The following is a 144,179-nucleotide window of genomic DNA, read 5'->3' as shown; positions in this document are numbered from 1 at the left end:
TTTTTCAGACAGAAGTTTATTGGACTTCATATAAATTTTTATGTCCGGAAAACTAACAATTTACTAAAGTTTTATTTGAGAGTAATAAAGGAAGTTTTTTCTTAGTAAGAATTATATGTATATAAATAATAATAGAAAATGAGTAAACTTTACATTTTTATAGATTATTTAGTTATAATATACAAGTAAACACATTGGAAGTGCTATTTAAGTTAAGGCAGAGGTTCACATTGTAAAAGAAATAAATTCCCAATCAATATTTGAAATTGATATCTGGTTAAGTATCATCTCTTGATTTATAGTGATTTGTAAATGAAATATGACATATATTTTTCTCAAACTGCAATTATTTCAGGCTTCAATAAATTGCAGCACTATAGAACTTCATAAATTTTCTTATTCATAATGTTTCTTACCTAAAATAGAAATGCTTAGTTTGCACCTGTTTCTAGGATTTTTTTCATTGCCACTATGTATCATTGCCTTTTTATTTAAAAGTTAGCTGTTAGCAATTAAAATTAAACATTTTGAAATTAAATAGTCCTATTTTACAAAGGTATTTATACTTGATTTTAGGGCATACAGTATTGCAACACTGATCCTACTTCAAGTGTCAATTCCCACCCCCAGTGTTCCAGGGCTACCTCCCATATTTTACGTGCTCCAGCCTGCATTCTTGACAGGCACCTTTATAAGTTCTGTTTTTAAAGTTTGGGTCCCTTGATTTCAGTGTTGCTGACTCTTTGGTGTGGATATTCGGCACTATAATTCATTTTTAAAAATTTTTTAAATTTTATTGAATAACCGTGAGATAGTTACAAGCTTTTATGTTTGGGTTACAATCTCACAATGATCAACACCCAATCTCCACCAGTGCACATTCCCCGCTAACAATATCCCGGGTATACACCCCACATTTCCCACCCTCCCCTGCCTCCATAGCAGACAATATTCCCCATACTCTCTCTCTACTTTTGGGTATTATTGCTTGCAACACGGACACTGAGAGGTCATCATGTTTGGTCCATTATCTACTTTCGGCATGCATCTCCTATCCCAACTGGTTCCTCCAGCCATAATTTTCTTAGTGATCCCTTCTCTATTACATTTGCCTTCTCCCCTCTGCTCATGAAGCAGTCTTCCAGCTATGGGGCAATCCCCCTGGCCCTCATATCTATCATCCTTGGGTGTCAGCCTCAGTTGATGCTACCCTACACTCCACAAATGAGTGCAGTCCCTCTATGTCTGGCCCTCTCTTTCTGACTCATTTCACTTAGCATGATACTCTCCATGTTTATCCATTTATAAGCAAATTTCATGGCTTCATCTCTCTTAAAACCTCATAGTATTCCATTGTATAGATGTACTAAAGTTTCTTTAACCAATCCTCTGTTTTAGGGCACTCGGGTTGTTTCCAGATTTTGGCTATTGTGAACAGTGCTGCAATGAATATATAGGTACAGATGTCATTTCTACTGTGCTCTTTTGCATCCTAGGGATATATTCCCAGAAGTGGTATTGCAGGGTCATATGGAAACTCAATTTCTAGTTTTTGAAGGACTGTCCATATTGTTTTCCAGAAAGGCTAGACCAGTTGGCATTCCCACCAACAGTGAAGGAGCATCCCTTTTTCCCCACATCCATGCCAGCACTGACTGCTTTTATTCTTTTGAATGTGTGCCAGTCTCTGTGGTGTGAGATGATATCTCATAGTTGTTTTGATTTGCATCTCCCTGATGACTAGGGATGTGGAGCATTTTTTCATGTGCCTTTGGGCCATTGTATTTCTTTTTTGAGGAAACTTCTGTTCATTTCTTCTCCCCATTTTTGATGGGTTTGGAGGTTTTTTTCTTTTAAAATTCTACAAGTATCTTGTATATCCTGGATTTTAATCCCTTATCAGATGGGTATTGGGTAAAGATTCTTTCCCATTCTGTGGGCTCTTTCTGTATTTTGGTCACTGTTTCTTTTGAAGTGCAGAAGTTTCTTAGTTTGATGTAGTCCCATTTGTTTATGTTTGCTTCCACTTGCATGGTCAGTGCTGTTTCGTACTTAAAGATGCTTTTAGCTTCAATGTCATGGAGAGTTCTGCCTACATTATGGCCACTTAATCTTTGACAAAGGAGCAAGAAATGCAAAGTGGAACAAGAAAAGCCTCTTCAACAAGCGGTGCTGGGAAAACTGGATAGCTACCTGCCAAAAAATGAACTCTGACCTCTGCCTAATGCCAGGCACAAAAGTCAGATCAAAGTGGATTAAAGACCTCAATATCAGACATGAATCTTTAAGGTTCATGGAAGAAAATGTCGGCTCTATAATTCTTTAACACCACTTTTGTACCTTAATCCCCTGATCTGGGCCCCATTTCTTCTCATCTGTGTCTTCTCACACTGCCCTCCACTTTTTCTTCTCCCTATACTCTGGGGTCAAGGTTTATCTGGATATTGACCCTATACTTAAAAAAAAACTATAATTAAAATAAATACTAATTCATTATATGTAATTAAATTGTCAAATAATTCCATACCCTGTTCAATTTTTCATTTGATGTCTAGTGTATTTTTTTTAATTGAATCACCGTTAGATATACAGTTACAAAGTTGTTGTTATTATTGGGTTCCAGCTATATGATGTTTCTGCACCAGTTCCTTCACCAATGTACATTTTCTACAAAAATATTCCATTTCCCTCCTTACACCACTCACCTGGCCTGCCTCTAAGGCACAGACTTTTCTTCTTTCTCTCTCTCTCCTTCTCTTTCTGTCTCTGTCTCTGCCTGCATCTCTGTCTCTGTCTCTTTCTTGTTCCCTTTTAGGCACAATGCTTTGCAATACACGCACTAAAAAGTTATCATATATATATATGTGTGTGTGTGTATACATACATATATATGGGCTCAATTTTTTTCTATTGATGAAAAATATATTATTGGAATTTTGAAAAGGATTGCATTGATCAATAGATCACTTTTATTTGTTTTATATATATATATGATAGGAAGAATATATTGGAGTATTGAGGGGAGGAAGAATTCAGGAGGGACAGTGCCTTCACTCTGAGGAGTGTTGAGATACCCATCATTTGTCCAGCATCCCAGAGTTGGGGATGTATTTAACCCCACAGCTATCTCAGATGAGCCTCTTTTCAGCCACCATGTTATCCACATTTGACTCAATAAAGCTCTTTTTCCTGGTGATAATGGATAACTGTTTTCCAGGGACTTAAACTGGGACCATTGTAGAGCCTCAACCACATGTTACCCACTGTGTTTGAAGCCTTAATATGGGCACAGTAAGAGGACAAATCCACCACCACACAGAACTGTCACCAGATCCCTTAGGGTAATTCTACCAGTTGCCAATTCTACCAGTTGGCAGTTCTCCCAGGCTGCAAACACGACTAGGAGGTAGCTGTTGGCAGACATTGTACACTGAACCACTATTAACATTTTATCTGTCTATTTATTTGGTTATGGAAGAGCCTGGCAAGCTCCCCGTGGCGTATTCGATATGCCAAGTACAGTAACAATAACAGGTCTCACTCCCTTGACCCCAAAAGAGACTCCAATTATTGGGAAAAACGAGTAAGGAGAGGCTGCTAAAATCTCAGGGCTGGGATAAATGGAGACGTTACTGGCACCCACTCTAGTAAATCGATGAACAATGGGATGACAGTAACAGTGACAGTGATATATATGGACTGGAGCAATAGCACAACGGGTAGGGCTTTTGCCTTGAACATGGCCGACCTGGGTTTGATTCCTCCACCCCTCTCGGAGAGCCTGGCAAGCTACCGAGAGTATCTCACCTGCACGGCAGAGCCTGGCAAGCTATCCTTGGCATATTTGATATGCCAAAAACAGTAACAATAACAAGTATCACAATGGATACGTTACTGGTGTCCGCTTGAACAAATCAATGAGCAACGGGATGACAATGACACACACACATACATACAAATATATATATATATATATATATATATATATATATATATTACTTTACCTGCTTTCATCATTCAGTTTTTGTTCAGAGTGATTATTTCCAACTATCATTGTCATAAAGATCACTTATCTGTCCTAACTTCCTTAACCTTCCTCCACTTGTGACAAGCTTCCATCCATGGATCCATGCTCCTGGCCCTCATTTTGAGTATTAACCACTTACTGTCACTGTCACTGTCATTGTCATCCCGTTGCTCATCGATTTGTTTGAGCAGGCACCAGTAACGTCTCTCATTGTGAGACTTGTTGTTACTGTTTTTGGCATATCGAATACACCATGGGTAATTTGCTAGGCTCTGCCATGCGGACAGAATACTCTTGGTAGCTTGCCGGGCTCTCCGAGAGGGGCGGAGGAATCACACATGGGTCGGTGGCGTGAAAGACGAACCCTCTACCACTGTGCTATTGCTCCAGCCCAGTCTCTTACTAAGTTTTTTAAATCCCAAATGAGTGCAGTCATTCTGTCTGTTCATCTCCCTCTGAATGATTTCACTCAGCATGATATTCTCCATGTTCATTCATGTATAAGCAAATTTCATGCCTTCATTTTTCCTGGCAGCTGCATAGTATTCCTTTGTGTAGAGGTTTCATTGCATTTACTAAACCTATTATTATAAATACCATTTTTAAGGTATGTCACCCTGTTTCTTCTTCTTCTCTATTACTTCATTTAATATGATATCTTCCAGTGGAAATAAAAGTTTCAAAAATATAAAATTTAAAATCATTTAGCTAGGCTAATATAAGAAAAGAGGAAAGTTTAAAACAGTTGTAACAGGAATACAGATATCAAAATATTAAATCCAGTTAAGGTTATAACAAAGAAAGGAAAATTCAGGCAAATTTCTCTAATGAATACAGATGGAAATATTCTCAACAAGCTACAAGATCTAATGTAGTGATATCTTAAAAGATATTATCTGTTGTGGCAATGAAGGATACAAAGATGGCTTAAAGCATGCAATCAATTAATGTGATATACCACATCAAAAAGGAATAATAAAAATAGCCTTAATAAGCACAATAGATGCAGAGAAAGCATTTATCATTGTTCTCTACCCACTTATGGTAGAGTCAAGAAAATAAGCATTGAAAGAATATGTCTCTACTTAATAAAACCACCATTTTCAGTTGATAATATTATAATCAAGTGGGAAAATGATTTTTCCTTTAAAATCAATAGTGAGACAAGGATTTCTACATTCATCACTCTTATTTAACTTATAGAGGAAATCTTATGACAATTATAGAACAAAAATTTGTTTCTTTGTACTCCGTATGTGAATCTGGTCCTTCTCTATTAGCACAAACTTTTTGTGAGGTTTGTGAGGTTTGTGCTTCTGTATTAGCACAAACCTCACTTCGCATGAACCCTTCAAGTTACACCTGAGTTGAATAGAAATTCAAGATAAAAATATTGTGAAGTATTTCATTGTGTATATATAACACAATTTCTTAATCTCATTTATGTTGGGCACTTGATAGAGCTTCTATGAATATTAGTGTGAAAGTATTCTTTCTTTTTTTAAAGTTTTTATTTTATTGAATCACCGTGGAAAAAAAATACAAAGCTTTCAGGTTTAAGTCTCAGTCATATAATGATTGAACCCGCAAAATACCTCCCTCCCCCCCAGCCCCCATCTAAGTAGCTGATGATCTTCACTTTATTCTCTCTATACTTTGAATACATTCAATATTTTAATAAAGAACGCACTATTATTGTTTGGAATTTCCCCCAACAATCAGGCCTGCTGAAAAGGCATCATTTAATAATTTCTTTTCATTGCTGAGAATGAAGACTATAAACTTTTGGATTTCTGATATTTTAGCTCAGTTCACAGTCCCAATGCATTGCTATAAGAAGCCGCTCTGGGTGCCAAAATGGGTTAGAAGACCTCTGGAATCAAAGTCTTTAGGAGCAGAGGGTCCGTTTTGCGCTCAGCAGCTCCGGATCTTATCTGGGCCAAGGGCGGAAAGTATTCTTTCTAATTAATGTTTTTGTGTTCTTAATAGAGCAAAAAATGGAATTATGGCGTCCTGTCAAAATTGTCATTAATTTTTGAGAAGTTTTCATAGTTTCTTAAGAGGTTGAAACAAATTTAAAAAAAGACCCATCAAAAGTTTAGCAGGATTCCTTTTATACTACTTTCCTGCCAGAACTGATTGCTTACAAGTTTTTTGAAATACACCATTCTCACTGGTATGAGGTGATAATTCATTTTTACTTTGATTTTTATTTCCCTAAAGATCAGTCATGATGATTGCTTTAATATGCTTTTGACTATCTTCAAGTCTTCTACGGAAAAGTGTATGTCCAATTCCTTGCCCTAATTTTCTGTGGAAATTTTCAGGTCTGTGATTTCATAATAGATAATTGATATCAAACATTTCTCGGATATATAGTTCATGAGTATTGTATTTAATTTAGTATGGTGTCATAATATGAGTCATCATTAATTTTGCAGTGCAAAAACTATTGTGTTTGATGCAGCCCCATTTATTTTGTTTGGCCTTTGTTTCCCTCTATTTTAATCATCATGAGACACACAGTTGCAATTATATTCATGATTGAGTTTCAGTCACACAATGTACCAACAGGCATCCTTTTACCAATGTACATTTCCTACCACCAATATCCCCAGGTTCCATCCTAACCAAATCCCACTTCAGCCTGCCTCTAAAACAGATACATTTCTTCTCTCTGTCATTCTCTCTTGCTCTTTCTCTTACTCCTTCACTCTCTTTTCCTTTTTTTCTTTTAGGTACTGTTATTTGCAACACTGTTACTGAAAGGGTATCACGTATATCACTTTACCTCCTTTTAGCACTCAGTTTTTGTGCAGAGTGCTCATTTACAACTATCATTGTCATAGTGGCCCCTTCTATGCCCTGACTCCATCCCCCACCTTGTGGCAAGTTTCCTACAATGGATCTCTAATCCTAAACCGTCTTCAGTTTATTCTCATACTACGTTTTCTTTTTAATATCCTGCAAATGAGTGTGATCAGTCTATGTGTGACTCTATCTCTAACACAATTCAATCAGCATGAAACTTTATGTGTCCATTCATGTATGAGCAAATTTCATGACTTCATTGTTACTAATTGCTGAATAGTATTCCATTGTGTAGATGAACCATAATTTTATTATCCAACCATTTGTTCTCAGAAACTTGGGAGTTTCCAGATGCTGGCTCTTGTGAAAAGTGGTACAATTAATGTAGTCCTACAGATCACTTTTCTGCATTGTGGTTTTGTGTCCATAGGGTATAATCCCAGAAGTGATATTGCTGGGTCATATGCAAATGCAATTTCTAGTGTTTTTTAGAATGTCCACATTGTTTTACAGAACAGCTGAAAAAGTTGGCATTCTCACCTGCAATGAATGAGAGTTCGTTTTTCCTGGCATTCTTGCCAGTACTGGTTATTCTTTTTTTTTTATGTGTACTAGAGTTTGTGGTATTAGATGATGTCTTTCTGGTGCTTTGATCTAAATTTCTCTGACTACTAGTGATGTAGATCATTTTTCATGTGCCTTTTAGCTATTTGTATTTCATTTTTGAAATACTTTGAAGAGTTTCTATTTATCTTTTTTTTTTTTGGTTTTTGGGTCACACCCGGCGATGCACAGGAGTTACTCCTGGCTCTTCACTCAGGAATTACCCCTGGTGGTGCTCAGGGGACCATATGGGATGCTGGGATTAGAACCCGGGTCTGCCGCATGCAAGGCAAACGCCCTACCCGCTGTGCTATTGCTCCAGCCCCCTCACTTTACATTTCTTAATGGGGTGAGATGTTTTCCTCCTGTGAAGTTCTACCAGTGTGTCTTAGATATTGACTCCTGGTAAGTGTGGGGTACATAATTTCCTCACATTCTGTAGGCTGTCTTTGTATCCTGGTCATCGTTTCCTTTGATTTGCTAAAGCTTCTTCATTTAATTTATTCCCATTTGTTTACCTTTGCTTCAAATTGAAGGTAATGGTGATTTACCTTTTAAGATGTCTTTAGTTTCAAAGTTAACAATTCTACGTAAGTTTTCCGTAGACGTAACTTAGAGATTTAGATATGTTTATCAGGTCTTTAACCCATTTTGATTAGACTTTTGTTCATGGTGTGAGAAAGAGGTCTGAGTTAATTTTTTGTATGTAGATGACCAGCTCTCCCAGCACCACTTTTTGAAGAGAATTTCATTGCTACACTTCATGTTTTGATCCTTTATTGATGATTAACTGATGATATGCCTGAGGGTCTATTTCAGATTATTCAATTATATTCCATTGATCTGAAGGTCTGTCTTTATTACAATAACATGCTATTTTAATTACTACTGCTTTGTAGTACAGTATGAAGTTGGGGGAAATGATACCTCCAATCTTCTTTTTCTTGCAGGGATTCTTTTAACTATTGAAAGAGGGGATATTTTTTTTTTCATGCACATATATAACATATATATTTATATAGGTATATATCCTGAAAACATATGAAACACATATTTATCAAACACATATTTATTAAACATTTTCATATATTTATTAAACATATATGTTTTATATATATTAAGGATACGTACCAACATAAATATCATAAAGTATGTAAGTGCCATACAAGAGAGCTTTACAAGTAGAAACCTAAGTTTTCATTAGATTCTTTTATTTATTCATTAGCCTGATATTGCCATACATGTTTTTTTTTTAATTTTATTTATTTTTAATTAGAGAATCACCGTGAGGGTACAGTTACAGATTTATACACTTTTGTGCTTATACTTCCCTCATACAAAGTTCGGGAACCCATCCCTTCACCAGTGCCCATTCTCCACCACCCGTAAACCCAGCATCCCTCCCACCCTCCCCACTCCCATCTCCCCCCCACCCCACCCTGCCACTGTGGCAAGGCATTCCCTTCTGTTCTCTCTCTCTAATTAGCTGTTGTGGTTTGCAATAAAGGTGTTGAGTGGCCGCTGTGCTCAGTCTCTAGCCCTCATTCAGCCCGCAACTCCCTTCCCCCACATGGCCTTCGACTACAATGTAGTTGGTGATCGCTTCTCTGAGTTGACCTTTCCCCGGAACGTGAGGCCAGCCTCGAAGCCATGGAGTCAACCTCCTGGTACTTATTTCTACAGTTCTTGGGTGATAGTCTCCCACTCTGTTATTCTATATACCATAGATGAGTGCAATCTTTCTATGTCTGTCTCTCTCTTTCTGACTCATTTCACTCAGCATGAAACTTTTCATGCCCATCCACTTAACTACAAAATTCTTGACCTCTTTTTTTCTAACAGCTGCATAGTATTCCATTGTATAGATGTACCAAAGTTTCCTCAACCAGTCATCCGTTCTGGGGCATTCGGGTTTTTTCCAGATTCTGGCTATTGTAAACAGTGCTGCGATGAACATACATGTGCAGATGTTGTTTCGATTATACTTTTTTGCCTCTCTGCGATATATTCCCAGCAGTGGTATTGCTGGGTCAAATGGGAATTCAATATCTAATTTTTTGAGAATCGTCCAAATTGTTTTCCAGAAGGGCTGAACCAGTCGGCATTCCCACCAGCAGTGAAGAAGGGTCCCTTTCTCCCCACATCCTCTCCAACAGCGGTTGCTTTTGTTCTTTTGGATGTGTGCTAGTCTCTGTGGTGTGAGGTGGTATCTCATGGTTGTTTTGATCTGCATCTCTCTGATGATTAGTGATGCAGAGCACTTTTTCATGTGCCTTTTGGCCATTCGTATTTCTTCCTTGGTAAAGTTTCTGTTCATTTCTTCGCCCCATTTTTTGATGGGGTTGGATGTTTTCTTCTTGGAGAGTTCAACCAGTGCTTTATATACCATTGATATCAACCCCTTATCTGATGGGTATTGTGTAAATATCCTTTCCCATTCTGTGGATAGTCTTTGGATTCTGGTCAATGTATCTCTTGCGGTGCAGAAGCTTTTTAATTTAATGTAGTCCCATTTGTTGATCTCTGTTTTTACTAGATTGCTTAGTTCCGTGCCACCTTTGAAGATACCTTTATCTTCAATATCGTGGAGGGTTTCGCCGACATTGTCTTCAATGTACCTTATGGTTTGTGGTCTAATGTTGAGGTCTTTAATCCATTTTGATCTGACTTTTGTGCATGGTGTCAGGTCAAGGTCTAAACCCATTTTTTTGCATGTGGTTGTCCAGTTGTGCCAGCACCATTTGTTAAAGAGGCTTTCCTTGCTCCACTTCACATCTCTTGCTCCCTTATCAAAGATTAGATGGTCATACATTTGGGGTTGTGTGTAGGGATATTCCACCCTGTTCCATTGGTCTACGGCTCTGCCTTTGTTCCAGTACCATGCTGTTTTAATTGTTACTGCTTTGTAGTAAAGTTTGAGGTTGGGGATGGTGATGCCTCCCATCATCTTTTTCCCAAGAATTGTTTTAGCTATCCTTGGACGTTTGTTATTCCATATGAATTTTAGGATTGCTTGATCCATTTCTTTGAAGAGTGTCATGGGTATATTTATAGGGATCGCATTGAATCTGTATAATGCTTTAGGGAGTATTGCCATTTTGACAACATTGATTCTCCCTATCCACGAGCAGGGTATATGTTTCCATTTCCTCATGTCCTCTTTGATTTCATGGAGTAGCGTTATGTAGTTTTCTTTGTAGAGGTCTTTTACTTCCTTGGTTAAGCTGATTCCGAGGTACTTGATTTTCTGGGGCACGATTGTGAATGGGATTGCTTTTTTCATGTCCCTTTCCTCTGCCTCATTGTTTGCATATATGAAGGCCATGGATTTTTGGGTATTGATTTTGTAGCCTGCAACTTTACTGTATAAGTCTATTGTTTCTAAGAGTTTCTTAGTAGAGGTTTTAGGCTTCTCTAGATATAGTATCATGTCGTCTGCAAATAGTGAGAGTTTGATTTCTTCCCTTCCTATCTGGATGCCCTTAATCTCTTTTTCTTGTCTAATAGCTATCGCAAGTACTTCCAGTACTATATTGAAGAGGAGTGGTGAGAGTGGGCATCCTTGTCTTGTGCCCGATCTCAGAGGAAAGGCCCTTAGTTTTTCCCCGTTGAGGATAATGCTTGCCGTAGGCTTGTGATAGATGGCTTCGACTATCTTGAGGAAAGTTCCTCCAAACCCCATTTTGGCGAGGGTTTTCATCATGAAAGGATGTTGGATCTTGTCAAATGCTTTCTCTGCATCTATTGATATGATCATATGGTTTTTATCTTTACTTTTGTTGATATGCTGGATTATGTTGATTGATTTCCGAATGTTAAACCATCCTTGCATCCCTGGGATGAATCCCACTTGGTCGTGATGTATGATCTTATTGATGAGTTGTTGGATCCTATTTGCCAGTATTTTGTTGAGGATCTTCGCATCGGTGTTCATCAGGGATATTGGTCTGTAATTTTCTTTCTTAGTGATGTCTTTGTTTGCTTTTGGTATTAGGGAGATGTGTGCTTCATAGAAACTCTTTGGGAGATTTCCTGTTTTTTCAATTTCCTGGAAAAGTTTGAGGAAAACAGGCAGCAGGTCTTCTTTAAATGTTTGGAAGAATTCGCCAGTGAAGCCATCTGGGCCTGGGCTTTTGTTTTTGGGGAGGTTTTTGATCACAGCTTCAATTTCCTTAACATTGATGGGTCTATTCAGGTATTCCAAGTCTTCTTTGTTCAGTCTTGGGAGATTGTAAGAATCGAGGAATCCATCCATTTCTTTTAGGTTCTCCTGTTTTGTGGCATATAGACTTTCGAAGTAGTCTCTAATGATCTTTTGAATCTCACTGGTTTCTGTTATGATGTCCCCCTTTTCATTTCTGATTCGATTTATTAGGGTTCTTTCTCTTTCTTTCTTTGTGAGTCTTGCTAGCGGTTTATCAATCTTGTTTATTTTCTCGAAGAACCAGCTCTTTGTTTCATTGATCTTTCGGATTGTCTTTTTGGTTTCCATGTCATTAATTTCTGCTCTAATTTTTATTATTTCTTTCCTTCGATCTGGTTTGGGTTCCCTTTTCTGGTCCTTTTCTAAGGTCTTGAGTCGTGAAGTCAAGCTGTCTATGTGGGCCCTTTCTTCCTTCCTGAGGAATGCTTGGAGAGCTATAAATTTTCCCCTTAACACGGCTTTAGCTGCGTCCCATAGGTTTTGGCAGCTCGTGTCTTCATTCTCATTTGTTTCTAAGTATTTTTTGATTTCTTCCTTGATTTCCTTCCTGACCCACTCGTTGTTCAACATTGAATTGTTTAATTTCCAAGTGTTTGACTTGATTCTCCGTGTCAGTGAGTGGTTAGCTTCTATCTTCAGCGCATCGTGGTCTGAAAAGATGGTTGATACAATTTCTATTTTTCCGATTCTATTGAGGTATGTTCTGGGGCCCAGTACATGGTCTGTTTTAGAAAATGTTCCGTGTGCACTGGAAAAGAATGTGTATTCTTTCTTTTGGGGGTGTAAGGCCCTGTATAGGTCTATTAGGCCTCTCTCTTTAATTTCTTCTTTCAGAGTCAGTGTTTCCTTGTTGAGTTTTGTTCTTGTCGATCTATCTAGAGGCGATAAGGCCATATTGAAGTCTCCGACTACTATTGTGCTGTTAGTGATGTCCTCTTTGAAGTCTGCTAGGAGTTGTTTTAAATATTTAGCTGGTCGCTCATTAGGTGCATATATGTTTAAGAGTGTGATTTCTTCCTGTTGAACATATCCCTTGATAAACAGAAAATGACCTTCGCTGTCCCTTTTAATCTTTTTCAACCTGAAATCTATGTTGTCGGATATTAGGATGGCCACTCCAGCTTTTTTACGGGGGTTGTTTGCTTGCAGGATTGTTTTCCATCCTTTGACTTTGAGTCTATGTTTACTCTGTTTGTTCAGGTGTGTTTCTTGCAGGCAGCAGAATGATGGGTTTAATTTCTGGATCCATTTTGCCACTCTGTGTCTCTTGATGGGTGCATTTAGGCCGTTGACGTTGAGAGAGATTATTGTGATAGGATTTTGTGTCATATTTCTGTGGTATTTGTTGTTTTTATGTGGCTCCACCTTGTCTTACAGTAGCCCCTTGAGACCTTCTTTCAAGTTTGGTTTTGAGTCTATGAAGGACCTGAGCTGTTGTTTATCCGAGAAGTAGTGTATGGTTCCTTCGAGTTTGAGTGAGAGTTTAGCTGGATAAAGTATTCTTGGTGAGGCATTCATTTCGTTGAGTCTTTTCACTATGTCCCACCATTGTCTTCGGGCTCGGAGGGTTTCCTCTGACAGGTCTGCTGTAAATCTGAGGGGTGCTCCTTTGTATGTAATTTCCTTCTTTGACCTTGCTGCTTGCAGAATTGTGTCTCTATCCATAGCATCCGTCATTCTGACTATGATATGCCTTGGAGTCTTTTTATTCGGGTCTCTTTTTGCTGGTACTCTTCGGACTCCTTGTATCTGGATGCCTGCCTTCTCCAGCTCTGGGAATTTCTTAGCAATGATGTCTTTGACTGTGTTTTTTTCATTGGGGTTACTTCCCTGTGGTTCTGGTACTCCAATCATTCTTATGTTGTTTCTCTTGAAGTCATCCAAGAGAGGGGATATTTTTCCATATGATTTTCAGGAGTGTTGGATCTATTTCTTTGAAAAGATAATGTAAGTATCCTTAAAGGACTGCATTGAATCTGTACAAAGCTTTGGGGCCTGCTGCCATTTTAATTATATTAGTTCCCCAGTCCATGAGAAGAGGATGTATTGCCATTTACTTGTGTACACTTTTATTTCTTGAAGTAGTGTTTTGTAATTTTATTTGTATAATCAATCTTTCACCTTTTTAGTTAAAGCTGATTCCAGAAGTAATTGATTTTTGAGGCACAATTGTGAATAAAATTATTTTTCAAATTTATATTTCCTCTCTTTCCTGATTTGTACATAGGAAAGATGTGGATGTTTACATATTAATTTTGTAGATTACCACTTTGATATACAAATCTATTGTTTGTGGGAGCATTTTTGCATAGCCTTATTATTGCTAGGCTACCAATATGAAGAGAGACTAAAATGACTGTACTTTCAATGCACATACACTGGCATCAGAAGCATCTATTGAGGACCTGATTGTGCAAGCGCAGAAGATCAAGTATAACATCATTGGTCTGACCAAAATGAGATGGTATGGATACACTATGCCATTTTTGAGAGTGGAGAAGAACTGTTCCTTGGAACATGCAACAACAGAGGTGTTGGAGGCGACGGTGTGCTTGTCAACACGAACTTGGCCATAAGCATTGATTCATTCAAATGTGTAACAACACGAATTGTACGATTACACTTGAATAGATGTGGTTCACATCTATCTTCTATCGTTTCTATCGTCATCCTCTATGCACCAACATCTAACTACGATGAAGAAGAAATTGAGAAGTTATACATGGAGCTGGAGAAGTTCTATAAAGAAGACCACACCTTCTACAAGATCATTGTTGGTGATTTTATTGCCAAGAAAGGACCAAGAAGGTCACGTGAAAAACTCCACATTGGGACCCATGGCCTAGAATGGAAAAAATAGGGTGAGAGACTGAGTTCATCAGGTCAACCAAGACCATCCATGGTAACTCGCAGTTCCAGAAGGCTGAATCTAAACGTTAGACATGGAAGTCTCCCGGTCAACAGTTTCACAACAAAATTAACCATATCAAATTCAATTAAATGTTTTGCCTGACCAATGTCACTATTGCCCCAAAATTCCAAACAGGATCGGACCACCATCTCCTTCATGCAAAATTCTGCTTCACAGAGTGGGGAGAAAGGACTGCAAAGTACTGCAAAGTATAAGTTTAAGAAGAAAACTCCCAGAATGACCACCAACTTTGGCAATATTACTGCAACGTGGAAAGATACTATCATTGACAAGATCGACGAGGAATAGGATTGACTGGTTCAACACCTCCATGACTGTGTGAAGATTGCCAAGAGTGGGAAAGCCACAAACAGATGCTTGTCTTAGGAAAATCTCAAGCTCATTCACCAATGTGGTTTGACACAAGCCTCAGGCAACCACAAGCTAATGTTCAAGCCCGCAAAGCTGTGCAGAGAAGTGATAAAGGAATATCTCAAAGAGAGAAGAGCAACAGTGTTGACTGATGTGGCAGAAGCTGGGAAAAGTATTCACAATTCTCGCCTGTCCTTTGCCAAGTACAAGACAAAAATGATTGCCCTCCAACGTCCTGATGGATCTATCACATCTTCCAGAAGGGCAATGGAGAGGATGATTCACGACTTCTACTCAGATCTCTTCAACAGCCATATTCACCTGCCCACATATCAAATTCTGTAGGATGGATATGTCGTTGCCAACGTCCTCCCTTCCAAAATACAACATGCCATTTCATCAGTAAAGACGCTTATAGAACCCGATCCAGACAAGATCAGACCCGAACACCTGAAGAATCTGCTGCCAGTACTCATCAATACACTGGCTCGGCTCTTCACATGCTACCGTCCAAATGCAAGATTCTGTCCCAATGGAAAACCAGCTGGACTGTTCTGTTGTACAAGGAAACATCCACGACATCAGCAACTATTGCCCAATCTGTCAGTTGTCTGTCGTCTACAAGTTGTTCACTTGAGTCATCCTGAATAGAATAGGCAGAACACTAGACGAAGGAATACTATGCGAGCAAACCAGGTTCCAAAAAGGATTCAGCACAATTGACCATATCCACACGGTGACCAAGTTCATTGAAGTTTCACGAGAGTTTAAGATGCTCCTCTGTCTAACGTTCATAGATTTAAAGAAGGCCTTTGGTTCTGTTGAGACTGAAGTAGTCATTGAAACCTTAGCCAAACAGGGCGTTCAAACTCAATACATCAAGATCCTCCTCAAGCTGTATTACGGATTCACCACCAGGATTTCACCATTCTACAAGGAAGTGATCATTGACATAAAGAGAGGGGTTCAGCAGGGTGATATCATTACACTGAAATTTATCAGTGCCACCCTCGAGAATGTCATGCGATGACTGAATGGAATGGGAAAGAATGGAAGTGAATTTAGATAGTCATCAACTACATCAACTCTGCTTCGCTGATGACATTGTTCTAATAACACCAAACATTATTCAAGCGGCACAAATGTTGGCCCACTTCGACTGCGAGTGTGGAAAGGTTGGACTGCAGCTGAATCTCACCAAAACAATGCTCATGAAAAACGAACTAGTTCCTGATGTTCCATTTGCTCTCAATGGAATGAACATCTCCAAATGTACAGCTATGTGTACCTGGGTCGAGAACTCAACATTAGGAACAACTGGGCACCAGAACTGCACAGGAGGAAGAGAGCAGTGTGGAACTCCTTCAAGAGCGTTGAAAAAGTGGTTAAGAGGACAAAGAACCTCTGGCTCTGGGCACATCTTTTCGACTCCACCATTCTTCCTGCACTAACATAAGCCTCAGTGACCTCGGCCTACAAAAATAAGATGAGAACACTATTTGGGTATCCCAAAGAGGAATCGAAAGAGCTATGCTTGGAATATCACGCTTCATTCAAGTGAGAGAAGGAATCCAGAGTTCTGACCTCCATCGACGACCAGAATCAAGGACACTGTCTCATTTGCCAAGGCATCAAAAATCAGATGGGCCGGACACGTAATATGATTCAGAGATGACCACTGGACTAGAGCTGTTACCGACTGGATTCCATGGGACATCAAAAGTCTGCGTGGCCACCCACCTACAAGATGGCCAGACTTCTTCATCAAAATCCTGAACAAACCGTTTAAGGCTCTTTGTGTTCCTGGAGTGAGCAGATACCATTGGGCTACACTAGCATGTGGCAGGGACAAATGGAGATGTTACTGGCACCTGCTCAAGCAAATCGAAGATCAACGGGATGACAAGTGATACAAATGATATTATTGCTGATTAATTTTCATATAATTTCATACCCACAATGAATGCTAATTGGTCATGGTATATGATCTTTTGATAACTTATTGGATTTTATTTACTAGAATTTTGTTGAGGATCTATGTATCTGTCTTCATCAAGGATGTTGGCCCTTTATTTCTTTTATGTTTGTGTGTATGGTGTCTCTGTTTTTGAATCAGAGTGATTTTGCCTCATAGAAACTGTTTAGGAGTATCTCTGTTCCTTCCATTTCTTGGAACAAACTGAAAAGCATTGATAGTAGGTCCTTTCTAAAGGGTTGTAAGAATTCACTTGTGAATCCATATGTGTCTGGGTTTTTGTATTTGGAAAAACTTTTGATTACCATTATATTGTCATTGATTATAGGACTCTTCAGGTTTTCCAAATAATCTTATTTCAGCCTTGAGCAGTTATAATACTCCATTAATGTATCCATTTATTCTATGTTGTCTCATTTTGTCACATAAAGTTTCTCAAAATGATCTCTGATTATCCTTTTGGATTTCTGTGGTGTGTGTTGTGACAACCCCTCTTTCATTTCTGATTCGGTTTATTATGGTTCTCACTCTCTTTTTTGGGTATCTTATTAGTGTTTTCTTGATTGTTCATTTTTTTCAAAAGAACCAGCTCTTGGTTTCATTGATGTTTTGCATTTTAAAATTTCAGTTCATTAATATCTGCTGTTTTATTATTTCCTTCCTTTTTCCAGCTTTAGTTTCCTTTTGTTGGTAATCCCAGTTTCTTAATTTGTGCATTCAAATTATTTTTTGTAGTGACCCTTTCTTCCTTCCTCATAAATGCTTGCAGAGCATTGACCTTTCCTATTATACTAGTTTTGCTGTATCCCACAAGTAGATCATGTCCTCTAGATAGTTTTCAGGGATCTTTTAACTTCTCCTTGATTTCTGTTCTGGCATGGCTTCTTCAGTAAAGAGCTATCTAATTTTCATGTGTTTGAGTTGTTTCACCATTTATGTTTGTGATTAACTTCTACTTTCAGCAGTGCATCATGGTCTGAGAAGATAGTTGATAAGATTTCTATGTTCTTGACTTTTGGGAGACATTTTTTGTTCCATCATGTATCCTATCCTGGAAAATTCCCCATGTGCATTGAAGAAGAATGTGGATTTGGCTTTTTGAGGATGAAAACCATATATGTAATGAACTCCCTCTTCCATTTCTTCCTTCAAAGAAAGTATTTCTTTACCGAGCTTTAGTTGATCTATCACCTCATTCTGGCGTTCACTGATTCTGTCCTCAAAAGCTGTTTCTCTGCTGCCACAACCTTTCTGTGAGTTTTTCATTTTGCCTATTAAGTTTTTCAGTTCTGTCATTTCTGTTTTTTTATTTCCTAATTTCTGCTTTCATGCCTTCTTGTATTTTGTTGGTAGTTCGTTCTATTGTTTCACTGAGTTCCTGAAACATCCTTAAAATCTTCTCTAAATTCTTTATTAGAAAAAAATAAGTTCCTTACTGACTCTATAGAGCTTGTTAGTACTGGTTGGGTTTTCCAGGCTTCCATCTTCATTCAATAAGTTTGGTATGTTAGTACTGGTTGAGTTTTCCAGGCTACCATCTTCATTCACTAACCTTGGTGAGGTTCTGCATTGCAACTTTTTATTTATTTTTTTTTTATTTTTCAAATATTTTATTTTACATTTCTTAAATTTTTTATTAGTGAATCACTGTGAGGTACAGTTACAAGCTTATGAACTTTCGTGTTTGCATTTCAGTCATACAGTGATTATTTACCCATTCCTCCACCACTGCCCATTCGCCTCCACCAATGTTCCCAGTATCCCTCCCACCACCCCCATCCTATCCCCCACCACCCAACCCTGCCTCTGTGGCAGGGCATTCTATTTTGTTCTCTCTCCTTTTGGGTGTTTTATGTTGCAGTAGAGATATTGAGTGTCCATCATGTTCAGTCTAAAGTCTACTTTCGGCACACATCTTTCAACCTGAATGGGTCCTCCCAACATCCTCTACTTGGTTTTCCCTTCTCTATCTCAGCTGCCTCTTCCCCCAGAATGTGAGGCTGGTTTCCAAGCTGTGTGGCAAATCTCCTGGTCCTTATCTCTACTATTCTTTGGTGTTAGTCTTCCATTCTGTTACTTTATATTCCACAGATGAGTGCAATATTTCTCTGTCTGTCTCTCTCTTTCTGACTCATTTCACTTAATATGATACTTTCCATGTTGATCCACTTATATGCAAATTTAATGACTTCATCATTTCTAACAGATGCATAGTATGCCATTGTGTACATGTACCAAAGTTTTTTAACAGTCATCTGTTTTTTTATTAATTAATTAATTAATTAATTAATTTTGATACAGGTTGTTTTCTTTTTTTATTTTATTTATTTATTTATTTTATTTATTTTTATTAGTTTATTTTTAATTAGAGAGTCATCGTGAGGGTACAGTTACAGATCCATACATCTTTGTGCTCATGTTTCCCCCATACAAAGTTCGATAACCCATCCCTTCACCAGTGCCCATTCTCCACCACCAGTAAACCCAACATCCCTCCCCCCCTCCCCAGTCCCGTCTCCCCCCACCCCACCCTGCCACTATGGCAGGGAATTCCCTTTTGTTCTCTCTCTGATTAGGTGTTGTGGTTTGCATTGCAACTTTTATGGTTTGGAGTTTCTTGTGTATTTTTGTATGCCTAGGTGACTACAGTTAAGATGTCTTTGTATGCTCTTGGTGAGTTATGGAGAGGTGACAAAATGCATGGCTGCATAGTGTCCTCATGCTTCACGTTTCATGTGTAGGATTAACCAATCCTGACTTGGCAGACAATACGCCAATCCTGAGTAAAAAATTACCACTGATTCCCGTCTGCTCTGTGCCTCAATTTCTTAGGGATGGGGCTGGATTTCAGGGGAGACTAGTAAATTTCCCCTTTCTTTTCAACATTTGGGGGTGAAAGTAATCATGATCTGGGTCCAATGTGGTTATTATGAATAACAAGCTGTCCCAATGTTGTTGTTGCTCTGTGCCTAAATTTTCTGGGATGGGTGTTGGGCATGGCTAAGCGCAGCTTTTATTTTCTTTGTCAACAAATTTGAATCATGAAATGTTCCTATGAAATCAAAATCCTGGAGAGTTTTCCCTATGCCTTCCTCAGTGTTATTTAATGTATTTTAGCGTCATCATCATCATCATCATCATCATCATCATCATCATCATCATCATCATCATCATCATCCTGTTGATTGTCGAATTTCTCGAGCGGTCTCAGTAATGTCTCCATTTGTCCTCCCAAAGAGGTCAATTTAAGGGTCAGAGGAATGAGACCCAGCATTGTTACTGGTTTTGGCATTAGAATACACAATGGGGAGTATGTGAGGCTCTCCCATGTGGGCAGGAAACTCTCATTAGCTTGCCAGGTTCTCCCAGAGGGAGAAGTAGGCTATAAGATATCGCTTGGCTGATTTGTGGCCTTGCACTTCCGGGAGCTTGGTTTTAAGTCTCTGGATGCTGGCCATTGGTAGGATTACATAGTGCCGGAGGCAGTCCCTGGGTGTGACCACCTAGCTACTGGAAAATTTTAGTATAAATGAAGTTATTTATCAATACTTGAAGGAGATAAAAATGAGACAGAGGAAGAAAAATTAGTGGAATAAACAATACCTGAAAACTTAATCATTTGAGAGAGATCTGTGCGCAGATAAAGAGGTGCAAATAGTTTCAAACAAAATATACCCAAGTAAAACAATACCAAGAAGTATTGTAATCAAAATGGTAATATCTAAAGAGAGAGATTACTTAAATTGTCACAAGAGAAGCAGAATCTAAAATACAAGGTTAAGAGCATTAAGCTCTCAACAGAGATCTCATATGGAATCACACAAGCAAGAAAGAAGACAATAGAATGAATGTCATATTCAAAATAACAGTCTCTAAAAGAAAAAATAATATAATAAAAGTGCCTGTCATAGAGGAAGTCTGGAGCATGGAAGAAAAGCTGGGAGCATTGATGGAGGGAAGTGGACACTGGTGAAGGCATTGGTACTTGATCATTGTAAGACTGAAACTAAATCATGAACAACTTTGAAACTTTGTATTTTGCCATGATTCAAAAATTTTTAAAAATTTGAAAGAAGGGAAAAAGAAAAAACACTGCAGGAGAATAATCTTCAACCAAGGGTCTTCTAACTTGCAAATCTGTAATTGAGATTTGAAGGAGGCCTAAAAATACTTAGACAAACAAGAGCCCAATATGTTTGCTACATGTAATCCAGTCCTGCGATGATTACTAGAAGTTCTCCTATAAATACATAAGGAAAAAATAACCAAAATTACCATGGGAAAATGACTAAAACCTTATTTGTATAAATTGTTTTTCAGAATTCAATGAAATAACTATACCATCAGAATAGCATAGTCTTAGGAAACAAAATATATTTTTTCAACTTTGCAGGAAACATACTGAAACTCATAGGATAAATACAAACTCAGTTAATGGATAGAAAATAATCAATTCTAGACAAAAAACATCTGAGGTACCTGTACTTACAGCAGACTAACTAACATTAAACAGTAATAAAATATGTGGTGAATACAACTTATTTTTAAGGGACAAGTGACTCAAAAAAGCACTTATTCTCTTCACTTATGGGGGGATTGATGCTAGGATATTACATATATAAAATTTAACTTAGATTTACTTTGTGAATCTTGGGGCTTTTGTAATATTTTAAAAATAAATTTAAAGTACGTACTCTTATCAGCATATATGCACCAACAGAAGGTGTAGTAAAGTTTATAAAGCTTCTGATCTCAGATAAAAAAAATCTCACATTTTTGAAAACTCAATAGTTATAGAAGACTTCAACATTCCAATTTTGCCATTCAACAAATCAACCAGACAGAACATCAGGAAAGAATTTATGAGAAATTGGAAGGACTGGGATTAATTTATACAAACGGGGCCTTCAATCCTCAAAAATCTGAATAAACATTTGTCTCTAGTGCACATGAAACATTTTCCAGGACAGATCACATTAATCAAATATCCATAAATAATTGATGTAGAAATTATAGAAACTATATCAAGAACCCTCTTAGAATATAGGGGCATGAAGGTAGAAATTAATCATAAAAAGAGGGAAATCTTTATCATCTGGAAACTAAACAAAATGCTTCTAAATAATTAGTGGATAAGAAATAAGTCAAAGAAATAAAATAGTATATTCCTAAAAACTAATGGCAATGGTGAAGCCAACTCCAACTATCAGAATCTTTGGACACAGTAAAAACTGTATATTAGAAAAGAAAAAAAAACATATTAAGCACCAGAAGCAAAAATAGCATATAAATCCCAAAACTGGTAGATGAGCATAATAAAATTAGAGCAAAACTGAATGATATAGAAATCAAGAAAGCAATGCAGAGTCAGTGAAAGCGGTGATTGTTCTTCAAAATAATAAGCAATGTAGGTAAACCTTTGGCTAGACTCACAAAATATAAAAGAAGTACATGCTCGATTAAATCAAAGTAGAGATAAAGGGAGAAATTGCAACAGACAACTCAGAAATATGAAATATTCCACATCCACGCCAACAGCGGTTGCTTTTGTTCTTTTGGATGTGTGTGTGAGGTGTGGTGTGAGGTGGTATCTCATAGTCGTTTTGATCTGTATCTCTCTGATGATTAGTGATGAAGAGCATTTTTTCATGTGCCTTTTTGCCATTCATATTTCTTCCTTGAGAAAGGTTCTGTTCATTTCCATCCTCCATTTTTTGATGGGGCTGGGAGTTTTCTTCTTGTAGATTCCAACCAGTGCCTTGTATATCCTTGATATCAGCCCCTTATCTGATGGATATTTGGTGAATATCCTTTTTCATTCTGTAGATTGCCTTTGTATTTTGGTCGCTGTATCTTTTGCAGTGCAGAAGCTTCTTGGTTTAATATAGTCCCATTTGTTTATTTCTGTTTCTACTTGATTGCTTAGTTCCGTGTCATCTTTGAAGATACCTTTGGCTTCAATATCACCGAGAGTATTTCCGACCTTGTCTTCAATGTACCTTATGGATGGATTGTGGTCTGATTTTGAGGTTTTTAATCCATTTTGATCTGACTTTTGTCCATGGTGTTAGGTCGAGGTCTAAGCCCATTTTTTTGCATGTGGTTGTCCAGTAATGCCAACACCATTTGTTGAAAGGCTTTCCTTGCTCCACTTCACTTTTCTTGCTCCCTTATCAAAGATCAGATGGTGATATATTTGGGGTTGCAAGTAGGGATATTCCACCCTGTTCCATTGATCAGCGGCTCTGCCTTTGTTCCAGCACCATGCTGTTTTAATTGTTACTGCTTTGTAGTAAAGTTTGAAGTTGGGGAGGGTGATGCCTCCCATTGTCTTTTTCCCAAGAATTGCTTTAGCTATTCGTGCGCATTTATTGTTCTATATGAATTTCAGGAATGTTTGATCAATTTCTTTGAAGAATTTCATGGGTATCCTTATAGGGATCGCATTGGGAGTATTGCCATTTTTACAATATTCATTCTTCCTATCAATGAGCAAGGAATATGTTTCCATTTCCTCGTGTCCTCTTATATTTCATTGATTAGCATTTTATAGTTTTCTTTGTAGAGATCCTTTACTTCCTTGGCTAAGCTGATTTTGAGGTACTTGATTTTCTTGGGCACGGTTGTGAATGGGATTAGTTTTTTTTTATCGGAACTAAATTTTATTTCACATTGATAGAAACCATGGAAAACATTTTTCTACACGCTAGCACATTTCAACGGAATATTTCTTGCCATAAATTAGGTATTGCTGATTCGCTGAAGGGAAACCAGTTTCTGATCATCTAGGGAAAGCAAAATGACTCAGTAAGTGATTGTTCAAAAACCAAAAATCCAGACTTAAACATATGGCTTAATTATTAGGATCCCACATCGTCCACTATTCAGTTACCTCTATGGTTACTTAGCACCCCTCTGTAAGATGCATCCCTAACATTGTCTTAGTCGGGTGGGATACAGCAGGAAAACCAGCAGTTCAGAGACACCGACCTGGTATTTCTGCGACACACTTAACAGCCTGGCAACCGTGTCAGATGTACTGAGTTGGATGGAATTACCCATAAATTTGACTTTAAGTGATTTTACCAGTGATTGGAAAACTTCAACTATTTAAAACCATAAATACTGCTCTATTTGTTTGCACAAAAAATATTGAGCAAAAGTGAACATTTCAAGGGCTGGCGAGAGTTCTCCAGCGGCTGGAGCACAGGCTTTGTGTGCACAGCCCTGGGTTTGAGTCCCGGCACTCACGGGCCCCAGGTGAGCATTGGGCCAGAAGCAGTCCCCTAGTATGCTCCTGCCAGGTAAGACCCCCAAAGCAAAAACACCCTGAAATTTTCAAATAAGGTCATTATCAGAGAAAAGTAATGCAGATTTTTCTAACAGATTGTTCATTTTCTACAGCAGTTGGTTTCAAACTTATGTACAAAGTGCATTTGCTAAGACTCTGGTACAAAGACAGTGGATCTTAGAAATTGCAGTTTTTAAGAGAAGTCCTAAGATAGTCCAGAGCAGATTTGATTATGACCTAATTATTCCTTTAGCTGACAAAAAAATACAACCGCAGATATTACTTGTTACCTGGAAGGAAAAATTCTCCCTCTAAAACTTGCTCTAGGGCTAACTCTGAACTTCAGGAATAAGTAGTGCAGGAAGTCTCAAGTAGTGAAGAGGTTTGACGCCTGGTTCCTCTGAGGATACAGAGATCCGAAATACCATCAAATCTGGGACTGCAAATGCCATATCACAGCCCGTACTGCCAGTGGGCGTCTACGGCAAGGAGGCAATATTTGGTCTGTTATAACTGGTAAGAAACAAAGGAATACTTTTCCAGAGAACAACACCACCAAGTGAAACAGAAATGATATTCGGGGGGACACCCAGGTGGTCCCCAAACATGACTGCAGAGAGCACGGTTCCTCTCGACGGCCTCGAGGAGTCACGGAACACCACCTCAGCCTTATCAAGGGTCACACTCACCAAGTACACAGGGAGACACATAGAAAAATAGAGGTATTGCAGAGTCACTGAGGGGCCGGGGCGAGAGCCAGCCTGAGTCGCGGCAGCTCCTGTCACCAGGGTTCGCTCCCGCCCCGACAAGCTCCCACTCAGCTCCTCGCTTACAAACCACCTCCTACAACATCTGGATTGCAGGCTCTTTATTACTATGCCGAGTTACAGCTGGGACAGAGAAGTGAGCTGCTCTTCCCTCGGAATACTAGCAGGTTCCGGGTTTCGGCCCACGTTTGTCTTTGGAGAGGCCCGACCTGTATTTGTAGAGAAACTCAAAAGGTCACGCATTTCCCACAGGAGGTATGATTTAGGCTACTCATTCGTGTGTATCTGCCAAACGTTTTAACACTGCAAATAGGACGAGTCTCGGGGTGGGGGGAAGGGCGGGTTCGGTCAGCGACGATGCTGGTGCACATCCACACAAGGCCTCTTCGTGAAGTCAGTCCACAGGAGGTAGGAGCTTGTCGGTGAACTGCTTGACATCCATCATTTCCGGGTGGCAGGAACTGTGCATCATGCCTTCGTAAGCCTTGAAGATCACGTTGTCTGGATTCACCAACATCTTCAGCTTCTCCACGGTCAGAGTGCCAAACATCAGGGGGACTAACGGGTCGCTATCCCCGTGGCACTGCGAGAAGCCTCCCAGGAAGATCCTGTTGGAGGGGATGCCACCTCCTGGTCGATCAACGCTTTCACGCTCTCTGCCGCCTGCTTGATTCTGTGTTCATTCTCTTGTGAGTTGGGTGAGAGTCCAATGATGTCAAACCAAGATGGCATAGCCATGTTCATGTTTAAGGTCACCGGCATAATGGGCGCGTGTGGGCTGATGTACTTGATGTGGGGACTGCGGATGCCAGCAAAGGCCTCTGCCCATCCATGACCGGTGTCTCCCAGGCCATGCAGGAAAATCACCGCGGCCGTGGTCTTCCCGGCGGCAGGCACGATGACGGGCAGCGGCGCCGACATGTTATTGCAGCATATACACCGGCCGGCATGACGCGCCAACGCTCCCGACCCACCGAACGCCTGGCCAAGGGTACAGCCGTGCCCGCCCCGCCCTGGGATTAGTTTTTTTTTTTTTTTTTTTTTTTTTTTTTTTTGCTTTTTGGGTCACACCCGGCGATGCACAGGGGTCACTCCTGGCTCATGCACTCAGGAATCACCCCTGGCGGTGCTCAGGGGACCATATGGGATGCTGGGATTTGAACCCGGGTCGGCCGCGTGCAAGGCAAACGCCCTACCCGCTGTGCTATCACTCCAGCCCCGGGGATTAGTTTTTTTATGTTACTTTTTTATGTTTCGTTATTTGCGTATAGAAAGGCCATGGATTTTTGGGTATTGATTTAATAACATACTATATTTATTCTTAATGAAACTGGTACTTGTTTATTATAAGGCATTGACAATGTTAATTAATAGATTAAAAAAATCCTTATTACATGTTACAGAGACATTGTAGATATGTCAGATTAAATCATATGAAATTGTTCTTTTTTATAGAGAAATAATGGTTAATAGACTATGCTTTTGTGCTATTAGTGTAATGTTGTACTATTGTAAATTAGATTTATGTAATTTTATGTTCCTATGTTAATATTGCTTATATTAAATTTTATTTCACTAAAAAAAGAAATATGAAATATCATGAGAAGTTGTTGTAGATAACTTTATGCTGTTTAGCAATAGAATTTAGAATAAATGAAAAAATTTGTTGAGTCAACGTTGTCCCAAAACAGAGAGGAGGAAATAAAACAACCTGAACAGGCTAATCATAAACAACGGAATTGGGTAATTTATATGCTAGAGCATGTCTGGTGGGTGTGGAATGCTGAATTTGCTCTCCGTGTTTTCAGTGGGAATGCTGAAGTGATTTCCTCTGAGATCAAGCATAAAGCAAGGATATCTACCGACTCCATAGATTTTTTTAATATGGTACTAAAAGTCATAAAACAGCACTCAGGCAAGAAACATTAATCAAAGCTATCCAAATGTGAAAAAGTCATATCATCACTACTTACAATCAAGCAATAATTGCATACATAGACTACCTTAAAGAGTACTCTGAAATAATTATGCAGGCGGGGGTGAGGGGTGGGGGGTGGGAGGTTTACTGGGGGTTTTTGGTGGTGGAATATGGGTACTGGTGAAAGGACGGGTGTTTGAGCATTGTATAACTGAGACATAAGCCTGCGAACTTTGTTACTTTCCACATGGTGATTCAATAAAATAAATTTTTAAAAAAGAGTACACTGAAATGCTCCTAGAAATTAATAAACTAATATAGAAAAGTATCCAAATACAAAGGCAACACACAAAGATCTGCCACTTTCCTATGTGAAAATAATTAAATACATTAAATTAGAAACTTGTTCACCTCAAAGTAAATGATGGAAAAGATACAGATAGAGCCCATGAAATGGAAAAAATATTTACCTATCACTCACCTAATAAGGGGCTAATATAAATGATATATCTCACTGGTAGAACTTTAAGAGAAAAAGGTGAATAAGAGATTAAATAGAAACTTTTTCAAAGTTACAAAGTTACAAATGGTCAGAATGCCCATGAAAAAATTATGATGTTGTGCATCACTATTCATCAGAGAGATGTAAATCATAGCGTCAATAAGGTATTGTATCATACCACAGAGACTAACACACATAAAAAAAAAGAACAAAAACAGGGCATGTGTGAATACAGAGAAGGGACTCTAATTCTCTCTTGGTGGGAATGTTAACTGGTCCAAACATGGAGAACAGTATAGACACTCTTAAAAATCTAGAAATTTAGCTTCCATTTAACCTAGCAATTGTACTTCTTGGAATATACCCCAATGGCCCCAAAACAAAGTGGATAAAAGGCATTTACACCACTATGTTCCTTGCAGCACTATTCATAGTAGCCATAATCTGGAGACAACCCAAGTATCCAATAATAGCAACCCAAGTATCCAAGAATAGATAACTTGATAAAGAAACTATAGGACACAGCAGTGAATCCCTGAAGGCACTGCAGCACCAGAGATCCCTCCAGACCCTATATCAAATCAATTTCACCGGGACACCCCAGATGGAGCAGATGCAGTCTCCCCACCTACTCCAGATGGAATCCCGGCGACTAAGAGCTTCCAAAAGCAAGGGCCAAGTATGCAGGTACCAGGACTAAATCTCCAAGCCGCATGGCGGCAGAGGCACCCAGCTATTCCCCCCACCTACTGCAGCTCTCCGCCTGCTCTGTGGTCTGGCTGTCATGCCCAAAAGCTTCCTCCAGGCACCGTCTTGGCACACCAACAGCCCTGGTCCAGAGACTCCCAAGTGAATTCGCAAATGGATTAGTGCCATATAGAGATGCCTTTGGAATACAACCTTTTACAATATAGGATTCCAGAAGCATGTGGCCACTTCGTGGCTGCACAAACTCTCATTATATTCAAATTAAGCAATGGAAATTAAATTTGTTAGTGCCTGCCCCTAGCAAGCAGGTTTGAATGGTAGTGGGAAAATTCAGACAAAACATAATGCCCAAAAGTAAAGAGAAAGTACTAAGGAAATTGTCTGCCATAGAGGCACGGGGAGGACTGGGATTGAGTGGGGAGGGGATACTGGGGACATTGGTGGTGGAAAATGTACACTGGTGGAGGATGGGTGTTTGGTCATTGTATGACTGAATCTCAAACATGAAAGCTTTGTAACTGTATCTCACAGTGATTCAATAAAATTTTAAAAAGAGAAACTATAGTATATATGCCAATGGAATATTATTTGGCCATAAGAAAAAAGAAAAGAGGGGCTGGAGAGATAGCACAGCGGGTAGGGCGTTTGCCTTGCACGCGGCCGACCCGGGTTCAAATCCCAGCATCCCATATGGTCCCCTGAGCACGGCCAGGGGTGATTCCTGAGTGCAGAGCCAGGAGTGGCCCCTGTGCATAGCGCCAGGTGTGACTCAAAAAGAAAAAAAAATAAAAAAGAAAAGAAAAGAAGAGAAAAGGGTAAGGAAAGATAAGTTTATCAAATTTGTTGTTACATGGACGGAACTAAAGGGATCATGCTGTGTGAGGCTAGTGATCATTCCAACAGAGAATGATCCCTCTCATGTGAGGGATAAAAACAAACAATGGTTTAAATAATGAATACCCAAAGATAGTGATATGAAGAACGTGACAACTGTCTCAGAAGGAAGCATGCCACTTGAGGGGGGCTGGGGAGTAGAACAAGGAGGGGAGCAATGGTGGAGGGAAGAGTTCAATAGGGAAAAGGAAATGTGCTGAAAGGTGGAAAACTTTTATGAAACCCTATCAGCAACAGTACTATAAACCATAATGCAATAGCATATTTTAAAAGATGCTTTTTAAATAAGTAGACTGATGTGTGGGAGGCAAATGGAGGTAGTGAGGGGAATGGGCATTAGTGGGGGAACTGGACATTGGTGAAGGGATCAGTGTTGAAAAATTGTATGCCTAAAACCCAATTATAATGGATAACTTTGTAATTTCACAGTGACTAAATTAAAAATAAAAATATAGCAAAATAACAAGTTCCAAATTCAAGCCACAAAGATGTCATATACTCATGTGCAAATAATGAATTAAAAGAGAGAGATCAAGATTTTTTTATGTTTCAGAAATTTACGTTTGTTTCTTACTCAGTCACATTGTGCTGTGTGTGTTTATATGTGTGTGTGTGTTTGTGTACAGTGTAGTTTTGTTGCCAGATCAGGTGGTGGTTCAATGTGATTCCAGTTTTGTGTCCAGAAGTTCCTCCAACAGTACTCAGGGAATCATGAGATTCTATGAATCAAACTATGGCTTCCTACATCCAAAATATGTGCTTAATTTACTGCCCTCTCTCTAAGGGCCCTCTGTATGGTTTTTTTTTTGCTTGGCACGTTCATGCCACTTATGCTTACTAAAATAATTGAGAGACAATAATTTGTTGTAATTTAATTTTTTTTTTGTTTTGAGGCCATATCTGGCAGTACTTATATCTGGCTCTGCCCTCAGGTATCACTTATGGTGGTGCTCAGGGGGAACTTACTGGGTGCTGGGATGGAACCCAGGTAGGCCACGAGTATGGCAAATGCTCTATCCACAATAATAACTCTCTGACCTGTAAATTTTATATATACTCTGTTACTATTTTCCTATGTTCCTTTATTCTTCTTTATCCGACCCTTTTATACTTTGACTCCTCTGTGTAAAAGTCTCAAATACTTATCTCATTTTCCACATCTTACTTAAGTATCTTAGTTTCATAAGTGGGTTTTCTTCTTATATTATAGAAGTATCTTTAATATCTATTTTAAAATCTCTGGTGAAGGAATTTATTGAATTTTCCTTTGTCTGAAAAACTTTTTATTAGTTCCTCAAATCTGATTGATAACCTCATTGTCCTCTCATTCAATACTGAATGTAACATCTCATTACCTCCTGATCTACAAAAGTATATAGACAGTCTTATGGAAATTTCCTCATATATTTATCTGCCCTTTGTCCTTGCTTTAGAATTCCATTTTACAATGAGTTTTTGCAATTTAATTATATTGTGTGTTAGTGTTCATAATATAAAATTTATTTTGTTTTGAACTATTTGTGATTCCTGGTTCCAGATATCTGTCTCATTCTTCAGTTTAGGAAAAATTTCAGTTAATATTTCCTCAAGTAAAAATTATGTCCCTTTCTATTTTTCCTCTTGAATGCCTTCAGTGAGAATATCTCATAAATTCTTTATTACATCTCTATTTCTAATTATTTTTTATTTTTATTTTTTAAATTTTTTTAAATTTTTTTTTATTTTATCACCATGTGGAAAGTTACAGAGTTTTCAGGTTTATGTCTCAGTTATACCGTATTCAAACACCATCCTTTCACTAGTGCCCATATTCCACCACCAAAATCCCCGGTATACCCCCCGCCCCCTACCCCAACTGTATAACTGATGAATTTCACTTCATTTTCTCTTCACCTTGATTACGGTCCATATTTCAACACAAAACTCACTATTGTTGTGGGAGTTATACCCCCAAACAAGATAACCCTATTAAGGAAGCATTTGATAATTCGTTTTCCATTAAAAGATTGTATGTTTTCAGGTGGCTGCGCGGCTTAGATGTGCCCCAGTCCCGAATCCTGGAACCATGTTAGTTGCTGCTCAGTGTCACCAGGGCTCCATCTGGAGAAGGTGTGCTGGCTGCACCTCCTCCTTCCGGCTCCCCAGTGTTGTTGGCCCCAATTCGGGTCCGGAACATTTTCCAGGCTGCGTTGCTCACCAGAATGCCTGCCGCTTCTCTGTTGATTGTGGCAAGATGGCGCTGAGGGTGGGTCGAGGGCGTGACTTCTGGCGGCTGGGACCACTTGGAGTTTTGGGCCGGCGCCGCCCCACTCCAGTGCCCCCCCCGTGGCTCGGATGTGTCCTAGACCCGAATCCGGGAGCCGTGTTAGTTGCTGCTCAGTGTTGCCAGGGCTCCATCTGGAGAAGGTGTGTTGGCTGCACCTCCTCCTTCCAGCTCCCCGGTGTTGTTGGCCCCAATTCGGGTCCAGAGCATTTTTCCGGGCCGCGTTGCTCACCAGAATGCCTGCCGCTTCTCTGCTGATTGTGGCAAGATGACACCGAAGGTGGGTCGAGGGCGTTTATTTCTAATTATTTTAAATTATTTTATCCTTTAGGATTTTTGGAACCTTATGCTTGAGCTCACTTTATAATATGTTTCTAGTGATTATCTTCCATTTAGTGATTGTAATGATGGACAATGGATAATATAAAATTCAAAATTCAAAAAACCCTCTTCATAAGTGGTCGGTTTACTCCCAGATAAAACTCAGAGAAGGAACAGATTACTTTGAAACTGCAGGTAAACAGCATCAATGTAAATGGAGGTATGGTTATCTGTATCCTTTTGATTATCACTACAATCAGGGCAAGTCTAACTGAAAGTCTTGTATTTACCTGATCTATATGTTGCTGTGTTTACCAAATTTATGTGTTGCCTTGCCCTGATATGTTTCACTCTTTCGTGTAGAATTCCTAATCTTGCATGTTTCTCATTCCAACTATATGTTCATACCCCTATAAAAGTGTGGCAAAACACTTGAAAGGCACTCAGTCTTTTAGGTGTTATCCCAGTTGGACCCACCAATATAAATTCAAATGTCTCTTCTTTCTATCTCCTCTGAATACTGTCTGTTTACCTAAGGAATTGTTTCTTTGAAATCTTCATCAGAGAGTTACATAGTTCTGATGTACTTGCAATTTTCCCCATATTTTTGTTTTCTTCCCTCAGTTCCCTTAAGTTTTGCTGTTACTCCATTATGTCTGATTCTACTCAAGGACCAGCGTTGAGCTTTTATGCTCAAAAAAGTGTAAGCAAGCCTTTGCGGCCCCGCGCGAGATCGACCCCGGAGGCAACTGAACCACTTTGGACACGAGCGGCGCCCCCAAAATGCCTCCAAACTGTGTGCTGGGAGCTTCTGGCCCAGGCGCTGCCAGCGAGTGATGCAATTGCCAAAAGAATTTTCCTTGGACTTCATATAGAAATCCAAAACCGCGCGGCTGCAATAGCAGCCGCGCGACCTAATATCTCTTGATTGTCAGCAACGTGTAGTGTAGATGTTCCTTTTTGGCAGGGCTTAACGTGGGGGGAAACTCCAAACAATAGTACTAAGTTTTTTGTTAAAGGGTAAAAGATTGTAGCGATAGAATTTTAGGCAGAATTTTCCCTGGACTTTAACGGGTCGGACTTTGGTGGGAAATCCTAACAAGAATAGTAAGTCTTTTGCTGAAATATTGAAGGCCACCAAAGTGGTAGCCATCTCTATAGACTGAACTAAGCCATATCCCCACGCCGGCTGAGAAGAAATATCCTTCTTTCTCGGGAAAAAACGCGGCGTGGCGTTAACCATAGTATGATGTCCATTAAGCTGACACGGACCTGGTGGCATGGGAATCGGATACAAGGGAATAAATTATTATGTACTTGGAACAGCGGGACGCTGGTGGAATCTTGAGCCGGGGCCGATACCAGCGTATTACTTTTGGTTCCAGAAACTGCTTGCATTCTACCAGACTATCAACTAAGCTAGAGCCCCACGCCGGCTGATGACGAGAAATAACCATCTCTTTTGGTTTGTTTTCCCTTTGTCAGGCAGCGTGGTGATTACTAAACAGGCGTGATCTCGGTGGCACGGGACGAGGGGGGAAAAAATAGAAAAGTTATGTAACAAACAGCGGGACTTAATATCTCTACATTCTCAGCAATGGAGAGCCATCAAATGCTTCCTTGACAGTGGGACTGTCTTCTCTTTTTTTGGGGGAAACCCTAGCAACAATAGTGAATTATGTGTTGAAACATGGACTGTAACCAAGATAAAGCGTAAACGAAGTGAAACTTATCACTTACAAGGGCGGGGACTGGGGGGGTGGGAGGGGGCGGGAGGTATAATGGGGTGGTTGGTGATGGAATATGGGCACGGGTGAAGGGAAGGGTGTTTGAGTACTGTATAACTGACATAATCCTGAGAACTTTGTAACCCTCCACATGGTGATTCAATAAAATTTAAATTAAAAAAAAAGTGTAAGCAAGACAAAACAAAACAAAAACCAGACATTCATAACAAGTCTCAGGCAGCTTAGTTTATGTGGCCATGGTAATCATTGGGATTTTTGTAGTTATAAATGTTCTGCAGCAGTAGCACCAAGGACGAAAACATGCAAAGCAATCCAGTATTTACAGATATTAGTAAACAGCAGTGTTTGTGGTGACAAATCCAGCTGGTCTAGGTAGCAACTGGGTCTTTTCCTCATGTGTTGCTGACAAGTGGTTGAGGCTGTAGCAACATAAAAATCTACGTGGATACTTGATGGATATGTAATAGCATGCAACTGGTAGAGACTGTAGTGTTGATGACAAGCTGAACTGGACAGATTTTTGTCATTTAAGGTTATGATGCTTTTAAAAGCCTATATTTCCACATTTGAATGGGTCTGTGATATATCCTAATTCATAAGATTTGGAGATCTAGGAGTATCTGTGGACTATATTTGGCAGACCTTATCAATGGTCAGAAGCATCAACTTACAAATACTCACTGTACCTATGTAGCAAGATTTAACAGGCCTGTGGTATGATGTAGAGTTCAGGATTTTGAGTGTCAAGGTGGCATCTGCACATTAAGTTGGAGAAAACTTATATGGTTACTTAGTGTGCACATTTACAATGCCCAATTGTGATTGTATGCCAAGTTTGAAGATGCCTGTGAAAAATCTAATCTTCAATATCGAGTAATTTTTTTTTACTGAATCACCATGAGATACATTTTAAAAGCTTTCATGTTTAAGTCAGACAATGATCTAACACACATCTATCCACCAATGCAAACTTTGTACCACCAATGTACCCATTTCCACCACCACCCCACCTCAGTCCTCACCCTGACTTTATGGCAGAAAATTGCTGAGATACTCTCTCTCTCTCTTTGGGGGCATTATATTTTGCTTTAATTTTCCCACCACCACTCAAGCCTGCCTTTCAGGGGCAGAAGCTAGATAATTTATTTTCTATTGCTCATTTTACATATCATGAAAAGTATTCTGAAATTCTAAGATTATAAATGGTTGGGTTCCAGAGACATCTCTGTAGGGAGCTATTCCATTTTTGGATTCAATTGGAACTTTCTGGGCCTGGGCTGTTGGTGCGCCAAGATGGCTCCCTGAAGCTTGTTGTGGGCATGACTTCTGGCATCAGTAATGGACGGGAAGCCGGGCTGAGACTGCCTGGTTCCACTGCCACCGTGTGATTTGGAGATTTAGTCCTGAAACCCACATACTGGAGCCTTGCTTGTGTAAGCTCATGGTCGCTGGGATTCCTTCTGGAGAAGGCATGGTTGCTTTTCTTGTGTCCATTTTTGTTGTGAAAATATTGTTCGTTGTGGTTTGGCTAGTTTCTATTAGTTTGTTATACTTTTGTTGTAGATTTTGCTGTGGTTGCTAGAGGATGTAAGTGTGGATTCTCCTTTTTCTGAATTTTGATGTTAGCTTGGGTTAGCTTCTTTTATTTTCCTGCAGGTGGAGCTGTAACTTTATTATTGGAATCCTTTGTTTCTGTGACCTTGATACTGTTGAGGTGGGTAATATCAAGGAAGAGATCGACAATTTAACGATGACAATTGGTGGCAGGAAAGAACTACGTGGATAGAGCTATACACTGAACCACAGCCCATCTTTCTGGCCATTTTGACCCTAATTCACACCCAAATTCAGAATTATAGATTTCAGTTCTGTTCTGTGACTCTGTCACTGCCTTACCTTACAAGTGGAAGAGAGTATTCATTTGGTTCCATTATTATTGGTTTAAAATGTCAGGACTCAGTTTTATTTTACTGTCTTAGAACTCATTTACAGCCAGCAGTAAAGTATTTGACCTGTCTCTGGGAGTTGTATTGCAATTTACAGTCTCTGTTTGTGTCAAGTGTATTAATTTCATTGGTGTATTGTGTATATTGGGTTACTAAGGGATATTTTCATCAATAATACTCCCTCAAATTTTGTATCATATTCACCCACATGAAGATGATCAGGTGCAAATTTTCATTAAGTTACTACTTCCAAATTTGTACCATAGTCTCCTCCTACCTTAATATTTCAGATCCACATTTCTATTTGATAACCAGACTTTTGTTTTCCACATTACTTCAGTGGAGAAATTCACCTCCCTGCACATATTCTGCCTTTTTGCTTCAATAAATCTTTTTAATGCTATTCATTTTCTTCTTCTTTTTGGAGGGAGTTGAAATTGTGCCATAAAAGAGAGTGCTAAAGGATTATCCCGGCTCTGTGTTAGGTGATTGCCTCCAGCAATACTCAGGTAACCACATAGTTCTGGAGATAGAACTGAGGCTGAACACATGCAAGGCAAGCACCTTAAATACTGTACTCTTTGGCCCAAATAAATTTCATATGTATTTATTTAGTGGTGTTGGCTATTAAAACTAGGGTCTCAAACATGCCAGAGAAATACTCTACCACTGATTTACATTCACATTCGATCCAACTTATTTTTTATGTCTCGTTCTTTTCTCTTATCTTTTTCTTTTCATTTCTTCAACATTTGTTTCCCTGTTTTCATCATTTATATATATATCAAAGTATATCATGTAACAGTTGACTCATTATGAATGAATTTAATGTTTCATTGTTTGAAGACCAATATAAAGAAAGGATTATTACATACATAAAAAGTCAGGTGGATTAAGACCCAACTGCTTACACTTGAGGGCAAGAATTTGGGGTGCTGAAGAAATTCTCCCTCTGTGGGCACCCAGAAGCATGCCAAGGCCTGGGGGTAAGAATTTTCCTGCTTCCCCATAAGTGAAAAATAAAACTGTGGGTTTTGAATTGTGACCAAAATAATGCTTGACACTTCCCACAGGTAAGAGCAGTCAGTGGTGGGTGTGGTTTTCCAAGCGGGTGGCCACATTAGTGGCTCTTATATAATCTTCCACCTCATATTACATAAGATCCATATCTTGGCCTCTTATATGGAACTCTCACTAGAGAAGCTTAGCTACTGCAACCATATTAGGTCAGCAGTCTATTCTCCCCTACTCCAATCAACATTCCCCCAAAACCTACAAAAAAAAAAAAACGCTGAGTGCAAGAAACAATACAACCCTAGTAAAAAAGTAGCAGTAAGTTCAGGCCAAAGAACATGTTCTCAGAATCAGCACAAGAGGCTCCACACAATTACACAGGAACATCAAATTGAAATGAATGTTCTTGATAGAGAAATAAGAGACCACTCTCCACTGAGATCCACCAGATTCCTCCCTGACAGTGATGGGGAGATGCTCATAGTGCATTGATATTAACCAACTTTAGACTACCACAGGCATCATGAAAAATAGTGCAAAGCCGAACCACGAGGAGTGAATGAAGATAGGATCCTTATAGAGTCAATAAGAAATGTCCATATACTTGATCACTCTGATAAATAATTCAGAGACAAAATGGTAAGTATCTTTAAGGAGCTAAAAGAAACAGTAAAAGAAACAGCTAAAAGGATACCAAATAAAACAAAGGAGGATATGAGAGCAGAAATAAAAAACTGCAAGCATAATTGTCAGTAATAACAAAATTTGATAGATGATGAAAAACTCAATGGATGTCCTCAACACTACAGTAACAGATGCTGAAGACAGAATCAGTGAGTTCAAAGATGAGACTCAGAAAAACACCAATCAGCATCAGAAAATGTAAAAGAGAACCTGAAATAAATTAATGGCAGACAAGATAAATATGGAATGAAATCAAGAGGAATAGCATAGAATTATTTGAGTCCTAGAGGTACAGGAAGACAACCCCAATGAGGAAGTACAAAGACATCTTTGCTGAAAAGTTTTCATATCTGGAGAATGCAGGCATCCAGATCCAAGAAGCCAGAAATGTACCAGCTAAAAGAATAGCTAATCAAAAACCTCCAACTCATGGCCCCAGCCCGTGTCCTCTGCGCCCCGGCTCCTCCCCGGGCCCCCTAACTGCGGCCCGCCCTCTCAGGTACCTTCCCGGACCCTCGGCCACGCCCTCCCGCACCCCGCTTCCCGCCGCCTGGACTCCCCGAGACCTTCCAGCCGCAGGAAGACACTGGGGGCGTGTCCTGTATGTTAGTGGGCGTGGTCTAAAAGTGGGCGTGGCCTCCTCTCAGAGCGGCCAACGCTAACGCGGCCGCAGTTATTCTTTGTTACCTCAGCTCAATCAGTACTTGTGTGTTTTTGAAAATTCACTTTTGCAATCTCTAACACACAAAATAGCCATTAGCTTAGTCTGACACTATAAAAGCTCTCAGTTAATAAGGGAAGTTTAGCACGATCAGAAAACCTTCTTTCCACAAGAAGGAAAAAGGAACAAATAACTACAGAGCTCCAGCTCTATACTTCCGTAACAATATGAAGAAGCAGCGAAAATCCCCTCCACCAAGAGAGGGAGAAGAAAAAATCCCAGAAACATCAATGGGGGCTACTCACATCTATGACCTCTCAGATAAACAATTTAGAGAGGAGATCTGGAGGAGAGTCGACCTACTCCAAGCAACCATGGAACAGACATCCAATAAACTAAGGGAGGAGATGAATGAAGCGCTGGAACGGTCTACCAAGAAAATTCAGGAAGAAATGAGAGCAGAAATTTCAAATCTTCGAACGGAAATCTCACAAATAAAGGAATCGGTAGATGAAATAAAAATATCACTAGATGCCCTCAACAGTAGAATGACTACAGCTGAAGAAAGAATCAGCGACCTGGAAGATGAGCTGCAGAAAGCTTATAGACAACAACAAATCATGGCCAAAGACCTCAAAATGGCTATAGAGCGAATCAGAGCCCTGGGGGATGACTTCAAGAGAAACAACATAAGAATCATTGGAGTACCAGAACCACAGGGAAGTAACCCCAATGAAAAAAACACAGTCAAAGACATCATTGCTAAGAAATTCCCAGAGCTGGAGAAGGCAGGCATCCAGATACAAGGAGTCCGAAGAGTACCAGCAAAAAGAGACCCGAATAAAAAGACTCCAAGGCATATCATAGTCAGAATGACGGATGCTATGGATAGAGACACAATTCTGCAAGCAGCAAGGTCAAAGAAGGAAATTACATACAAAGGAGCACCCCTCAGATTTACAGCAGACTGTCAGAGGAAACCCTCCGAGCCCGAAGACAATGGTGGGACATAGTGAAAAGACTCAACGAAATGAATGCCTCACCAAGAATACTTTATCCGGCTAAACTCTCACTCAAACTCGAAGGAACCATACACTACTTCTCGGATAAACAACAGCTCAGGTCCTTCATAGACTCAAAACCAAACTTGAAAGAAGGTCTCAAGGGGCTACTGTAAGACAAGGTGGAGCCACATAAAAACAACAAATACCACAGAAATATGACACAAAATCCTATCACAATAATCTCTCTCAACATCAACGGCCTAAATGCACCCATCAAGAGACACAGAGTGGCAAAATGGATCCAGAAATTAAACCCATCATTCTGCTGCCTGCAAGAAACACACCTGAACAAACAGAGTAAACATAGACTCAAAGTCAAAGGATGGAAAACAATCCTGCAAGCAAACAACCCCCGTAAAAAAGCTGGAGTGGCCATCCTAATATCCGACAACATAGATTTCAGGTTGAAAAAGATTAAAAGGGACAGCGAAGGTCATTTTCTGTTTATCAAGGGATATGTTCAACAGGAAGAAATCACACTCTTAAACATATATGCACCTAATGAGCGACCAGCTGAATATTTAAAACAACTCCTAGCAGACTTCAAAGAGGACATCACTAACAGCACAATAGTAGTCGGAGACTTCAATATGGCCTTATCGCCTCTAGATAGATCGACAAGAACAAAACTCAACAAGGAAACACTGACTCTGAAAGAAGAAATTAAAGAGAGAGGCCTAATAGACCTATACAGGGCCTTACACCCCCAAAAGAAAGAATACACATTCTTTTCCAGTGCACACGGAACATTTTCTAAAACAGACCATGTACTGGGCCCCAGAACATACCTCAATAGAATCGGAAAAATAGAAATTGTATCAACCATCTTTTCAGACCACGATGCGCTGAAGATAGAAGCTAACCACTCACTGACACGGAGAATCAAGTCAAACACTTGGAAATTAAACAATTCAATGTTGAACAACGAGTGGGTCAGGAAGGAAATCAAGGAAGAAATCAAAAAATACTTAGAAACAAATGAGAATGAAGACACGAGCTGCCAAAACCTATGGGACGCAGCTAAAGCCGTGTTAAGGGGAAAATTTATAGCTCTCCAAGCATTCCTCAGGAAGGAAGAAAGGGCCCACATAGACAGCTTGACTTCACGACTCAAGACCTTAGAAAAGGACCAGAAAAGGGAACCCAAACCAGATCGAAGGAAAGAAATAATAAAAATTAGAGCAGAAATTAATGACATGGAAACCAAAAAGACAATCCGAAAGATCAATGAAACAAAGAGCTGGTTCTTCGAGAAAATAAACAAGATTGATAAACCGCTAGCAAGACTCACAAAGAAAGAAAGAGAAAGAACCCTAATAAATCGAATCAGAAATGAAAAGGGGGACATCATAACAGAAACCAGTGAGATTCAAAAGATCATTAGAGACTACTTCGAAAGTCTATATGCCACAAAACAGGAGAACCTAAAAGAAATGGATGGATTCCTCGATTCTTACAATCTCCCAAGACTGAACAAAGAAGACTTGGAATACCTGAATAGACCCATCAATGTTAAGGAAATTGAAGCTGTGATCAAAAACCTCCCCAAAAACAAAAGCCCAGGCCCAGATGGCTTCACTGGCGAATTCTTCCAAACATTTAAAGAAGACCTGCTGCCTGTTTTCCTCAAACTTTTCCAGGAAATTGAAAAAACAGGAAATCTCCCAAAGAGTTTCTATGAAGCACACATCTCCCTAATACCAAAAGCAAACAAAGACATCACTAAGAAAGAAAATTACAGACCAATATCCCTGATGAACACCGATGCGAAGATCCTCAACAAAATACTGGCAAATAGGATCCAACAACTCATCAAAAAGATCATACATCACGACCAAGTGGGATTCATCCCAGGGATGCAAGGATGGTTTAACATTCGGAAATCAATCAACATAATCCAGCATATCAACAAAAGTAAAGATAAAAACCATATGATCATATCAATAGATGCAGAGAAAGCATTTGACAAGATCCAACATCCTTTCATGATGAAAACCCTCGCCAAAATGGGGTTTGGAGGAACTTTCCTCAAGATAGTCGAAGCCATTTATCACAAGCCTACGGCAAGCATTATCCTCAACGGGGAAAAACTAAGGGCCTTTCCTCTGAGATCAGGCACAAGACAAGGATGCCCACTCTCACCACTCCTCTTCAATATAGTACTGGAAGTACTTGCGATAGCTATTAGACAAGAAAAAGAGATTAAGGGCATCCAGAAAGGAAGGGAAGAAATCAAACTCTCACTATTTGCAGACGACATGATACTATATCTAGAGAAGCCTAAAACCTCTACTAAGAAACTCTTAGAAACAATAGACTTATACAGTAAAGTTGCAGGCTACAAAATCAATACCCAAAAATCCATGGCCTTCATATATGCAAACAATGAGGCAGAGGAAAGGGACATGAAAAAAGCAATCCCATTCACAATCGTGCCCCAGAAAATCAGGTACCTCGGAATCAGCTTAACCAAGGACGTAAAAGACCTTTACAAAGAAAACTACATAACGCTGCTCCATGAAATCAAAGAGGACATGAGGAAATGGAAACATATACCCTGCTCATGGATAGGGAGAATCAATGTTGTCAAAATGGCAATACTCCCTAAAGCATTATACAGATTCAATGCGATCCCTATAAATATACCCATGACATTCTTCAAAGAAATGGATCAAGCAATCCTAAAATTCATATGGAATAACAAACGTCCAAGGATAGCTAAAACAATTCTTGGGAAAAAGATGATGGGAGGCATCACCGTCCCCAACCTCAAACTTTACTACAAAGCAGTAACAATTAAAACAGCATGGTACTGGAACAAAGGCAGAGCCGTAGACCAATGGAACAGGGTGGAATATCCCTACACACAACCCCAAATGTATGACCATCTAATCTTTGATAAGGGAGCAAGAGATGTGAAGTGGAGCAAGGAAAGCCTCTTTAACAAATGGTGCTGGCACAACTGGACAACCACATGCAAAAAAATGGGTTTAGACCTTGACCTGACACCATGCACAAAAGTCAGATCAAAATGGATTAAAGACCTCAACATTAGACCACAAACCATAAGGTACATTGAAGACAAGGTCGGCGAAACCCTCCACGATATTGAAGATAAAGGTATCTTCAAAGGTGGCACGGAACTAAGCAATCTAGTAAAAACAGAGATCAACAAATGGGACTACATTAAACTAAAAAGCTTCTGCACCGCAAGAGATACATTGACCAGAATCCAAAGACTATCCACAGAATGGGAAAGGATATTTACACAATACCCATCAGATAAGGGGTTGATATCAATGGTATATAAAGCACTGGTTGAACTCTACAAGAAGAAAACATCCAACCCCATCAAAAAATGGGGCGAAGAAATGAACAGAAACTTTACCAAGGAAGAAATACGAATGGCCAAAAGGCACATGAAAAAGTGCTCTGCATCACTAATCATCAGAGAGATGCAGATCAAAACAACCATGAGATACCACCTCACACCACAGAGACTAGCACACATCCAAAAGAACAAAAGCAACCGCTGTTGGAGAGGATGTGGGGAGAAAGGGACCCTTCTTCACTGCTGGTGGGAATGCCGACTGGTTCAGCCCTTCTGGAAAACAATTTGGACGATTCTCAAAAAATTAGATATTGAATTCCCATTTGACCCAGCAATACCACTGCTGGGAATATATCCCAGAGAGGCAAAAAAGTACAATCGAAACAACATCTGCACATGTATGTTTATCGCATCACTGTTTACAATAGCCAGAATCTGGAAAAAACCCGAATGCCCCAGAACGGATGACTGGTTGAGGAAACTTTGGTACATCTATACAATGGAATACTATGCAGCTGTTAGAAAAAAGGAGGTCAAGTATTTTGTAGTTAAGTGGATGGGCATGAAAAGTTTCATGCTGAGTGAAATGAGTCAGGAAGAGAGAGACAGACATAGAAAGATTGCACTCATCTATGGTATATAGAATAACAGAGTGGGAGACTATCACCCAAGAACTGTAGAAATAAGTACCAGGAGGTTGACTCCATGGCTTCGAGGCTGGCCTCACGTTCCGGGGAAAGGTCAACTCAGAGAAGCGATCACCAACTACATTGTAGTCGAAGGCCATGTGGGGGAAGGGAGTTGCGGGCTGAATGAGGGCTAGAGACTGAGCACAGCGGCCACTCAACACCTTTATTGCAAACCACAACAGCTAATTAGAGAGAGAGAACAGAAGGGAATGCCTTGCCACAGTGGCAGGGTGGGGTGGGGGGGAGATGGGATTGGGGAGGGTGGGAGGGACGCTGGGTTTACGGGTGGTGGAGAATGGGCACTGGTGAAGGGATGGGTTCCCGAACTTTGTATGAGGGAAGTATAAGCACAAAAGTGTATAAATCTGTAACTGTACCCTCACGGTGATTCTCTAATTAAAAATAAATAAAATTAAAAAAAAAAACCTCCAACTCATAATCTAATGAGAATGATGAAAAACATTGATAGAGATACAATACTGACAGCAGCAAGATTAAAGAAGGAAATTACATACAAAGGAACATTCTTTAGATTTGCAATAGACCTATCAAATGAAACTCTTCAGGCACAAGGTGAATGGTGGGATACTTAAAAAAAGCAAATTTAATGAATTGAAGGCTTCAATACTTATGCGTTCACATTTAGACTAGAAGGAATGAAACACAAGAGTGGAGATAAACAAAGCTCAGGATATGTATAGACCCCAAACTAATTTTGAAAGAATAAATGAAGAGGCTGCTTGTAAGGCAAGAAAAACACAACAAACAGAACAAAATAAAAATAAATATAGCATAAAACCCCATGACAATAATATCTCTCAATGTCAGTGGTCTAAATGCACCAATTAAAAGACACAGTGGAAAAATGTATCAACAATTGAAACCAACATACCAATGCATACAAGAAACACATTTGAAAATTGTCACAACAAACTCAGACTCAAAGTAAAAGGATGGAAAACAATTCCTCAAGCAAACTTCAAAAGAACTGAGATGGCCAGACTATTACTGGACGACATAGATTTCAGGCTGAATAAGAGAAGAGAGAGCAAAGGTCATTTCTTAATAATCAAGACATATGTACATCTGAAACAAAATATGCTCTTAAGCATATATGCACCCAAATAGTGACAAGGAGATTACTTAGAACAACTGCTAATAGACTTCAAAGAGGACAGTGGTAGCAAAACAATAGTAGTTTAAAGACATTAACACTGCTTTGATCAATGAAACCAAGAGCTAGTTCTTTGAGAAAATAAACAAGATCAATAAACCACTAACAACACTGATAAATAGAGAGTGAGAACCTTAATAAATCTATTCAGGAATGAAAGAATGGAAATCACAACAGAAAACATGGAAATCCAAAGGACCATGAGAGATTAATTTGAAAATCTTTATTTCACAAAATAAGAGAATCTAAAAGAAATGGGTAAGTTCTTGGACTTGTATAACTTCCCATGGCTGAACCAAGAAGATATGAAACACTTGAAAAGACCTATCACTCTCAAAAAAATTTAAATGTTAATCAAAATTCTTCTCTTAAACAAAAACCCAGTTCAAGAAAGATTCACTAATGAATTCTTTCAAACCTTTAATGAGGACCTATTGCCTATACTTTTCAAGCTTTTATGGGAAATTAAAGAAACAGAAACACTTCCAGAGAGTTTCTATGAAGCAAATATCACCCTGATACCAAACAGAGACACTACAAAAAAGAATTACAGATTGAAAACCCTGATGCAGAGATGCTCAATAAATTACTAGCAAAGAGAATCCAACAACTCATCAAAAGGATAATACTCCATAATCAATTAGCATTCATTGCAGTGATTCAAGGATGGTTTAATGTTCACAAATAAATCAACATAATATACCATATCAATAAAAAAGTTAAAACCATATGATCAATAGACACAGAGAAAACATCTGACATGATCCAGCAATCATTTACGATAAAAACTCTCAACAAAATGGAACTTTAAGGGACTTTCTTCAATACAGTCAAAGTGATGTACTACAAGCTCACAGCAAGCATTATTCTCAATGGATTTAAACTAATAGCCTTCCCTCTAATATCAGGCACAAGACAAGGTTTCCCACTCTTACCATTTTTATCCAACAGAGTACTAGAAGTACTTGTCATAACAGTTAGGCAAGAAATCAAGGGCATCCAGATAAGAAAAACAGTTTTGGGGCTGGAGTGATAGCACAGCGGGTAGGGCATTTGCCTTGCACGCGGCCTATCCGGGATCGATTCCCAGCATCCCATATGGTCCCCTGAACACTGCCAGGAGTAATTCCTGAGTCCAGAGCCAGGAGTACCCCTGTACAATGCCGGGTGTGACCCAAAAAGAAAAAAAAGTTTTCTAATCACTATTTGCAGATGACATGATACTATATTTGTAAAATCCTAAAAACTCTACAAAAAACTAGAAACAATAGATTTGTATAGTAAAGTGGCAAGTTGCAAAATCAATATACAAAAGTCAATGGCGTTCTTATAATTATTTTCTTATTATAATTAGTTTCTTACAATAGACAAATAATAAAAGAGAAAATAGAGATATTAAAAAAATTCCGTTCACAGACCAATATAAAAGAGCATCTCCTCCACTGCTTCATTAGATGCCTATTGTAAATCACAGAATAAGGTCTGAGAAGAAGGATGTATTCTAGAAGCGGAAAAGGGTGACTACCATTGACTGACCTTATTCAGAATCCTTTCCCACAATAAGAGGGAACAGTGATAATGAACTTGAAGGTTTTAACTCTATACAACCACAACAGTATTAAGAAACAGCACAAATCTCTACTACGAGGAGAGGACAAAGAAAAGTGTCCTGAATCCTCAACAGGGGTTACACAAAAATATGATCTCTCCAATAAAGAATTCCGAGATGAAATGCTGAGGATGTTCAAGGAACTCAAAGAATCAATGGAGCAGACATTCAGAAAATTAAAGGAAGAATGAAAGAAACTGTGGAATGGGTAGCCAAGAAAATACAGGAAGAACTGAGAGCAGAAATAAGAGAACTACAAAAAGAAGTGTCACAAATAAAGGATTCCATAAATGAAATAAAAAACTCAGTAGGTGTCATCAAGAGTACAATGACTACAGTCAAAGACAGAATCAATGAGCTTGAAGAGGAGCAGCAGAAATCGTACAGGCAACAACAAAAAATGGGAAAAGACCTCAAAATAGTTCTAAGACGAATCAGAGACCTAGGGAATGACTAAAAGAGGAACAACACTAGAACCATCAGAGTACCAGAAGGACAGGGAAGCAACCCAAATGAAAAAGTCACAGTTAAAGAAGAAATCATTGTTGAAAAATCCCCAGAGTTAGAGAAGGCAGGCATCCAGATCCAAGGAGCCAGAAGGGTGCCAGCTAAAAAAATCCCTAATAAAAAACACTCAAAGGCATATTGTAGTCAGAATAATCAATGCCGTGGATAGAGCTACAATACTGCAAGCATCATGGTCAAAAAAGGAAACAACATACAAAGGAGTGCCCCTTAGATTTACAGCAGACCTATTGGAGGAAATCATCTAAGCCCGAAGACAATAGTGGGATATAGTGAAAAAATTCAATGAAATGAACGCCTCACCAAGAATAGTTTATCCAGCAAAACTCTCACTCAAACTCAATGGAACGATACACCATTTTATAGATAAACAACAGCTCAGGAACTTCGTAGACTTAAAAAAAAAACTAAAAGAAGGACTAAAAGGTTCCTGTAAGACAAGAAGGAAAACACCCATAAACACAACAAACCCCTACAGAAAGATGGCACAAAAACCCATGGGAATAATCTCTCTCAATGCCAATGATCTAAATGCACCAATCAAGAGACACAGAGTGGCAAAATGGATTCAGAAACTGAAGTCAACATTGTGCTGCCCAGAAGAAACATCTGAATAGTCAGAGCAAACACAGACTCAAAATCAAAGGATCAAAAACAATCCTGCAAGCAAACAACTCCTTCAAAAAAGATGGGGTGGCCAGACTGTTACCCGACAACATAGACTTCAGGTTGAAAAAGATTAGAAGGCATATTTCTATTTATCAAAGAATATGTACAACAGGAAGAAATCACACTCTTAAATGTATATGCACCTAATGAGGGACAAGCTAAATACTTAAAACAACCACTAACAGATCATAAGGAGGACATTGTTAGCAATACAATAGTAGTCTTAGACTTTAATGCCGCCTTCTCACCTCTGGATAGATCAACAAGAACAAAGCTCAGCAAGGAAACACTGGCTCTGAAGGAAGAAATAAAAGAGAGAGGGCTAATAGATGTACACAGGATTTTACACCTCAAAAAGAAAGAATACACATTCTTTTCAGGTGAACATGGAACATTTTCTGAAATAGACCATGTGCTGGGTCATAAAACATACCTCAATAGAACCAGGAGGACAAAAATTGTATCACCTATCTTTTCAGACCATGATGCACTGAGGACAAAAGCTAATAACACACAGATGCGGAGAAGCAAATCAAATACCTGGAAATTAAACAGCTCAATGTTGACTTCCTTCCTGAGTAGATCAGGAAGAAATCAAAAGATTCCTGCAAAGAAATGAAAATAAAGATATGAGCTAAGAACTTATGGGATGCAGCTAAAGCCATGTTAAGAGGAAAATTTATGGCGCTGTAAGCATTCCTCAGGAAGAAGAAAAGGCCTACATATATAGCTTAAATTCACAACTCAAGATCTTAGAAAAAGACCGACAAAAGGAAACCAAAGTTAGCTGAAAGAAATAAATAATACAGGACATTCTTCAAAGAACTGGATCGAGCAATCCTAAAATTCATATGGAACAACAAACGCCCACGAATAGCTAAAACAATTCTTGGGAAAAAGACGATGGGAGGCATCACCCTCCCCAACCTCAAACTTTACTACAAAGCAGTAACAATTAAGACAGCATGGTACTGGAACAAAGGCAGAGCCGTAGACCAATGGAACAGGGTGGAATATCCCTATACACAACCCCAAATGTATGATCATCTAATCTTTGATAAGGGAGCAAGAGATGTGAAGTGGAGCAAGGAAAGTCTCTTCAACAAATGGTGCTGGCACAACTGGACAACCACATGCAAAAAAATGGGCTTAGACCATGACCTGACACCATGCACAAAAGTCAGATCAAAATGGATTAAAGACCTCAACAATCGACCATAAACCATAAGGTACATTGAAGACAAGGTCGGGAAAATCCTCCACGATATTGAAGATAAAGGTATCTTCAAAGGTGACACGGAACTAAGCAATCTAGTAAAAACAGAGATCAACAAATGGGACTACATTAAACTAAAAAGCTTCTGCACCGCAAAAGAAACAGAGACCAGAATACAAAGACTATCTACAGAATGCGAAAGGATATTTACACAATACCCATCAGATAAGGGGTTGATATCAAGGGTATATAAAGCACTGGTTGAACTCTACAAGAAGAAAACATCCAACCCCATCAAAAAATGGGGCAAAGAAATGAACAGAAACTTTACCAAGGAAGAAATACGAATGGCCAAAAGGCACATGAAAAAGTGCTCTACGTCACTAATCATCAGAGAGATGCAGATCAAAACAACCACGAGATACCACCTCACACCACAGAGACTAGCACACATCCAAAAGAACAAAAGCAACCGCTGTTGCAGAGGATGTGGGGAGAAAGGGACCCTTCTACATTGCTGGTGGGAATGCCGACTGGCTCAGCCCTTCTGGAATGCAATATGGACGACTCTCAAAAAAACTAGAGGTTGAGCTCCCATTTAACCCAGCAATACCACTGCTGGGTATATCCCAGAGATGCAAAAAAGTATAATCAAAACGACATCTGCACATGTATGTTCATTGCAGCACTGTTTACAATAGCCAGAATCTGGAAAAAACCCGAATGCCCTAGAAAGGATGACTGGTTGAGGAAACTTTGGTACATCTATACAATGGAATACTATGCAGCTGTTAGAAAAAGTAGGTCATGAATTTTGTATTTAAGTGGATTGGCATGAAAAGATTCATGCTAAGTGAAATGAGTCAGAAAGAGAGAGACGGAAATAGAAAGATTGCACTCATCTATGTCATATAGAATAACAGAGTGGAAGACTAACACCCAAGAATCGTAGAAATAAGTACCAGGAGGTTGACTCCATGGCTTGGAGACTGACCTCACATTCTGGGGAAAGGGCAACTCAGAGAAGGAATCACCAACTATAATGTAGTCGAAGGCCATGCGGGGGAAGGGAGTCTCGGGCTGAATGAGGGCTAGAGACTGAGCACAATGGCCACTCAACAACTTTATTGCAAACCTCAACAACTAATTAGAGAGAGAGAACATAAGGGGATGCCCTGCCACAGTGGCAGGGTGGGGTGAGGGGAGATGGGATTGGGGAGGGTGGGAGGGATGCTGGGTTTACTGGTGGTGGAGAATGGGCACTGGTGAAGGGATGGGTACCCGAACTTTGTATGAAGGAAGCATAAGCACAAAAGTGTATAAATCTGTAACTGTACCCTCACGGTGATTCACTAATTAAAAATAAATAAATTCAAAAAAAGAAATAAATAATAAAACTTAGAGCAGAAATTAATGAAATGAAAACCCCGAAAACAAACCGAAAGGTCAATGAAACCAAGAGCTGGTCTTTTAGAAAATAAAAAAAGATTGATAAACCATTAGCAAGATTCACAAAGAAAGAGAGAACTCTAGTAAACCAAATCAGAAATGGAAATGGGGACATCACAAAGAAACCAATGAAATTCAAAAGATTATCAGAGACTACTTTGAGAGTCTGTATGCCACAAAACAAGAAAACCTAGAAGAAATGGATAAATTCCTGGATTCCTATAATCTCCCGAGACTGATCCAAGAAAGCCTGGAATACCTGAATAGACCCATTAATATCAAGGAAATTGAAACTGTAATCAAAAGTCTTCCCAAAAGCATATGCCCAGGCCCAGATGGAATCCCTAGCGAATTCTTTCAAATATTTAAAGCAGAACTGTTACCAGTTCTCCTCAAACTTTTTTAGGAAACTGAAGAAACAGGAACACTCCAAAACAGTTTTTATGAGGCACGTATCTCCCTAATACCAAAAGTTAACAATGACACCACTAACAAAGAAAACTATAGGCCAATATCCCTGATGAACATGGATGCGAAGATTCTCAATAAAATATTAGCAAATAGAATCCAACAACTTATCGAAAAAATCATACACCAAGACCAAGTGGGATTCATCTCTGGGATGCAAGGATGGTTTAACATTCAGAAATCTATCAACATAATCCATCATATCAACAAAAGAAAAGATAAAAGCCATATGTTCATATCAATAGATACAGAGAAAGCATTTGACGAGATTCTACACACTTTTATTATGAAAACTCTTACCATAATGGGTTTAATAGGAGCTTTCCTCAAGATAGTCAAAGCTATCTACCACAAACTTATGGCAAGCATTATCTTCATGGGGAAAAAGTAATGGCCTTCCCTCTAAGATCAGGGACAAGACAAAGATGCCCACTCGCACCACTTCTGTTCAATATAGTACTGGAAGTACTTGAATAGCATTTAGGCAAGAAAAAGACATTAAGGGCATCCAGATATGAAAGGAAGACATCAATCTCTCACTACTCGCAGATGATATGATATTATATCTAGAGAATCTTAAAGCCTCTCCCAATAAGATCCTAGAAACAATATACTTGCACAATAAAGTCACAGGGTATAAAATCAATAGAAAAAATCCATGGCTTTCTTATACGCATATAATGAGACAGAGGAAAGTGACATGAAAAAAGCAATGCGGTTCACAATCATGCCCAGAAAATCTAGTACCTCAGAAACAGTCTGACTAAGGAGGTAAATCACCTCTACAAAGAAAACTACAAAACGCTACTCCACGAAATAAAAGAGGACACGAGGAAATGGAAACATATTCATTTCTTGCTCATGGATAGGAAAAATAAACATTGACAAAATGGCAATACTCCCGAAAGCACTATAGAGATTCATTGCGATCCCTATAAGTATCCCCATGAAATTCTTCAAAGACCTGGATCAAGCACTCCTGAAATTCATATGGAACAACAAACACCCATGAATAGCAAAGCAATTCTTGGGGAAAAGACAATGGGAGGTACCACCTTCCCCAAACTCAAACTCTATTACAAAGCGGTAACAATTAAAACAGCATGGTACTGGAACAAAGGCAGAGCCGCTGCCCAATGGAACAGGGCGGAATATCCCTAACCACAACCCCAAATGTATGGACATCTAATCTTAGATAAGGGAGTAAGAAATGTGAAGTGGAGCAAGGAAAGCCTCTTTAACAAATGGTGCTGGCACAACTGGACAATCACATGCAAAAATGGTCTTAGACTTTGACCTACACCATGCACGAGAGTTATATCTAAATGGATTACAGATCTCAACATCAGACCAGAATCAATAGGGTACATTGAAAACAAGGATGGAAAAACTCTCCATAATATTGAGACTAATGGTATCTTCAAAGATGACATGCCACTGACCAACCACCTGGAAACAGAGATAAATAAATGGCTCTATATTAAACTAAGAAGCTTCTGCACCACAAAAGATACAGTGACCAGGATACAAAGACAATCTACAGAATGGGAATAAATATTCACCCAATACCCATCAGACAAGGGGCTGATATCAAGGATATACAAGGCACTTGTTGAACTCTGCAAGAAGAAAACATTAAAAATGGGGTGATGTAATGAACAGAAACTTCCTCAAGGAAGAAATACGAATAGCAAAAAGGCACATTAAATAATGCCCTTCATCACTAATCATCAGAGATATGCAGATCAGAACAACTATTAGATACCACCTCACGGCACAGAGACTGGCACACATCCGCTGTTGGTGAGGATGTGGGGAGAAAGGGACCCTTCTACACTGCTGGTGGGAATGCTGACTGGTTCAACCCTTTTGGAAAACAGTATGGACGCTTTTCAAAAATTTAGAAATTGATCTCCCATTTGACCCAGCAATACCACTTCTGTGAATATATCCCAGAGATGCAAAAAAGTGTAGTTGAAATGACATCTGCACTCGAATGTTCATTGCAGCCCTGTATACAATAGCCAGAGTCTTAAAAAAAAAAAACCCGAGTGCCCAAGAACAGATGACTGGTTAAAGAACCTTTGGTATATCTACACAATAGAATACTATGCAGCTGTTATAAAAGATGAAGTCATGACCTTTGCATATAAGTTGATGAACATGGTAAATATCATGCTAGGTGAAATGAGTCAAAAAGAGAGAGACAGAGATAGAAAGGCTGTTCTTATCTGTGGAATATAAGGTAACAGAATGAGATACTTACACCCAAGAATAGTAGAGGTTTGCTCCACGGCTTGGAAGCTAGCCTCACATGCTGGAGGAAAAGGCAGCTCAGATAGAGAAGGGAACACCAGGTAAATTGTGGTTGGAGGACCCACTTGGAATGCAAGATGCGCACTGAGAGTAGACTATAGATCGAACACGATGGCCACTCAATGCTTCTATTGCAAACCACAACACACAAAAGGAGAGAGTGAACAAAAAAAATGCCCTGCTACATAGACGGCATGAGTGGGGGATGAGGTGGTGGGTGGGAGGGATCCTCGGATCATCTGGGGGTAGAAAATGGGCACTGGTGGAGGGATGGGTACTAGACCATTGTATGACTGAAACATAAGCACGAAAGTTTGTAAGTCTGTAAATGTACCTAACGATTATTCACTTATTACAATTTTTTAAAAAGAGATTAAATTCCACACGAGGAAATGAAGACACACCACCATCTCATGGATGGGGTAGATTAACATTGTCAAAATGCAATTCTACTCAAAGCATCACAAAATTTAATGCAGACACTATAAGTATATCCATGAAACTTTTAAAAGAAATTGATCAAACACTCCTGAAAATCAAATGGAACAATGAACACCAGTGAATAGCTAAAGCTATTGGGGAAAAGAAGATTTGTGACATCAAATTCCCCAACTTCAAACTGTACTATAAGGTGGTAGTAATTAAAACAGTATGGTATTAGAAATAGACAGACCCAAAGACCAATAGAATAAAGTTTAATATCCTGACACAGAGACCATAAATTATATGATCACTTACTCTTTTATAAAGGAACAAGAAATATGAAGTCAAGCAACAAAAGCCTCTTCAACAAGTGGTGCTAGGAAAACAGGGCAGTTACATACAAACACATAATAAATCAATAAAAATGAATTCAAACCTCTTTCATAGCCAGGTAAAAAAGTCATATCAAAATGGATTAATGATCTCAATATCCGACCTGAATCCACAAGTTACATGTAATAAAAGTAGGCAGAACCCTCCATGATATTGAAGCTAACAGCATCTTCAAAGATGAAACACACTGACCAAACATGTGAAAGGAAATATAAACACATTTGACTACATAAAACTATGAACCTTCTGAACCTCAATGTTAATGAAAATACAGGCTGGAAAATGGAAAAAAAAATATATACCCAATAGCCATCAGATAAAGAATTCATATCCAGGATATATATATATATATATATATACATATATATATATATAGTGCTGGTGGAGCATTAAAATAAAAAAAAATCCAACCCAATCAAAAAAATTGGAGAAGTAATGGACAGAAACTTCTTCAAAGAAGAAATTCAAATGGCCAGATTTTTCATGTGAAAAATGCTCTACATAGTTAACCATTAAGGAGATGCAAATCAAAACAATAGTGAAAGATCATCTCACAGAGACTGTAGCACATCAAAAACAGCAAGCAGTGCTGGTGCAAATGCAGAGAGATAGGGACTCTCATTCATTGTGAGAATGCCAGCTGGTCTAGCCTTTTAGAAAACAATATGGGTATTGCTCAGAAAACTAGAAATTGAACTTCCATGAGAACAAGAAATAAAGCCAAGGATTGTTCCCCAGGTGTGTGATCTCCAAGTCTGAGGCCTGAAGCTGTGTCCTTCCCCAGATCTGAACATCTCCCAGCCTCCCGGGACTGACTTCCGGCCCCACGTGCTGCCTTTCCAGCGCCGCCAGTTTGTTCCCCAGTGAGTGGGGAATACCGATAGTAAAGTGAAAGGTCCCACCTCCATACTACCACGACAAAAAGAAGAAACAGGACAAATCCCAAACACAAGGAGAGGATGAAGAAAAGAGTCCAGAAGCCTCAACAGGGGTTACCCACAAATGTAATCTCTCTGATAAAGAATTCAGAGATGAAATGTTGCAGATGTTCAATGAACCCAAAGAAACGGTGAAACAAACATCTAGTAAATTAAAAGAGGACATGAAAGAAACAGTGGAATAGACAGCCAAAAAATACATGAAGAAATGAGACAGAAATCAGAAAACTGAAAACAAAATGTCACTAATAAAGGATTTGGTAGATGAAATTAAAAACTCAGTGGGTGCCCTTAACAGTAGAATGGCTAGAGCGGAAGACAGAATCAGTGAGCTTGAAGATGAAATGCAGGAAGCTTACAGGTAACAATGAACAATGGGGAAAGACCTCAAAGTAGCTCAAGGGCAAATCAGAGACCTAGGGGATGAACCCAAGGGGAACAACATTAGAATTATTGAAGTACAAGAAGGACAGGGAGGCAACCCCAATGAAAAAGCCACAGTAAGAAATAATTGCTGAATAGTTCCCAGAGCTGGAGAATGCAGGCATCAAGATTCATGGAGGATGAAGGGTGCCAGCTAAAAGAGACACTAATAAAAAGATTCCAAGACATATCATAATCAGAATGATGAATGGCATGGATAGAGACACAATGCCGCAAGAAGCAAGGTCAAAGAATGAAACCACATACAAAGGAAGACCCCTTAGATTTACAGTAGACTTATCAAAGGAAACCTCCCAAGCCCTAAGATAATTTCAGGATATAGTGAAAAACTCAATGAAATGTATTCTTCAGCAAGAATACTTTAGTTGGTTAAACTCTCATTCAAACTCGAAGGAATAATACAATATTTTATGGATAAACAATAGCTCAGGAACTTCATAGACTCAAAACTAAACTTAAAAAAGGATTAAAGGGGCTACTATAAGATAAGAAAAACCCCTACAAGCACAACAAACACCTACAGAAAGATGGCACAAAACCCCATGACAATAATCTCTCTCAATGTCAATGGTCTAAATCCACCAATTAAGAGACAGAGGGTGGCAAAATGGATTTAGAAATTGAATTCACCATTCTGCTGCCTACAAGAAATACATCTGAACAGTCAGAGAAAACAGAATCAAAGTCAAAGGATGAAAAACAATTCTGCAAGCAAACAATTCCTACGTAAAAAGACGGTGTGGCCTTACAAGTATCCGACAACATAGATTTCAGGCTGAAAAAGATTAGGAGAGACAGCAAAGACCACATTTTATTAATCAAATGATATGTACAAGGAAAAATCATGCTCATAAACATATACACACCGGGTGCAGGTCTATCTAACTATTTAAAACAACTGCTAACAGATTTTAAGGAGGACATTGCTAGCAACACAATAGTAGTTAGAGACTTCAACAATGCCTTACATCTCGGCATAGATCAACAAGAATAAAACTCAGCAAGGAGAAAACTGGCTTTGAAGGAAGAAATAGAAGAGATAGGGCTAATAGATCTATAGAGGGCTCTACACCCCCCCAAAATACACACTAATTTCCAGTGCACATGGAACATTTTCCAAAACAAACCATGTGCTGGGTCACAAAACAGACCTCAGTAGAATGAGGAAGGTAGAATTGCATCAACTATCTTTTCAGACCATGATGCACTGAAGATAGAAGTTAATCATGCACAGATGCAGAGAACCAAATCAAACACCTGGAAATTAAACAACTCAACGCTGAACAACAAGTGGGTCAGGAAACAAATCAAGAAAGAAATCAAAAGATACTTGGAAACAAATGAAAATGAAGGCACAAGCTAAGAGAACCTATGGGACGCAACTAAAGTCGTGTTACGGGGAAAATTTATAGCTCTGAAAACATTTCTCGGCAAGAAGAAAGGGCCCACATAAATGACTTGACTTCACAGCTCAAGATCTTACAAAAGGACCAACAAAAGGAGCCCAAACCAGGCAGGCGGAAAGAAATAATAAAAGTTAGAGTGGAAATTAATGACATGGAAACCCAAAAAACAATCTGAAATATCTATGAAACCAAGAGCTAGTTCTTTGAGAAAATAGATAAGATTGATAAATCACTAGTCAGATTCACAAAGAAAGTGAGAGAGAGTGCTAATATACCTAATCAGAAATGAAAGGGGGACATCACGATAGAAACCACTGAAATTCAACAGATCATCAGAGATTACTTTGAAAGTCTGTATGCCATGAAACAAGAGAACCTAGAGAAAATGTATAAATTCCTGGATTCCTATAACCTCCGAAGGCTGAACCAAGAAGATATGGATTACCTGAATAAACCTATTACTATCAAGGAAATTGAAGCTGTAATCAAAAGTCTTCCCAAAAACAAAAGTACAGGTCCAAATGGATTCATTAGCGAATTCTTCCAATCATTTAAAGAGGATTTATTACCAGTTATTCTCAATATTTGTAGAAAATTGAAGAAACAGAAACTCTCCCAAACAGTTTCTATGAGACTCATATCTCCTTAATACCAAAGTCAATCAAAGACACCACAAAAATGAAAACTACAGGCTGATATCACTGGTAAACATGGGTGCAAAGATCATCAATAAAATATTAGCAAATAGAATTCAACAACTCATTAAAAAGATCATACACCATGACCAACTGGGATTCATTTTAGGGATGAAAGGGTGGTTTAACACTCGGAAATAAATCAACATAATCCATCATATCAACAAAAAAGGATAAAATCCATAGAATCATATCAATAGGTGCAGAGAAAGCATTTGATAAGATCCAGCAACCGTTTTTGACAAAAACTCTCACCAAAATAGTTATTGAAGGAACTTTCCTCATGATAGTCAAAGCTATCTACCACAAGCCTATGGCAATCATTATCTTCAATAGGGAAAAACTAAAAGCCTTTTCTCTAAGATCAGGGACAAGAAAAGGATGCAAATTCTCACCACTTCTGCTCAATATAGGACTGGAAATACTTCAATAGCGTTTAGTCAAGAAAAAGGTATTAAAGATATTAAGGGAATCCAGATGAGAAAAGAAGAAATCAACCTCTCACTATTCACAGTTGACATGATACTATATTTAGAGAATCCTAAAGCCTCCATCAAGAAACAGCTAGAAACAATCGACTTGTATAGGAAAGTCACAGGCTATAAAATCAATACCAAAAATTCCATGCTTTCCTATACACAAATAATGAGAGAGAAGAAAGTGACATTGAAAAAAGCAATCCTTTTCAATCATGCCTCAGATAATCAAGTACCTCGGAATCAGCTTAACGAAGGAGGTGAAAGACCGGTAAAAATAAAACTTCAAAAAGCTACTCCATGACATAAAAGAGGACCCAAAGAAATGGAAACATATTCCCTGCTCAACTGTTTACAATAGCCAGAATCTGGAAAAAACCCGAGTGCCCGAGAACAGATGACTGGTTAAAGAAACTTTGGTACATCTATACAATGGAATACTATGCAGCAGTTAGAAAGGATGAAGTCATGACCTTTGCATATAAGTGGATCAATGTGGAAAGTATCTTGGTAAGTGAAATGAGCCAGAAAGAGAGAGACAGACATAGAAAGATTGCACTCATCTGTGGAATATAGAACAACAGAGTAGAAGACTAATACCCAAGAATAGTAGTATATAATACCAGGAGGTTGGCTCCATAGCTTGGAATCTGGCTTTACACGCTGGGAGAAAGTCATCCCAGATAGAGAGGGGAACACCAAGTAATATGTGATTGGAGATCCTGCGCAGGAAGGGAGATATGTGCTGAAAGTAGACTAGAAACTGAACAGGATGACCCTCAATATCCCTATTTGGAACCACAACACCCAAAAAGAAAAAGAGATATCAAATTGGAATGGCCCGCTACAGAAGAGGGGTGAGGTGGGGGGGATGTGACTGGGGGGGTGGTAGGGATACTGGGTTCATGGGTGGTGGAGAATGGACACTGGTGGAGGAATAGGCTCTTAAACATTGCATGAGGGAAAAAGAAGCACGAAAATGTGTGAATCTGTAACTGTACCCTCACTGTGACTTACTAATTAAAAAATAAATTTACAAAAACATATTCCCTGCTCATGGAATGAGAGAATTAAAATTGTCAAAATTGAATACTCCCCAAAGTACTGTACAGATTCAATATGATCCCTATAAGGATACCCACGAAATTCTTCAAAGACCTGGATCAAGCACTCCTGAAATTCATATGGAACATCAAACCCCCACAAATAGCTAAAACAATTCATGGGAAAAAGAAGATGCGAGACATCACTTTCCCCAACCTCAAAATCTACTACAAAGCAGTAATAATTAAAACAGCATGGTACTGGAACAAGGGCAGAGCCACAGACCAGTGGAACAGGGTGGAACATCTCTACATACACAACCCAAAATGTATGATCATCTAATCTTTGATAAGGGAGCAAGAGATGTGAAGTGGAGCAAGGAAAGCCTCTTTAACAAATGGTGCTGGCACAACTGGACAATACATGCAAAAGAATGGGCTTTGACCTCAACTTGACACCATGCACAAAAGTCAGATCAAAATGGATTAAATACCTCAACTTCAGGCCAGAATCCATAAGGTACTTTGAAGGAAAGGTCGGCAAAATCCTCTAAGACAGTGAAGCTAAAGGTATGACATGCTACTTATCAAGAAAGTGGATAGAGTTAAACAAATGGGACTATCTTAAACTAAGAAGCTTCTGTACCTCAAAAGAAACAGTGATCAGGATACAAAGAGAATCTGAATGGGAAAGGATGTTCACCCAATAGCCAGGGGTTCCTAGAGGGGTGTGTGTGAGAGCCCTCCCTGCCCCAAGGGACCCAGCTCTGGCAGCCAACCTCCACTACCCCACCACCGCCATGGTCCAGGCTGCTTTCCACACACTTGGGCCAAGCCTCACGTATGAGCGAAAACCCGTGGAACCCACGTAATGCGGAACTTTGTGATCTTGGACTCTCGGCTCAATGGGACCCAGGAGCAGAGATTCTTTGCCTGCTTCCCCCAATATCCGGTGACCCAGAGGTCACACCCATAAGCCACCTCCTGTCTGCACCAGATAATCTCCTCATTGCCACCCTCCAGAATTCACAGCTGCTTCTCCAGGTAGGGAGCATAAAATGAGGTCCCCATTACCTTGCCACTGGAGTCCGCGCCAGGGGTGCAGCAGAGGGGGCAGGTGAGAGCCCTCCCCACCCCAAGAGTCCCAGCCTCAGCAGCCAACCTCCATTACCCAAACAGCACCACACTCCAGGCAGCTTTCCAAACGCTAGGGCCAAGCCTCACACATGAGTAAACATAGTCCTGTACTGTACAAGAGGGAAGTATGCCTCTTGGAGAGCCCACCAAGCTACCAGGTACTCCTGCCCACACGGAAGAGCCTGGCAAGCTAGCCGTGGCATATTCGATATGCCACAATCAATAATGATAGGTCTCATTCTCCTGACCCCGAAAAGAGCCTCCAATCATTGGGAAAAACGAGTAAGGAAAGGCTACTCAAATCTAAGGGCAGGGCCGAATAGAGACGTTACTGGTACCCCTGCCCGAGTAAATCAATGAACTAAAGGATGACAGTGATGACAATGATACCCATATGATAAGGGGTTGTTATCAAGGATATACAAGGAACTGGTTGAACTCTACAAGAAGAAATCATCCAACTCCTTCAGAAAATGGGGTGTTGAAATGAACAGAAACACTCTCAAAGAAGGAATCCAAGTGGCCAAAAGGCAAATGAAAAAAAGCTCTTCATCACTCATCATCAGGGATATGCAGATCAAAAAACCAGTGAGATATCATCTCACTCCACAGAGACTATCCCACATCCAAATAAAACAAAAGTAATTGGTGTTGGCATGGATGTGGGGAGAAGGGGACTCTCCTTCACTCCTGGTGGGAATGCTAACTGGTCCAGCCTATTCAGAAAACAATATGGATGTTTCTCAAAAAACTATAAATTGAGCTCCAATTTGACCCATTATATATAAATATAATTTAATATATATTACAATCTCATAATGTAATGAAAATTATATTATGAGATTAACACCTAAGGACATTAGAAACAATGTCCAGGAGAATTGATATATGGTTCAAAGCTTGCTTCTTATGTACTTGTATTGCAAATAATAATGCCAAAAAAGAGAGGGAGAGAGAGGACAAGTGCCAACCCTAGAAGCAGTCTAGTAGGGAGGGAATGGTGGCAGGATGGATGGGACATTGGTGGTGGGAAATGTACACTGGTGAAGGGATGTGTATTGGAACATTGTATGATGAAAATCCAATTATTAACAGCTTTATAACTGTGCATCATGGTGATTAAATAAAGAAATAAAACCTTGTTAAATATTATTAGAAAACATCAAGTGTTTTGGAATCAGCTTAACAAAAGATTTTGTAGATCTACTTAATGATAACTTCAAGTCACTTAAGAAAGTGATTGAATAGTTTAAGAAATGGAAAAATATCCCATAATCATGTTTGGAAAATCAATATTATTAAAATGACAATCTGACTTAAGCTATTATGTTGATAAAATGTAATTCCCAGCCAAATTTAGATAATGTTCTTTCAGGATCTATAAAGGTAAATAATAAAGTTTGTACGGAATCACTAAAGACCACAAATAGTCAAAGCTATGGTGAAAAACAAGAAGTTGGGAGGTATTTCATTATCTAATTTCAAACTGTATTATAAAACTATAGTGATCAAAACTGTATGATACTGGACTAAATATAGGCACTCTAATGGTCAGAATCGAATACTTAATGATTAACTCCATTTATTTGTACAGTTAATTTTCGATAAGGGACCTGAGAACATGAAATGGAATAAAGACAGCCTACTAAAGATAGTGTTGGGAAAGATAGATACTGTTTAAAATTAATTAAAGCTGAATTACACTTACACAAAAGTCAATTAAAAGTGGATCAAAGACCTTGATATCCTCTTAGAAATTGCAAAATACACTGAGAAAAATATAAGCAGAACACGTGAAGATGTGGACACCAAAAACATCTTTAGTGATATGATACCACTGGCAAAGGCAGCAAAACCAAAAATAAACAAAGGGGACTACATAAAATTAAAAAGCTTCTACATGGCAGAAATAACATGGGGTAACAGTAAAAGATAGCTAAACAAATTGGAAAGAATATTTGCATTCAACATATTAAAGTTTTAATATCCTGGATATATAAATTTCTCACAAAATCAACAAAATTATTCAAAAACCCTAGAAAAATATGGGGAGAGTAACTAAAGACATTTCTTAGAGGAAGACAGGCAGATGGCCAGTAGGCACATGAAAAAGTTCTTAGTAGCACTTACTGTTAAGACAATAATTAAACAAAATAGATCTCACACCCATGAGAATTTCACATATCAGACATAGCAGGAACAATCTGTCTTGGCAGGTATTTGGTGAAAAGGGAACTTTCATCCAGCGCTCCTGGGAATATTTTCTCTTACAACCCTCGTGAAAAACAGTATGGAAAGGTCTTAGTAAACTAAGAGTTAAACTGCCATATGACCCAGCATTTTCACTTTAGATGATATAAAAACACTGTCTCAAAAGTACATATGCACACATTTAGTCATTTTTGTACTCAGTAGAATAGCTATGATATAGAATCAGCTTAGATGTTGAAGAACTGATGAGTGGATTATGAAGATATGGTATATATACACAATGGGACATTATGCAGCTACAAGAGATGATGATATCATGCAATTTGTTGCAACTTGGGTGGAACTTGAAGATATGTTGAGTGACATAAGATAAAAAAGAAAGACAAACAGGATTGTATCACTTATCTGTATTAGTAAAGGGGAGATGTCTAGATAACCCTTGATTCTAGAGCTTGGTGGAGGGATGGGTGTTGGAACATTGTATGACTGAAACCCAGTGTTGGCAATGATGTGGAGGAAAAGGAACCCTAATGTACTGTCGGTAGAAATGTGGACTGGCGCAGCCTTTATAGAAGTCAATATGACCATTATTCAAAAAAGTCAGGAATTGAGCTTCCATATGACCCAGCAACACCACTATTCAGAATGTACCCCAAGATTCGAAAAGCACAATCCAGAAAAGATATCTGCATTTTCTATGTTCATTGCAGCACTATTCACTATTTCAAAAATCTGGAAACAACCCAAGTGCACAGGAACAGGTGAGTCGACAATAATGTATGATACATATACACAATGGAATACTACTTGACAGTATAAAAGGATGAATTTGTGTGATTTTGTGATATATACATGGATCTGGATAGTTGAGTGAAGTTAGTTAGAGGGAGAGGGACATATGAAGAATGATATTTTTTCATATGTGGGATATGAAGAAACTTCTTAAGGGAATAATAGCCAAAAGGGCAATAGAATCAAAACACAAGAGAATTGTTCTTTAGTAGGAAGCTTGCCACTGGACTGAGGTGGGGAAATTAGAGAAGGGGACACTAGGACAATGGTGGAAAGGAAATGCATTCTCTAGAGGCAGGCTTCATGACAGGATGGAAATGGACACTGGTGAAGGGATTGGTGTTGGATCATTGTATGCCTGAAAATTAATAATGAATAAGTTTGTAACTCTCGGTGGTTGAAAATTTAATATGTATTTTTAGAAAAAAAGGAATTAGAGATGTTATTAACAGTATGTCAGACATTATTTCAACTAATTTTCATGACACTGAATAAATGTTAATATGTCTTAGATTGTACATGTGAGAAATGTGGATTTTGAAATCTTAAATACAAGAAAACTTTCCCAAAGATGCAATAAATGCTGTAATTGTAATTTACACTTAGATTCATTTGCAGTGAAATAGATATTTGCATTTAGAATTTTAAGTATTTTTTGCTGGGATATGTGCTACAGCTGAATAATGCAGGGAGGTGGCATTCTAAAGATAGAACTGCAATAATGTGGAGGTTTACACCATGGTCTTTAGAAGAAGATAAATGTGCATTCCAAACAAAGACCTGCCATTTACTAGCTGTTTGCCTAAATCAAAATGAATGAAATATCCAGTGTTGGTGAAGAGTAAAAGGGACCCTCATTAACTGTAGGTGGTGCTACTGTTTAATCCAGGATTTATGGCAAACAATGTGGAAATTCCCTAGAAATTTAAGAATAGGACTTCTATATGATTTTTGATTCCCTTCTTTTGCATTTATCCCTAGATAACCAAAATATTAATTCGAAACAATATACTATACCTATATTCATTTCAGCATTATTCACAGTAGCATACATTAGAAAACAACACAAGTGCCCCAAACCAGGTGAGTGGAAAATGAAATTGTGTTATGCAGAACCAGTGAAATGCTACTCAGATATGAGAAAAGATAAAATCTTGCAGCTTATTGCAATCTAGATGGAATTGTTGGAAATCATGCTTTTTGAATTGGGTCAGAAGATAAATGACAAATTCCAAATGATCTCATTTATATGTGGAGTAATCAGAAACAAAATATGGGGAGATAGTATAGGGGTTAAGGTGATTGCATCACGTGCGGTTGATCCACAGCACCACATGTGGTTCCAGAAGCATCACAAAAAGTGTTCTATGAGCACTGCTGTGTGTCCTCCAAAATAAAGAAGAAATATTTAGTTCCCAATGGAAACAAACCCCAAGATTTTGTCAATACTAGATGAGACCTTGGGTCAGTGGTGTATAGTTATTGACACTAACACTCTGGCGGTGAGGGTCATGAAGTAGCATTGCAATTATGAAACAATGATCTGGAAACTTGTGAAAATCTCATTACCTCAAAAATTATTTGTTTAGTTTTAGGTTACACCCAGCTGTGTTCAGGACTTACACCTGGCTTTACACTCAGTATTATCTCCTGTCAGTTTGCAGGAAACCATACAGGGTTCTGGGGTTACCATCCAGCTTGGCTGCATGCAAGGAAAACACTCCTGCACCCCTCAATAAATACACTTTTACAATGAAGATTAAAAGTACAATGAATATGGCCAGAGAGATAGTATACCAAGTAGCTTACATTGGCTAGCATTCCACCAACCTTGTATCCCCAACATCGCATATGGTCCCCTGCAAAGCACCCGGAGTGGGGGCCGCACGTGTGTGCGGCCTCTCCGCAGCTGCACGAGCATGACTCCAGACGCCAGCTAAAGTTTTCGGCATGGGCAGCTCCTCGCAGAATGTCTCCAGCCTGAGAACTAAGCCGAGGCCCCATGCCCGCCCAGGAGGGGAAAGGTATTTCTCTCTCTCGCCTCTTCCTTGCCAGGGGTGAAGGGCGTGGTGACCGCCATATTATGACGACCACAGATGGGGTTTACAAGCTTGCAATGATCCAATATCTGGAAGAAATCTCCCTGGACTTAGTTGCTAAAGTAGAGAAATCCAAAACCTCATTTCTCTTCACAACAGGTCTGACTCTAGTGGGGTACTCCAAACAATAGTAGTGAGGTTTGTGTTGAAATATTGGATGTAACCAAAGTAAACAGAAATTAAAGTGAAATTTATCAGTTACAAGGCAGGGGGCGCGGGGGGGTGGGATGGGAGGTGTACTGTGGGTTTTTTTTTTTTTGGTGGTGGGATATGGGCACTGGTGAAGGGATGGTTGTTGTATAAATGAGACTTAGCCTGAAAGCATTGTAATTTTCCACATGGTGATTCAATAAAATAAAATTCTTATAAAAAGATACTAGGTTGAAAAGGTACTTGCTTGAAAACGTACTAGGAATTTTGCTTCATTGTTGATAGGAATGCAAAATGACAGTGTCAAACTGGAATGCAATGTACAATCTTGAAATGATTTTCTAGGTAGTTAGCTAGTATATCTGAGAAGTTTAGTGTACTTCTTAGCTTACATCCAAATCTACATAGCTACTTTAATTCATTATTGCCAATGCTTAAAAGCAACCAAAATATTCTTTAACAGAGTACTGGATAAATCAATTAATATGATCTCTGAAAATTATATTTTTTATTATAATTATTTTAATTTCTATTATTAGAGATGATCTTCTATAACATTGTGCTGAAACTGTTTATTATTGTTTCATGAAAATCTGTTGCTAATTAAGAATTAGTGAGAGTATTAAACAATCGGTAGCTTGAAACAAGCCAGACTGGAATATTTGTGATATAGAAATTGGCAAATTCACAAGTCAGCCCTTCTTTTCCCTAAAGCAGTTTGCTAGCCATTGGTAACACCCTTGTCTAAGAAGACACAATAAAATAATCAGAATGAGGAAAAAAAAGCACCCGGAGTGATCCCTAAATACAGAGCCCGGAGTAAGCTCTGAGGCTCTGAGCACCACCAGATGTTGCTTCCTCTCCTTAAAAAGTACAATGGTAATAGAAAAAAAATTTTCTTCTTATTATCAGGGTTTTTAAAAGTGATGTAAATGTATGCATTATATAAAAGATATTCCCGACTGTGACAAATATTAATTAAATTTGAATTTAGATGGTATTCCACTTTCCTTACAGATGGTTGATAACTTGATAGATTCTGATTGTCATTAATTCAGTGTAGTGAATCAGAGAAATTTTCTGCTTAGGACAAACCAGCTTTTTCAGATGAAAGAATTATTACAATAATTCAAGCTCCTTGAAACCAGAAAAATTATCCATTTGAAATTAAATTAAACTTTTAATTACAAAATGAAAACTAAAAATAGTAACAAAATGTTAGTAAAAATATTAGTAAATATTAGTAAAAAATTGTCAGTAAAAATTTTGTTAGTAACAAAATATTAGTAAAAAATGTTGTCAGTAAAAAAATTCTTCGTTCCAAAAATGTTCAATCTGGAAATCTGGTTTTATGTAGTAAAAATTAATGCTTCCAGACCAAAATAACACATCATTTATAAAGAGTTTTACCTGATATATACAATATTTGTTGATGTGATTTCAATTCCAAGATCTCTGCACGATTATATTGGAAACTTGATCTTGTATCACAGATGAAAATAATAGGAAATATATATATTAAATAAATATATATTATATATAATAAATACATCATGCTCAATAATAGGAAAATATTATTTAGGAACTCCAAGATTTCAGACACTTATTTTTTAGTTAAACCTTTAATGAGTATTAAAGTTTCTCTGTTTTTTCTTTTTTATGTTATATATATCTTGTGAACAATCCAATTTGTCTAGAAAAAAATATGATTAGTTTGTTGCCGACAACAATAGCCATCACCATGGAGTGTGTGTAGGGGATTATTTGGATCTACCATTGCAAATGCAGATCTAAAGAATTCTACTTGACAGAAAACCTCATATAGCCTCTGCAGGGAGGATAAGGACTGCTTTATAGTCTTCAAAAAGTCAATCTTCAATTTTTAAAAATTATTTACAGTGTATATATGTCAAGAAGAATTTGATCCACAGTGTTTGTATTAGCAGTAAATATGCAAATCAAATATATTATCTAAAGATCCATTACTATATATAGGAGCTCATAAATTCAAACCACACTTTCAGCCCTTTAGGTCCCTGATGACCTTAACAAATAAGAAGTCAGAATAAAATTTAAGAAGATATCATTATATTTTCTTTTGTATTAAATTATATTAAATCTATTTATACTATTTGCAGCTCAATATCTTTTCTTTCAAGAGGGATATATTTGAAGTGCAAATATTTAATGTTGATTGACCTTGAGTACTGCTTTTTTCAAAGTTCACAGTAATGATATCTGTATATATCTATAACTGTATATAAATAGCATTTTTGATGTCCAAAATATAACCAATATTCCCATTTAAAGGGCAACGAATTTTAGGTATTGCAGTAAAGATGATGCCTATCAATTTTATTTATAGCAATTTATAACATTTTCTTAGAAATAGAAAGAGATAATATGAACTATATCATTTCTAATGGCCACTTAAACCTGTTTCATAAATGGCTCATTTGAAACCAGAAAGCTGTAAGAAATCAAAATAGAACAAAATTTGAAATGTGTGCTTTTTAAATACTCCTTCCACAATCTCTGGCTGAGAAAACAAGTGGCCCAGCACAAGGGTTCCTGCCAATTTCTAAAGTTACACTTTTATCCACTAAACAAGCATCCTGATCCGGGTTACCAAACAGGGCACTCAACAGGAGCCCATGAGTATACGTATTAAATATCACTTACGTCTCTACTTGGGCCATTCACTTGAAGGAAAGTTTGATCTCAGTCTGTTTCAGTTTTTTCCTGCTCTCTATGGATTTGGTTATGAACTTTCCCCAGAGATATTTCTCAGAAAGAGTCTTCATATAGAACAGATGTACATACTTCTACTTTAAAAACAACATGGTCAGCACATTTTGTTTTTTTGTGAAATAGAATATGCTTTAAGTTTGTTTCAATAAAAAAAGGAAGTTTTGCTGGAAGGGCACATGTCAAAGTGCAAAAGGTTTTATACACAATGAAAGGTTTTTTCTTCTTCCTTTTATAACTGAATAGGAGAAAATATTGAAATTTCTTCTTTGCCAAAGCAAAGCTACTATGTATATATATATATGCATAGGCACACACATATACATATATATGTTTACCGGGCAGTTAATTATTAAAATACTATCTTTCAAAATTGTTTTGGATTCAGCTGATTATTCCAAAAGTCACAGAAAGAAGAGCAGTTTTTGTTTTTACTATGAAATTGAATATGCATTAACTTAGTCTCAATTTCAAAATGTAATAGATCACATTAAAGGCAAATTTTTTAAATATTTTTTCTATTTAACTAAAGAACTATGATTTATAAAGTTATTGATAGATGAGTTTTAGGCATATAGTACTTCAACAACAATCCCACCACCAATGTCAACATCCCTCCACCACTGTCCCCATGCTCCCTCCCCCAAACCCACCTGCCACCTTGAGTGGCAATGAAGGCAAATTCTTATGGTAAATGTATCAGAATGTAAGCCATGGAGATCTATAATATATATATATATATATATACACACATATATATACATATTCATATTCCTATGTCACAGAAAACAGCTCAATAAACTGAGTCTATGCTTTGCAGAGAGACTCTTGCCTCGGCCACCGGGAGCTCTGCTCGGGGTGGGGAGGGAGGCCGGAGTCCATCCCCTCTGATGGGCCCCGAGGAAGACAGCCAGGCATGCGGGCAAGAGACTCTCTGCATCACTCTCTTCAGAGGAACCCAGGTGTGTGTAATCCCATCAACTGCCATCAACGTTCAACACTTAGCTATTTAATTTCCAGGTGTTTGCTTTGATTCTTTGCATCTGTGTGTGATTAGCTTCTATCTTCAGCACATCGTCGTCTGAGAAGATAGTTGATACAATTTCTATTTTTCCGATTCTATTGAGGTATGTTTTGTGGCCCAGAACATGGTCTGTTTTGGAAAATGTTCCGTGTGCACTGGAAAAGAATGTATATTTCTTTTTGGGGTGTAAAGCCCTGTATAGGTATATTAGGCATCTCTCTTCTATTTATTCCTTCAGAGTCACTGTTTCCTTGCTGAGTTTCGTTCTTGTCTATCTATCCAGAGGTGATAAAGCAGTGTTGAAGTCTCAGACTACTATTTTGCTGTTAGCGATGTCTTCCTTAAAATCTGTTTGGAGTTGTTTTAAGTATTTAGCTGGTCTCTCATTAGGTGCATATACGTTTAAGAGTTTGGTTTCTTCCTGTTGCACATATTCCTTGATAAATAGAAAGTGTCGTTCGCTGTCTCTTCTAATCTTTTTCAACCTGAAATCTATGTTGTCGGATACTAGTATGGCCACCTCTGCTTTTTTGAGGGAGTTGTTTGCTTGCAGGATTGTTTTCCACCCTTTGACTTTGAGTCTGTGTTTGCTCTGACTGCTCAGGTGTGTTTCTTGCAGACAGCAGAATCTGGGGTTTAGTTTCCGGATCTATTTTGCCACTCTGTGTTTCTTAAGTGGTGCATTTAGGCCATTGACATTGAGAGAGATTATTGTCATGGGGTTTTGTGTCAGATTTCTGTGGGGTTTAATGTTCTTGTGGGGTTCTTCTTTGACTTACAATAGCCCCTTTAGTCCTTCTTTTAAGTTTGGTTTTGAGTCTATGAAATTCCTGAGCTGTTTTTTATCTGAGAAATAGTGTATGGTTCCTTCAAGTTTGAGTGAGAGTTTAGCCAGATAAAGTATTCTTGGCGAGGTGTTCATTTTGTTTAGTTTTTTCACTATGTACCACCATTGTCTTCGGGATTGGAGGGTTTCCTCTGATAGGTCTGCTGTAGATCTAAGGGTTTCTCCTTTTTATGTGATTTCTTTCTTTGACCTTTCTGCTTGCAGTATTGTGTGTCTATCCACAGCATCCATCATTCTGACTATGATATGCCTTGGAGTCTCTTTTTGCTGGTACTCTTCGGACTCCTTGGATCTGGATGCTAGCCTTCTTCGGCTCTGGGAATTTCTTAGCAATGATGTTTTTCACTGTATTTTTTCACTGGGATTACTTTCCTGAGCTTCTGGTACTCCAGTGGTTCTTATGTTGTTCATCTTGAAGTCATCCCCAAGGACTCTGATTCACTCTATAGCCATTTTGAGGTCTTTTGCCATTATTTGTTGTTGTCTGTAAGCTTTGTGAAGCTCATCTTCAAGTTCACTGATTCTGTCTTTGACTTTAGCATCGACTGAGATTTTTAATTCATCTCCCGAATCCTTTATTTGTATGACTTCTGTTTGTAGCTTTGTAACATCTGTTCGTAGCTTTGAAATTTGTGATCTCATTTCTTCCTGCATTTTCTTGGTTGACTGTTCCAAAGCATCATTCATATCCTCCCTTAATTTACTGGATGCCTGTTCCATGGTTGCTTTGAGTACATTGACCCTCTTCAAGATTTCCTCTCTGAATTCTTTTTCTGAGAGGTCCTGTATGTGGGAAACCCCATGGAGATTTCTGGAATCTTTTCTTTATCGTCTCTTCGTGGAGGAGATTTTCGCTGTTTCTTCATATTGTTATGGAAGTCTAGAGTTGGAACCTTCTAGTTGTCTATCCCTATTCCCTCTTTCTGCAAGGGGGATTCTGTTTGTGCTAAGTTGATGATGGTAGCCTTGTTCCATTTCTAGAATATTTCCTTATTTTCAGGCTCTCCTCTTGGTTTATGTGGGGCCTGTAGTGATGACTTAAGGCTATGCTGTCTTTACGAGGAGTTTGTGCAGATTCTATTGTTCACTGACAGTTTTTGTGAAGTTCGAGTCAGCTAGAGGACTATTTGGCTAAGAATGATTGAGATGGCTAGGGTGTTTTTTGAAGAAATAGGTTATACAGAGTATAATGTAAGAAAAACTACAACTGAGGTCACTTGGCAGCTTGGGCAAGTGGCCACGCCCCTTTTGTGGTCACACCCCCTGAAATACAGGCCACACCCCCAGTAATCTTTTGGGGCATAGGGTGGGGTTGGTGGGGTTACAATGCTCCGTGTGAGTGCCTGATTGACAGTTAGGGTATTACAGAGGAGCGGAGTGGCGTGTCCACACAGCGCAGGGGGTTGGAGAGTTCCTGGCTAGCCCCCGTTGCCTGGGAGCATTTGGGAGAGTGTCCTGGGGGTCAGTAGGTGGGGTCATGATCCGATAAGCATATTCTTTATCATTATTCATATTATTAATAATATTTTTATTAATATTTATTTTCATTAAAATCTAGTTAAGAAGACAAAATATATAAGTGCACTGTGTTACCATGGTCACCAGCACCTTGCCGGTCACAGTCTAAGTCCCACCCAATCCCTGCCAGGTTCAAGATTGAATAACTGAACAGATTGAAGCCATTTCCAAAGACGGTGTCCTTTGCTGGAATCAACCAATGGCACCATATTTTCCAACCAAACTAACATATATTAATATTTATATATTAATATGCCTGATGAGAAACCATTGAATCTTATTGCAGAGTTTGCCTACCTTGATAGCTGACTCCCATCCAATTTAATTGGTTGTACACAACACCTCTCTCTGTAGGTGAATTTTGCTCCCTGTCACCCAGCCTCCCACAGCAGCCATGCCCTTGGGTTCTGGGTGGACATCTACTAGCTGGATTGAACGACATTGCTGCAGTACTGCAGGTAATGCATGTACTGCTGCAGGTACTTTGCTAGGAGAGATGACCATTTTGCTTTATCCCAACTCAACTAGATGCATAGTAATAGGGACCCTACACCTGTCACCCCAGCATTTAGACTGATGAGACTGATAAGAGCTTGATTCTATTCACATCAAACACTCAAAAGGCTTGTGGAAAACTATAGGATCTTTCTTCAATGTCAGAATAACCCCATAAAAGTTCTTGCAACTAAAACATAGGAACTTGATATGCCCCATCTGTCTTGCTAAAATAACATTACAAGGTTATGAGAATAGAATAACAGAGACACAAACAGTAGCCTCTTATTGTAAGAAAATGAATCATGTCAGCACACAGATACTCAGGATTATAAAATTTCACGATTAGTATCCACACAAAAAAGGAAGAAAAAAGAAATTCAGTGGTTGGAGCACATAGATAGATAAGTTCAGGAAAGTTCTTGAATTTGTCAATTTTCTTAAGCCTGGTCAAGGAGGACTGCATATCACCATATTATTCAATGGCAATGGAAATTAAGCAATTGACGGAAGTGAAATTAAACAAACTTAAAGAATTGATTCAGAGTATGAAAGAAACCAAGCAAATGGAATTGAAAATAAAAGATACAATAGCAAGCCACAGTAACAGAATTTTGAATGTTAAGAGCTGTATCAGTGAAGTTTAGAAAATATGTGTCATAAACAAAAGTAAATCAGTAAAAGAAAATAAAAGTAAAAGAAGGTAAGAAAATGTAAGTTCGATAACAGCAAGACAGTAATCTCTGAATCATAGGAAAATTGGGAGAGAAAAACGAGAAAGGGAAAAAAGGACTGGTGGGAGATAATAGCCGATAATCTCCCAGTTTCTGATGTGAGGATTCTGCACATATTTTTTAAAATTTTATTGAATCACCGTGAGATAGTTCTTCACATATTTAAGAGGCCCAAAAGTAAAAACACAATAGTCTCATACAGAAGAACTCAAAGACACGTTGTAATCAAAGTTGCAAGAAACAAAGAGAGACCGATGACTAAAAGCAACAAGAGAGAAGAAACTCAAATATAAAAGAAATAACATAAGAATCATAAGAGATCTTTCATGATTATACCATACAAGCAATGAAAGAATATAATGACATAACAAAAATACCGAATGAAAAGAATTTCAACCTAGAGTCAGTCAACTATCATGCAAAGTTATCAAGAAACAAACAAGAGCTAGTACTATTTCCTACAACTAAACAATTCTGGAAGAATAATGGAAAGAAAACCTAAGAAAATCAAATGGCCAATTGAATAAACAACAAACCCCACAAACCCCAGACAGAAAATGAAGCACAGTCCTTAAAATAAATAATCTCTCTGAATGTCAGTGGACTGACTTCCCACATAAAAACAGCAGGCCATTCTGCTACTCTATGATCAAAAAACAAAACCCAATCTTCTCTTACTTATAGATTATATATTGAATTTGTGAGAGAAGCACGGGATTAGAATGAAAAGATACATATACATATATACATATGTATGTATATATGTATATGTATATATATATATATATCATTGTCGTTCCGTCGTTCATCGATTTGCTTGAACAGGCATCAGTAACATCTTAATTGTGGGACTTGTTGTTACTGCTTTTGGTATATTGAGTATGCCATGGGTAGCATGTATTTTGCTTTTATATGACCCAATAATAAGAATTCTTGGCATCTACACAAAGGGTCCAAAATCTCTATTTAGAAAAGACATTTGAATTTCTTTGTTCACAATATTCAAAATAGACAAAATCTGAAAACTGCCCAAGTGAGAAAGAACAGATGCCTGGATAAAGAAATGATGATATCTATACACAATGGAATGCTACTCAGCTATAAAAAATAACAAAAACATGCAACTTGCTATTACATGGATGGATCTGGAGAGTATCATACTGAGCAAAATTAGTCAGAAGGACAGGGACAGATATAGAATACTATAAAGAGACATGTGATCCATGAGGCTGACACCCAAGGACAGTAGATACAAGGGCCAGGGGGATTGCCCCATAACTGGAAGACTGCTTCATGAGCGGACGGGAGAAGGCAGATGGAATAGAGAAGGGATCACTGAGAAAATGATGGCTGAAGGATCCAGTTGGGATGGGAGATACATGCCGAAAGTAGATAATGGACCCAACATGATGACCTCTTAGTGTCTGTGTTGCAAGCCATAATGCCCCAAATTAGAGAGAGAGTATGGGGAATATTGTCTGCCATAGAGGCAGGGGGAGGGTGGGGAAGGGGGAGTATACCTGGGATATTGGTGGTGGGGAATGTGCACTGGTGGAGGGTTGGGTGTTTGATCATTTTAAGATTGTAACCCAAACATGAAAGCTTGTAACCATCTCATGGTACTTCAATAAAATTAAAAAAGTAAAAAAAATCAAAACCAGGATTATATATGTGACCTGTCTTCAGCTGCATTATCAGCAAGTAGTATAACTTACTGGCTCTCAAGGGAAGACTGCTTTATTCTTCTAAAATCTTTGAAAAACATATTGAGAGTCTTTCTTCCAGTTTAATACCAAGCCATCCTGATGGTAGAAGTTTCAATTAATTGAACTACTTTTAAATATCAAGTTGTCTTTGTGTCTTGGGTTTTCTGCTCTTAGCCACAAATGTCATCTTCTCTGTCCAGCCCCATACTAAAATTTTTCAATGAAGGGCTAAGAGAATGCCATCATAGGGAACATTTCCTGGGTTTTGCAGGATCATTTAAAAGATATATAAGGCATCATTATTCCAGAGTTCTATGCACAGTGTCATTTATATGGCTCTCTCCTGCATCCTTTCAGTCTTTAGAAATGTTTTTCTGCGTAGAAGTGATCATTCCATTCAAAATGGATCTAAAGACTGTACTGCTTGTGTTTATAGGTATTATTTACTCTTTCTCTTTTGTTACAATCAGTTCAATATTATCCCCAGACTGCTCATGGACTTTGTAGATTAACCAGGTCATTTGTTCTGCCCTTTTCTCATTGATTGAAATAATCTTGCATTTCAGTGCTTGTAACTTTGTTTGCCAATACTCCAAAGGAAAGCAATCTTGGAAATACAATAAATTTATTTTACTGTTTATAAAAAAAGAGACATGTGATGGAAATAAGAAATGTGCACAGATAATGAAACAGGGTCTTTTGTAGGATACTTATTAAGGCAGGATGGTTGGGTAGATAGTGCAGGGGGCTATTTCATGGGGGTCAGAAGAGGGGAGAAAGAGACTGAGATAACAGTGGAGAGAAGTGGAGACTGGTAGAAAGTGTGGTGCTGGAAGTTTGTGCATGAAAAAATACTTTTAACAGCAATGTAAATCACAATGCTTAATGTTTTAAAAATAATAAAAGAAAAGAAAAATCAACTTCTTACATGGAAAGCTGGAAAAATATTTCAATTGCTAGGGCTCTAGACATGCAGTTGTCTACCTGGGTCTGCTCTCCAGTACCCCATATGGTCAGTCACCTGAGGTCTGCAAGCAATGTCTTTGAGCACAGCACCTGGAGTTAGCCCAGTGCATTGTCTAAACAATTGTCAGAACAGAGAAGAGAAAAATCTTTTCTTGGATGTCAAAAGAAACTCAGGTTAAATTAAATATCTCCAACTAAGTGGGAAAAATATTTGCACACTATAGATCAAATAAAGAGCTCATATTCAAAATACTCAAACCAATTTCAAAAGTAAACAAAAACTGCTATTGCAAATACTTCCAGTACTATATTGAACAAAAGTTGTGAGAGTGGGTATCCTTGTCTTGTCCCTGATCTTAGAGGGAAGACCATTAGTTTTTCCACATTGAGGATAATACTTGCCATAGGCTTGTGGTAGGTAGCTTTGACTATCTTGAGGACAGTTCTTTCTAAACTCATTTTGGTGAGAGTTTTCATCATAAACAGGTGTTGGATCTTGTCAAATGCTTCCTCTTCATCTACTGATATGATCATATGGTATTATCTTTAGTTTTGTTGTTATTATGGATTATGTTGATAGATTTCTGAGTGTTAAACAATCCTTGCATCCCTGGGATGAGTCCCACTTGGTCGTGGTGTATGAACTTTTTGATGAGTTGTTGGATTCTATTTGCTAATATTTTGTTGAGTATCTCTGCATCTGTGTGCATCAGCGATATTGGCTTATAGGTTTCTTTGTTAATGGTGTCTAAAGAAATGGATCAAGCACTCGTGAAATTAATATGGAACAACAAATGCCCATGAATAGCTTTGGAGAAAAGATGATGGGAGTCATCACCCTTCCCAACCTCAAACTCTGTTACAAAGGGGTAACAATTAAAACAGCATGGTACTGGAACAAAGGCAGAGCCACAGCCCAATAAATCGGGGTGGAATATCCCTAACTACAACCCAACGTGTATGAATATCTAATTTTTGATAAGGGAGCAAGAAATGTGAAGTGGAGCAAGGAAAGCCTCTTTAACAAATGGTGTTAGCATAACTGGACAACCACATGCAAAAAATGGGCTTAAACCTCAACCTAACACCATGCACAAAAGTCAGATCAAAATGGATTAAAAACCTCAACATCAGACCAGAATCATAAGGTACATTGAAGACAAGGTCGGAAAAACCCTCCATGATATTGAAGCCAAAGATGACATGTCACTAACCAACCAACTGGAAACATAGATAAACAAATGGGACTATATTAAACTAAGAAACTTCTGCACCGCAAAACATACAGTGACCAAAATACCAAGACAATCTACAGAGTGCAAAAGAATATTCACCCAATATACATCTGATAAGGGGTGGATGTAAAGGATATATAACACACTACTTGGAATCTGCAAGAAGAAAACATTAAACCCCATTTAAAAATGGGGCGATTGAATGAACAGAAATTTTCTCAATGATGAAATACAAATGACAAAAAGGCACATGAAAAAATACTCTTCATCATTTATCATCAGGGAGATGCAGATAAGAACAACTATGAGATACCACCTCACAGCACAGAGACTGGCACACATCTAAAAGAACAAAAGCACCCTCTGTTGGCATGGATGTGGGGAGAAAGGGACCCTCCTACATTGCTGTTGGGAATGCCGACTGGTTCAGCCCTTTTGGAAAGCAGTATGAACGCTTCTCAAAAAATTAGAAATTGAGCTCCCATTTGACCCATCAATACAACTTCTGGGAATATATCCCAAGGAGGCAAAAAAGTATAGTAGAAATGATAACTACACTCATATGTTCATTGCAGCACTGTTAACAATAGTCAGAATCTGGAAAAAAAATGAGTGCCCAAGAACAGATGACTAGTTAAAGAAACTTTGGTACATCTACACAATGGAATACTATGCAGCTGTTAGGAAATATGAAGTCATGAAATTTGCATGTAAGTGGATATACATCGAGAATATCATGCTAAGTGAAATGAGTAAAAAACAAAGATACAGACATAGACTGTACTCATCTGTGGAATATAAAGTAACAGAAAGGGAAACTAGCACCCAAACATAGTAGAGATAAGTACAGGGAGGTTTGTTCCACGGCATGGAAGCTGGCCTTACATGCTGGAGGAAAAGGCAGCTCAGATAGAGAAGGGAACACCAGATAAAGTGTGGTTGGAGGACCTGCTTGGGATGGGAGATGCACGCTGAAAGTATGCTATAGATCAAACACGAATGCCATTCAGTACCTCTATTGCAAACCACAACACCCCAAATTAGAGAGAGAACGAAAGGGAGTGCCCTGCCACAGAGGCAGAGTGGGGTGGTGGTGATGAGGTGGCGTGTGGGAGGGATACTGAGATCAACGGGGGTGGAGAATGGGCACTGGTGAAGGGATGGTTTCTCAAGCACTGTATGACTGAAACACAAGCACGAAAGTTTGTGAGTCTGTAACTGTACCTCACGGTGATTTACTAATGAAAGAAATCTCAACAAAAGCAATAACTTCATTAAAAATGGGAAGAGAACTGACATATACTTAAAGAAGATATACAGACAACCAGTAGGCATATGAAAGACTTTTCATCATTACTTAGTATCAGGGAAATAGAGTTTCAAAGGACAGTGGGATATCATCTCACATCAGTCATAGTAGCATTTATCAAAAAGGTTGGAAACAACTAGTGTATGTGGTTAAAGGAATCCTCATTCACTCTTGATAATTTAATTGTTTGGTTTTAGAATCATATGAAAAAGAGAAATACAGAGTTTACTCCTGGTTCTGAGCTCAGGGATCTTTCCAGGCAGGAATTGGAGAAGTTTATGGGGTGCTAGTGATCAAATCCTGGTCAGCTGCATTCAAGGCAAGTGTCCTACTGACTGAACTCTAGCTACATTCAAACACTTTGTCCCAGCAGTTTCAAGGCTTCTAGATACTCTTATTTTAATCTCTGCTTGCACTAAGGCAAGGCAGTAGTATAAATATTTGTCCATTGACTATTCTCAGATAATCTATAATATGGATTATAGACTATAACAGTGCTAATGGATTATAGATACTCTACATTTTCCCCTCTGAGAAAATATTTTAAAGTTATATTGTTTTATTTCTGTGGTAACATAGATCTTCTGTTTTGGGTCTTCTGTCAACAAGAATTGTTCCTTATTTAATTGATATATCTGTGGTATCATATAGGATACAAAACTTTATTTAGTTATACCTAATTTATTCTCAGTTTCATTACCTTGAGTTGATTTCATGATAGTCAAATTCTGTCTTTCCCCTCTCTCCCTCTTTCTCCCCTTTCTCCTTCATTGATATATATCTCTTAACCTCATTTACTTGGCACAATGACAAACTTGGTAAAATTAGAAATTCATCTAATATATAACTTCTCAAAACCTTAATGAGATTTCTAAAAATTACAGTGTAACAATTTCAAAGCTGAAATTGTTTATCCATAAATGTGATTTCAGTACCTATCTTTAATGAAGGAATTGGCAAGTGTTTTTTCTAAATTATAAACAGTAATAAAGTTTGAATTTTGTGGTCCATTTGGTCTCTGTTCAAAAAGAGAAATCTGCAACCATAATATTAAATTGAGCTTGTCTTTATTCCAACAAAATATTGTCTGTAAATATATTCAGGGGCCAGAATTTTCTTGTCAAATTTAATGTCAACATCAAATATGACTATTTCAGCTTTTCTACTCTCATTTTAGCGTTTTTCTAAGTTAATTTCTTTTTTAAAAATTACTTTTATTAAGATAACTCGATTTACAAAGTACATAATTGAATTGTTTAGGTTAAAAGTGCTCCAAAAACAATCACACCACTGATTACCTTTTTCCCCCACCGGTGTACCTAGGTTCCCTGCCACCTCCCAGCCTGCTCCCTCGGCAGGCATATAACAAATTTATTTCATATTACTCCTTCTAACAAAACTTAACAAAATGGAAACTTGAATTATCAGAAAATAAATTAACAAAATTCAATTTATAGTAATTGATTGCTATATTATTTTAGCCTATGTTAATAAATAAATTCAAATAATTTATACAATAAAGTATTCTGCTGTATTGTCATTTATATAAGTGAATTTTCAACCCTGGCATCTAAAATATATTGCATTGCACTGTTTACAATAGTCAAAATCTAGGAAAAAAAGGAGTGCCCAAAAACAGATGACTGGTTAAAGAAACTTTGGTACATCTACACAATGGAATACTATGCAGCTGTTAGAAAAGATGAAGTCATAAAACTTGCATATAAGTGGATCAACATGCAAAGTATCATGTTGAGTGAAATGAGTCAGAAATAAAGAGGCAGACATAAAAAGATAGCACTCATCTGTAGAATATAAAGTAGCAGAATGGAACACTAACACCCAGGAGTAGTAGAGACAAGCACCAGGAGGTCTGCCCCACAGCTTGGAAAGTGGCTTCACATGCTGGGGTAAAAGGCAGCTGAGATAGAGAAGGGAACACCTAGTAGAGAATGTTGGGAGCAACCACTCAGGTTGAAAGCTGTGTGCCGAAAGTAGACTATAGACCGAACATGATGGCCACTCAATGCCTCCATTGCAAACTACAACATCCAACAGGGGAGAGGAAAAAAGGGAATTCCCTGCTGCAGAGGCAGGGTGATGTGGTGGCGGTTGGGGTGGGGGTGGTGGGAGGGTTACTGGGAAAATTGGTGGAGGAGAATGGGCACTGGTGGAGGGATGTAAACAAAATGCAAACATGAAAGTTCATAAGTTTGTAACTGTACCTTACGGTGATTCACTAATAAAAATTAAAATAAAATAAAATATATTGCATTAAACTTTATTTTGTACTCGGATCTTGCTGTGGTAATCATCAATACCTTACCTGTCATAACTGAAGCTTTTTCTGTTCCTTGTTGGGCATACAACAAATTTATTTCATATTACTTGGTCTAATGAAACTTAAAATAATGAAAAATTGAGCTATCAGAAAATGATCAATAAAAGTAAATTTGTGATGATTAATTGCTATATATTTTCAACCTCTCTTAAACTAGTAGAGTTCAACCATATACACAATTAGTGAGTGCCATACTCAACATCACATGATGGGAAGTTTCTCCTGTCCTTTAAAGGAGCTCTTTAAATACTTCTTGCAAAACTGGTTTCAAGGCTATGAATTCCCCAAGCTGTTGTCTGTCCACAAAACTCTGTATAATTCCTTGAAATATGAAAGATAATCTGGCTGGATAGAGTTTTTCAGTGAGGTGTTCATTTCACTTAGTTTTTGTACTATTTGTTTCCATATTCTTTTGGTTTATAGAGTCTCATTTGGTAGATCTGTTTTATATCTTTTGGGCTTCCCTTTGTATGTAAGTATCTTTTCTTTATCTGGCTGCATTCAATATTCTGTCTCTACTTTTGTATTTTGGATTTTAGTATAATGTGTCTTGGAGTTTTGCTAATTGGGTCTATATTCAGTAAGACCCTTCACGGCTCTTGGACTTCATTGCCTATAATCCACAGCTCTGAGAAGTTCTTATTGACAATTTATTTCTTGTTTGTTGGATCAGCATAAGATACACAATTACAAAGTTGTTCATGATAGAGTTTCAGTCACACAGTATTTCAACACCCATTTGTTCACCAGTGCACATTTTCAACCACCAATGCTCCAAGTTATCCTCCTGTCCATTCCTCATCTCTATGGAACTTTTGTTCTCTCTCTCTCACATTTACCAGCCCTTGTCCAGAGTGATAATTTCCAATTATCGTTTTTATAGTGGGTTCCTTCTGTTTCCCAAATGCACTTCAACTTCCCCTTGGTGCAAGCTTTCTACCTCAGACCTGCTCAACTGGCCCTTGTTTCTACTGTCTTTGGGTATTATTCACTCACCATATTCCAAGTCTTATTGGTTCAGTCTTGGGAGATTCTAGGAGTCAAGGAATTCATCCATTTATATTAGGTTCTCTTGTTTCGTTGCATATAGACTTTCAAAGTAGTCTCTGGTGGTCTTTTGAATTTCATTGGTTTCTGTTGTGATGTCCCTTTTCATTCCTGATTCGGTTTATTAGGCTTTTCTCTCTCTCTCTTTCTCTGTGAGTCTTGCTAGCAGTTTATCAATCTTGTTTATTTTCTCAAAGAACCAACTCTTGGTTTCATTGACCTTTTGGATTGTTTTCTGGGTTTCCATGTCGTTAATTTCTGCTCTAATTTGTATTATTTCCTTCCTTCGGTCTGGTTTGGGTTCCTTTTTCTGGTCCTTTTCTAAGGCCTTGAGCTATGAAGTCAAGCTCTCTGTGTAGGCCCTTTCTTCCTTCCTAAGGAATGCTTGCAGAGCTATAAATTTTCCACTTAACACAGCTTTAGCTGGGTTCCATAGGTTTTGGTAGGTCGTGTCTTCATTTGTTTCGAGGTATCTCTTGATTTCTTCCTTGATTTCCTTCCAAATCCACTCACTGTTCAACATTGAACTGTTTAATTTCCAGGTGTTTGCTTTGATTCTCTGCGTTTGTGTGTGGTTAGCTTCTATCTTCAGCACATCGTGGTCTGAGAAGGTAGTTGATACAATTTCTATTTTTCCGATTCTATTGAGGTATGTTTTGTGGCCCAGTACATGGTCTATTTTGGAAAATGTTCCATGTGCACTGGAAAAGAATGTGTATTCTTTCTTTTGGGGTGTAAAGCCCTGTATAAGTTTATTAGGCCTCTCTCTTCTACTTCTTCCTTCAGTGTCAGCATTTCTTTGTTGAGTTTTATTCTTGTCGATCTATCCAGAGGTGATAAGGCAGTGTTGAAGTCTCCAACTACTATTGTGCTGCTAGCAATGTCCTCCTTAAAGTTTGTTAGGACTTTTTTAAGTATTTAGCCAGTCACTCTTTAGGTGCGTATATGTTTAAGTGTGTGAAATCTTCCTGTTGTACATATCCCTTAATAAATAGAAAGTGACCTTCGCTGTCCCTTCTAATCTTTTTCAACCTGAAATCTATGTTATCGGATATTAGTATGGCAACCCCAGCTTTTTTGAGGGAGTTCTTTGCTTGCAGGATTTTTTTCCTTTCTTTGACGTTCAGTCTATGTTTGCTCTGATTGTTCAGGTGTGTTTCTTATAGGCAGCAGAATGTTGGGTTTTGTTTCCAAATCCATTTTGCCACTCTGTGTCTTTTAATTGGTGCATTTAGGCCATTGACATTGAGAGAGATTATTTTCATGCGGTTTTGTGTCATCTTTCTGCGGGGTTTGTTGTTCTTATAGGGTTTTACTTGTCTTACAAAAGCCCCTTTAGTCCATCTTTTAAGCTTGGTTTTGAGTCTATGATGTTCCTTAGTTGTTGTTTATCCATGAAATTCTGTATGGTTCCTTTGAGTTTGAATGAGAGTTGAGCCGGATAAAGTATTCGTGGTGAGGCTTTCATTTTATTGCGCTTTTTCACTATATCCCACCACTGTTTTCTGGCTTTGAGGGTTTCCTCTGATAAGTGTGCTGTGAATCTAAGGGGTGCTCCTTTGTATGTGATTTCTTTTTTTTGACCTTTCTGCTTGCAGAATTGTGTACCTATCCGTGGCATCCATCATTCTGACTATGATATGTCTTGGGTTTTTTTTTTTTTTATTATAGTCCCTTCTAGCTGGCACCCTTCTGGTTCCTAGGATCTGAACATCTGCATTATCCAGCTCTGGGAACTTTTCAGCAATGATTTCTTTAACTGTGGCTTTCTCATTAGGGTTGCCTCCCTGTCCTTCTGGAACTCCAATGATTCTATGTTATTCCTCTTGGCATCATACCTTAGGTCTCTGATTCACCCTAGAGCTATTTTAAGATCTTTTCCAATTGTCTATTGTAGCCTGTGGACTTTCTGTTGCTCATCTTCAAACTCACTAATTCTCTCTTCAGCTGTAGCCATTCTACTGTTGAGGGTTCCCAGTGTGTTTTCTTTTTTGTCTACAGTGTCTTTTATTCGTGGCATTTCTGAATGTAGCTTTCCTATTTCTGTTCTCATTTCTTCCCTTGACTTCTTCACTGACTGCTCCAGCTTTTCTTTAAGTTCGAGGAAAATTCTCCGAATTTCTTCTCTGAATTCTTTATCAGAGAGATTGCATTTGTGGGAAACCCCTGCTGAGGCTTCTGGACTTTTTTCCTCACCCTCTCCTTGCTTTGAGGATTTGTGCTGTTTCTTCATGCTGTCACGGTTGTATGGGGTGGGACCTTCCAGCTCACTAGAGCTAATCTCTCTTTTCGTGAGTTTTCGATATTTTGTTGCAAATGGAGTGGGCTAGTGGTAAATTTAGCCTTTTGAGTTTGAGGTATTTGGGGAGATCTCCACAAAGTCAGTTAATGGGGATTGCGAAGTCTGTCAAGTACACTAGAACAGGGGAAAAAAAACTGGGGCCACCGCCCCTGGCGACCACGCCCACTTCAGCGGGGCCACACCCACTACCAAAGAGGCCACGCCACTTTTGGCCACTGGACACTGGTTGGAGATCGGCTCCAGGGGCTGCGCACAGCGCGTGGACACCGAGGACTGGGAAGCTCAGTGAGAGGAAGAGGCACCAGTTTTCAGGTGTATTTTGATTTCTTCCTTGATTTATTTCCTGACCCACTAAACCACTCAACCCCTAAAACCATTGAACATTGTGGTATTTAATTTCCAGGTATTTGATTTGGTTCTCTTCATCTATGCATGACTAATTTATATCTTTAGTGCATAGTGGTCTGAAAAAATAATTGATACAATTTCTTTCTTCCTGATTCTGTTGAGGTATGTTTTGGGACCCAGCACATGATTTATTTTGGAAAATGTTCCATGTGCACTGGAAAAGAATGTGTGTTTGTTTTTTTGGATGTAAAATCCTTTATAGATCTATTTGCCCCCTCTCTTCTATTTTGTCCTTCAAAGCTAGTTTATCTTTCCTGAGTTTTAATCTTGTTTATCTATCCAGAGGGGTAAATGTGGTGTTGAAGTCTACAACTACTATTATGTTGGTAGCAATGTTCTCCTTAAAATTTGATAGCAGTAAAAAAAAATTGATAGCAGTTGTTTTAAGTATTTAGCTGGTCTCTCATTGGGTGTGGATATAAGGAAGGAGTGTGATTTCTTCATGCTGTACATATTCCTTGATTATTAAAAAATGGCCTTTGCTGTCCCTTCTAATTTTCAACCTGAAATCTATGTTGTCAGATACTAGTTCAGCCACCCTGGCTTTTTTTTTTTTTTGGTGGGAGCTCTTTGTTTGCAGGAATTTTTTTCATCCTTTGCCTTTGAGTCTGTGTTTGCTCTGACTGTTTAGATGTGTTTCTTGTAGACAGAAGAATTTTGGGTTTAGTTTCTGAATCCCTTATGCCACTCTGTGTCTCTTACTTGGTGCATTTAGACCACTGACATTGAAAGAGATGATCATTATGGGGTTTGTGTCATCTTTCTCTAGAGCTTTGTTGTGCTTGTTGGGCTTTTCTTGTCTTACATTAGACATTTTAATCCTTCTTTTAAGTTTGGTTTTGAGCCTTTTGAGTTCCTGAGCTGTTGTTTATCCATGAAATAGTGTATCATTCCTTCGAGTTTGAGTGAGAGTTTAGCTGGGTAAAGTATTCTTGGTGAGGCGTTCATTTCATTCAGTTTTTTCACTATTTCTCACCATTGTCTTCAGGCATAGAAGGTTTCCTCTGATAGGTCTCTTGTAAATCTAAGTGGTGCCTCTTTGTATGTGATTTCCTTCTTTGACCTCGATGCTTGCAGTATTGTCTCTATTCATGGCATCCATCATTCTGATTATGATAAGTCTTGAATTCCTTAGAGCCATTTTGAGGCATTTATCATTGTTTGTTGTTGCTTTTAAGCTTCGTGCAGCTCATCTCCAAGCTCACTTATTCTGTCTTGGCCTTAGCCATTCTACTGTTGAGGGCACCCACTGACTTTTCTTTCATCTACCTAATCCGTTATTAGTGAAACTTCTGTTTGTAGCTTTCTTATTTTTCCTCTCATTATTTCCTGTATTTTCTTGGCTATCTGTTCCACTGTTTCTTTAATGTCCTCCTTTAATTTACTGGATGCCTGTTTCCCCGTTTCTCTGAATTCACTGGACATCTTCAACATTTCATTTCTGAATTCTTTATCAGAGAGATCATATTTGTGGGTAATGCCTGTTGAGGGTTCTGGACTCTTCTTCCTCCTCTCTTCGTGGTGGGGATTTGTGCTGTCTCTTCATGTAGTTGTGGTAGTACGGAGGTGGGAGCTTCCAGTTCTCTATCAGTATTCCCCTCTTGCTGAGACAAAGGATTCTGGATGAGATCTTTCTATGGTGGTCGCCTCTTTCCCCTTCTAGAATATCTCCTTCCTCTCAGGTACTCTTCTGTGACTTATGTGAAGCCCCTAGTGAAGCTTCGAAGGATGTGTTCTTTTATATTGGGCTTGTACAGCTTCGGTGTTCACCAGATTTTGGTGAAATTTGAATAGGTTAGTGGACTATTGGCCTATTGTGTTTGATATAGCCAGGATGTTCTCTATAGAATTAGGTAATGGAAATCGAGATGTGAGCCCAGAGTGCTGCGGAAAGGGAAAATAACTGCTGCTGCAGCCCCCCCCCCCGCCACATTCCCTTCACCAGAGGCCACACCCCTTCTGTGGAGGCCATGAACTCTGCTGAGCTTTAGGCAGAGTGCTGGCCAGTGGGGGGGGGGGCGGGGGGCGTTACACACCTGAGAGAGAGAGAGTAAGCCTGTGGCGCTGGAGGGATCACCTTGGGGTCAGGCAGGTTGTAGGTCCCAAGATGCTTGGAGGGTTCAAGTCCAGGTGGCAGGCTGGGACACTTGCGAGGGAATGAGATAAAATAAAAAATATATATAAATTTTAACTGCAATATCAAATTTCTTACTGCAGGAACACTAAACTAAATTATGACATAAATGCTGTTCTGTGAAGGAAATTTTGAAAAACAATTATCTATACACTTATATTTTGTTAGCATCTGAAATATGCCATTCAGATGCTAACAAAATATAAAGAAGATCCTAAGGGTTAAATAATTCTTATAATTGGATTTTCCTGCTTGGAGGTTTTTTTTTTGTATTGTGTGGTTTTGTTTGTTTGTTTGTTGGCCACAAATAGCAAAGCTAAGGACTTAGTCCTGGCCCTGTGTCAGGCATCACTTTTGGCGGGACTAGGAGAGTACGTGGGGTGCTGGGGATTGAACATGGGTTGGCCTCCTGTAAGACAAATGTCCTGCCTGCTATCCTATCCCTCCAGCCCCTATGTGTATTTTAAAGAATATTTTTTCATTGAATCACCGTGAGATACAGTTACAAAACTTTCATGTTTGAGTTTCAGTCATACAATTATTGAATACCCATCCCTCCACCAGTGTACATTCTCCACCACCAATAAAGAATAATTAACATTTATTTCTTAAGCAATTCATAATAACACTTGGCACATAACAAGTACTGCAATAGTTTAATTACTTAGTCTAAATTAAAAATTTTAAAAAATCATGTAATCTAAAACACTACATCTAGAGTAGGAGAATTACCCACAAATTAAAGTTGACTTTTTGAAATAAAATATTTGTTATAAGTTAAGTTTCAATGGTTAATATACAATAACAAACAGAAATTAAACCATAGGGGACATGCTAAGTTTAAATGTATATGTTTCTTTGCATATGAGAGTGTCCAAAATGTATTGGAAAGAATTTGTCTAAAACATGTTTCTTTTCCTTAAGAACCTGGGGTCACATAATTTAAAGATTTAATGACTCACCCAGCATATACTAAATTCAATAAAATAATTTATTTCATAATACAAAGAAGGCAGAGTGATAAGCAGTGTGTACATTGATGTATCTATATTTTAGATCGATTTTTGTAATTCATTATAAATTTTAGTAAATCAAGTATTGTCTCAAGCTTATAGTTTCTTCATATGACAATATTTAAGGGGTAGGGTTGACATATGAGACACATTTTGCTTGAATCTTTAAGGATTACAAAAGAAGTAGAAATTCTTAAATTTATGGTTACAAGATAATTTGAAAAACTCAAATTTGTAAAAGAGAGACAATAACAACAAAAGAATCTGATCGTCTGGCAAATTTTACTGGACACCATTTGGTGTCACTTGGAACCATAATAATTGAGTTAACCTTAGTCCAATGTTTGCACATATTACAGGTGACAGTTTTATTATTCTATTAATTATGGCTTAATGTGCAGTTGATGTGTCTGGGACATCTGTTACCAAGTTCGTCTCCAGAGATTATTTGAATGATCAGTCTGGTGAATAAGGGTCCCCTTTCTAATTCATACTGCCAAGAACATATATATCAATTCTTCTATTATAAGATCATGACCAACTCTGATAGAGTTAGTTGTTCTTTGGCCAGAGATGAAGGAATAAAGATATATAGTTACAGGTTAATTTTTCTTCTCTATCCTCTTATGAAATTTCTTGCATTCAATTATCTATAATTGCTATTTACACTGCATTCAGTTCCACACTCTTACCACAGCCAGAGGGCATGTTAGAGGTTAAGTGGGAAAAAGGGAAAAGATGACTTTTGCAGGTAATACAGGAAATGGAATTTAATGAGTCTTCCCTTTATATTTTGATAATAAATTAGACATGATGAACTACGATTAGGCAAACATAATAAATGCAACATTAAAATCATGAGTTATACAAAGAAAATAAATAATATCCTTAGCTACTTAGTAAATTCAAGTGAAAACCACAATGATGCCCTCATGCATCTGTTAAAAATAGAGAAACATTATTGAAAGTAATAATTTTGTGATACTATTCATGAAAAGTATAGCATATACTTTCATATAGAGATATAATATATTGCACACCTAGACTCTATGCCATAGCTGTTGTACCTGAGATACAAATCTATAAGTCATGTTAATATAGTCAGTACTGTAAAAATTATAATAAAATGACATATATGGATGTTTGTATATATACAGAAATAGAACATAAACAGAAATAAATATGCAAAAAATATGGCAAACCTATATAGTGCACTTATCGTGAATTTTTGAGAACTTCACACTGTTCTGGGTGAGTGATATATTAGTAATGATCAAATGTGAAAGTCTAACGCATTATTATATAATATTGTAGGTATTACAAAGATCATATACTTAGGATACAATAATTTAAGTGTTTGGTTTTCTCCATAATGAGATAAACTTAAATTATTTTAATCCTTTACTTTTTAAGTTTCTTTTTTTCCACTTTTTAATGGAACTTTGCATAAAACATAAACATATAGTATAGCTGTATTTTTCCCTGTATTTTATTATTTTATAAAACCTTCTTTGTTACTAGCTAACATTCAAATTTCATAACACAAATTATTAGTGTTAGGATAATACCTAAATGCTGCATATCTACATATCACATTTCACTGAACAGTTCTTTAAGGAAATTGTTTATATAGGAATATTGTATCTTATAACAATGACCTTATGGCATATGACCTAAATTATCTGCTTTCTTAAGGATGTTGTTATTTTCAGGAGAATGTGCATCGTTCTTTTCTTTGATTTATTTTTATTTTTAATCAGAGGTGTATTTGTAAGCAGGTAATAAAACATGAATGATCTATTCTTTTGTGAAAATGTATATTAGAATTTATTTTTTGTATAATCAAGAGCTTGTTTTAGTCTGAAAAATTTTGTTATATCCTTTACCGTTAATTTTATTTGAAATAGTTTTCTTTTCTTATGGTTTCCTTTATGTGTTTCAATTATCTTTTTAGCAACACCTCAGTCATTTCTTTAGAGAAAATGCCTCTTATTTTCATCTGGATGCACATACTGGTTAAAGTTGTATGCCATCTCAACCACAGTCTTGTTGATATATGGAATTATTTTTCATTCTTGCTAAGTCCTTTAAAGATCTGGAAAAACTCTGAGTGTTTTATTTCAGATTTCAACATTATAATTACTGGTTACTTCAACATATATTCATGAATGGTTCTTGATATAACTAACGTTCTAAAGTTGTATCAATGTCTTAACATCTTCCTAAGTTGCAACGTAACAGAAAAAATATTTTAAGCTGGAAGGCTTTAAAATCTGCTACATCTCTTTGACTCATTTTTGGCTCAAAAAATGGGTAGGAGAGAAAGAAGTGTACTACAGTTGAAATAAGGTCAGTGGTGGAGGACCTAGGGCACTTTGGTGGTTGTAAAAAGTACAGTAGGTGTGCATATCAAAACCATAAATGTTAGTCTTATGGTAACCATGTTAAGAACACTAAAATTTAAAATTTTTAAGAGCTAATGTTTGGAGAAACACCTGTCTATTATGAGAATGCAAATCATCAATAAATGGATGTTGTCTGTTGGCATTATCAACAATAAATGAAATCTTGAAATGTATATTATTCTCTCAACAGTAGCACTGTAGCACTGTAGCACTGTCGTCCTGTTGCTTATGTATTTGCTCGAGTGGGCACCAGTAACGTCTTCATTGTGAGTCTTGTTGTTACTGTTTTTGGCATATCGAATACGCCACAGGTAGAGTGCAGGCTGGATACTCTCTGTAGCTTGCCGGGATCTCCAAGAGGGACAGAGTAATCGAACCTGGGTTGTTCACGTGCAAGGCAAGAGTACCTCTGCAATTTTCTTTTAAGTTAAAATCATTTAATAGCTCACTAACTTTTCCTTCCGTTTTATGATTGCAACTATGGAAGAATAGAATATGTCTGACTAACAATGACTGTAAGTCTGTCTTGATTTCTTAATACTTCATAATTTTTACTTAATTATTTTTTAAATTTCAGTATCACATCAATAACTTGATATAGCCTCTCATTGGAAATGTAAATAGTAAATTTTCTATTTTGAGGGAACATAATGAATTAAAAATTGAAGATTAATTTAAGCACTACATGTATTATTCTAAAAAATACTGTAAACACAAGACTTTTGCAATTGCTGTTAGCATAAAATACCATCATGTAACTACAGTAATAATACTACTATCAACTGAATAAAAATTTTGGGCTTACCATTGTACATGCAATTCTTATTGGCCAAAACGTCATTATGTGGTGGATTACTAGAAGAATGTTTATAATTCATAAAACAGCAAATTCTGGAAAGGGTATTGAACAGTTTTTGAGTTGCTTCTGTCTGTAACTGATATTATTTAATAAAATAAAATAATTTATTTATTGGTTAAAGTAATTCAAACTTGTCACCTAGATGAGAAATTCATTTAGATGCTTCTTATAATAAAGATACAGAAGCATTTTACACATGAATACACAATTATGTTATAAATTATCAAGTCAGGTTAATTTAAAAGTTATGTTTATATGCATATGTATATTCTTGGTTGTGCAACTGTATTTGTAAAAAAGTTACATGTCATTAAATGTTCTAGGTATAAACTGATTGACTTTATAAAGCAACAGATGCAGTGAGAAGATGCATAAGAAAAGGACTATATGATAGCCACCATGGAATCACTTCAAATAAATCTCAATCTTAGCCTCAATGAAAAAGGACGGAAAATGATATTTCATCTAAGTGAAAAATTGAAGATAGCTACATGCAAATCAGGCAATATGGATTTTTTAAACAAAAGTGTTAATAAGAGAGGTATTGATTATTTAATGAGTTCTATTTATTCAAAAGAAATATGAATTTTTTTATGAATGGTGATTTAATAAAATATAATTTGGAAAAAATAGACATAAGTAAAATGTAAACAGAGCTATAAAGATATGTATTAATATATATTACAGAATATGTGAATCTACAAATATATCTGAAGGAAAATAAACAACATCACATTAATAAGATAAAACCTTAATGTATCCATTTTATCAATATGAAACTCATTCAGGAATAAAATAAAAAGTAGACGCTATGACTCTGAAAATAACTAAATATTATTTTAGTTATTTTGTGACTGTACAAGAATGCATAGTTCATTAGATCGAACATCAGTAGAATAGACATTATACTCAGTGCACATGGGGAAGTCCTCAGGATATATCATACTGTATGTCATACATAAAGAACAGGTCTTTAAAAAACTTGCAGCCATTTGAAGTATCTTTGTGATTATAAAGGTACAAAATTAGGAATAAAATCAACAAGAATAAGGTACAAAAACTGGAAGCATGTAGAAGCTAAAATGCTAAACACTTCAAGTAAGAAATTTATCAAATAAGAAAAATATATAAATATAAATAAGATCACAACAACTCATCAAAAAGATCATACATCATGACCAAGTGGGATTCATCCAGGGGATGCAAGGATAGTTTAACATTAGGAAATCAATCAACATAATCCATCATATTAACAAAAGTAAAGATAAAAACCATATGATCATATCAGTAGATGCAGAGAAAGCATTTGACAAGGTCCAACATCCTTTCATGATGAAAACCCTCACCAAAATGGGGTTCGGAGGAACTTTCCTCAAGATAGTCGAAGCCATCTACCACAAGCCTACAGCAAGCATTATCCTCAACGGGGAAAAACTAAGGGCCTTTCCTCTAAGATCAGGTACAAGACAAGGATGCCGGCTCTCACCACTTCTCTTCAATATAGTACTGGAAGTACTTGCGATAGCTATTAGACAAGAAAAAGAGATTAAAGGCATCCAGATAGGAAAGGAAGAAATCAAATTCTCACTATTTGCAGACGATATGATACTATATCTAGAGAAGCCTAAAGCCTCTACTAAGAAACTCTTAGAAACAATAGACATACAGTAACGTTGCAGGCTACAAAATCAATACCCAAAAATCCATGGCCTTCCTATACACAAACAATAAGGCAGAGGAAAGGGACATGAAAAAAGAAATCCCATTCACAATCGTACCCCAGAAAATCAAGTACCTCGGAATCAACTTAACCAAGGAAGTAAAAAACCTCTACAAAGAAAACTATAAAACGCTACTCCATGAAATAAAATAGGACATGAGGAAATGGAAACATATACCCTGCTCGTGGATAGGGAGAATCAATGTTGTCAAAATGGAAATACTCCCCAAAGCATTATACAGATTCAACGCGATCCCTATAAGGATATCCATGACATTCTTCAAAGAAATGGATCAAGCAATCCTAAAATTCATATGGAACAAAAAACGCCCACGGATAGCTAAAACAATTCTTGGGAAAAAGACGATGGGAGGCATCACCCTCCCCAACCTCAAACTTTACTACAAAGCAGTAACAATTAAAACAGCATGGTACTGGAACAAAGGCAGAGCCGTAGACCAATGGAACAGGGTGGAATATCCCTACACACAACCTCAAATGTATGATCATCTAATCTTCGATAAGGGAGCAAGAGATGTGATGTGGAGTAAGGAAAGTCTCTTCAACAAATGGTGCTGGCACAACTGGACAACCACATGCAAAAAATGGGCTTAGACCTTGACCTGACACCATGCACAAAAGTCAGATCAAAATGGATTAAAGACCTCAACATTCGACCACAAACCATAAGGTACATTGAAGACAAGGTCGGCGAAACCCTCCACGATATTGAAGATAAAGGTATCTTCAAAGGTGACACGGAACTAAGCAATCTAGTAAAAACAGAGATCAACAAATGGGACTACATTAAACTAAAAAGCTTCTGCACCGCAAAAGATACAGTGACCAGAATAGAAAGACTATCCACAGAATGGGAAAGGATATTTACACAATACCCATCAGATAAGGGGTTGATATCAATGGTATATAAAGCACTGGTTGAACTCTACAAGAAGAAAACATCCAACCCCATTAAAAAATGGGGCTAAGAAATGAACAGACACTTTACCAAGGAAGAAATACGAATGGCCAAAAGGCACATGAAAAAGTGCTCTACATCACTAATCATCAGAGAGATGCAGATCAAAACAACCACGAGATACCACCTCACACCACAGAGACTAGCACACAGCCAAAAGAATAAAAGCAACCGCTGTTGGAGAGGATGTGGGGAGAAAGGGACCCTTCTACACTGCTGGTGGGAATGCCGACTGGTTCAGCCCTTCTGGAAAACAATATGGACGATTCTCAAAAAACTAGAGGTTGAGCTCCCATTTGATCCAGCAATACCACTGCTGGAAATATATCCCAGAGATGCAAAAAAGTATAATCGAAACGACATCTGCACATGTATGTTCATTGCAGCACTGTTTACAATAGCCAGAATCTGGAAAAAACCCGAATGCCCTAGAACGGATGACTGGTTGAGGAAACTTTGGTACATCTATACAATGGAATACTATGCAGCTGTTAGAAAAAAGGAGGTCATGAATTTTGTATTCAAGTGGATGGGCATGAAAAGTTTCATGCTGAGTGAAATGAGTCAGAAAGAGTGACAGACATAGAAAGATTGCACTCATCTATGGCATATAGAATAACAGAGTGGGAGACTAACACCCAAGAATTGTAGAAATAAGTACCAGGAGGTTGATTCCATGGCTTGGAGACTGACCTCACATTCTGGGGAAAGGGCAACTCAGAGAAGGGATCACCAACTATAATGTAGTTGAAGGCCATGCGTGGGAAGGGAGTTTCGGGCTGAATGAGGGCTAGAGACTGATCACAGTGGCCACTCAACACCTTTATTGCAAACCTCAACAGCTAATTAGAGAGAGAGAACAGAAGGGGATGCCCTGCCACAGTGGCAGGGTGGGGTGGGGGGAGATGGGATTGGGGAGGGTGGGAGGGATGCTGTGTTTACTGGTGGTTGGAGAATGGGCACTGGTGAAGGGATGGGGTCCCGAACTTTGTATGAGGGAAGCATAAGCACAAAAGTGTATAAATCTGTAACTGTACCCTCACGGTGATTCACTAATTAAAAATAAATAAATTTAAAAATATATATATAAATAAGATCATCAGGAAATATGAGAGGTAGTAAGTAAGGGAATCTCATTTATTGTTGGTGGAAATGTTGACTAGCCCAATCTTTTGGAAATCAATATGGACATTTCTCAAAAAAACTAGAAATTTAGCTCTTATTTGACCCAGCAATAACACTTGTAGGAATATACCCTGAGGGACCAAAAAAACACAGCAGAAATGTCATCTGCACTCCTATGTTTATTGCAGCACTATTTAGAATATCCAGAATCTGGAAACAACCTGAGTCCTCGAGAACAGATGACTGCATTACGAAACGATGTTTCATCTACACAATGGAATATTATGCAGCTGAGAAGTAGAAGAAGAAGAGTAGGAGAAGGAGGAGGAGGAGGAAGAGGAGGAGGAAGAAGAGGAGGAGGAGGAAGAAGGAGGAGGAGGAGGAGGAAGATGAGGAGGAAGAAGAGGAAGAGGAAGAAGAAGAAGAGGAAGAGGAAGAAGAGGAAGAGGAAGAAGAACAAGAAGAACAAGAAGAGAAGCAGAAGAAAAAGAAAAAGTAGAAGCAAAAGAAGAAGGAGAAGAAGAAGAAAAAGAAGAAAAAGAAAAAGAAGAAGAAGAAAAAGAAGAAGAAAAAGAAAAAAGTGCCTGCCAGTATAGCATAGAGGATGTTTGAGAGATGTACCCTGGTAAGGGACAGGTTTTGAAACATTATATGGCTGAAATACAATCATGAGCAACTTTGTAAATTGTGTATGTGTCCATGATTCATTTAAAATGGATTAAAAACACAGCACATAAAAGTGTTCCTCATTCCTACATTCATAGAAGCACTACTCACAATAGCCAGAATATGTAAACAACCCAAGAGCCCAAGAACAGATAAGCTTATAAAGAAAATATGGTACTTCTACACAATGGAATAATATGCAGTCATTAAGAACATAAGTAACAAAATTTGCTTATACATTGATGGATATGGAGAGCATCATATTGGCCAAAATGAGTAGAGAAAGAAGAGACCTAGAATGATTGCACTCATTTGCAGGATATATAAAAATCATGAGAATAATATTCAAAGTCAGTTGAAATGAGGGCCAGGAGGACTATTTCATAGTAGGAAGTTTGCTAAAGTTGGGGTTTGGAGTAGTGAAATTAGGATAGAAAAGGGACCACAGTGACATTATTAGTTGGAAATGATCACTCTGAAAGAGCTGAGTAATAAAAGGAGGTAAAGTAATATATATTACACCCTTTCATACATATACTCTCCGCAGAAACCAAAACGGACCAAGTAATTATTTTTAACTATATAGGGCACTAAACTATTACTCAGTCCCTTTGAATATAGTGCTCAGATATTTTGGGACACAATATCTAAAACCTCTTCTACTAAGGCTGAGTAAATAAAACAGCCATTTATAGGCATTCGGAATTCCTTGTTCACTGCTTCTAAGAACATTAAAAATTGACATAAACACTTCAGAACACTCAAAATTTTGTAATCCAAAGAGCCCCACAGGTTTATTAATAATTTGTCACCATCCAAGTTTATTTAAAAGAAGTACAAGTAGACCAGTATGACTATGGTTTTGAACTTCTGTTGGCATCATAGGCTCACACATACTCAGAATTAAACAACTCCTTACTAATAAAATATCACACTAGATATCACAAACCAGTTCTGCTCAATTTTAGTACTACAGTAACTACAGTATTGGTACAGGCATTCTACACATAGCAGTAAAGTACAGGTGCTACAATAGCCAAGTAATGGCAAAAAGCAGTCCCCTACAATTTGTGAGGGTAAGCTAATTGAACTTTTGATATTGGGTGCTCATGACCATAATCCATGTTACTGCCCAAGCTGTATACACTTTGATGTCACTGCCACTATCAAATGAACATTATTCCACAGACCACACCAGGTTAACAACATTGGTATTGTAGTTTATGTGGGGGTGCTCATGACTACTACCATCCACTTACGCTGAAATTGAGAACAATGTCTCTGTCATAAATTCATGAGCAATGAGACATTTTTACTACCCAGGCTGAACCAAAAGTTCAGCCTGACTCTAATATAGCACGAGTTAATTTTTTAAGTGTGCTACTCTCAAAATTAGAAAACCCAAAGATAGAGAGAGAATATTTAATGCAATATGATCAAGAAAGGAACTCACATACAAAGGAAAGCTCATAATAAGCAAAGCAGATATATCAAATGAGATTCTATGAGCCAGAAGAATATGGAAAGATATATTACAAATTCAAGTCAATGAACATCTCATCAAGAATGCTGTATAACCAGATCATCATTCAATTTTTATTTTTTTTAGGATTTCTCCTCGAGATCATTCAAATTTTAAAGAATTATACAGAGCTTCATGGACAGGTAACAGCTTAGGGAAGTCTATACTTGAAACCAATTTTGCAAGAAGCATTAAAAGAGCTCCCTTAAAGGATAGGATAAATTTCCCATCATGTGAAATTGAGTATGGCAGTTATTAATGATGCTAATGGTTGTCCTTTTCTAGTTTTAGAAAGGTTGAAAACATAGCAGTTAATCTTCACAAAGTATTGATTCCTTTTCTGAAATAAATTCCTTATAGCTCTGGCAATGGGGCATACTAGGTGGTGAGAGGGAATATGGGGCCATTGGTGGAGGGAAAATACACTATTCATGGGATAAGAGTTAGAATACTACATGCCTAAAACAAGTCTATTATGAACTATGTAAATAATGTTGTCTCAATAAATCTTCTTTAAAAATTTGAAGGCTAGTATGTTTTCTAGCCAGAAAATAATTTATTCATAGCTGAGTTTTAGACATAAAATATTGTAGCACTGATCCCACCAACCAGTCCTGACTTTACTCCATCAGTGTTCCCAGGTTCCCTCCCCTAAACCCCCTATACCACCAAACTACAGCATACTCACTTGACAGGAATATTTCTAAGTTCCTTTGTTAAACTTTGTGTCTCTTGATTTCAGTGTTGTTGACTCTGTGGTTTGGATATTTGGCTCTATCTTTCCTTCACAAGACCTTGTAACTTAATTCCCTGACCTAATCCCATTGCTTCTCATCTGTCTATTCTCCCCATACTCTGAATAAAAAGTGTCTTGGACCCATGCAGTTTGGAGGGATTCTCCCATTCCTGTATAGATCCAGTGGTATGAGCCAGAGACAAGCTTTACGTGGGAGAGTGGAGCAGCAAGCAGAAGGTAAGCGGGGAGCTGTGGTGTGGGCCTTTAATATGGTGTAAAGGCTCCTGGGTCTCACTCAGTAAGGAAGAATATATGAACAGATATTAAATTTGATTTTAAAGAGGTTTTAACTAAAAATAAATTATTAAAGCTAAATTTACTTAAACTCTGAACAAGAAAATATGGGGAACTGTGGGAGAAAGATTTCAGAATTTTTCCTGACCAATTATTTTATACTTAAATTATAGTGAAAAAGGTTACAAAACAATTAATTGGTAGCTTGCCTTGAAATGAAATCTTATATACTTTGTCATGAACTAGAAGAAAAAATTAAATGACAAAAATAAATTGGCATACTGTTCAATAAAAATGTGTGAGATTCACCTGCCTACATCAATGGATAATGGCAATAAGCTGGAAGAACCCAAAGCACATCTAAAATTTCTAAAACTCCCTGAAGAATACTTCAAAGGAACAATCCTGTTAATATTTAATAATAAAAAGAATTCAATGGGAGTTAATATTTAATAATAAAAAGAATTCAATAAGTACAGAGAAAGTATAAAGAAGGAATGAGAAATAATAAACAGAACTCAAACTCATTAAACTAAAGAGCACAAGAGTTATATAAAAACAGAACAGGGGGAAGCAACACCAATATGGAAAAGTATGAAGATTAAAAATCTGAAGTTAAAGATAATGTAGAGAAACCATGAAATAAAGAAAAATATTATTGAAAGTGACAAGAATCTTTTGAGGCAGCATTCAGAAAACAACATTCATAGCATAAGAGTTCTGGAAAGAGAGTAAGGAGACAATGGAAGAGGATTAAAAAATAACTAAAGAAACATACATTTCTCAGTCTTACAATGTTTCAAAAATATTAACCCAGATCCTGAAAGCACAAAGAATACAAAAAAAATCCCCAAATAAATATCAGTAAAACTTTTATCAAAATAGTAAAAGATAAAAGAGTTGTTGATGACTAACCAAGATTTAGAGGGAAATTCACACAAAACAGAAACTCATAGGTCTCACAGCACAATTCTCAAAAGAAAATATACAAGTGAAAAGGAAATATATCCAAAATCTTAATTGAAAAGGACCCAAAGCAAAAGTCTTCTATTCATCTGAGTTATTACTCAGTTAAGGCTAAGATTGTTTTTAAAAATTGTAAGACAAACAGCAGTTAAAGGATTTCACAAAACTTAAAAATCTCTGTGAGAAATGATGACTTTTCATCCAAAATTGGCAAAAAACTCACTCAGGAATAAGATTCATAAAACATGTAAAGTTGTAGTATAGAAGGGTAATTATCAAATGCTTCCTTTCCAGCAGGTCTGACTTTTGGGGGGGGGGGACTCCAAACAATAATAGTGAGGTTTTTTTTGAAATATTGAATGTAATCAAAGTAAAGAGAAAGTAAAGTGAAATTTATCAGCTACACAGGAGGGGTGGGGGGGTTCGGGGGTGGGGGGGTTGGGGGGAGGTTTACTGTGGTTCTTGGTGATGGAATATGTGCACTGGTGAAGGGATGGGTGTTTGAGCATTGTGTAACTGAGACTTAAGCCTAAAAGCTTTGTAACTTTCCACATGGCGATTCAATAAAAAAATAAAAATAATAATAAGGGAAGGCAGTATGGAAAGATTTGGAGGTCATTGTCAAATAAAATAAAAATTTTAATAGAAATGTATGCTAAATATTTTTACTATTATGAATAAAATTACTTATATGTCAAAAAAAAGAATTACTAATGGGGCCAATTGATAAGAAAATCTAAACAACCTTATGCAATTTATAGACATTTAAACTACAACAATAAAAACCAACTCAAAATAAATGTTCCAAAAATTATGTGAGAAAAATACATCAGATGAAACAGAGTTTAACTTAAAAAGTTTTAAGACAAGAATAAAGCATGTGTGTATCAATATATCAATATTAACTTATCAGCATATATGCCAAATGAAAGGGTACACATATATAAAGTAGCTACTACTGGGCCCACTGAGAAACATTGAGAGCAACACAAAAGTTGTAGGAGACATTAACATCCCACACTCACCACTACATTGGTCAACAAGACAGAATGGCAGTAAAGAAACAACGGCCTTGACAAAATGTTGAGAGGGGTACAGTAAAGAAACAAGAGATGTAACAAAATCTTGAAAGGGCTGTGCTTATCAGAGAACTTCCCCACTCCTGGAGAGAGATTGTTATACTTATTCAAGAGGCCCAAAGAATATCAAGCAAAATAGAACCAAATAGATCAGTGAGAAGATACATAGTGATCAAAATGGCAAAATTCAAAAAGAAAGACTTCTTAAAGCATCAAGAGAGAAGAGACACATTAAATATAAGAGAAATACCATAATAGCAATTGGTATCTTATATGAAATAATACAAAGAGAAAAGTGTAGAACAACATATTCAAAATACTCAACGAATAAACTTTCAACCTAGAGTCCACTACCCTGCAGAACCCCAATTTAGATGGAAGTGAGGGATAAAATATTTTCAGATAAGAAACTGCTGATAACATTTGTTATTACTAAACAGCCCTGCATGAAATATTGAAAGACCACTTACAAAAAATAAATAGCCAATTGTAGAAGCAACAACCCCACAAAGTAAAATGGTAACAAAGCTCCTGATATCAATAATTTCTCTGAAAGTCAATGGAATGAACTTTCCCATCAAAAGTCATGGAGTGGTGGGATGGAGTAGGAACAAAATGCACAAATTTGCTGCTTACAAAAAAAACCACATTTAAAATCACAGGATAGACAAAGACTCAGAATGATAAAGATGAAAAACAATCAAGCAACCCAATGATAAACAAGAAAAAGAAATGGGACAGCCATACTTGTATTAGATCAAATAGCATTCATTTTAAATAAAGTAATTAGAGGGCTCTGGATGGACAGCTATGAGTTCAGAAGCCTGAGGGCTCTTCTTCACCTACCCCAGCTCCTAGATCAAGGAGCCATACATACAGTTCAATGTCAGCTCTAATTTTCCAAATGCAGGTGTGTGCTTCCAGGCACCAGGACTCTTATCACCCACACTCTCTTGCCACAGATAGGCTCCAGATGAACAGTTTTGGGCCCAAGACACCACTGACAGCCTCCTCAACTATCCAAGCCCCTAGATCACGGAGTCACACCATTTGATGTCAGCTCTAATTCTCCAAAACCAAACCGCATGGTTTGCTAGTATCCAAGTGAGATTATTACTGAATTTACTCATCACATTGAAGCTAATGGAATGCAATCATCATACTTCACAGACATCTTGCAGTCATAAATCTCAGTTAACTAGTGAGACTAGTTGATATTCAAATAGCACTATAATGTAAAGTTTACCTCTAAACACAGAGGTATTACCCACTCATATGAATAACTGAACATATAAGTTTTTAAGTAATTGGAAATTTAAATCTCCACAACTAGCCTACATAAAATTCAAAGAAAAATGAGCAAATTAAGGAACCCAACTGCATTGTCATACAGAGATAGAATCCCAGGAAAGTATCAAGCCTGTGAAAACTATTGAGCCTTGTTGATGAGAACCTGAAATCAATACTCACGACATTGGTAATAGAAATTAATCAAGCGCTGTCCAAAGCAATTAAGCAATTACTAGACCAGAAATTCAACCAAATCAAACAATATATCCAGATCACCGCTTCCATCTGTAATGAATTGATGAACATAAAGAAGACAAAAGAAAACATAATAGCAAAATTACACAGGTAGAGAACCATACTGATGAACTTAAAGATAAAATGCAAGCCAGCATTGATAAGGAACTGGCAAAAGAAAAGAGGCAAAAAATGGAAGATAATTTAAGGTACAGCAAGACAAATAATATCTGAATCATAGGTATACTAGAAGGAGAAGAAAAAAGTTAAAGGGAAAGGAGATGTGGTTAGAGAGATTATAGTTTAAGACATCCCTAATCTTTGGAGGGAGGTTGTACTAATTAAAGAGACACAAAATTTACGAAGTAAAATGCACCCTAATAGAACAACCCACGACACATGGTAGTCAAAATGGCAAAATTCAAAGAAAGGGAAAGACATGTTAAAATCTCAACAGAGAAGATAAAGATTAAAGAAGCCGAGAACATAAAATTTAGTAAAGGCAGCCTCTTTAAAAATGTGCTGGAAAAAGTGGATAACCACATGTAAAAGATTAAACCTGGGTCTGCATCTCACACCTTACACCAAATTCAATTCAAAGTGGACCAAAGATCTTGATATCAGATCAAAATCTATAAAAATACACTGAGTGAAAAATAGAGGTAGAATGCTCCAAGGATAGAATCTCAAAGATATCTTCAATATACAATGTCACAAGCAAAGATAACAAAAACGGAGATAAAGAAGTGGGACTACATCAAATCAAAACTTTTTCACATAGCAAAAGAAACTTGTACTGAAACTAAAAAAACTAAATGTGTGGGAGAAACTATATGCACTCAACACATTAGGTTATACTGATATCCAATATAACGTACTCATAAAGGTCACCACCACCAAAAAAATCTCCAAAAACCACATTAACAAATGGGGAGAGAAAATCAACAGGAACTTATCTGAGGAAGACAAATAGATGGTCAACAGGAACATGAAAAAATGCTCATTATCACTCATTATTAAAGAAATATAAATCCAGAAAAAATAAGATACCATCTCACACCACTGAGGAATTACAGATATCAAAAATACTAGTTAAACATATCAAAAATCTCTAGTGTTGGTAGATATTCTGTCATAAAAGAACTCTCTTCCACTGCTGATGGGAATTTTGTCTGATTCAGTCTCTATGGAAACTTAGTATTGAGTGTTCTCAGTAAACTTGAAATTGAGTTGCCATACAACCCAGAAATTTCACTTTGGGACATCTACCCGCAGGACTGAAAAAAAATTAATTAAAAAGATGCATGCACACATAACTAAGATTTGGAATCTACCTAGATATCTAACAACAGATAATTTGATCATGAACATGAAGTTTATATGTACAATGGATTACTACACAGCTATATGGAATGGTAAAATAATGCAATTTGATGCAAAATGGATTAAACTGATATATGTATACATATATACACATATATGTGTGTATGTGTGTGTTAAAGTGAAGAAAACCAGAAGAAGTATAACACAGAATGGTATCACATATTTGTGGTATTTAGAGTAACTAGATGAGGACATTCAATGGTTTAAAGGGAGGGGGTACCTTAAACATCCTTTAATCCAAAATATTGGGAGAAGGAAAGACAATGGGTAGGAGGGGTGGGAAGAGACAGAAGATACACAACAGAGGCAAGTGACAAAGTACATTTGGTGGTATTAAATAATGATAGAGCTAACTATACAAACTAGAGTCAAAAACACTGAAATCATGATACTCAGACTTTAATAAACAAACTTAAAAATTCCAGCTGGTGATTGTGCCTGTGCAGGTTAGAGGACATACCCTGATCTCTCCCAATCCATCATTTGACCCCTTCTGTTCCACTGGTTGTCCACCACTGGCTATGTACAACACCTTATGGTTGGAACTTCTGCTGTCTAATGTAAGAGAAACAAAACAATTTCTTTCTCCAGAGCTGGCTAACATGGCATTTCAGAACAAAACTGCTATACATAACACTACTTGACACTAGCTATATACCAAAGAACTCTATTTCTCACACCTCTGACTACATACTCAGACCTTAATGTATCCCAGCTGCACCTGGGAACTTGTGTAATTGTTACCACATTCCAAGTTCCAAAAAAATATTCTCCAGGGAAAAATGCTGGAAAAAGGAAGTGGGAGTAGTATATATTCAGAGGCTCAAACTGCAGACAGAGAATATGCAGAGTTAAAATGCCTTGCAAGTGTCCCAATAGTCCATACTGGAAAACAAAATCATAAACCTTAGATAGCAAAGATTCACTGGGAATGGTTTGGCAGAATTGTCAAAGAGTTACACTCAGCTCAATTCCTCAGAGAGAATCTATGGTGGAAAATTACATAAATTCACCTTCAGAGCACAGCAGCCAATATGTAGAAGATGAAACCTCCAAGTTCACTTATTGAAGATGATAACCTGAAAGACACTAAGAGGTTCTGACCATCTTTATAATTTCACAAATAATAAGTTTTAAGACCCTCGCCCCACAGTGAAGATGTTTAATGAGATAAAAGAAACTATGGAGGTAACCAATTAAGCAAGGAGTGAGAAACTAGGAGATAGGAATAAGAAAACTACATCAGAAATTACAGGACCGAAGAATATGGTTGATGAAATAAAATATTAGTGGAAGGCCTCAACATTTCAGTACCAGTAGCAAAGGGAAAAATTGGTGAACTCCATTACGAGGTGCAAGAAACCCTGGCAAACAACAGAGGATAGAAAAATAATCGAAAATACATGTAAAACACATCAGAGAGTTCAACACGAATGATTTTAAAATCATCAGATTGCCTGAGGAACAAGATGTGAGAAAGAATAACTTGCAAATGAAATAATTACTGATAATTTCCCAAAGTTGAAGAATGAGTTCTCCAAGATTCAAAAAGCTCAAAGGGTTCTATTCAAAATAAACCCAAATAGAAAAGCTCTACAGCATATTATAATCAAAATGACAGAAGCCAAAGACAGAAACAGAATACTGAGAGCAATAAGAACAAAGGCATAACTTATTACACAAAAGATTTCCTACAAGATTCACATCAACACTAGAAAACGTAAGTAGAGAAACTTCAGGCTGAAGTGAGAATTAAGAAGATATGGGCTTATTATACTGTTGCAATGCTTTCTACTCTCAAAATATAAATAGAAATTCTCGTCAGTGCACAAGGCACACACTTCAGGATATTCCATGGGTTATGCAACAGAAAAAGTATCAATAATATCATGCAGATTAAGATAACATAAAGAAACTTTATATCACAAAACTATAAATGTAGACACAGTACAGAGTACAGGGTAAGTTATTTTACACTTAATTTTCACTTGGCTGACCCAGATTAATTCTCTGAAACTTCATATGGTTCTCTGATCACAGAACCAGGAGTAATCCCTGAGCACAGCTAGGTATATCTCCAAAACAAAAACATAAACCACTAGAAAAGAAATTAAGGAACTTATGTGTAGTACACACACATGCACGCGTTCGTGCATACACACAAATATATCGTATATATATATGTATATATATATATATACACCATAAGAAGGAAGGTGGGACACATACGGAAAATAAACACGTCAACTCTAAAAGTATTGGGTCCGTTGATAAATCAGAGGCAGAAAAGCAGATTTCCTGGGAACAAATTAGAAGACACAAGTTCTGAGAGCACATGTTACAGAGACAGGAAAATACTCAAACAAATGACCTAACCTCACATGTTAAATGAGTAGGAAATATTAAACACAAAGTTAAATAAATAATAAAATTGGAGTGGAAATAGATAAAATAGAAATGAAAATAAACTACAAAATTAAATGAAACTAGTAGCTTGTTCTTCTAAATAAGAATAAGAAATTCTTTGTTAGTCTCATAAAGAGAAAAAAGATAAGTGCAACTAATTGTGATTATAAATGGAAAAAAGTGTTTAAAGATACCATGGGGAAGGAGCCAAAGTAAATAGGACAGTGGATTATTCATTTGCCTTGTCAGACAATTTAGGTTTGATCTTTGACACTAGAAATGGTTCCCCAAGCCCTGCCAGGAATGATCCCTGCACATAGATTAAGAAAAAAGTCCTGAGCACCACCAGGTGTGGCCCCTAAACAAACAGAGAAAAAAGCAAAAAGATACGAAAAGGAAAAAATATCATAAGAGACTACTATGAGAAACTTCATAAAATTAAGCTGGAGTTTGTTATTTAGCTATTAAATATATGGGTATGCAGCTAAGACACACAAGAACACTAATTCAAAAAGATGTATGCAAACTTCTACTCATTAGTAGAGCTATTTACAACAGACAATATACAGATAGAGACAAAACATCTGACTGCTAATGGCTGAGTGGATAAAAAATTTTAATTAATTTATAAACAATCAAATATTACACATATCCAAGAAAAAATGACATATTCTTATCTACTACTATATGGATAACACTACCATGATATTGAAGTAATTAAAAACTACAAGGATAAATTTTAGATAAACAAACTCACAGATAATAAATAAAATTAAAGAAAATTAATATACAATGTACATTAAATAACAAATTCTTAGAATCTACAACAGAACTGAGAGATGTCATTATTTCAGAGAGTGTAGTGGAAGTGAAGGTTTATATAAATTATAGTGAAAAGAAACTTTGGTAGGCAAACTGTGGTATAACTGTGTCCCTAAAACTGAAAGCATTTATGTTCTTATAAAATAAAATTTTTAATAAGTATATAAAATAAAGTGTATTTCATTATTTTTACAAAGTATTCACAACAGCCAAACTATGAAATCAGTACAAATGGCAATTTATAAATGAGTTGTATAAAGAGATTATAACATATAAATAACTAGCCTCTTGCATGCAATTCACAAATATGCCTTGTGAAGATTCTAGAACCTCACCTGGAGAAGCATTCACCCACTTAACAGGGCATAGCTGAAATAGCCCCAACACCACCATGATTGGTAAAAACCATGAGGACTTGATTAGCCTTAGGAGGTCTCAACTCCCACTTGTATAGGCAGCACCCCTATCCCAAGGAATTGCACTGTGCTAGCCCTCACCATTACCACTAGGTAAACATTAAAAATTGATGTTGAATATCAAATTTCAGTTACAAACAGCAGCAAAGTTCTTGGTAATTAAAATGGCACAGCTATACGCAGTAAAAGGTTTAATATAAAAAAGCAACAAAGAATTAGCTATAGAAACTTGTATAACCCATATAAAATATGAGATTATAAGATTAAATGTATTTATTTCAATAATTTTTAATATCAGTGGTCTAAACTCAGCAAGCAAAAAGGAGAAAGTGGATGGAGGGATCAGAAAACCAAATATATCTTTCTGCTGCTTACAAAAGCCTCATTAGAACTATGGTGATAAACATAGACTCAAAGTAAAAGGCTGAAATAATCATATATGCAAACGTTGACTAAAAATTGTGGGGATGACAATACTTACATCAGGCAAAAACATAAGCCTAAAATAGATAAAATACAGATATGGATATTATATAATTATCAAAGAATCTATAAAGCAAGACCAAACTTTCCTTAACATAAATACATCAAAGTGATCAAAATACTAAAATTACTACTGAAGACCTAAAAGAAAGTATTAACAGCAGCAAAACAGTAGTAGGAAATTTAAACACCACATTATCATTGACTAGATAAACCAGACAGACACAATCAATAATCAAATTGAGGAATTAATTTCAATAAGAAAATCAATAAGGTCTTAGAGAACAAAGAGAACTTGGTCTTAATAGATCTCTACGTTACCTTCTCTCTACCATGTAAAAAATCTGAGTAACATTTGTCTTAAGTGTGCAATCATTCTGTAGCCATCACATCCTGTGGCACAAAACAAATTTCACTGTGCTATCATATGCAGCAAAACAAAAGATTTCCTTGAGTCAGAGATATAATACAGTGACCAGTGCATTTGCCCTGCATATGACCAACCCAACTTTAGTCCCTGGCACTGCATATGTTCCCCTGAACACTTCCAGAAGTTATCCCTGAGCACTGCTGGATGTGCCCCAAGAAAACAAATATCCATTAAAATATCAAGAAAATGACAGTAATATTAAGTACTCACACATTATAATGCTACAATACTGGTAAAAAATCACTATCTGAAAGTGGTGAAAAACACTTGAAATTTGGACAGCAAATTGAAAAGCTATTGGGTCAATTAGAAAGCGAAAAATAAACAAAACAGTTCTGAATAACTTGTATCACTTGTCACCTAGTTGCTCATCCATTTGCTTGAGCCGGTGCCAGTAACGTCTCCATTCATCCCTGTCGTGTAGTCCAATGGCATCTGCTCACTCCAGGAACACGACGAGCCTGAAACCATTGGTTCAGGGTCTTGACGAAGAATTCTGACAATCTCGTTGGTGGGCAGCCATGTATGGAATCCAGTCGGTAACAGCCCTAGTCCAGCGGTCACTTCGAAACTGCATTATGTAACTAATACAACATTCCAAGTCATATCCCCTCTTCTAACTTACTAAAGCCACAACTCATGCACTCTTAATGTGACGTGTCTTGGCGTCCGGTGAGATCCACAATCTCAGTTCATTCAGGATTGTCTGGTACACACAAGGTGAGGATGGCAGAAGTATGGGGTCGTCAGTGGTGCCATCCCTCAGACTAGTTGGAGACAAGTCAGACAGAGTCCATCCCAGTCTCAGGCACACTGGGGACAAGGTGGAGATCCAGAAGTTGGATACAGGTAGGAGATTGAGAGGTTCTGTCTGAGTCTGACAGGGGCTATCATTTAACGGTCTATTGTCCAATCGTTTTGGAGTGTCATCAAACTGCCCACTCAGAGTTCAAGGAGGGAAGTATCCCCGGCATTGAGAACAAGATGTTTCAGAGCCATATCCCTGTCTTGTTATTAGTGGCCTTGTAAGCAACTTACACTATATCACACATAAAGTGAAGTAAGTTTCACAAAATGGTGTAACTTTCACTCACACAGAATGGAGTGCCTTCTGTTCATAACACTACCAGAACTTATGGACTACCTCAAAAGTGATACTAAAAAGAAAATTTGTAATACTAAGTTTATTAGTCAGGAAACAAGAGTAAACACAAACAAAACTGATTTACCTCATCTATCAAAAATATCTAATAAAATAAAAATGTATAAAATATAAGTAGAAAAAGAAAAATTATAAAATTATGAGTGGATATTAGTGTTTTGGAAATGAAAAATACAGAATATCAGTGAGATAGTTTTATTTTTGAAGAACTAAAATTATGTGTTTTGCTCTTTTGGCCACACTTGGCGATGCACAGGGGTTACTCCTGGCTCTGTACTCTGGAATCACCCCTGACAGTGCTCAGAGGACCATATGGGATGTTGGGAATCGAACTTGGATCGGCCACCTGCAAGGAAAATGCCCTACCCGCTGTGCTATTGTTTCAGCTCCGAAGAACTAAAATTTTGACAATTATGTGGCTGCACTCTCAAGGGATAAAAAAGGAAAAAAACATGAAAAATGGATCAGAAAGTCAAGAAATTAAAAAAGACATCTGAGGAAAAAATACTCTACAAGATTACTATTAACAACTTTATAATAATACTAGAAAATCTAGAATAAGCAGATAAATTTCTAGAGTTTTTTGTTTTTGAATTTTTGCTCTTTGGGTCACACCTGGTGATGCACAGGGTTTACTTACTCCTGGCTCTGTACTCAGTAATTACTCCTGGTGGTGCTCAGGGGACCATATGGGATGCTGGGAATCAAATCTGGGTCAGCAGTGTGAAAGGCAAATGCCCTACCCGCTGGTATCACACCAGTCCAAATTCTAGAGTAGTATAACCTCCTGAGACTGAATCAGGATAAATCATAAACTTGAATAAACCTTTTTATAACAAGAAAGTTCAGCCAACTATTAAAATATGACCAAAGAACAGAAGACCTGGAAAAATGGGCTGCACTAGTGATTGCTTTTCAAAATTTACAAGAGAAACCTGTCCACTCATTATTCCCCATTTTTTTCACAAAATGAAATAGGAATCCTCACAAACTGTATGAGATCAAGATTGCATTAATAAAATGCAACAAACACATTATAAAAATAATATTTTAGGACAATACCCTAGATGGATGTAGATGCAAAAATTCTCACTAATATTGTTTAAGCATATTGGTTTCATTTATTTAATGAATGCAATAATTCATTAAACATATACATTACTAGCAAGCAGGACTCATTCTAGGTATGTAAGAATGGTTCAGTATACTCAAATCTTTTAATGTAATAGTCACCATTATAAAAGGAAGGACAAAAACCACTTACTGGGAGAAATTATTTGCTCATAACTAAACTGATAAATTGTTTGTCAATCAATTATCCAATGTATGCAAAATACTGACAGAACTACACACACAAATTCAATCTGATAAAAATGGCGATAAGAAATTATCAGAAAATTCCTCCAGCAATTCTTGATATCTACCCCCAAGGGTACCAAAACACAATGGAGAAAAGACATTTGTATTCCTATGTTTTTTGCAGAACTGTCCACAGCATTTCATATCTGAAAACATCCCAAGAACAGATTATTGGATAAAAAAACCAGTAATTCACATAAACAATGCAATGTTTTTTTTTTGGTGATAAGAAAAGAGAATTATTTAAGTTGTTGCTATGTGGAAGGATATAGAGAGTGTCATGTTGAGTGAAAATAGACAAATGGAGAGAGAGACATACAGAATGATCGTTTTCATATGTGGTATATAAATAAACATAATAGGGGAATAATGAATGCCCCCAATTGTTGGGGAAAAGTTATCCTCAACATTACCAGACACATTATGCACTGGGTCTGGGAGGATCCTGGCTATGCAGCGAAGGAGGCGAGCTCATGGAGAAACCGCTCCGGGAGCTGATCACAGCTCACTTTATTGCCAAATACACACATCTTTATAAGGGTCTTGGTTTACAGGAGGTCCAGTCACATAGAGCTTAACATTATTGGCCTATCACTTTTTCCACTCTGTTTTGCCCCCAGTCCAATCCCCTTCAAGGCTATGTTATGGTTAGAATGACTTGCTTAAGGCAGATGTGATGGTTTCTGCATTTTAAGCATACGTGGCTAGGGGATTGAGTGAAACTCAAGGCCGGGCACATGATGCAGGCACCCTGTTTTGCTTCCTTTGCCCAGTTACTCCCTCTTGGGAGGTTTCACTTCAGGACTGTTTTGCAAGGTCGGGTTTTTGTAGCCTATTGCCCTGTTTCACAACCAAGCATCAGCATCTGGTGGTGCCCAGGACTTACCCATGACTCTGTACTCAGGGTTACACCTAACAGTGCTGAGGAAATTAAATGGAGTACTGGGGATTGAATCCAGGACAACCTCAAACAAGACAAGTGCCCTAAATATTGTATTATCTGTTCAACTCCGTAAAATACTTTTTATATTTTATGTTAAGGCTGGAGTGATAGCACGGCGGGTGGGGCATTTGCCTTGCATGTGGCAGACCCAGGTTCGATTCCTCCATCCCTCTCGGAGAGCCTGGCAAGCTACCGAGAGTATCCCACCCGCACCACAGAGCCTGGCAAGCTACCCGTGGCATATTCGATATTCCAAAAACAGTAACAACAAGTCTCGCAATGGAGACGTTACTGGTGCCCGCTCGAGCAAATCGATGAACAATGAGATACAGTGACAGTGATACAGTGAGATAAAAATTTAAATTGAATTGCCATGAGTTACAAAGGTATCCATGATTGACTTTCAGGTGTATAATGTACTAACATGGATCCCTTCACCAATGTCTATTTCCATCCACGAATACCCTCCAGCTTGCCTAACTAATGCAGACATTTTTCCCTTTATCCCAGTTTTAGGCATTTTTGTTTCCAATATTATTACTGATAGAGTACTATGCATTTCACTTTACCACCTCTCAATACCTACTCCTGATCCAGAGTCAATGGATTGTGACTATCCTCTGTCATTGTGTCATAGAGCTCTCTTCCCTAACCCAATCTCCCCTTCATATCAGTCACAAGTTTCCCACTAACAACTGTACCTTATGCTCTTTGTTTCTATTGCCTTTGAGTAAAAGTTATTTCCCTACTATTTTTTTTATATCACACATATGAGTGAAATCCTCCTGAGCCTTCCTCCAACTCACTTCATTCAGCATGATACTATCCAGATACATCTATGTATCAGCAACTTGATGATTGATGTAATATATTCTTAAAGTTAAAATGAAGTAGGGCCAGAGAGATAGTACAGCAGGCAGGTCACTTGTTTGCATTTAATCCAATATGATTCCATTTCTGACAACATATTTATTCCCATGATCACCACTAGCCCTGATACCTGAGTACAGAGTAACTGCTGTGACTCAAAAATCAAATAGAAAAGAATTAAAATGCAACCTGGATGATCTGTTGTATTATACAATCCAACCATTATAAAAGCTATGAGATAATGATAAAATTATGAGTACAACTATTTTAAGTAAAAACCAAAAAGAATTGAGGAAAATGAAGTGCTAAAGAATAACTAAAGATCAACGTTTCTCAACATGGGTCATATGGCTTCCTGATGGTCTCTCCAGTATGTTCCAAGGGATATAGGTAAAATTGTGTAATTGATGGGCTGGAGCGATAGCACAGCAGTAGGGCATTCGCCTTTCACATAGCTGACCCATGTTCGATTCCTCCGCCCCTCTCGTAGAGCCCGTCAAGCTACTGAGAGTATCGCGCCCACATGACAGAGCCTAGCAAGCTACCTGTGGTGTATTGGATATGCCAAAAACAGTAACAATAAGTCTCATAATGAGAGATGTTACTGTGACCGCTCGAACAAATCCATGAGCAACGGGATGACAGTGACAGTGACAGTGGCAGTGATGACATGAGACTAGGAGGCCAATCGGTAGTACAAGGAGGATCACAGGGAGTAAACAATGTTGGTAGGGGGCACTGGTCAGAAAAGTGTTGAGAATTGGAATAGAAAGTATGTATTAAGTGACTGATTTCTTACTGCAACTGTTGGGAAATCTTAGGTTCTCTCCTCATAGAGACTACTCTAGCTATATTGTCAAAGTGACTTTGAGCTTTCGTACTTCTTTACTTCTATGTCACATTGGAGTATACTGAGTGTCACTTAAAATGCCTGATTTGTTTTCAGAACAAACCAGGCATTTGTCAAATCAATCCTCACCATATGCCTAACCAACTTATCACCATTTTCTGAATTATATTGATGTCTACTAGAATAAGATTTTTACCATCTCATTTCTTGGAAATTATTTAATTTATTGCATAATAAATATCGTCAATTTTAGAGTGAAAAATAAAATTGGCATTTTAATTGTGACATAATGTAGAACAATGTACAGATGTTGAGTTTTACTTATGCAACTAATTAATTTTATAATATTATAACAATGCTACATTAATTAATGCCTATGTGTTCCCTGAGTATAGAAACTAAATGTATTTGCTCTCACGTATCCAGAAATTAGCTCAGCACTTTCTTACTTTTCATAGTAAGTGCACAGTAATGACAAAGAGATGAATGAGTGAATAAATATCTGAGGAAAGAATTTCTACAATTAACAATGTCAAATAGTCTAGAACTTCAAATGTATTTCCAACTTTATTATCAACAAAATACATGTATTTAATATATGTAAATACATGTAAATGCATGCACATACACAAACAGCTGAGAGAGGTATGTACTGTTATTGCTCAGGGTTATTATTAATATAAGACCACTTCTGTATATACCTCATTTCAATCCTTCTGTATTCACTACCCTTAATTTACAGTGGTCTTCTTTTATATCCTCACAATATTGATTTATTTTTCAATGTATGACTCTGCACATGCTTTTCTATGCCTACAGTGATGTCTTTACTTACTTTGTTCAGACTGTATTTATTTTTCAACTATCAACTTATATGTTGTATTCTCAAAAAGGCATTTCCTGACAAAGCTTTCAATTCTACCTTGTCACCACTAGTTTGTACTTTCATACATAAGATTGACATTTTTTCATAGACGGACTTTAAAAAATTTGAAAAGTATCATTTTATATTAAGAGTGATACTTTTAAATATTTATTTTCTCTACTTGATAGTAATTCAGGTGAAGGTTTATGCTAAATATTTTAATCATTATCCTATAACTAATTCCTAATATGAAGAAGGCAGTTGGAAAATGCTTAACATTCAAAAGGATATATGCACAACATTATTCATTGTAGTACTTAGTACACTCGTTAAGGTATGGTTTCCTTATCTAGGTTTCCAATGATAGATAAGTGGATGATGAAGATATGGTATATATGCACAACGAAATACTACACAGTTGTAAAGAATGATGAAATCATGCAGTTCACTACAACATGCTTAATGAAATAAGTCAGAAGAAGGAAACATATAAGATTATCTCACTCATATGTGGCATATAGAATTACTGGAATATAACTATTTATATGGAGGAATTCCTTAGAGAAAGAGAGATAGTACAGCATGTTGGGTGTTTGCCTGACACATAGCCAACCTGGTTCAATCCCCTGCATCTCATATGGTCCCACTAGCTCACCGGGCATGATCCCTGAGTGAAGAGTCAGGGGAAACTCAGAGCATTGCTTGGTGTGACCATAAACAATACTCTGTTTTATATAAAAAGTATATAAAATAACAAAGGATTCCTAGAGTTCTTGATCTATAGATTCTTAATTTTTTTCATGGGTGCATATAGCCAGCTCATTAGTTAACTGAAAACACTAACTATGTTCTTAATTTATGCTTTCCTCTTAAGATGAAGCTTGTTATATTTTGCAAAATAATATTTATATTGATTTCTCCCAAATATTCCAGTTTCAAACAGCACAGAAATACTTTGAATTCTACTTTTGCTTTTTCTGTGTATACATTTTGGTGTTTAGACTTTGGTCATTTCCCTTGTCTGAATTTATATATCCAGATTGAAGTATCCCAATCTTTTGACTTTTTAAACTATAGTGAAAAACAAACTAAAAAGAAAGGCACAGTTATATCAGAACACATATATTTATTTTTAGAGTATGCACGGGTACTTTCAAGAGATAGTAAATCTATTATTAAAATAATCTAAAATTACTTTTTCTTTTGCTGATTGGTCTATATCACTGAAATTTGCAATTTTATCATTTACTATAATTTTAAATCTATAAGCTTCTTCACATTTGTAAATAAGTTTCTTTTCATTTTACTTACAGAAACAATGGTCATTATTATTTATAAAGTATACATAGGCATTATTTTCAGAAGTCAATAATATCCAGGTTACTGCATTATAAAACATAAAAGATCAGTTGAGTTGGAATTATTTTTCCTGTGTTTCAAAAGAAATATTAAAGTGAAATGACAATAATAAATTTCTACTGTTTAAATGGTCTGTAACACAATATACCATTGGTTCTACAATATGCTTTGATAACTATCACTATCTCTATCATCCCATTGATCGTCGGTCGATTTGCTCAAGTGGGCCCAGTAACATCTTCATTCATTCTAGCCCTGAGATTTTAGCAGCCTCTCTTTACTCATCCTTCCCAACAGTGCCACATTGGAGGCTCTTTCAAGGTCACGGGAATGAAACCCATCATTGTTACTGGTTTGGGCATATGAATATGCCACGAGAAGCTTGCCAGGCTTTCCCGAGCAGGCAGGAAAACTCTCGGTAACTTGCCATGTTCTCTGAAAGAGAGAAATAGGCTATAATTTGTCGGCAGATGAATCCAGCTGTGCAGGACCCAGGGCTGAGGTCACCAAGCCTGCTTGAATAGGGACTGGGCCTTTTCATCCCAGATCCCCCATTTTCCAGTAGCTAGGCAGTCACACCCAGAAACTGCCCCGGGGGCGCCATGTAATCCTATCAATGACCAACATCCAGAGACTATAACACCAAGTCTCTGGCTGTCTTCACTGGGGCCTGGTTGTCTTCACTGAGGCCCTTTGGACAAGAATGGGTTGAGTTTCCCTCCCAGCCCCGAGCAGTGCCCAGGTAGCCGAAGACCTCCAGAACCCAGTCACACCCATGCTCAAGGCCCCTCTCCACACTTTCGGATGAGCCTCACACATGAAGGAACTTACAGAGACTGAGAAAAGGTCTTCTTACATTCTTTTTTTTTATATTCCTTTTTTAAGGAAAATAAAAAATAAAATAAATAAATAAACTGTACTTATTTAATTAAAAAACTAACATGCTTTGACATTTTAAAAAAACATTCTGGGGGCCGGAGCGATAGCACAGCGGGTAGGGCATTTGCCTTGCACGCAGCCGACCTGGGTTCGATCCCCGGCATCCCATATGGTTCCCCAAGCACTGCCAGGAGTAATTCCTGAGTGCAAAGCCAGGAGTAACCCCTGAGTATCGCTGGGTGTGACCCAAAAAAGCAAAAATAAATAAATAAATAAAAAACATTCTGTCAGTACTTTCGTTTGATCGGGTGGCATAGGGTCACCTGCAGGTGCTCAGGACTTACTTCTGGCTTTGTTCTCAGGGATCACTCCTGGCAGTGCTTGGGAGACCATATGGGTGCCTAAGACAGATCCTGGGTCGGCTGTTTGCAAGGCAAGTGCTCTACCCTCTAAATTACTGCTCTGGCCAAAGTTAGTATTTTTTACATTTATTTATTTTATTGGATAGTCATGAATTTCAACGTTATAAACATATTTGTGATTGAGTTTGTCACGTACAGTGTTCCATCACCAATCCCTTTACCAGTGTCCACTATCTTCCACCAATGTCCCCAGTTTTTACTCTTACCTCCTAGCCTGCTTTGTTTTGTTTCCTTCCCTATCTTATTCAACTAAGCCCCCATCTCCACTGAGTGATCCTTTCTGCTGTCTCAATGACTTAACTTTTCTTAGGCTCTATTCTGACCCCTTGGACTCTAGTGCAATATTTTAATATTAAATAAACAAGAAAATCAGTAAAAGTATATAGGGTGTGTTAACCATTCTTTTTAATTTTTTTTTAAATTTTTAATGAATCACCACGAGATACGGTCATGGACTTACAAACTTTAGTAACTATGTTTCAGTCATACAATGATTGAGTACCCATCCCTCCACCAGTGTGGATGTGGGGAGAAAGGGACTCGCCTTCACTGCTGGTGGGAATGCCAACTTGTTCAGCCCTTTTGGAGAAGAATATGGATGATTCTCAAAAAACTAGAAATTGAGGTCCTATTTGACCCAGCAAAACCCTTCTTTATTTATAACAATTATCCGAACCTGTATCAAAGGCTGTCTCTTCATAAGATGCTAAAGTAACAAGATTAGTCCACATGCCTGCAATTTCTTCCCTAAATATAAAAGCATTTATTTGTCCCATTAAAGTGACCATCATCAGACCCTATGCCAGTCTGCTTTATCCCGGGCAACCAGATGGGGACAGGTGAGGTCCCCTCCCTACCCCAAAAGACCCAGCTCTGCAGCTGAAATCCTCCAGAACTCAACTGAAGCCATGTTTATGGCCACACTCCACAGGCTTGGACGAGCTGCACCCATGAGTGAATCTATTCCTGGACTATGTGGCTGCATATGTGGCTGTGTGGCATCTCATACTTTATACCACTAATATACCAAGAGCCACCCCATTTGATGGGGTTGAAAGTGGAAGACAGCCAATCTTGGGGGGAAATATATTTATATATACACACACATATATGCACACAAGGCTCAACCTTTAACAACATGTTACTGATTTCTTATAAAAGGGTTTATTGACTCCTGGGTGAAATACAATAATCTTCATACACTTTCCTCAAAGAAACCTTTTTTGGATCATTTTTAGCGGATTATTTGTAACAAGTGATACAAAATAAACTCTTTCGGTTCTGCTTTGGGGACAGGGTTTGGAGTTCGGGATGGAAACATTCAAATATGGTGGAGAGAAGGTGTAATGGTGGTAGGATTGGTGTTTGAATATTAAATGTATTCAATTATTGTAAACAACTCTAAAAAATAAAATTTAAAAGATTGAAAAAAGAGATCATCACATTAAACTATTAGTTTGATGTTAATTATGAATTATAAGTTCTATATAGTGTCTGAATGCTCTTTGATCAACCTACAAATACTTGATGAAAATCATGATGGTAAAAGCCTAAAATCTGTTTTAAAGGTCTAAGCTTCAATGTATCTTACTATACCGTGTTATTAATTTATTAGAAAAATGGGAAGTATTTTGTGAGAAAAAAGTTAAAAAAGTGTATTGTTTATTCAAATATGCTATTTGAAAGCATTTTTCCTTTGACCGTATGTCTTTTGGCAAAAATTACTGATAATATTTTGTGAGTTTCAAGTGAAAGCCGTGGGCACGCAGGACTCGAGCGTTCAGTGGTCGAGAGCCACCTGCCCAGGCTGGTCAATGGACGGACAAAGGACTGGGAAAACAGAGAAACAGGGCCCTGGGCTGTTTGTACTCAGTTTATTTCTCACTCCTCCCCAGCATAGTCCTATCTCTCCCTTACAGCACAATTGTATCATAGTTTTGGTAGTAGCCCCAATCATCATAGTTCCCTCCTCCTCCTCATAGTCCTCATATTTTTAGTCCACATCTAGTCTCCTCTTACTTCTTACAGTATATTTATGTAGAAATCATGAAGTTACACACAGGTGGGGTTGAACTTTATCATAACAGCTCAAGGGCGGGATTCCATCTAGGGTGTGCTGCTTTCTCCTGTCCTCAGCTAGTAATCCATTTAAACAATCATAGTAAATTTACTTCTTACTAATATTCCTAGTCATTTTGTATAAATACAATAAGATATTTATCAAGCTTAAAGGTTGGCTTTTCCTGGGGACATCTCGCTATATATCCCAGACTATAGTTGTCAGACCAGGTTAGTCATTCCTATCCCCAGCAGGGTCCTTATTCAGTTACTTCTGTTTGGGTCATCACAGAGTTTGTTCCATGATTGTGCTCTTAACTTATTATACTTCTTATGGCACTTAGCTTGTCCCTTTCCAATGCCCGGGTAGCTTACAAGTTGTCCTGGGTCTACCTGGTCCGTTCATCAGGAACCTCCTGTTGGAGTTAGTAATTAAAGGAAACTGAGGCTCACGTCAGGTAAATATGATGGATGCCCAGGAGTAAATATTATTTGGAGACAATTAACTCATATGTTACAAAAGTATAGCATCAACTGCCTTCCTGTGTCTATACAAAAAGGTCATTGTTAAACCAGACAAATGACACAATAGAAAAAGAGAGATAATATAGAATTACTAGAGCCTGATGGAATTGGGTGTGCCTAAGGAGCACTGTTGTGGGATTAATTCAATAAACCTAACTCCCTGAGAAAGGAGCAAAGAAAACCCAATGTTATCCAACAATATTTTATTTTTAAATAGATATAGCTATATATTTTTACTTTAAATTGATATATGTTTTCATTCCTTAATATACTTGTGAATACTATAGGTTTTATTCCCTCCTACTCCTTCATAATTCTTTTTTTTTGTTTTTTTGGCCATGTCCAACAGTGCTCAAGACTTTTTCCTGACTCTACATGCAGGGTCACTCCTGGAGAGGCTCAGGGAACCAAATAGGTTTTTTTGATATCAAATCCAGAGGGTCATGTGAAAAGCAAGCACCCTCCCCTCTGTACTATTGCTTTGGCCCCAATTTTTCATATTCAATAAAATTTTGTCTATCTATAGTTTAGCAAAGTTATTAAACACATTCCATGTATTAGAAATACTTCATGGATAAGATTTTCCCAATAGCTACACAACAATCATTTACAAGTATTTGGGGAATGCAAATGGGGATATATGTATAAATATATTTATGAAATATGTATATATGCAACTTTGACACATTATTAAAATAAATATGAAAGATGCAAACTATTTTTACAGCTGATAAGTATAAAACCATATTTGAACTTTTAAAAATTATTTTATACTTATGATTATACTGTCATGTTTCAATTTTATGGAAAAGAAAGTGTATGGAATAGTTATATCCCTGTTTTAATTATGAATTATCTATTTTAATTATGAATTATGCTCACAAAAGTAAAGACTAATATGATACTTGTTTATCTCTAATAATCTCTAATATTTTATTGAGAAGCCTGAGAAAGTTTATTTCACTTCAGGCAGCTATTGCAAATATGGATATTAAAAATAGCATAAAAAGTTTACAAATCAAGGGAGATTATAGTTTTTAAACTATAAACTTATGAAATTTACTAAAATCTCTGTGTTTGATTTACCTATAATATTATAACTCTTCCATATGTCTTCTTTTGGAGCTAAATGAATAAATTTTTATAATATGGTCTGGAACACCATAAACATTTAGTATAGAACTTTATTATTATCAGTAGTGGTGAACTGTTTGAGTACCTAGGCATGATATTAGCGTAATTCCCCTAACTTCAGGAGCATAAATTTTTTGTGATGCATTTAGTGCCTAACACAAGCTGGCAAATTCTATGTTGACTTCTTGACAAAGATTTCATTGAATAACTTTAATTTTACATACATGATACCCAATAAAATATATTTATTTTTTCATATAAATTCTATTTTTCATTGAATAAGTTTGAACTCTTGCACCAAGAATTATTTTGGCATTTTTAAGACTTGTAAAATTGTTGGTTATTTTAATTACATATGGATATTTTCTCCAAAAGATTTCAATATCCTCAAGTGATGGTTTTGCCTTACCTTCTTTATGGTGAATGAAAAAACACTCTAAGGATTTCTCCACTTTGGAGAAAGTTGTGCTTTCTCTTAAATATGTATCCCTCTCATTCTTTCTTTCTTCACATTTCTCTAACTAGATTTATTTAAATTAAACTATTCTATTTTATCATTTAATCTCTTCCTGAAATTATTTTCTTTTTATTTGTTTGCTTTTTGTTTGGATTGTTGGGGAGGGGGCAGACTTATGCAACGCTGGGTGGTGAGAGTGGGTCAAACAGAGTGGAGAAGTCACTCTCTACTAGAAGCTTACCTCCTTTGCTCCCCATGTCATAATTGGTGAACAAGCCAAGAGAAAGATGAAGGAATTTTGGGAGAAAATTTCTAGGAGAACAAAGGAAACCCCTTGAAAATCTCTTTTGTAGGAATGCTCCTTGGGAAATACCTCTGCAGTTTGGTCAGAATATGAAATGTGTAACTTGTGAAAATTTTCTCCCCAGCTGGTATGTTGCACTCTTTCCCTTAACTCTCACTTATTTTAGCAAGGAATTGGGGATCTCTATGTAGGAATTGAGGTGGTAATGATTCCAGGAGACAAATTTAGCTATGGAAAAAATAAATGTAGGCAGAAGAGTCTAATGAGAAGGAATGCAGTTGACTAGCTAGTGAGGCAGAAGACTTTGGCTTTGCAGAGTTATGGCTCTAAACCTAGATAGGCAAACAATATTTGTGGTGCAAGAAGCCAGCTTACACCACCAGGAAAGTCTTGGATGGAATGCAGAAGTCAGTGATGGAGACATTCAGTCCAAATGACTCACATACAATTTGGGAGGTAGAGACCTCCACCAGGAAAGTATTAGCTTAAGACCCATGGCTAGGTGCATGGCCCTGGTCATGCCCAAAATTTTATTATTACTCCCGAGACAACTGATGTGAACAGCAGATATAATTCATGGAAACATCTGATTCAATGACTCTCATGAAAATTTTAGAGTTTCCTGTTGATATAAGCAGGTAGACAGCAGGGGTATTGGTGGTTGTCAATGAGTTTTTTGGAAATAATAAAAGAAAGATGGGGTTTAAAGAACTTATTCTGTGACTAGTTGTAAAGTAGTGAAAAGCACTATAGCTGGGCCCACTCTGTGGACACAGGAGCTGAGAACCTATAATACTTCAACTGGTTTCAGTGCTGTCTAACTAAGAAAATGTCTGAAGTCTCACAGGAGACAGTAAACTTCAGCAGAAACAAAAGACCGTGATAAAGATATGAAAGAAGATTACCAAAAGTTCAAAGCTCCTCCTCTTTGGCAATGCCCTAATTAACTCTTACCTCTACAAAAAACTCCAGACTAAGGAAATTTGAAGAATATCCACATACAATTTCATTCTGAAAGCCATTAAGGCTCTCCCATCTAGATAAGCCCATATTCGCTCTTCAACACATTATTCTCTTTTCCTCCTCCTGATCTCTAAATAAAACTGTTTTGACTTCACTATTTATCTCTTCCTGAAATTCCTTCTTGTAAGGGATGAAGACATTCCTGGGAAAGCCTGGGAAAAATTTAGGATTCACTATTCTTTCTTGCAAAGATCAATTTGTTGTAGCCTGTATTCAATGGCTCCCAGAAAAAAAATGAGTTGTAGGGATTAATTCCCACACTGGGCAGTACAGGTAGAATTCAGGTGACCTGCTTCATGTGGCTGGTGGATCTAAGGTCTTTAACATGCAGGTGCTCATAGCAGACTTATCAGTCCAGGATTTCCCCAAACACTTCTTATGGTCACCAAAGTGGATAGAGAGGGAAGAGAAGACTCCTTTCTCAAAGCTCCCATATCTCCCCTCCCCATTTCGCTTTACACACCTGAAATTCTACATCCAGGTAATTGGGTGCTTTCTCCTCTTGGAACTTTCATGGAAACCTCCTATCAAGACAAGTGGTGGCATCCCACCCTGCTGTGAACTTTAAGGATAAAATGCTGAAGTCATCAAAGGGAACTTGAGGCAGAAGGGACTGAGAATCTCAGTGGCATAAAAAGAAAAATGAAAGGCTAACTGCATAAAGAAAACTATAAGGAGCAATAATCTGTTAAAAGGTTATTTTGGGGGTGGTATTGATGTTGCTGTTTTTTTTATTTTTGTCATCTCATAGGATACTGCTAGAAAGGACACTAAAACATAGAAAATTGAGCTTCAGTTCCTAATTTCTTCCCTTATAGGTGCTTGGGAAAGACACTGATGACACTAAAGCCTCAGACTCGAGGTTTACCCACAGAGCTGCATTTTTACTTTTTAAAATTTTTTTTATTTTTTAAATTTTTAAAATTTTATTGAATCACCGTGAGATAGTTACAGCTTTCATGTTTGGGTTACAATCTCACGATGATCAAACACCCATCCCTCCAACAGTACACATTCTCCACCACCAATATCCCGGGTATACGCCCCCTTTCCCACCCTCCCCCTGCCTCTATGGAAGACAATATTCCTCATACTCTCTCTAATTTTGGGCATTATAGGTTGCAACACAGACACTGAGAGGTCATCATGTTTGGTCCATTATCTACTTTCGGCATGCACCTTCCAACCCAACTGATTCCTCCAGCCAACATTTTCTTAGTGATCCCTTCTCTATTCCATCTACCTTCTCCCCTCCACTCATAAAACAGTCTTCCAGCTATGGGGCAATTCTCCTGGCCTTGTATCTACTATCTTTGGGTGTCAGCCTCATGTGATGCTACCCTACACTCCACAAATGAGTGCAGTCCCTCTATGTGTGTCCCTCTCTTTCTGACTCATTTCACTTAGCATGATACTCTCCATATTTATCCATTTATAAGCAAATTTCATGACTTCATGTGACTTCATATCTCCTAACAGCTGCATAGTATTCCATTGTGTAGATATACCAAAGGTTGCTTTAACCACTAATCTGTTTTAGGGCACTCGGGTTGTTTCTAGATTTTGGCTATTGTGAACAGTGCTGCAGTGAATATATAGGTACAAATGTCATTTCTACTGTGCTTTTTTGCATCCTTGGAATATATTCCCAGAAGTGGTATTGTGGGGTCGTATGGAAGCTCAAATTATAGTTTTTGAAGGACTCTCCATATTGTTTTCCAGAAATGCTGGACCAGTAGGTATTCCCACCAACTGTGAAGGAGCGTCACTTTTCCCCCACATCAACGCCAGCACTGGTTGCTTTTGTTCTTTTGAATGTGTGTCAGTCTCTGTGACTTGAGATGTTATCTCATTGTTGCTTTGATTTGCATCTCCATGATGAGTAGCGATGTGGAACATATTTTCATGTGACTTTTGGCCATTTGTATTTCTTTTTCAGAAAACTTCTGTTCATTTCTTCTCCCAATTTTTTGATGGAGATGGAGATTTTTTTCTTATACAATTCTACTAGTTTCTTGTATATCCTTGATATTAATCCCTTGTCAGATGTGTATTGGATAAATATTCTTTCCCATTTGTGGGTGTGGGCTCTTTCTGTATTTTGGTCACTATTTCTTTTGAAGTGCAGAAGCTTCTTAGTTTGTTGTATACCCATTTGTTTATGTTTGCTTCCACTTGCATGGTCAGTGCTGTTTCATCCTAAAAGATGCTTCTAGCTTCAATGTCATGGAGAGTTCTGACTACATTTTATCCTATGCATCTTAAAGATTCATGTCTGATATTGAGGTCTTTAAGTCTTCCCTCTAAGAACGGGCATAAGCCAAGTTTACCCACTTTCTCCACTCCTATTCAATATAGTAGTGGAAGACCTGGCCGTAGCAGTTAGACAAGAAAAAGGTATCAAGGGCTACAGATAGGAAAGGAAGAGTTCAATTTATCACTATTTGCAGACGATATGATACTATACATGGAAAACCCTAAAGACTCTACAGAAAAGCTCCTAGAAACAATAAGTCGATATAGTAAAGTGTCAGGCTACAAAATCAACACCCAAAAGTCCATGGCTTTCTTATATACAAAAATTAAAGAGAAGAAAGAGACATTTAAAAAATCCCATTCACAATAGTACCTCAGAAAATCAAGTACCTTGGAATCAACATAACCAAAGAGGTGAAGGACCTATACAAGGAAAATTACAAAACACTACCTCAAGAAATAAAGGAGACTAAGAAGTGGAGACAGATCCTCTGCTCATGGATAGGGAGAATTCACATGATCAAAATGGCAATACTGCCCAAAGCACTATACAAATTTAATGCAGTCCCTATCAGGTTACCCATGACATTTTTCAAAGAAATAGACAAAACACTCCTGAAATTAATATGGAACAATAAACCCCCACGAATAGCTAACACAATCCTTGGAAAAAATAAGATGGGTGGCGTCACTATCCACAACTTCAAGCACTATTGCAAAGCAGTAGTAATTAAAACAGCATGGTATTGTGAAAAAACAGACCTGCAGACCAATGGAACCAAGTTGAATATCCTATCACAGACTCCCAAATATATGGCCACTTAATCTTTGACAAAGGAGCAAGAAATGCAATGTGGAACAAGGAAAGCCTCTTCAACAAGTGGTGCTGGGAAAACTGGATAGCTAACTGCAAAAAAATGAACTCTGACCTTTTGTCTAATGCCAGGCACAAAAGTCAGATCAAAGTGTATCAAAGACCTCAATATCAGACATGAATCCATAAGGTTCATAGAAGAAAATATAGACAGAAATTTCCATGACATTGAAGCTAAAAGAATCTTTAAGGATGAAACAGTACTGACCATGCAAGTGGAAGCAAACATAAACAAATGGGACTACATCAAACTAAGAAGCTTCTGAACTTCAAAAGAAACAGTGACCAAAATGCAGAAAGAGCCCACAGAATGGGAAAGAATATTTACCCAATACCTATCTGATAAGGGATTAATATCCAGGATATGCAAGATACTTGTAGAACTGTATAAGGAAAAACCTCCAACCCTATCAAAAAATGGGGATAAGAAATGAACAGAAGTTTTCTGAAAAAGAAATACAAATGGCCAAAAGGCACATGAAAAAATGCTCCACATAATTAGTCATCAGGGAGATGCAAATCAAAACAACAATGAGATAACATCTCACACCACAGAGACTAGCACACATTTAAAAGAACAAAAGCAACCAATGCTGGCGTGAATGTGGGGGAAAAGGGATGCTCCTTCACTGTTGGTTTGAGTGCTCACTGGTCCAGCATTTCTGGAAAATAATATGGACAGTCCCTAAAAAACTAGAAATTTAGCTTCCACATGACCCCGCAATACCACTTCTGGGAATATATCCTGAGGATTCAACAGAGCACAGTAGAAATGACATCTGTACTTATATGTTCATTGCAGCACTGTTAACAATAGCCAAAATCTGGAAACAACCCGAGTGCCCAAAACAGATGAGTGGGTAAAGAAACTTTCATACATCTACACAATGGAATACTATGCAGCTGTGAAGAGATATGAAGTCATGAAATTTGCTTATAAATAGATAAACATGGAGAGTGTCATGCTACGTGAGATGAGTCAGAAAGAGAGGGACAGACATAGAGGGACTGCACCCATTTGTGGAGTGTAGGGTAGCATCATATGAGGCTTACACACAAGGACGGTAGATACAATGGCCAGGGGGATTGCCCCATAGCTGGAAGACTGCTTCATGAGCGGAGGGGAGAAGGCAGATGGAATAGAGAAGGGATCACTAAGAAAATGATGGCTGGAGGAACCAGTTGGCATGGGAGATGCACGCAAAGTAGATAATGGACCAAACATGATGACTTCTCAGTGTCTGTGTTGCAAGCTATAATGCCCAAAAGTAGAGAGAGAGATTATAGGGAATATTGTCTGTCTTAGAGGCAGGGGAAAGGTGGGAAAGGGTGGGTGTATAACCGGGGTATTGGTGGTGGGGAATGTGCATTGGTGGAAGGATGGGTGTTTTATCATTGTGAGACTGTAACCCAAACATGAAAGGTTGTAACTTTCTCACGGTGATTCAATAAAATTTTAAAAATTAAACAAACAAACAAAAACAAAACAAAACAAAACAAAAGCAATCCCGTTCACAATAGGACCTCAGAAAATCAAGTACCTTGGAATCAGCTTAACCAAACAGGTGAAGGACCTATACAAGGAAAATTACAAAACACTACTTCAAGAAATAAAGGAAGGCACTAGGAAATGGAGACATATCCCCTGCTCATGGATAGGGAGATTTCACATGATCAAAATGGCAATGCAGCCCAAAGCACTATACAAATTTAATGCAGTCCCTATCAGGTTACCCATGACATTTTTCAAAGAAATAGACAAAACACTCCTGAAATTAATATGGAACAATAAACCCCCACAAATAGCTAACACGATCCTTGGAAAAAATAAGATGGGTGGCGTCACCGTCCACAACTTCAAACACTATTACAAAGCAGTAGTAATTAAAACAGCATGGTATTGTGAAAAAAACAGACCTGCAGACCAATGGAACCGCGTTGAATATCCTGTCACAGACCCCCAAATATATGGCCACTTAATCTTTGACAAAGGAGCAAGAAATGCAATGTGGAACAAGGAAAGCCTCTTCAACTGGGAAAACTGGATAGCTACCTGCAAAAAATTAACTCTGACGTCTGTCTAATGCCAGGCACAAAAGTCAGATAAACACATTTTTAAAACACTGTATTCTGGTCTGCTACACTTTGGCTCTATTATTGCTGCCAAATTCTGGCAAACAAATTTCTTAGTAGTTATGGGTTTACAATCTTTATTAATCTTTAGTCATTTATTCTTTACAATCCACATGGGTGCTGTGGATTTTATTCAGTACTTGCAACTATTGGAGGCAAGATGGCGCAGGTGCTGCTCGAATCCCTCATGCTCTCCCAAACCCGGCTCACCATCTCACCTTAGACAGCATGCAGCTCAGCACGCCAGGCCAGAAGTCTATGAGTGATCCTTCCGGAACTCTATGAGTGATTCCTGATGGACTTCGCCGGCTATTTTGCAAGATTTGGACAGAATGGCATGGCGGGGCACGGATAAACCATTGCAGCAGTTGCAGTGTTGCTGCCTGTCCCAGCCCAGCAGGGTTACAGTGCCATCGGACATAGATTCATGGAGGCAGTGCGTGCAGTGGCTCATCTTCTGTGGGGTGCTGTCAGCCAACCACCAGGTGACATGGGACTCGGTGCAGGTGTTTGACCTGACACAGACCCTTTGCGATAGGGTCCTGCTCTGCCAGCTGCTCAACAAGCTCTGGGAGCACTCCATCATCCTCAAGAAAATCAACCTGAGACCGCAGATGTCTCAGGTGCTGCCCAGAGATGCAGGCATATGCGTGTTTGTCAGTGTGCAGATTGTTGCAACATGCCAATTGACCAGAAGCTTGCATTCGGTAGACTTTGAGTACCTGTAGAGGCGATTAGAGGTCACCCCAGAGGTTTTCATCCCTCTCTGAGCCCGGCAAACTACCAAGAGTATCACGCCAGCATGGCAGAGCCTGGCAAGCTACCCATGGCATACTTGATATGCTAAAAACAATAACAATGATGGTACTCATTCCCCTGACCTGAAAGAGCCACCAATAAGCCATTAGGCTACCCTAGCACGTGTTAGGGACAAATGGAGATATTAATGGTTCCTGCTCAAGCAAATCGATGAACAATGGAATGACAGTGGTACAGTGATACTTGCAACTATGACCCAAAGTTACTGCCCAGATTCAGAGAATATTGACACAACTGCCATCGTAAATCACCAGCTCCTGTCAGTACTGGGTCCCACAGTTGAGCCCACTATACTTCAGTACTAGAGCTGCTATGGGAATTTTTTTTTCTCAAAATCCATGCTGTTCATACCTCTTCAAACTCGCAGTCATAAATAAACATAGTATGAAATTTGCAATTGCAAATCAATGATTATCTACTAAATTGTCTCAAAATCAGATGTCAGCCCCCATATTCCTCACATACCTCCAAGCAAAAAGAAATAGGAGTGAATGTTGACAAAACCCTGGGAATAACATCAAGCACATCAGGCGGTTTTAAATTTGTGCATGAAAACTTCAAAGATGATATAGTAATGATGCTTACTGACATGAAAAAATAAGTTATATTCAACTTTCTTAATGAAAAAGTTAGTGTTAAAGTATTGCAAAAATACAAAGCAAAATCAGAGAGCTACAAATTAATTATGGGGTAGAGAGAGAGTTCAGGGATTTAGGACCTTACCTTTCTTGTAGTCTAATATATAGTGCTGAATATGGACTGGCAGGAGTAATCTCTGAGCACTGTCAGATGGGGCCTCACATATCTTCAAGTGGAGCCAGAGCAATAGATCAGCGTGTAGGGCACTTTCCTTACACATGGCTAACCAAGGTTCAACCCCAAGCACCCATGTGGTCCCCTGAGCTCTCCCAGGTATGACCTCTGATCACATAGTAACTAGTATGTACTGAGCATAGCCGTATGGAGCCCAAAAATGAAAAAAAGATCATATTATGTAAAAAAATAAAGGCCATAGAAATAGTACAGGGGTTAAGGCATTTGCTTTGCATGGAACTGAATTTGTTTTAATGACTGGAACAATATCCTGAGTACTACCATAAATAACCTCCGAGCACAAAGCCAGAAATAATACATGGGACCTGCTGAATGTGGCTTACAAACCCCCAAAATAGAGGCTCATAGTAAAACTGGAAAAACTGAAGACCAACTTATAGAAATCAGGCATAAATTGAAGTAAATTACAAAACAGTAGAATAAAACAAATTTAGGAATGTATGGAAACCAAGAGAATTATGGGACATCATTGAAAGCAACAATATTTGATGATAGGGTTGCCAGAATCAGGGTATGGGAAGTAATTATAGTCCAGAATGGAACAAAATTATATATCAAAAACTTTTAAATGATCACTAACCGACAATGGTTCATCCATATAGTTTATCGTTTAAATTTAAATCAAGAAAAGAATTTAAACATCCTGATTTACAAAGTTAATACAATTGTTTCAGGCATTAGGTATTCTAACACCACTCAGTGTGACCTTTCCTCCACCGATGTCCCCAGTTAACCAAGCACTACCCCCAAGCATGCCCCTTTAACAGCCGCAAACAAATTCACTTCATATTGCTTGTTACAATAACATAGCGAATGAAATTATCAGAAAATAAATCAATTAAAGTCAATTTCTATTGATTTGTTGTTATATCTCACAATAGTGTACTTAAGTCATTGTCTGAGGATTTATTGTGCTTCTGGGTGTTGGTTCAGCTTTTTATGTTACTGTTTTTGCTTACTGACTTGGTGAACTTCTCTGAAACTTCTCTATCGAATTTGCTGTGCTCCTACTGACTTTTTAGTATTATGGAGGTTAGAATATTGGCTTATTATTACTATGAGGTTAGAGGTTTAGTATTATGGAGTTTAGAGGTGTTCTGAAACCATATTTGTGGCCAAACCCTATAGCATCTGTGGAACTGAGCAGATTATATGTTGGAAGAGTTTGTGTGTGGGACTCTCCAGAAGAGGGGAATCTGCTCACCATTATTCCAACATGGCCACTGAGTTATTAACCCAGTGATTTATCTACCTGGAATGATATGGTGGCTTGTTGAGGTTCAGTTGTGGAGCTAGGCAATTTATATGTCAGAAGAGTTTAGTTGTGGCAGGCCTATCAGAAAGGGTAGGGAATCTGTCTTTCCCCATTTTGAGAAATTTTCAGACCTGAGAAAGTTATACTCAGAACTTATTCAGGAGGCAAAAAGTTTTAAAGTAATATTCAACTAAAGAAATTTATTTTAAAATCAGCTACGTGAGAAATTCTTAGATCAGGTACAAAGCAAGGATGTCCACTATCTCCATTCCACTATCACCATCATATTATATGTCCTAGCAATACCAGTCAGTCAGGAAAAGGAAATCACAAAGCGGTACAAATTGAAAAAAAATAAATCAAATTAGTTCTATTTGCAGATGACATGAGGTTATACATAGAAGAATCCACAGAAAACCTTCTAGAAACAATAAGCTAATACATTAAAGTGACTGGCTACAATGTCTGAACACAAAAAAGTCCCATTCCTATATGCAAATAATGAATCAAAGAAGAAGAGATCAAAGTATCCATCTCATTCAAAATAGTGTCCAGGAATATCAATTACCTAGAATCAACTAAACAAAAGAAGAGGGAGATCTATATCATGAAAACTTCAAAACACTTAAGAAATAAATAGAAAGCATTAGGAAGTGGAGAAATAGTCCATGGTCTTGAGTTGGAAGAATTAATATTATCCTATCTTAACTACTACATACATTCAATACAATCCAAATTCAGAAGACATTATTCCAGGACCTCTTACTCCTGAAATAGTTTTATTGCATTTTGCTTTTAGTACGTTGGCAGAAAATCAAAAGCTTAACCCAGTGATTTATCTACCTGGGATGATGAAGTGTTAATTAATTAATTAAATAGTGTTAATAAAGTGTTACAATAAACAAGAGCTATAATATGAGACTATATTGAGATAAAATTCCTTGAGATTAGACATTATTAGTCTACCAGAGATGTGAAGCAATTGAAATATTTTCTTTCAGCACTAAGAAGATATGGATATTCTGTAGTGTTAGACACAGAAGTGGTGTAGAAAATCAGACATTGCGTATCTCACTAAACAGTATTTAATTAATTTGTTTAAAATTCATAATTAGGCCAAATAAAATGCACTTGAAGGCTAGACTTGTGAGGTTTCTTTATTTTGAATTATGATTCCACAATTCCCAACAAAATGTCTCAAATTTTATTATAACAGAATTTATAGTAATTAGTATTAGAGGGTATCAACACTGAAAGACCAGTTGAAATCTCTTCAAGATTGAAATATTTTATTAATAGAACTGGAAGTTATATTTCAGGGATTCTTTTGGTATCAATCAAAGTAGATTATGTCTAATGGAGGGGCTTCCTAAAGACCCTCTCTTCCTTGAGACCTCCAATATCATTGGTAAAGATTCCCACCTCTTGGGGCTGGACTGATAGCAAATCAGGTAGGGCGTTTGCCTTGCACATGGCCAACCCAGGTTTGACTCCCAGCATCCTATGTGGTCCCCTGAGAACTGTCAGAGGTAATTCCTGAGTGCATACCCAGGAATAACCCCTGTGCATCGCCGGGTGTGACCCAAAAAAGCAAAAAAAAGAAAAAAGATTCCCACCTCTGCATGGGAAAAGAATTAAATATTTTTTTCATCTGGAATGCAGAGCTGTAATGTGATATTCTCCAAGAAGGAGTTGACATAATTGTGCACACAGCTGTTTCCTTTAGAGCTATACCCCATGGAGCTCTAATTTGGATAAACTCTCTTAGATGTATTTCCCTCATCCCTCTGCTGCTTAAATACACTGCAACTTGGTCTCACTGATATTTAATTAGCATTCCTGCTGGATATGTAGGAGTACACAAAGACTCCTTAGATTAGGGAAATTTTCTTCCATATTATAACATTTGTTCATCATCACTTCAGACACAGAGATAGTTACAACTGTCATTTTGTCTGACTCAGGGCCACAGACATCTCTAAACTATTTTTCAATAGTATTTACTTGATTTTTACTTGATTTTATTGACCAACATATGTCAATATAAAATTATTCCCTGTCTATTGTAAGATTTTTCTCCCTGGATTTAGCAATAAAGAGGGCATCATATTGATAATATAGAACTGTTGCTCTCATAAAGGTCAAATCTAGGAAGGAAAAAATAGCAATGTATATTGAAAAATAATTCTCCTTTCTACTCCATGGAATTCTATATTTAACAATAAAGTTCTTATGTGTAATTTCATATATTTTAAAAATATCCAAAGATGTGTTTCTATCCTGATTTAGTAATAAAGTGCATGAATGAATGCCATGGAATAGTCTAACAAAACATCTTTAAATATATCTAAGCAGTTACCCTGATTACAGAGAAGTCAGAAGAAAACTAGTGTGTCAGTGATGGAAATAGCTGATTAAAATCTTGTCATTTGTGTCCATTTACACCAGGTCTGAGTATATATGACCTTGTAGATTATCTATAGGGAAAGCATGGATTCATGAACATTTTTCAATAGCATTGTATCCTAAAATTACTAAGAAAAAGTCCTGAGAAAATCCTGGTATAACCTCCCAAAAATGCGAGAAAGAGAGAATTCAAAAGGAAGATACATAACCTGGTGTCTCCACTGCACTCCTCCCTTAACCTCCACAATTACCTTCTCCATTCCAGTAGAGTGTTCACAGATTTATTTATAGGTAACGAGAAGATCCATCTTCTGAAGTTCTTCTGAATAACCAATGGTTATTGTCCTTTTAGAGCAGTATGCGACAGTAGAGGCATCAGTGGTGTTGGTGTCCTCGTCAACCTGAACGTGGCCATGAACATCAATTTGTTCAAATGCCTAACAAACCGAACCGGATGCTTATGTTTGAATATATGTGGCTTATTTCCAGCAATTTCTATCTTTGTCATCTACGCACCAACATCCAACTATGATGAAGGAGAAATTGGTAAGTGCTACATGGAGCTGGAGAATTTCTATAAAGAAGACCACACCTTCTACAAGGTGATTGTTGGTGATTTTAACTCCAAGATAGGACCTAGAAAGTCACCAAAGAACTCCACATCGAGACCAACGGCATAGAATGAAGTGAAAAGGGTGAGAAACTGTCTGAGTTCATTATGTTGACCAAAAAAATCCAAGGTAACTCGCAGTTCCAGACGGCCAAATCTAAACGTTGGACATGGGAGTCTCCTGGCGGACAGTTCCATAACAAAACTCACCACATCATATTCAATTGATGGATTTGCTTGACCTATGTATGTTGTTGTCCCAAAATTCAAAACTGGATCAGACCACCATCGCCTTCGTGTGAAATTTTACTTCATGGAGGGGGTGGGGGGAAAGGGCTGAAAAGTTTAAGAAGAGAACTCCCAGAACCACCAACAACTGGGAGCTCTTTGGCACTACTGAGGACATATGGGAAGATGCCATCATTGACAACATTGATGAGGAATACAACCGACTACTTCAGCACCTTCATGACTGTGAGAGAAACTCTGAGAGAGAAATAAAACACAGAAAGATGACTGTCTTTGGAAACCCTCGAGCTCATTTGCCAACGTGGTTTGGCGTGAGCCTCAGGCAAACACAAGCTACCATCTGAGCTTGCAAAGCTGTGCAGAGAAGCGATAAAAGAAGACCTCAAAGAGAGAAGAGCAGCAGTGTTGGCTGATGTGGCAGAAGCCGAGAAAAATATTCACAATGCCCGCCTGTCCTTCGCCAACTATAAGACCAAGATGACTGCCCTCTGATGTCCTGATGGATCTATCACATCTTCCAGAGGGGCAATGGAGAAGGTTATCCACCACTTCTATTTGGATCTCTTCAATAGCCACATCCACCTTCTCATATACCAAATTCCGCAGGATGGATATGTCATTCCCAACGTCCTCCCTTCCAAAATCTGACACACCATTTCATTGGTAAAAACGTGTACAGCACCTGGAAAACCAGCAGGACCATCCTGTTTTATAAGAAGGGAGACATCCATGACATCAGCAACTATCGCCCAATCTGCTTGCTGTCCATCGTCTACAAATTATACACTCGAGTCATCCTGAGTAGGATTGGTAGAAGACTAGAAGAAGGACAGCCATGCGAACAAGCCAGTTTCCGAGAAGGATTCAGCAGGATCGACCATATGCACACAGTGACCAAGCTCATTGAGGTTTTGCAAGAGTTCAAGATGCTGCTCTGTCTAACATTCATCGATTTTAAAAAGGCCTTTGATTCTGTTAAGACTGAAGCAGTAATCAAAGCCCTAGCCAAACAGGGTATTCAAACTCAGTACATCAGGATCCTTCTTGAGCTGTTTTATGGATTCTCCACCAGGATCTAACCATTCTACAAGGAAGTGATCATTGACATAAAGAGAGGGGTTTGGCAGATGACACCATTTCATAAAACTCTTCAGTGCCACCCTCGAGAACATCATACAACAGCTGGGATGGAAAGGAATGGGGGTGAAGATAGACAGTTGGCAAGTATACTATTTCCACTTCACTGATGACATCGTTCTAATAACACCAAACATTATCCAAGCAGCACAAATGCTGGCTTACTTCAACCACGAGTGTGGAAATGTCAGACTACAGCTGAATCTTACAAAAACAATGTTCATGAGAAACGGACATGTTCCTTACTTTCCATTTGCTCTCAACAGAATGGACATTTCACTGTGTCCCTAGGCCGAGAACTCAACATGACAAATGACCTGACACCTGAGCTGTGCAGGAGGAAGAGAGCAGCGTGGAACACCTTCAAGAGGTCGAAGAAGTTGTTAAGAGAACGAAGAACCTCTGGCTCCACGCACATCATTTTGTTACAACATTCTTCCTGCACTAACATATGCCTCAGAGACCTGGGCCCTAAGAAAACAGGATGATAACGCTATTCAGGTATCCCATAGAGGAATCGAAGGAGCTATGCTTGGAGTATCACATTTGACTCAAGTGAGAGAAGTTTCCAAAGTCCGACCTCTGTCAATGATCAAGAATCAGGGACGCTGTCTTGTTTTCCGAGGCGTCAAAAACCAGACATGTAATGTGATTTGGAGATGACCGCTGGACCAGAGCTGTTACCGACTGGATTCCATGGGATATAGATGCCGCCCACCTATGAGATGGTCAAACTTCTTTGTCAAGACTCTGAATGAACGGTTTGAGGCTCTTCATGTTCCTGGAGCGAGAAGATGCCATTGGGTTTCACTAGCATGCAACAGGGATGAATGGAGATGTTTCTGGAGCCTGCTTGAGCAAATCAATGAGCAACAGGATGACAAGTGATACAAGTGATGGTTCGTTCATTAAACCTTTAAACAACACACCCACCTTCAGAGGGTTAGCTTCTTTCAAATTTCTATTAGAATTTCTGCCTTCTGGAATTGTTACCAAAAAGGGGTATTTTGCTTCATTACAAAATCTTTGTTTTATGATATCATCTCTTGCCTCTGAGCAGGACCATTTGTGTTAATTCTGCCACTTTTCTTCTGTAAGTGGAAAAAAAGCTATCAATTCATCTATTAAGGCAAACTCAATCCAACAACCCTTTCATTAATGCCACGCAAACAACAGCCATACTTACCTTTAATACATCATAATCTTATATCTAAAGTCTTTTATTTCCTAAATAAAGTTTTTATTGCCTTTTATTTTCTGGATTCCATGGGACGTTAAAGGACTGCGTGGCTGCCCACCTACGAGATGGTCAGACTTCTTCAAAACCCTGAATGAACAGTTTGAGGCTCTTCATGTTCCTGGAATGAGCAGATGCCATTGGGCTACACTAGCACACGACAGGGACAACTGGAGATGTTACAGGTGCCATCTCGAGCAAATCAAAGATCAACAGGATGACAAGTGATACAAGTGATTTTCTGTATAAGAATGCCTTTTTTACTTCCCAGGGTCTTGGTAAAGAGAAAAGAGCAAAACCCAGACTCCACCTCATCCGTGCATGAGTATGGTAAAATAATTTACTAGTAGAGCAAGAACAGCATAATTTTATTGAAAAATATTGGTCAGACTGAGACAGTGTAAGCCTCCAGAAAGTGTGAGCACCGTCTTGTGTAATCTTTTATTGCTTATCTTTGGACTTAGGCATGAAGTTTATACTTTCTATAGATTATTTCTGGGAGGTGAGCAGGAGACATGTAACCAATGCCTGGAAGGGAGAGTATTATATATAATATATCCCGGGTCAATCATTTGAAGAGAGTGAGATGTGTGTAAAATAATTTGATTCAATCCCAGGAGGAAAGTAGGTATGCCAATTTTAAGAACTGAGTAACAGTGGAAATGGCTAATTATTTAGCAGGGAGAGCACAACTGTTTGTTTTAGAAGGAATAATCTCAAACTCTCAGGAATTTTAGATATGGTAATTAAACTATGCATCTTTTGGAGGGCTTATGATAGACCACTTGGAAAACCACTGAACTAAGCAGCAGAATTATGATCTTAATGAGCCTGTTGGGACAAGTTTTTGCCACTTTATTGGGTTTTGCCACTTTACTGGTTTTTCCAATGGTGGGTAAACAAATCTCTGCCTGTACGTAAATTCTGCCCTTGAGGGAAGGACCAAAGACTCATGAGAACCTCAATTGTGAGAGAGAATTTCACTGAAGGGATTTACCCTGAAGAAATGGTACTGATGATCTAATATCTATATCTGCCAGACTGGAAGAAATTGTAACTTCTGACTGGAAAGGACAGAAGTTCCAATATCTGTATCTTTTAGTTTACACACATGAAAGCTCCCTTAGAGGTAGGGTGTTTGCCTTACACGCAGCTGACCCGGGTTCAATTCCTCTGCCCCCTTGGAGAGCCCAGTAAGCTACCGAGAGTATCTCGCCCGCCAGGCAGAGCCTGGCAAGCTACCCATGTCATATTTGAGCAAATTGATGAGCAATGGGATGACAGTGACAATGACAGTGAAATAAGATTTAATACCTCTTAATAAAACCACCACGATGAACAACAGCATGAAGCATACTCCATCCCAGATCTCTTGAGAGAAAACAGCTGAAAGACCTAATAATTGTTCTTAATTTTGTAACTCCCATTTTAGGCTTTATATATCCACACAAAATGTGAACTGGGTTTTCTTACTTGCTTAACTGATTAAGTCTAAGTTTCTTCTCTTAAGACCCAGTGAGGATAGCAAAAGAAAAATAACTGTCTTTGAAATCCTCTTGTTTTAAGTTGACTCTGATGGATGTTTCTCTGTTCTACACAATCTCATGATGAAATTACAAATGTTGGGCACCACAGTTATGTCACCGAAAAATTGTTTATGTCCTGAATGAGTCTTAGAATTTTTATATACAATAAATATACAAAACTACTGAAGGTTATGATGTTAATGTTTCCTTATTACAATGTTTAAGTAGGACGTTCTCTCCCAATGTTCAGATTGATGCCAGTGGTAACTTATGTGAGGTGGGGACGACAGAGATGGGATCTCAGGAAAGGGATCTACCACTTTCTTTCTATCCACCTTTGCAATAAAGGAAGTACTAGTGCAATCTACGACAGAAAAGAGTCTGCTGTGAGCATTTGCTCATTGCTAGGAAGGCAAGTCAGCCCTAGACCTTAAATCCAGGCCTTTCTGGTCCTCGCCTTTTTCTCCCAGAAAAGAATTTTGGAAGACCTTCCTGGTTCTTTGCCTTTCCCACAGAAAACAATTTTGAGACTAAACAAGTAAGGAGTATAACAGGTTTTATTTGGAAGTTTCGAGGAATGTTGGGTTGGGGGGAGAGAGAGACGGGACAGAGGAGAGAAAGAGAAAGAGAAAGAAAGAGAAAGAAAGAGAAAGAGAAAGAGAAAGAGAAAGAGAAAGAGAAAGAGAAAGAGAAAGAGAAAGAGAAAGAGAAAGAGAAAGAGAAAGAAAGAGGGGGAACAGCTTGCTCAAAAGAGAACAAAGTCTTCTCCAGATTGGGAGAGGGAGACCCAGTACACATTCCAGCATTACATATGAAAGTACTGCTGTCAGTGGACCTCTGGTGACTTAACTGAAGTGGAGAGGAGAGAGACAACCACCTTCACCCAATCCACCTCTGCGACTCTGGAACTGACTGGGAAGGCAAGGGCTGATAAAAGTCCGTGGGTATCTCCTACATGGCTTGAGTCCTGAGAGTCCCACTAGTTAGCCATCAAGTCATAATTTATGTCCACTTGTTCTGTACAGAATGGGAATTAGTGTCCATAACCCAATTTCTTGGGGAGCCATGGACTCAGGCTGGAGTGAGGAAATTTCTTTTTGCAGGGCAGGAAAGTCAGTCTTAGGCCTTAACCAGACATGTCTGGTCCTTGCCTTCTCACAAAAAAAGAATTTTAGGAGAAGACAAACAATGAAGTAAAACCAGTTTTATTTGGAGGTGTTTGAGGAAAGGGAATGAGGGAGAGAGACAGAGAGATAGAAGAAAGAGACAGTAACACACTCAAGAGAGAGAACACAGGCTTGTAGAAAGGTGGAGAGGGCCCCACTACACACCTCAAAAGGGGAGATGTGATCAAGTACCACATGTGCTTAGCTATGACACATAGACACAGCAGTACATGGGCTCAGGAAGCACATAAAAACACTTCCTTTGTTCAGGTTGCCTTTTATATGTTTTTTTTTTCCCAAGCTGCCCCACATAGGGTTTTCTACTATATAAGAGTCCATTGCTAGGGTAGTTGCCAAGGGAGTAGAATTGGGATAAGTTAATGATCTTTGAATGTCCTTTCCTTGGCCTTTACTTCTGCTGAATCTTCTTTCAGTGGAGGGGTCCAGACTTCCCTGGTTCTGTGCTGGTGCCAGTTAAAGGTGTTATTCAGACCCTGTGCTCAAAAGGTGGGTCTTGACAGCCTTCTGGCTTGCTGGTTTTATTACTTCTCTGGGATTTCATTTCCATGGAGCCCTTCCCTATCTATCTGCCTGACTCAGCATAAAAGCTCACATTTCAAGAGGGGAGATGTGGGTGACACATGTGCTCGGGCACCACATGCACTCGGCAGAAGCACAGACATGGGCTTGGACAGCATATGTGTGGCTTCTTATGTTCAAGTTGGCTTTTATATGGTTTCTCCCAACCTGACCCATTTGGGGTTTTCTACCTAGGTAAGAGTCTGATACTAGTGGTGGTGCCACTGGAGTGGATTGGGAGTTGTTGATGGTTATTTTTGATATTACTTTCCTAGACTTTGTTTCTGCAGGACTTTCTCTAAGAAGGAAGTCTGGCATTCTCTTGGTCTGTGCTAGCAAAGTTCTTATCAGGTCTTAGTTCCTGTGGGCTTTTGTCGCCTTGAGGATATTGGTTTTATTCCCTAGTAATACATTGCCACAGGAACCCTTCCCTATCTACCTGCCTGTCTGCTTCAATAGGATCCAGGTGTCTGATTAAAGATGATGCAGGTGTCCTAGAAGCAGATCCATGCTTTGGTCTCTGTATTGGTAAGTGGTTCCCAGTTTCCTCAATATTTTCAGGAATATTCTCAGGAATGAAAATTTTGAGTCAAAAATGGTCATCGGTATCCAAGTTAGAAAGAAATAGAAGATTTTCAGAAAAACAGAAGAGAAAGTGTGGGGAATCATCCTTGTCAAAACCCCCAAGATCCATATAATCTCTTGAATGAAAAAAAATTAGCTTATTTTACAAAAACAGGGACTGGAAATATGCACCTAGGCAAGAAAGATTACACTGCTTTCAATTTGCTACATTAAATATATTTGTTAGTTGCTTGTCACTCTATAGTCAAAATTATGTAAGTATCTCAGTCTTTGTTCTCAATGTACATATTAATTCTTGATGTACTTGCTAACTATTAATGTACCTGCTAACTGTCTTTAATATATGTGTTAACATAAACAATTGTTCACATGTCTGGAGCCAGGGATCCAAGGTGGGGAAGCAGAAACTGTACAACATATGGTCAGATTATTCCCTTGTTCAGAGCTTTTGAGGCTAGTTTACAACCTGGACAAGTAAAAGCATCCCATTGTCTCATATTTTGAGACTCACTCTGCTGGGCAGTCAAAGGTGCCATTCCATAGACTTTATTTTGGTAAGTTACCACAAGAAAGAAACTTCTCTGCTCAAGGAATTTAGCAAAGTAATCAATTAAGGAAAATTGAGTCTGCATCACAGGATTCCCATTTATTTCCTATAAATTTCTTGTTAAATTATGGAACTTTTGTATTGCTAAGATTAACATCTTGATTTCTACTTAGGCTGGTGATGACTGTTTGTTTATTTAAGACCTTTAGGTTATGCATTTGACTTTTGACTTAGGCACAGTCTGATATGTTCAGGCCAAGTTTAGGGCTCTGTGAAACTGTGGGTTGCTGGTTCTAAGGAGAGCCTTAAGAAACAGGGTAATGTATGGAATGTTAAGATGTTATTGGCTAAAATAAAGGCGCTTCAGCTGGTGAAGGTAAACTGAGACTTCCTCTTTCAAGGATTCCTTCTCTTTGTTTCATGGGCATATCACTCTTTTTGTCCCCAAGCAGGTTTCTCTTTCAAGTGTGCTAAGTAACTCATCTGGTCCTTAAGCTACTCTGCCCTTTCCAATGGACAATGTGGGAAGGTCAGTGGGACAGTCCTGTCCCCAAAATGACCTTACCAGTGTACAACATCACTCACCTTGTCCCATGATATTATGAGATGCTCTCTGCATCCCCTTGGACTGAGGTCTGTAGCTCTGTTGCTGGGGCTCCAAGGTCTGTTTCTCAAGACTCATAGCTCTATACCTCGTTGTTGCTTTTCCTTTACTTTATTTTCAGTTGACCTGTGTAAAAACTGCTGCTTTTATGCCTTCTTCCCTAACAGAGCATGGGCGACTAGGGAGTAAAATAGAGAAAGTTTCCTTTTCTGATCCTCTTTTTATAGATTTTCTGGCTGCTTTTTAAAGGTTTTTTTGTTATTTGTCTGACTGGATAATCTTCATGTTGGTGAAACTTAAAATGACAAATTTAAGTGGCTATGTTAACTTCACATTTCCCGTAGTCCTTAAACAGGTGGACTCTACCATAACATTGCAGTTAAGTCCTTCCCATCAAGAAACTTAGAACTAGACATATGGTGGCGGTAAAATGAATGCACGTTGTTTGGTTGAATTTTTCAGTGAAAAAAAGCATTTTAAAATATCTCTTGTATCAAGTGGTAACAACTAAAACAGCATGGTGCTGGAAAAAAGGCAGAGCCGCAGACCAATGGAACAGAGTAGAATACCCAACACACAACCCCAAATGCATGATCATTTAATCTTTGATAAGGGGTCAAGAAAAGTGAAGTGGAGTAAGGAAAGCCTCTTCAACAAATGGTGCTGGAATAACTGGAAAACCACATGCAAAAGAATAGGCTTAGACCTCGACTTGACACCATGCACAAAACTAAGATCAAAATGGATTAAAGACCTCAACATCAGACCACATCCATAAGGTACATCGAAGACAAGGTCGGCAAAACCTTCCACAATATTGAAGATAAAGGTATCTTCAAAGATGACACGGAACTAAGCAATCAAGTAAAAACAAAGAAAAACAAATGAGACTATATTAAACTAAGAAGGTTCTGCACCGCAAAAGACATAGGGACCAGAATACAAAGGCAATCTACAGAGTGGGAAAGGATATTCACCCAATACCCATCCGATAAAGGATTGATATCAAGGGTATACAAAGCACTAGTTGAACTCTACAAGAAGAAAACATCCAACCCCATCAGAAAATGGGCCAAAGAAATGAACAGAAACTTTTCCAAGAAAGAGATACAAATGGCTAAAAGGTACATGAAAAAATGGTCTGCATCACTAATCATCAGGGAGATGCGGATCAAAACAACCATGAGATACCACCTCACACCACAGAGAATGGCACACATCCAAAAGAACAAAAGCAACCGCTGTTGGAGAAGATGTGGGGAGAAAGGGACCCTTCTACGCTGCTGGTGGGCATGCCTACTGGTCCAGCCCCTTTGTAAAACAATATGAACACTTCTCAAAAATTAGAATTGAGCTTCCATTTGATCCAGCAATACCACTTCTGGGAATATATCCTGGAGAGTCAAAAAATACAGTCGAAATGACATCTGCACTTATATGTTCATCGCAGCACTGTTTACAATAGCCAGAATCTGGAAAAAAACCCGAGTGCCCAAGAACAGATGACTGGTTAAAGAAACTTTGGTACATCTATACAATGGAGTACTATGCAGCAGTTAGAAAAGATGAAGTCATGAACTTTGCATATAAGTGGATCAACATGGAAAGTATCATGCTAAGTGAAATGAGTCAGAAAGAGAGTGACAGACATAGAAAGACTGCACTCATTTATTAAATATAAAATGCCAGAGTAGGAGACTAATACCCAAGAATAGTAGTTTATAATACCCGGAGGTTGGCTCCATGGCTTGGAAGCTAGCCTCACACGCTGGGGGAAAGTCATCCCAGATAGAGAAGGGAACACCAAGTAAAATGTGATTGGAAATCCCGAGTGGGGAGGGAGATGCACGCTGAAAGTAGACTAGAGACTGTACATGATGGCCACTCAATACCCCTATTGCAAACCACAACACCCAAAAGGAGAGAGAGAACAAATTGGAATGCTCTGCCACAGAGGCACAGTGGGGTGGGGGGATTGAATAGGGGGGTGGGAGTGATACTGGGTTCATAAGTGGTGGAGAATGGACACTACTGGAGGTATGGGCTCTCCAACATTACATGAGGGTAAAACAAGCACGAAAATGTATGAATCTGTAACTGTACCCTCACTTTGACTCACTAATTAAAAAATCAATAAATTATAAAAAAATCTCTTGTATCACTTGTCATCCCATTAATCTTCGATTTACTCGAGCGGGCACCAGTAAGGTCTCCATTTGTCCCAGTCACCTGCTAGTGTAGCCCAATGATATCTGCTCACTCCAGGAAAAGTAAGAGCCTCCAATCGTTCATTCAGGGTTTTGGCGAAAAAGTCTGACCATCCTGGTGGGTGGCCATGCTGTCTTTGGACATCCCGTGGAATCCAGTCTGTAACAGCTCTAGTCCATAGGTAGTCTCTGAATTGCGGTTTGTGTCCAGCCTATCTGATTTTTGACACCTTCTCCAGTGTCAAAAATGGCGTGATGTGATTGATGTCTTCTCATTTCAGTCAGACCAATGGTGTCATACTTGATCTTCTGCACTTGCACCATCAGGTTCTCTATGGATGCTTCTGATGCCAGTGTACATGCATTGAATGTACAGACAGTCATTTTAGTCATTCTTCATTTTGGCAGTCTAGTTCGTCCCTGAGATTTTATCAGGCTCTCCATGGTCCAGGCCGCTCCGGACACTTAATACCTATTTTCCATAATTTATTCACCATATTTTATGGGTTTCCAATATGGTATGAACCATGGGAACACCTGTAAGGGTGATTGGAGGCCACCCTAAAAGCCTCCATCCCTCTCAGAGAGCCCAGCAAGCTACCGATAGTACCTCGCCTGCACGGCAGAGCCTGGCAAGCTACCTGTGGCGTATTCGATATGCCAAAAACAACAATGGGCCTCAATTACCTGACACCAAAAGAGCCCCCAAGATGGCAGCGTTAAGAAGGATGAGCATGGAGAGGCTGATTCAATTGTATAGATATACCATAGTTTCTTCAACCAGACAACTGTTTTCAGGCACTCAAATTGTTTCCAGTTTCTGGCTACTGTGAACAGTGCTGCAATTACCATACAGTTGCAGATGTCATTTATACTGTGCTTTCTTGCACTTCCGGGATATATTCCCAGAATATATCCCGTTTTCTGGCTCAAATGGAAGTTCAATTTCTAATTTTTTGAGGAATGCCCATATTGTTTTACAGAAGGGCTGGACCAGTCAGCATTCCTACCAATAATGAAAGAGTCCCATTCTCCCTGCATTCAAGTTAGCATTGGTTGTATTTGCTCTTTTTGATCTGTGCCAGTCTCTGTGGTATAAGTTGATATTTCATTGTTTTCATTTGCATCTCACTGATGTTTAGTGATGTAGAGCATTTTTAATGTGCCTAGAGAAGAGATTTTATAAGAGAGAAAACCATTTTCGGGAAAGTTTACCTCAAATTCAATAATGGTATACTCTTTTCATATACTTTATGGTAAATTACCAAGCTTTCATGTAGTAAATACTTAACATCTCTATGCTTGATTGTCTGACCTGGATGCAGTTTGGTTCTCAAGAATAGATACTGACTTTTTGAAGGCACAGAACGTTTCAACTAACTGTATGTTTATACACATTAAAAGATCTTCTCCTTACCTAGTAAAATTACCCTGGTCCTTGAGATCTAAAATGACAAGGAATGACTCTTTGTTCCAGTCCTGGTTCTTGATCTCTTTTACCATAGAACATTATCTTCTTGCCATCTTTCATTCTTTTGTCAATTAAAAAATTCCAGAGTCTTCTTCTCTCAGGGTGTCATTCTTCCACTTTTAACTTTTACATTTCTCTTTAGTGTCATTCTTCCTCTTTTTAACTTTTACATTTATCTTTAGGATTGATTAATTCCCCATTCCTCTGGAACTCCATGCACACAGAATGAATTTGGTGAACCATTCCTGTTACTATTTGATGAATTCTTATTTGCATTTCAATACCTAAGCAACAGGGCTGGAGCGATAGCACAGTGGTAGGGCGTTCGCCTTTCATGCGGCGCACCCGTGTTCAATTCCTCCACCCCTCTCGGAGAGCCTGGCAAGCTACTGAGAGTATCGCGCCCGCACAGCAGAGACTTGCAAGCTACCCATAGCGTATTGGATATGCCAAAAACAGTAACAATAAGTCTCACAATGACAGACGTTACTGGTGCCCGCTCGAACAAATCGATGAGCAAAGGGATGACAGTGACAGTGACCAAAGCAACTGGGACTTCACTCTACTGCTGCTTTCTTGCTATGTTTGCACAAATCATGTTCTGTAGAGGTAGCTTTCTTCTTGCATTATTATATAAATAGTCTAAGGTTACAGAGGGTTGATGCATAAATTTTTGCCTCTCCTTTCTTTCTGCATCCTCCCCTCACCTGCAAAAATAATATTAAAGATGTTCATGGGAGAAACAGACCCACCACTTGTTCCACCTTACTTAATTGCCTGTTCTCCCCCTTTGCGATACAAATGCCTTTTCTTTGCATCAAAGAGCACTTCATGAGCTTGAAAAATTTCTGTAAACTTTATTCTTAATTTGGATTCTTATCCGGGTGGTAATTATATGTTAGTTTCTTGGTAAACATTCTTCCAATTCCTTATTGGTGGCAGTGAGTGACTCCATCCCCATCCCCTAACAAAATCATAGTAATAGTTTCTTTCACCATTTTCTACAGTTAGTGAATGGGCCAAGGTCTGTCAGGAGCAGGAAGGAGCATGTTGATGTGTGAAGCTTGGGCAGCCTTAGCCTCTCAACCATATTTCTGGAAAATTCTGCCTGAATTTTCTCTTCTTTAACATCTGAAAACTTCGTTATTTTTAATGCATTTGTATTTATTTTTTCTTATAAATTATAAAGAAAGTTAATAGTAACTTATAAGCAGAAAATAATCTTTTTTCTGTCTGTTTAAATGCCTATTCTATAAAAATATTGTCTCCTTAGAGAGAAGGCTGACCAATTTCACTTAGATTACAAAATTCCTTAAACACTATAGAAGATAAATTTCAGATACTCAATAATAAAGGATTTTGGCAGTTCACCTAAAATCATTTTTGGGAGGGTCTACACCCAGCAGGCTCATTGCTTTCTCCTGGTTCTGTGCTAAGGCATCATTTTGGCAGAGCTCTCTGATAGTGGAGCTCTTACATACTATCTCTCGGATCT

General features: G+C 38.0%; 2 pseudogenes; both read right to left on the bottom strand.

Moving 5' to 3' along the window:
• Nucleotides 1-25,079: 25,079 nt before the first annotated feature.
• Nucleotides 25,080-139,084, bottom strand: LOC101542142 (acyl-protein thioesterase 1-like; annotated as a pseudogene).
• Nucleotides 139,085-139,152: 68 nt separating this feature from the next.
• Nucleotides 139,153-143,601, bottom strand: LOC101542409 (dnaJ homolog subfamily A member 1-like; annotated as a pseudogene).
• Between the last annotated feature and the right edge of the window lie 578 nt (nt 143,602-144,179).

Source organism: Sorex araneus, chromosome X (genome assembly GCF_027595985.1).
Source record: "Sorex araneus isolate mSorAra2 chromosome X, mSorAra2.pri, whole genome shotgun sequence".
NCBI lineage: Eukaryota > Metazoa > Chordata > Mammalia > Eulipotyphla > Soricidae > Sorex > Sorex araneus.
Note: the sequence above shows the minus strand (reverse complement) of the source record. Positions and strands in the feature narration are given on the sequence as shown.